The 140,368-nt window shown below is 44.5% G+C and overlaps 3 protein-coding genes, 2 long non-coding RNA genes and 1 other non-coding gene across 6 annotated transcripts in view; all 6 read right to left on the reverse strand.

Annotated features, from left to right (window-relative positions):
• Nucleotides 1-4,509, reverse strand: part of LOC129380720 (tenascin-like) — a 14,075-nt gene extending 9,566 nt beyond the window's left edge. Inside the window, exons 1-3 of the mRNA XM_055062529.2 lie at nt 4,438-4,509; nt 3,916-4,166; nt 1,563-1,596 (exon numbers count right to left, since the gene is read on the reverse strand). Of these exons, the coding sequence (XP_054918504.1) occupies nt 1,563-1,596; nt 3,916-4,128 (247 nt within the window). The 5' untranslated portion in view covers nt 4,129-4,166; nt 4,438-4,509. The remainder of the gene's footprint in view (nt 1-1,562; nt 1,597-3,915; nt 4,167-4,437) is intronic.
• Nucleotides 4,510-18,640: 14,131 nt separating this feature from the next.
• On the reverse strand, nt 18,641-34,923 carry LOC129380721 (tenascin-like). The gene is made up of 8 exons (XM_055062530.1): nt 33,763-34,923; nt 33,239-33,489; nt 30,849-30,882; nt 27,873-28,196; nt 26,291-26,599; nt 24,916-25,233; nt 21,615-21,935; nt 18,641-21,136 (listed from the first exon to the last, which is right to left on the reverse strand). The coding sequence occupies exons 2-8, from the start codon at nt 33,449-33,451 to the stop codon at nt 20,814-20,816; spliced, it is 1,842 nt and encodes a 613-aa protein (XP_054918505.1). The 5' UTR covers nt 33,452-33,489; nt 33,763-34,923; the 3' UTR covers nt 18,641-20,813.
• Nucleotides 31,065-31,137, reverse strand: TRNAS-CGA (transfer RNA serine (anticodon CGA)). The gene has a single exon. It is a non-coding gene; the product is annotated as a tRNA-Ser (tRNA).
• Nucleotides 34,924-43,367: 8,444 nt separating the features above from the next.
• On the reverse strand, nt 43,368-49,906 carry LOC140213553 (uncharacterized). Its single transcript, XR_011890418.1, has 3 exons — nt 49,060-49,906; nt 48,168-48,485; nt 43,368-43,801 (listed from the first exon to the last, which is right to left on the reverse strand). It is a non-coding gene; the product is annotated as an uncharacterized lncRNA (long non-coding RNA).
• A 12,140-nt stretch (nt 49,907-62,046) lies between these two features.
• On the reverse strand, nt 62,047-99,632 carry LOC126543537 (phosphatidylinositol phosphatase PTPRQ-like). Its single transcript, XM_055078051.2, has 12 exons — nt 99,340-99,632; nt 97,679-97,987; nt 88,149-88,460; nt 84,522-84,845; nt 83,137-83,448; nt 81,830-82,153; nt 79,911-80,222; nt 78,198-78,533; nt 77,272-77,583; nt 72,484-72,804; nt 69,175-69,480; nt 62,047-62,525 (listed from the first exon to the last, which is right to left on the reverse strand). Exons 3-12 carry the CDS (start codon nt 88,432-88,434, stop codon nt 62,194-62,196), a joined length of 3,165 nt encoding a protein of 1,054 aa, XP_054934026.2. The 5' UTR covers nt 88,435-88,460; nt 97,679-97,987; nt 99,340-99,632; the 3' UTR covers nt 62,047-62,193.
• A 1,677-nt stretch (nt 99,633-101,309) lies between these two features.
• Nucleotides 101,310-107,276, reverse strand: LOC140213554 (uncharacterized). The gene is made up of 3 exons (XR_011890419.1): nt 106,966-107,276; nt 102,537-102,848; nt 101,310-101,627 (listed from the first exon to the last, which is right to left on the reverse strand). It is a non-coding gene; the product is annotated as an uncharacterized lncRNA (long non-coding RNA).
• Nucleotides 107,277-140,368: the final 33,092 nt, after the last annotated feature.

A 140,368-nucleotide genomic window follows, 5' to 3' on the forward strand; every position in this document is an offset into this window, starting at 1 on the left:
CATTCAATTCATAGCTAGTGCGCACAGTGACATTCTACTTACGCTTTATTATATGTTCTTAAAGCCATGCTTTCTCAAAATCAAGTGTTTCAAGAGAAGTGCATATCAAGCACTTTTGTCTTTTCCTCCGGTGAAATTATTATGCTAAGAATATTCAAGTGGACGTTCCTTCAAATAAAGCGAGTTTGTGCGCTCGCAGTTTATTCACACTATAGGGATGGCCCATTTATGGACTAGATGACGATAATTGCACTAATATCGTTATTTAGGTATGTAACATAAAGCGAAAATGTGTTCTATAAAAATTCACTTCTTCACAGACATCGTGTTTCGCGTCACACGTGATCTTACTTCGCTCAATTGTGCACAAATACCTTCATCATAATGATGATTTCATTAGCTTCACGAAAGAAGCTAACTTAATTAAGCAAAGGGTCACTCAGATCAAACCCGGAATTCTCCTAGGAAACGCTTACAAATTCACGCTAGTGCCATTATTGTTTTTGTTTTTTGGCAGAATTTAACGAGACGCCAGCCTGCTGTCATCCCGCGTTATGGTAATGATGCTTCGCTCCTGAAATGACTTGCAAAATAAGGTAGTGGGGGAGCCTGTTACGCACTTGTGGTAGAAAGTATTGTAGTGAAATCTGCCATGTATGAAGTGCTAAAACCGGCGACAGATGACGGTAGCTTTCAAGATCACCCCAGTAACGAGATGGCAAGCCGCAGCACAATACTTGAGAGGTACGAACCGTTTCGAGATTTGCCTGACATCAACAGGAAACGATGTATGTCGGGCGATGTGGTTTTTCGGCCATGAAACTCGTGGCAACATTTTTTTTGACGATGAATACAAAAAACGTTCAGATTAGTTTCTCCAGGTGTAGAAATCTTAAGCAGCTATGACTGCTGCGAGGTCCTCCTACGCGTACACAGTGAACTCCGGAAGAAACCGCTTGGCGCGATTGACAAAGGCCTTCTAATGAACTGGAATACTGCACACTGTGCTTTTTTTCGAGACCCAAGTTATGAAGTACGGTAGCGTCCGTCACGCAGTCCTAGCCCCTTGCTAGTCACTATCGTTCCTTTCAATCACTCGAACAGTTCTATGAATACCAACACCTGAGAAGTGGTGATGCGGTCAAGCAGCAAGCCATCAAGGCTGTAACACTGCAGGAAACCAGCCCATGCTGCTGGTATCCATGCGCGACCGTAAGGACGGCATGAGTGCGTCAGTTTTAAGCATAAGCTCCAGCAAAACGACCACTTTCTTACGTTCATACATGTTTCATAAATCGAAAAATAAATAGTCTTCGTTTTAAACAAAACACGCCTCGTATTCATGCAAATATTTTCTCTTGAAGCCCAAACACCTTGATGAATTCGCGTCCGCGCTCAATTTAAAGAAAATGCAGATCTGAGGTACCGAGACGACGCTGAGCACCACACAACGCGATGTAGCTAAATGACTTGCACTTTGTAAAAGAGGCGACTGCCAACGCGAGCTAAACAAATATCTTATTCTCCGTACATTTAAATATTGACAAAAGCTTCGCACTTACCCAATGCTTTAACATTCTCTGCATTTGAAGATGACTGAAAGAAAAATCAAGCATAGGGTGCTGACACCTGCACTGATGCATGACCTGTTCAATAACAGTCGCACAAGAAATTTGCATACGCTGATTTCGATGCAGTGACTGTACATCAGAGTAGGCTGCATTGCCTCAGTTTCAATATTTCGCCTGAGCTTCGAGCGTATACAGGCTCTTTTCATTGTCGTTTAACAAGCACGCAGGATACACAATGAACACCTTGCATGAACATGCCTTTTTTTTTCATTTCACAAGCCTGTACGTTGTTTTTGCCTGAGATGCCACAAGATTCGTTCCCTCTTTTCGACAGAATTTTCTTTTCCTTCTCTTTTCTCTGCCCCTAACATGTTAAGGACGAATATTGACTTGGGGAAACATAATAGTGAAAAATATTTGCTCATTTTTGGTACTAAATACGTTGTTTCCTGCTAAATATCTTCGGATAAGACAGGATTACACAACTAAAACAAATTTCGCATGCGATTCGCGTTCTTTTGAGGGCATGGTCACGATACAGGGACCAATGCACGATATACGTCTGCAATGGTATAATGCAGCTTATGTTAAATGATTAAAATGTACACTTATCGTACAGGTACGATGAGTGTGATGAATGATGATGTGTCGATGAATTCTAAACAAAGACTTGGGTGACATTTGGCGAAAGCCCTCTTTCAGGTTTCTACCTCGTATTTCCACCTCTTGCTGAAAACGTTCACCGGAAATATCCCTCAATATTCTAACAGATTCACAAGAGGCGTGCCGGAGCTATATAAGAGGCAGAATTAGTAGCACGGCGCTCAAGATCCTCAGCAGAGTTCCAATCGCTGAGGGACAACCCACACATAACATTATCTGGATACCAAGCCACGCAGGGATCAGTGGCAACGAAGGGGCGGACAGCCTAGCTCGAGGGATGACCAGCCGAGCAGGAACGTCAACCGCCCCAGAGGGGCCACGGATCAACTGCGGGAACAGCTATTCAGAGCTATTAAACCTCTATAAGGGGCTAAGATATCAGTATCCCCCACCACATAAAGCATTAACAAAGGAGGAGGCCGCAGGATATCGGAGACTGCAAACGGGCACCTTCCCAAACACACACATACTAAGTAGGATGTTCCCCACGCAGTATAGCGCAACCTGTCCGTGGTGTGGAGCTAAACCAACATTATACCACATTACATGGGGGTGTACAAGTAACCAGGCATTCCACAAACACAAAACACCAAGTGCGGAGCAATGGGAGAGCTGGCTCACCAGCCGCGAGCTAGAGGCTCAAAGAGCTCTAATAGCGCACGCGTGCGAGGCGGCCCGGCTCAGTGGAGCCCTGGACTAGAGGCCCATCCATGGCTGAAGAGGACCCAAGCTTCAAGAATGAAGACTTCGGCCTCGACCCGCTAAAACCTTAAAAGACTCAATAAAGTTTTCCATTCCATTCCATTCACCGGAAATATCTATTGTTCATTTTGCTGATTGTCAATGTATTTTTGAGATTTAAATAGAAAAATAGAATTTTTTGCCATATTTACGCCATGTCCCTAAAGAGCTAATTATCTTGAGGCGCATCTCAAAGTTGCTTATTTGCAGGATTAGAATTTCGCCGCTTCGTTTCACAATTATACCTATAATTAACCTATCGAATCTACTTTTTTATCTTCATTGGCAATTCAACAGTATTGAGATGTGCACATGCTGCTCAGAAAAATGGACATTACGCATGCGCATGTGCTTTCATTGGCCTGTGAGATGGTTACGCCAACACCAGCGTTTTCACGTTATTCTTGGCGCATAAAACTAAGCGCGAAATGTCAAGCCCTAATTAATATTCAGCAGTTCCTTGGTAGCCAGTGCTACGGCCTGCAACTCGCCCTTGATTTCGGTCTACAGTGGCGGTCCTCTTGGGGTACGAAGGCTGGTGCATACTTTTGCAGTGCGCAGGGTTACTCGTTCCAGCCACGCTCGCCACGCCCGCCTTTCCACGGGTGTGAAATGCAAAAGCACTCGCCTACACACATTTACTCGCACACAGATTTACTCGATGAAATAAAGAACAGAGTAGGGCTAAAAGATAATTTGGAGCCCCTTCCTTAACTGTTCTCAAAGCACGTGCGTAGTGTTAAGTTGTTAAACCAGATTGATTTGGAGTGGCGCGCTCCGTTTTGTTTTCATGTCATATTAGCAAATGTGAAACTGATAAGGAACTGGCCTGACGAGGGTGGACGAAGACATAGCGGAAATCACCAGCAGAGCAAATGTGGTTACGGAATAGCTCTCTAGTGTAGGAGTAAAATTATTTTAAAAAAACAAGTTGACTCACCTTCTTCCCAAGGAATAAGAACAGTGTCAAAGCAGTCATTGAGGCGGCCAGGCAGGCGGGAACACAAAATAAGAATATTCTCTTGTGTGTGCGCCAAGATGACCGTGCTCTGTTTTCAGATCTCGCCGACTGCACTGGTTCGGCTGCGACCAAGGTGACTGTAGCATCTGCCGGGAGATACTGAACATATGGTGGCGGCTTCTCGTTTTCCATCGTTGGATGCAAACTTCTAGACGAGTCTGGCTTTTGTCCTGGGAAAACAAGAACCCAAACACAATGAAGTCTGCTAAAGTAACGACAATACGGAATTGTGCCACCGCATCAGCTTTCCAACTGATTAACAATACCGAATAACACAATGCTTATGAAGTGCGGAACATCTTAAAAAAAGGAAAAAGATTTCTATGACAAATTGAGCACCTCACAACTGCTTCAGGTTTTGATGATGCTGGTGTGCTTTAGGCCAGTGAAAGAGTATCGCCAAAGAATCGTCCTAATAACAACTACAATTTCAAGAATTACCTCTCGGTGAGATGGCATCAGATGCAGCAACAAGCCGGCACTATAGAGTGCGCGTCCGCCAAAGCGGCGCCGGCAGTCAAGCGAAATGAGTAGAGAGTCCATATCGTCTTGCGGGCGGAAGCTGCCGCGGAAATACGCGAACGCCGTTTGAGTCATTAGGGTCCAATCGAAAAGAGATATGGTGGAAAAGGAAGAGACGCAAGTGGTATGCACGGCAGAAAACAGCCAGAAACTGCTATCTTGTAGCGGTTACAAAATCGCACGCTCCAGCTGTTCTGTTTATTCATTTATTTAGTTACTTTTGTATATATTTATTAGTTTTTTTTTATGTAGTGGCCTCCAATGCCCTATGACGCTTATACCAAGTGGGATGGGTTAACAAAACGCACCAAGCCTAAAGTACACCATGCCTTTCAATTTCTGGGGAGCTTGCACTGCGTTGGTAGGTAGTCTGTTCCAGTTCCTTAGAAAAAGGTTATAATAAACTAAATACATTGCTGCGTTCTACGTGCCAAAATGACAATCTCATTGTGAGGGACGGCATACGGGGTACCCGGCTATAATTTTGATCTGAAATTCATCATTCACCACCCAGAGCACGAACCCGAACATGTCTGCCTTCCACCCCCCGTCCCCTCCCACCCGGTATGCGGTTACCATGACTGGAATTGAACCCGAAACGTCAATTTCAGCAGCACAACGTCATAGCCACATCGTTACGGCGGCGGATTCTGCTAAAGAAAGAGGAAATTCAAGTTGGTGGGGGTGTGTGCTTGCGGTGAATCGACGGCTTAGTAGTGTATGGCGCATTGAGAAAGAGGATTAAGTATCGTATGGTATGACGAACTTTATTTAGGTCTTGAGGGATCAATCTGGGATTGATGCGTGCCGCTCCCACGTCGGTACAGAGAGGCCGAGCCCCTTTGCTGTCACAAGGGCCCTCTGGACAGCCCTGACGTGGTATGCCAGCACTTCTCTATGCAGCATCCGCTGCCACCACTGCTCACCTCGAAAACCATCACCGGCCAATGTCAAGCAGCGCCAAAGCATGTGTTCTAAATTGAGCACACCCCCACACTTACTGCAATAGACTTAAACCCCGCAGTCTGGATTATTTTATTGATGATGACCAGGTTAGGGCACGTCTGTAAAAGCCTTAATGTAACCACCTGTGGCCTATTTAATTTAGAATGTGTCCGGGGGAATACCCTGTTCGCTAACTAGTAGTGCTTGGTGATTTCATTGTAGGTTAACAATTGGTCCCTGTACTCAGGAGCGGGAGATCCAACCCTTTCAGGGAGTACATGGCACACTAATCATGGTGCCTTCCTGTGCGCCACCTCGTTGAGGTTAGGCGGGGCTCCCTCCACTGTCCCCATGTGCGCCGGGAACAAGGTAACTGTGTGCGAAGTGATATCCCTATCCTGCAGCAGTCTGTTAGCCGGTTCCGCAGCAAGTCCGCAACACAGCCACCGATTCTTCAATTGACTCTAAAATATACCTACCCGCTACTGCACCTAGCAACTGCTCCCTCTGTGCAGTACGCTGAGCCTCGGCAATTTCATCAAAAGTATTATGCAAACCCATTCGTGAAAACATATCGTTTGACGTAGTCATAGGCAAACCATGCGCAGCCTTCACGGTTTTTCTGATTAATGCTTCCAATTTATTTTTCTCCCCCCCCCCCTTCCAGTTTAGCATAGCTGCCACGTACTAGAAATGACACATAATAAAGGCGTGAATTAAGCGCATCACACCTTCTTCTCCTAAGCCCCTATGCCTATTAGAGATTCTTCTTATAAGTCTTATAACCTCCTCCGTCTTCTTGATAATACGCTGAATGGTTCTAATGTTCGATCCGTTCGCTTCAAGTACAAAACCCAGGACCCTGATTGCTTGAACTTTGGGTATCAACGACCCTTCCTAGTATGGATTCTAATGCAAGGCTCAACTTCCGGTACCCAACCCTTCGGCCTACGACCTAGCTTCTTACATTTGAAGATCAACAACTCTGACTTTTTAGTGGAGCACTTGAGCCCCGTGAGACCCAGATACTCCTGCATAAGCGTTACCACGCTCTGCAGCCTAGCCTCAAGCTCTCCATCACTACCACCGACACTCCATATAGTAATGTCATCCGCGTAGACAGAATAGCCAATATCCTGGACAGTGTCCAGCGCATTAACCAACTTCGACATCGCAGCATTGAATAACATAGGCGAGAGCACGGATCCCTGCGGAGTACCGCAGCAACCCAATTTAAAGACTTCCGACATTATCTCCACAAACATGAGACATGTCCTTCTATCCATAAGGAAATCCTTAACAAAATGGAAAAGCCGCTGCCCCATATTCAAGTCCGATAGCACCCGTAGAATGAAAGAATGTTGGATTTTACCGAAAGCTTTTTCCACATCAAGTCCAATTTGTGCCTTAGTATCCCTTGTCCGCCGGTCGAGGAGCTGTTGCTTAATCCTGACCAGAGCATTCTGAGACGAAAGGCCGCGCCGAAATCCTATCATCGAATGCGGAAAGACCCCATTGCCATCAACACAACGCGTAGCCTACTTAAAATGACGTGTTGAGCTACTTTCCCCAAACATGATGTCAGGGAAATGGGTCTGAGATTTTCAAGCCCTATGACCTTCCCCGGTTTGGGTATTAGAACAGTAGTCGCAAGTTTCCACTCTTCCAAGAAAGAGCGTTCCTTCCATCGGCAATTGATCTCCCGCGTAAGGAACTCAATTGACCCGTCGTCTAAATTCCGTAACGTTTTATTCGTAATGTCATCCGGTCCTGATGCCGATCGACCATTAAGATTCTGCAGCGCCATCCTCATTTCACTTTCAGTAATTTCCTCATCCATAGCGGCCTTTTCGTCCACACTATATTCCAAAATCGCGTCAGGTGTATCGTGCCAGGTCTTTAACGGAAGTTTTCTCTGAGCCAAATCCTTCAGCAACTCCTGCTCCGTGGAGTCCCGACACGCCTAGCATGGTATTAAAAATGGCGCGAGACTGGTGATGAAAGTTTACTGTGGATGAAAGAGGGAAGGCCTGTGCTGTAGTTCGAAGGTCTTTAGATATAGAAGAAATGCAAAAATACGTATATATATATATATACAACTGTGACAAATCCATGTCACCTATAGGCTGCAGACAAGTACATTTTACTGCCATAGCAATTATAGGAACATTTCTGGAGAAATTTTGTCGTCGGCATCAAAGTGGTATTTCGTATGAAGTCCAAGTGCGATAAGTGCATATCGAACGACGCATGTTGCATGCTGTGGGTGCTATAGAAAGCATGCGTTGGTGAGCTTAGAATGGTGGCCCTAATGCGAGCATAGTGTTGGAGCTCATGTCCCAAAGCGCGTGCAAAAATGTGCGGTGAGGATAAGGGCAGGGTTGAATGCGCGTCTCTTAGCCTAGAACAGCCGTGGCTGCACGTAGCTATCCACAAGGTTGACTGTGTACACCAGCCCAGCCGGATCTTTCAAGCTACCTGTGTACAAACACTGGATGAGCTGAGATTGCTGGTGGCTGCAAATGCTCTGATTTCCCGCATGCATGCTCACAGGTCCCATATTCTGCAGATGCAACAGAAGCTTTCGCGAACTTCCTTTTGCGCAGTTTTTCACGGCAGCATCGCGACAATAAGTGGTCGTGGACATCGAGTGCGAACAGTTGATTATTGATAATGCGCGCACGACACTAGGCTTGTTAATTATTCAGAAAGCGAATGGTGACTGCAATAAAGGCGGCTCTCAAAACTCAGAACATTACTTCATATATTTCGCTAATACTTTGCTACCGCTATGAATTGTTCGCCTTTTTCGTGGAACTTTGACTTTGCATTCGCGTATCCGTAATCTTCGGCCTGGATAATGGCTTTCTGGTATTAGGAATAAATTTCGCGACGCTTCGTTTTCAAGAAAAGCCGCGACTGCTATGATGTTACACAAGTTTTTCGCGCAGAATACTTTCAAGCACTTGATTAAGTAATTTTGAGCAAATGCGCTATTTATTCCAACACATTTAACTTCACCTGCACATTTGCTTTCATGTTATTCCCATTTTTACAAAGTCTCCTCTCCTGCAGTTAGAGTTCTTCCATCATGGCAGGCTCAATTCAGTGTCATTCACAAAACGCCTATAGACGTTGCGGAGGGCCTCCGTCCGTAATTGTCTGCAAAATTGCTGCGTAATTTGCTGAAGTTGTCCAAATACATCAAACTCCGGCGGATTACCTCTAACTTGCCCCTTATTTTAGCCAAATATGAACAAGCTGCCAAGTTTAATTCGACGGCCGCACCCGCGAAAACTGAAATAAGCATCGTATTGTAGAAGACTAGTAGCTTCATGCTGTTTACGATGTTTAGCAGAGTAGCCAGTTGAATTTGTTTGTACACAAAGGATTCAGACGGTCGCGCTGTAGCCATCTATTATGTTCAAAGGACAAGCCCAACTTCTAAACTCTGCGACTCTGCTAAACTGCGACTCTGCTAAACATCCTATAACGCATGAAGCTAGACAGAACGCGAGGGTTCAGCATATATTTCAAAAGCTTTTAATTAGGTTAATGAACGTGATATGCCCACGCTCACTATAGTTGACATGCACCCTATTTTCACAAGATCTAAGTTTGCTGTGGCGGTCTTCAATCGCAACGTAAAAAAACTACTGACAAAGGCTTCATAACAAATTTAGACGCTTGCGTAAGGTATTATTTGTGAAGTGTGCGTTTACCAGAAGCAATTTTAAATATTGCACACACATAACTCGTATGATATAACCTTCTCGTCGCAGTATATTACATTGTGAGACGTAGAACTTCTTTTCAGCGCATACTTCCTGCAAGGTCCTCAATGAACACTTCCGAGGCTCTGAAATATTTGCATAAATAATTTATTTTAAATGCTGTATTAAGCGTCCACGCTTCAGAGTTTTGGTACCCGTCATCCACAACAAGCCCCGATTCCCTGGCCCTATAAAATAGAGAGAAAATTGCCACACGCTTCATTCAATGCATCGCATCGGGCAGAAAGAAAGAGCTCTTCGGAAATTTTTGTTTCCTCACAAATAATCCTCACAAATTAGGGTGAAGTGTTGGACTTGAACGATAGAATAGTACAATTGAAGTCGTTTTTATCATGATATTCTCACGTAGTAGAAACGGTGAAGAAAGCAGGAAAACTGTGTGGAACATAACTAACGTTTTATTGGGCGAACATGTGCCCTCAAAAACAGGATACACTCAAAGAACAATGGCAGCGCTGAACACAGTCGGCAATCGTCGAAATCTGATCGTGGGCAAGCGTAAAGAAAAATACAACAAGTGCGGACACTCCCATAGAGCCCTGTGGTCGAATTGACTGCAGTGCACCGAGCGGATTGGGTTAACTCCTTCCGGTTGTGGTTTCGAGGGCGCGCGTCTTGAACGCTAGCAGGCACGCCCTGCTCCGGCTGCCCTAGTCGGCGCCCGACCCTCTTTTTTTTTACTTCCGCTGCTCAATGGCGCGGCCTTAGTGCGGAATCGTGTATTTAATTAAAATGATTGCGAAGGATCTTTATGCCTCCATTGAACCTGCGCCACCTGCAATTTCACAAAGTAGACGTAGAACAGCTTGCAAATGAGGAAATGTTAATTTCTCTCTACATAAATGCTCGTTCCGGGCTTCTTGTGCGTTCATCCAACGTTGTGGCACCAGGTAAGCAGTAGTAATTCCCGTACGGCATCAGCTGAAAAAATCAAGTGCAGTATGTGTCACTTTGGTATTTAGCACTTATAGGAATACTGCTTGTAGAGGTAAAACAGGCGAAAGTGGTGAAAGAGCTACATTACAAACGAGCGTGATATCGTTAAGCAACTTAGGTCGCCGGAAGTTCGGCAATTTTCGAGATTTTCGAACTGCCCATACTCAGGCCATCCATGTGACGCATGAGAGTGACTGGACTAATTGAATTTCTCAAGCTGAAACACGTTCAAATATCGTAAACAACGACATACACACAATCTACAGACATGATAGCTCTCGATTGTAATTTAACTACACGAGAACACATAATTCTGTTACACGAAAGCTCTAAGAAAGCCCTTTTCCAGCGCTTCTACAATTCACAGACTGGTCGCGGCGTCCGCCATTTGCGGTGCGTGGGTGTCTCGGGGTCAATGGAGCGGCGCACCTGGTTCCTTGCATTACCTGATGCTGGCGCTCGCCTATGCAAGAGACCGTGTTTCTTCCACAAAGCCCACCTTCCTGCATAGCGTTCGCAGCCAGCGTTTACCGGTAAACATTACGGCTAGATACGGCTCCAGTTGTCGTAGAGCATGAGAAGCAGTCATGGATCTTTGAATGCTCTCGCGTTCTACTCTGAAGTGAAAGCTTTAGCTCAGGCCGAAGTGCGACGGTGCCCATTCAAATACATGTAAAACGCGAAAAACACTTTTCTGAGACAACCCCTGGACCAATTTTAATGAACTTTACTGCGTTTGAGAGGAAGAGGTAAATTCTAGTGACTGCTGGAAGCGGAACTTCGATTGACGGCTTGAATTTTGTTAAAAGATATGTAAAGTTTCCGCAAGTTCGGAAAAAGTAGACGTACGAAGTTTATAAATGAATATCTGCACATGAACAGATTTAGCAGCTCTGTAAATGGCGCCCATAACACCATTCAAAGTCAACAAATTCGATAAGTCAATGTATATCTTACGCGAATTTGTTACGTTGTGTACAAAGGTTCTGTAAAAGCTGTATTTCCATATTAGGCTGTCTCTTTTTTCAGAATAATGTGTAACATATAAATTTTGTCCACCAAAGGTGAACTATCAGATGCGATTCCCAGAATAGTACTGGCATATTTTGTTGCTGAGTTAGAGTTGTAAACTTTATAGTTTCGGTTTCGATAAATTTTTTATTGTTCTAATTCTTTATGAATATATTGAAGACAAAAATCAAGAATTCAATACTAACAGTCACTAGAGTTTAAGTTCTTGTTTTAAATACAACAGACCTCGTCAAATTTGGTGAAGGGGTTGTCGAGAAAAAGAAATTGTCCTTTTACGCGTATTTATTTAGGAACACCCTAGCTAAAGCTTTCTCTTAAAGGCTTAAGTGTCTTCCAAATTTCTGTTGCAGCGTCAATAGTACAAGCTGTTAAGCATGCCACTGCATCGCTTACAATAAAACCAGAAATGTCTCCGCCCTAATACATTCTTGAAACGATTCCCAGTTCGCTGATTCCATGTTTCATCGAAGAAAAAATGTGACGAGCCTGCATTTGATTTTGTCAGGTTTAACGTAATTGGAAAGTGGCAACTCCCATAGGAGTTCTTTAGAATAGACCACTCCAGGTACGAAAAAAGTGAGCTCGAAACTATGTTCAAGTGTTTGGACGAGTATGAGTTATGTGTAACGCTGTTGTACACTGGTTATTTCTTGTTCAATAAACATGAACTTGAAGAAAACAGAACATTTTCTGTCAGACGCCCACGTGTAATGCAACGCGAGTCGCCCCACAGGGGGCTACGACCGTTTAGATCACCAATGTTTATGCATGGCGATGAAACTTTGAAACTCTGTTTTGGAAAGTTGACAGAAAGGGGGGATGTACATCGAACTAATTGCGATTACCTTGCCAAACACAACAGCTCGCACACCAACTGCCTCCAGGGAAGTTCGGAGGTTTATTTCCTGACATGCAACGACATTATCGAATATTACGGCTACACATCCCTAAGAGGCGAGCGCATCATCGCGGTCTTTGTGTGAAGTGGCATATGTACTTAGAAAGTTGGTCTGTGTTCATTTTAGGTGCGTTTTTCGGACACACAGCACCTTTGGAGTGAATTGGTGGAGGAGTTCTTTAACATGTTGAAGTTGCAAAGAAGTCTTCTCGCCTTCTATTGTAATATTTGGGTGTTCATATTGAGAACGAGGTTGGTAATGTGTGTCTAGCAAGAAAAGTTAGGTTACAGGGCCCTTTGACAGTCCCGTAATACGATGTTTCTTTTTTCGAGTGGTCGAAAGATTCTCGCCGTTCCTTAGGCGCTGGTGGCACCGGTTGACCAGGAGTCGCCTCCATCGCCTCCTGCGAGGCGCTGTACACCCGCTTTTGCGAGTGGTTTGTTTACCGAGAAGGCCTCTTCTCGAGAGATGAGACCCCTGAGGCTTCCGGCCTGGATGTCGATGGTCCCTTCTTTTCGAATGACGGAGAAGTGCCAGTTGCAGCCGCCGAAGAGGCGGGTGACGTCACTGCCGGCTCACTGTGTGTGGGCTGTGAAGGCGCCGGAGGCTGTTGTGGCGCTGCCCGCTGACGCGCCACTTCGGCAACGCTATTCTTTGGTAGGAAGCATACGCGCCTGCCTGCCTCCCTAAACGAAATATTCTCTGTATTTTGATTGCCCCTATTTCTTTTTTTTTTCCACGACGAGTGGGACCGCGACTACGTGGCGTGCTCCCCTTCACAATTCAGTATGGAGCGTGCTCGCATGACTCGGACGGATGTTCATGGTCACTCACTTGGCACAGGTTAGTCAGCCTCGCCAGTTCTGAGAAGTTTGGCGGAACCTTGGGCATTTAAAGCATCGGATGGGATTTGGAATATACGGCCTATCCTAATCTTCACATAGTTTGCCTCGATTGTTTCGTGCAGACCACTTGAACCGAATGTAGTAATGGGATTCTTAGTCTGAATTTCTTTACTATCGCACCTAATTTTGATGCGTTTTAAACTGACTACATTCTGGTCGCTCCAGCCTTCAAGTAGCTCGGCCTCTGCCAGAACAATCAGGTCACAATCGGATACGACGCCACAGCCGGTGTTCATGGTACGATGCGGGGTCACATTCACTAGAGCGTCCATAAAAAACACAAGATTCAGCAGCCTTTATATCGGAGTTCCAGAGGGAGATCTCTACTTACAAGTTTGACAAAATTAGATCCGTGGCCGGGAACTTCGGTTATTGATTTGGAAACCAGATAAGAATAGATCCTTCTTGCTGATTTTGCAGTTTTCTTGGAGTGTACGACGAGATTTGGGAATATTTTCCCTATGACGACCAAGCAACCTAAATACTTCTTCGGTGCGTCCTCGTGTCTGAGGGTGATCACAAAGTCGGAGATAAGAACTTGCCATAGGCACATGTGGAATTTTCGGCAGTACCGCCAGCCACCCGCCATGGAGCCCTACAATGGGACGCTTCAGGACCGTGAAAAGACACGTCCTATATGCGTCAGCTGTATGATAATACGATAAGCTAGGTCTGATATCCAACACAAGGTTATCGCTTCCTGTCTGAAAAAAAATAGAATCAAAACGAAGCCAGGAGAGAATAGGGAAGATAGAAAGTAAAAGAAAGACGAGGATTACGTAGGAGGGTAGGAAAGGCAACTGCCTCTTTGTCCCGGGTGGGCCAGTCCGGAAGGGCCTTCTACGTGAAGCCGTAGCCGGAGGGGTGTGTTGCCTCCGCCGAGGGAGCTTAAAGCTCCAAACTTTCAGCATTGGCTCAACCCCCAGGATCTCCTTTTCCCCGGACACGGCTAAGCCGCGAACGGTTAGACGCGGGAGGGTCCACCCCTCGCTTGCTCGAGCACGTGGTGTCGCAACACACGAAACGCCTGCTGACGCAGGCGCCTCTGCGAAGCCTGAAGACAATACATTAGCCATTTCCTACAACTGTCACTTCTGAAGCTACGCCGCTACTGCTAGAAGGAAGCATGACAATGTTCTGAACCTAATATGAGTTCATGTCAGAGCAGGAACGCGGTTACACTTTGTTCACTGCTGCCTTGCTCTTTCTGTCATGCTCTTTTCCAGCATATCCTTCTTGGGCCCACAGGCTGTGCACAAGAGCCGTTCTCACAGGAATGTTTAGTTTTCTTCAAATTGCCTATGCTAACCACTTGGAACGCCTGATACCTGCGCAAGTTTGTGAGAATACGTGGCTGCCACAGGCTCTTCTATACCTTGCATACGATCTCTATCTTGCTCATGCCGTACGACAACTGCTATGGAGTAAAAGTAATGAGTTCGGCTAGTTTCTTTTTGTTTAAATACATGTTTACTGACACAAAATACAGACACAAGGGTAAAGACGTAAGCAATTTAGAAGAAGTAAATCGAAAGTTAGAATGTGAGTATCAAGCCGGTAGCTTTAGAGACGTAGGTGCATTCGTAGTTAAATAAATAGTCTTTTCTGTACAGAATGGCCAATGTTCCACAAGACCAAGCCAAACAGTAGGTGGGAGCAATCTAGCAGAAACAATCACTGCTCTCGGTGCCTGAGGCCCTTGCCAAAAACGTAAGGCCAGGTGCGGCAAGAAAAGCCGCGGATAGGTGCCGCGACACAGCTTAGCCTGTTGCATTATCATATGAACTCAATCTGTCCCATTGTTTGCAGAAGGTAGCAGAGAAGTGGGGCACGCGTCTTGCATATTGTGCTGTGGGAGAGCTTGCCAAAATGAGCCCAAAAGTGACGAACGAGGCAAGAAGGCTGAAATTAGCGCAATTTGTTTCACGTTCATAGTGTAAAGCAATGCAGCTTAAACATGGAGCACTGCGGCTCTTGCACTGTCCGGTGCGCTCCTGTCGGCCTACGGATGTGCAATGACTTGCAACTAACGTTATTAAAAATCCCGTGAACTTATATACACATAACTACAAAAATCGCCATACAAAATAAAATAAGAACCACCTCTCAGATTAACCGCTATCACCACAGGTGCAGAGTAAATACATAACAGCGGCTCAAAGATGACCATGTTGCCAGAAAAATAAACATATGGGTGTAATAGAACCGTCGAGCAAATTATCATGGTTTGTGTAAAAATCTACTTCCCTCTCATAAGGGCGATTGGCTGACGCATTGTTCCTCATTCCTCATTACGATAAAAGGTTCCACGATTTGGCGTTCAAGTTGACCACGGTGTGTACAAAAAATCTGTTTCGATTAACCATGGTTGGAACAAGTATAGTTTACTATGGACGGCCAAGTACGAAGAGGCGTTGATTCTGCACGCCTTATTGTGTACAAACAGGCTCATGTTTACGCACTGGCCTGTCTGGCACGTAGACTTTTTAGAATAGCAAAATCAGCTTATACACAACATTTATTCTGAAATTGACAAACTGGATCAAATGCTTCACCGCAAAATCCTTAAACTTACACTTGCATTCGGCTTCTCTTTACAATTTAGGACAGATATTTGGGATATTTTCAGGTGAAGTACGAACGATACCTAGGACATATATTTTGCCCACGCTTTTCAAACCATGAGACGCAGCATTAACGTAAGGAAGCACTGCCGTTCTTTTTGTTTGAGCTGTACCGTGCAGCTTTGCTTTTCCCAGACATCAACCATCTCATCCCTTTTTCACTTGCCATGGTATTGAGATGACGGGGGTATGCGGCACTTCGCAGCCTTTTTACCCAGGTCTTGCAGGCTATGCCTTATGGCCTCACTGCACGTTCTAGGCATTGCTGTTTTGAGGCACACAGCAGCAGTGCACCACTTGATGATCTTGGAGTGCTCTTAAACCGAGCGACGCTGCTTGACAGTGGCGTTCTTTTCGTGATTCTCCTGACTGGTGCGGACACAGTGGTAGTCGAAGTGAGCCTTGGGCCGCTCACAGATAACTGTGACAGAACTAGGGTGTTTGCTTGGGCTAGTTGGTAATTCATGATAAAAAATAACGTATAGCGCGAAGGACAAGGACTGCGTCAGACGCTGTGTATGTCAGCGCTGTGTACGTCATCTCTCGCACTCCTTGTCCTTCGCGATGTAGGTTATTTTTTATTGTGATAGGGTCGTCGGCAATTTATAGCAGAGCCAGATTGCCTACGGCAGGCAGGTCTGAGATTTCGGGAGAGAGAAAAGGAATTTCAAAAAGGACTATATACGCAATGATCTTACAAAACATAAGAAAAAAGAACAAAAATGGTTGCGGTAAATTGCCCGAGTAGCTTGAAATGTAAAGACACAGGCTGCCTCAAGAAACCATAGCCAAACAGATATATAAAATACAAGCATATTTACAAAGCTATTGAAAAATCTATAAGACGTGCGTGTATGTTACACACAGAAAGCACATAAGTCAGAGAGCGTGTTGGGCATTCGCATGCATATAAACAAACCCCACTACGTAAGCAAGTAACAGAAGCCTTTCCTTACTTAGGACCTTTCGGCGAGAACACTATATACGTCGAATCTTCTAGTCTTACGCCCTTAATACACTTAGAAGTTCTGCTCATATCACTCGAATTATTATTGCTCGGATGTTCTCTTCAAGTTAAAGACACACTCTCACACTCGTGCTGTGATTGGGCTCCTTTGCCGTTGTCGAAGAGGCAACATCAACGTCCTATCCCACGTTACTGAACATCTGGCACCCAAGAATTTGACGGCTGACCGTTCATCAACTTGTTGCATCCCGCCAAAATATAGAACACAGCTCTCATGATTACACTTGCACATGAACCAGCTTGTGTTCAAATGAAACCACGTGAGCTCCACAAAAAAATGTTTTACAAATAAACTGGCACTTTAAAACGAAGCTGTTAGTTCCACAAAAAGCTCGAAAATAATGTCAAAGACCCATTCCGCGCTTCTCTGAAAGACAAATCTATGTCACTCACAAAGTTTGTATTTCGAGGAAATGAGGGACACGTTAATCGTGACCTTCCATCAAACTTTCATGTATGTGCCGTAATTATATTTAAATGGAAATTACGAATATCTCTTTATGTGTTTTCATCTCCCTAGAGCAATTATGTGAAACTTCTAATAGCTTCCCGGTTGCTCTGGGTAAATAGAAACGGTCCCATTTTTCTTTCAAGAACATGGAGGTCATCTTATCGCTGACATGTAGCGTTATTTTGAAGTGCGTATGTTAATTATGTGTGCTGACTGTAGCTACTGAATAGAAGTTTTCTCACAATTTCTGTGCAATAAGCGGCACTTGTAAATGGTTTATGTCGCTCTTTTCGCTGAACCATGTAACCCACGCTGCTTATGTTTTGTTCAAGCAGGAAGCGTGTTTCAAACATATGTGAAAGCACTTTTATTTTGTATAGGGAACATAGCAGGATAATAAGGGGGCTTGTGGATGCCTATAAATTTGCAAAATTAGATTAAAGGTATGTGAGCAAGTCATCTGTGTGGCTATTCGAAAAGCAGATACGATTCGTCGTTTGATTGTTGTAACCATTGCAGTGCATGTTTTGACCACGCCTTGGGCACGTGCACGGTTCATCGACAGGCACCACTGAATGCTCTTTTTTGTTGGCTCATTTGTTTCCACTCGTACGGCATATATTTATCATTGCGTCCGAACATAAAGTTAATAGTTGAACGTAGCACTGTATCTTTGTATCTGTTTCTTTCTACGTCCTCGTTCTATCGTGCTTCCACACTCTATCATCGAAGAACGAACTATGACAATGAAAGAAATAATAAAATCTCTTATGGCCAAATGTATGCATACTTGCTGACAAAAAACAAACGAAAATATGTACCAATACTTTTGCATTGCTTTGCACTTGACGGAAACTCGGAAAAGACAAGTCTTGCTGATTTATTTCCACATCCTTGGTGGGTATGATGCCATTCACAGGAGGTTGTGTACTTGAAGAGAACATGTTACTGAACTTCGGTGCCTTAAGCATCAGACTTGGGACCCAGACTCAAACGCGGTGTTGCCAAACGCACGAAACTGGGTGTTGCCGAAATATCAAACTTGCCAAGCTACCAGTCTCCAAGAACCCGCAGGAACCGAGATAGTGTCTGTTTTGGAGACGTCCAACTTACGTCCAGACTTGGGGAGAACGCGGTCAAACTTGGTCAAACTGGTGCGTCAACTCGTCAATGGTACTGTCGATATTTGCGCCACACTGTCAACCTGAGGCCATTATTAGGCCAGGAATCAGAATGTAACTGACCATATTTGCACCATGCTGTAAACTGCCGGCTATCATTGGCTCAGAAACTTCTAATACGTACGTTTAGAACGTAGGCCCACATTCATGTGTCGCGTAAGGACACTTCTTCACATCTCTCTCTTTTCCGCCAGGATTTCTTATAGTACCTTTTTTACCAAAATTGTAGGAAGAAACGAGCAGAGGGTGATCCAAGGATAGTTTCTTGAGACACTAAAAAAAAAGGTTCTGCCGAGGAAGCGTGAAATTTTTTAGACGGGCGCCACACTTGTAGGGCTTATGTATTTATTTATTTTATTAATACATACTGCAGCCCCTTTATGGGGCTATTGCAGGAGCGTGTTAGACAAAAAGAAGTCATACAAAAAACAAGTAAACAATTATAAAACTTCACTAGAAATAAGACAGACGACACAAATGAAACTCCAAATAGCAGCAACACTGAGTGTCAGTACATAAACAAGAATGAGTCAATACACTGCAACAACAAGAAAATACATAAAATCAAGTGTAGTTAACTTGTAGCACGAAATCGTTTAATGGCAGTGACATAATTGTTCCGCGAATTAAGTTCCAGAATTCAATAGTACGTTGGAAAAACTTGTATATAAATTTATTACATCGAGCAATGTAAGGCCTAATATTAAGGCCATGGTGACTCCCACTTGACCGAGGAATATCTGAAGGAATATATAAGGGATGTGAGACACGATAAGAAAATGTGACGATGCCATGCAGATACTTCAATGCCTCAGTGTGACGGCGTGTGCATAAAGGGGTTAGGTTCAAAGCAGATAAGACACGAGAGGGTGAAAAATAGTGATCATAGCGACGACATATGAACCTACTAGATTTTCGTTGTATGCTCTCAATCGAGTTAATGTCGCACTGCTTATTATTATGCTTTTCATTGGGCGAATTAAAGTTTTATACATGAGTAACTTAGTTTCAACATGAGATCCAGTAGGCATTTGGTAAGCTAAACCTACTGTTGCCATAGCGGGCCATCTGAAACGCACCCATTCCTGCTCTCCTGACAGACAAACATACTCCCGAGCTGCGCGTCTAAAGTTATCTCAGACTGCGTAGTGCGCGGCATTATAAGGGCGTCACCTGGTCACGAGATCGTTTCATAAACGAATACTGGCTCCTTTCCGCTACACAAAGATAACGAAGTTAGGCGCTTGACATTTATCCGCGCATGAGAAAGTGGCCACGCCTAACTCACATATCATACAGCTAGTCGAGAACCTAGGGAGTAGCCTTGAAACCGCCCTCATTCGCTCTTCGTAACGAACGCCCGCTAATAAAAAGTGGCGGGGGTGAACTCTCATCAGTCAGTCTTGCTCCCCAGGCTCATCACACACTCTTTGGACTTTGTGGCTCGAACACGAGGCTGCCATATCAGACAAGGGTGTGAAATCACTGGGAAAAAAATTACGTCCCTTTAGGCCTCATAACTTCAGCGAAGCACTGCTTTGTAATCGATGGAACATACTTACTGTGTTTGAGGAATCCTTCCCGAACACGACCACTCTCGTTCGGACTGAGGCGTGCATTGCGCAGCTATGTCTCTCTGAACGGTGAGTGTCTCTCTGCTATGTCTCTCTGAACGGGCCCCCTCTGACCGGTGTTAAAGGCCTTTCACGTCAAAATTATAGCCAGTAATACAGATTCAGTGCAATGTTACGTTGGGGCACCGAACAATTCACACCTCAACAATTATTACAACAATAATGTATGAGCACTCCAGATGATGGTCACACCGTGCGGACAAATAAAGAAAATGGCAACCGCATAGCAAGAGCAAATGACCTACGTTACTATAGCGGCAACGGCTATATTTGTTGCGTTATCCACATGTTTACCTGTGTAGGCAACACAGGAATTGAAGAGTGGTGAGATGTAGCGTTCCTCAATAGCAGGTTAACAGGAATGCCGATATTACTATTGAATTTGTAAGCACGTCGATTGTAGGATACCCAGAGGCTGCCTATGCTAGCACTGAAAGTAGGACTAAAGCGGAAATTGAGTGCAAGACACGCGGATTCAGCTGGCTAGTACATATCACACGACCACAGCAGACTGTTAAAGAAGGAATAACATAACAAATTTGAAAAGTCTTGCGCCATTTAACAGTTTTTTATTTGTATTTTTTAAATCTCTTAATGGGGTTAACGTTCTCATATTTGCCTTTTCTAATGCTCGAGAAATGTTGCAGTGTTCGATTCTTCACTGACCGGTAATTTATAAACAGCTTTCTCAGTATATACTGACAGAATTAGATCTACCGTAAATTTTACCGCTGTCACTACTGCACCAACAACAAGATTAATAATGCTCCATTTTGTTTTGCTGTCTCCGGATTGTATTACGCCTAATGACTCAGACGACTTATTCTATGAGTTCAAAAATCAACTGGAAAATTTTGACAGGAAATACTATCCGTTACATTTACCACGGATGAAGATACCGCGCAGCGCGACCCCAGGTGAATCAGGTATATGTGGTTCGGCTTTACGTGACCCCACTGCAAAATCCACCTTGCCACACGCCTCAACTCCAATGCATGTGACCTGAAAAGTGTTTGACTTTGTCATGCTCTCGTGAAAGCATTTTCCGTGGTTCACTTTACGACTAGAATAAGTGTGATCAGTGATGTTATAATGGAATTGGTCCACGCAGTCCTTTGGTGCATGAAATGTGACGACGAAAGAATCATTTTTGATGGCTACCAACTTGAGGTCAGTCACTTCAGGAAGCCCTGCACGAAGAACATAAAAGTGACGAGCTTGAAAAAGTAACACGCTGGCAGGTCTTCCGCTTCTTGTCAATTGTGTATCAAACAAAATCTAAAAAAAGCACTGTCAAACTTCAATGTGTAGGCATCTGAAGCACTAATTGTGAACTTCCTCGAGGCAGAAGAATATTGAAAAGACCCAACCCTACATTCTCAAGTAACTGCTTCGTACCAGATTTCAAACGTAAGATATCAGCAGAAATCGAAGCTCTTACTGCATTACACAATCTGATACATGATTCCTGTTCAGCAAAGTCTACAGGCCCTAGGAAAATGCAACGTTGAATAGGGTGAAATAAATTACGAAAGGCTAAGTCTGATCAGTACACTGCATCCGACAGTAAAGTGAAGGTGAATACTTAGGTATAGCAGTCGACTACCAGGTGATGTTCATATTTTTCGCCATTTCTGTTATTGCTACACGTGTCAGAAAGCCAAATACCTGTTCCAGGAATCAGGACATTCTCCAGTGTTATTCCAGGTGAAGCATGTTCCGGAGGGCCTCTCGTGTGTGTTTTCACTCGGACACTGATGGTGGTGCACGTGTCAGATTTGGTGCAGGTGAGACTTGTCTGCCTCGGATTAATAGGAACCCCATTATGGCACGACACCACGCCGTAGAGTCTGTCGCCAATGCTGCCACTGCTGTGGTCAGTGACCTCTACAGTATAGTATTCGATGCACTCTTTCGGTCGTTCCCAGGTCACAGCAAAAGACGTTCCAGTGATGTTTCCAATCTTCAGATTGGACACCTCGGATTCAGCTGCAAAACGCATGCACAACCATGAAAAGTTAAGGCCCTTATAAGTCTCAAAACCTGCTCTGAAATTTATATTGGTCGCCAACTCTGTATTACGAAGGCGGTAGGCTAAGCTATGGAGTATTCAGCTCTAAAAAAATAAAGCACTTCCATTAACAAAACCAATTTGAAGACCAAGTGGGTAGGATTTGTGTTCCTTCTTTTCTTTCGAAATTCACGAGCGATTCGTTGCGGGAAATGCTTCATAAAGAGGCAACAATGATTAGGCCAAATAAGTTGCGCTTATAATCGCAGCTATGAAATGACGACACTATAGCATATGACAGATATAATCAAGCAGGTAGAATTCACTGATTGGTAACGACAAACAGAGAGTATCATAAAATGTTGGGCATCACTTTCATGCATCATGATCTGGAATGTATGTTGCGTACGCTCGCGCGAATCTCAAATAGAGGCACCGCTGAGAGCAGTGAAGGATTTTCCGAACTTCTAGGGGACATATTGAAGATGAGAAACATTAGAACGAAATGTTTCAGTGTTTCTTCTCCTAGCAATCAAAACATTGTTATTATTTTGGAAATAAAGAATTAGTCCTTGTTTGTCACAGCTCACAATCTACAACCACATGGTATAATTAGCAGAAACAAAAATAAAATCAGCTTAACCATTTCGAATGCAGAAGTCGATGAAAAAATGTAATACAAACGTCACAGAAACGAACTGTCGAATTCCCAAAGAAATGCCGTATGTTTTCTCATTCCTCAAGTAAAACTGTGGATGTCTACGGTAAAAAAATGGAAGACGCATTTGCATAAGTCGATCTATTTACTGCTGTTAAGAACGGTATTCAGCTTAAAGCAGATGAACAACTGAAAGGAAAATTCATTTGGCCTCCATCATCATAATTACATTTAGGATACAATGGAACGACACGTAAACAGAGACACCCAGAGAGCCATGTTTATGCAATAAACAAAGGGCCAATACTACAGCACCTCGTATCACTGACATCTGCATCATCAACGTCATCAATGGCCATCAAATACCTCCATTGCTGCAAGTAGGCCTCTTCAAGCAACACTATGTGAGCGCACTATATCATACGCAAATTTTCGTATTTATTCTCGCTACAAAATTCACTGCCTTCCTCAACGACACTTTGCTTCTCTTGGAACCCATTGACTAACTCTGTTGGAAAACAGTGGTATCTTCCATGCAATATGTGTCCTGGCTGGCTGTATTTATTTCTTTTTTTCTAATTTTGTATCGTTTGAGTTGATGCAAGGTTGTGGACCTTCTAAAAAATAAATTACCCTGCTCGAATCGAGAAAAAATACGAAGGTGTGTAAAGGCCAGGCAGCCTGACATATTGACAGGTAATCATTGATCATATGCTTTTATCTGACAGGGCTGCTCAGCAACTGATGCTTCTAATCTGCAAACGCGTTAACTCTGCACCTCAAAAGATATCCTAGACATTTTCCTTTCTCTAAGAATTTCGATAAGCTTCGTCACCGCATTTATTGGAAAAAAAAGACAAATATTGGTTTACTTCAGATACTGAATTGTCAATTTGTATTCCAATGAGACAGTAACAATATTTCACTTGATATTCCGCTAATAGGGAAACCATAAATCAAATACTTAGAGCAACGGTAGCCTAAAATCTCAGTATTATACCAGGACACAAATCATGGCTTGTTCACTGCAAACTGGGAAATGTAACTGCAACCATTCCCAAAAATGTGTGGCATTTCAGGGTGAATCATGTTGCTAATTTTCATCCAATTCGCCTCGTGCGCTACCGATGCATAAAATTATGATAAATATTCGGGAATGTGCATTGCGTTGCATTCTAAGTTCCTACAATAACCAGGGAAACGGTGTGGAAGGACATAGTAATAACGTATATGGCTCATTGTAATCAGGTAATGTTTCTCGCCGTTCAATGTTCACAAACAGCCTCACTCCGTCGTCTTCAATCCGATCCTTTGGCGTACTTTATCTGCAATGACATTTCGCCATTTGTTTCCGCTGTTGAAGGCGTCTTCATTAGAAATGCGATATATAGCTGCCAATAAGTCGATCACCAACAAAACTGGTGGTTGTCTAGGTGTGTTTGCTTCCTGTCCGACGCTCAGCCAGTTTGTTCAGTCTGCTAAGATAGATGTAGAAGTTTTTAAACGTGCAAATCACTGTTTACCCCTTTAGAAATCTTAAAACAAGAAAATTTAGGAAACGTAAATCCTTACAAAGCAGTATGAACCACCATTTTCTTCGTTAACAGATACGTCGAGTGGACCATCACATTTGCTAGCTACTGCTGCCAAAGCCTGTTTTGTAAAGACGCTAGACATGCAAACGTAGTCTATCTTTACGCGGGCGCCGTTTTCACCACGTCACCATGGATCCATTGTGTTTATCAGATCGGGTGAAACAGCCTCTGCAACAAGCAAGCATAGTTCAGCATGGTCCAGCAGCTGAACACCATCGGCAAGGTGCTTAGACATGTTATATTATTGGCATACGCGTACTTGTACACTTTTTAAAACTATAACTTATTGGTTTTGGGCCTTCGTCGGAACATTCAAACATTTTCAAGTTATTTTAACTCATTTCGCATCAATTTAGATAAGTATATAGACAATGCTTATACGATACAATTATTTCACATTACGGCAATTATTGCTTCAAATAAAAGGTGTAAGCAAATAAATCTAGGCAGCACTTATTTCTGAACTAATCACTCACTTAACATGACTCATATTTTTCTTCTGCAATGTGAAGGCTGAGTTCGACAGGGAGGTTAGATTAATATGCATCCCAAAGCATTTACGTCGACCTAATAACTCAATATCTGATTGAAGCTTTCCATGTTAGCTGGAGACTAAACGACATCAACATAGGAGGCCTAGGTGTGCGTCACATACCGACTACAGTAACTTTGTCTCTTGGTATATATGGCCAGAACTTGTCCTACCTTTTTTGTTCGTTACAATGACCTTCCCAACGCCAACAGAGCTTCGCGAAGGTGGTCCATTGATGTGCGTTCGCAACTCAAACATATATGTGTTCCAAGGCTCCAGCTGGTTACAGGTTATTTCCGTCTGGTCCGGGTGAAGAATTGTGCCCTTTGCGCATGAACCCACATTCACGGGTACAGCAGGTGCGAATGTGCGCTCGATATCGTTCAGCTCCACGCGGTAGTAGTCAAAGCTCGCCATGGGCCTCTTCCACGCCACCGTGAAGTTGTTCTCTCCTACGTTAACCAGGCTGAGGTCAGTAATTTCAGGTGGCGCTGCAATGAAGCAGGTGAGAAATAGTCATTATCCGGTTGAACAGCATTTCTGAAAGTGGTGGACACAAAGCAAAGGTTAACTGTAAGATGGAAGCTTTAAGCGATGAACAGTGGCTTAAGAGGTGTCGCGTGAGCCAACATTGCGACACCCTAACGAGGACAAGCCGCCTCGTCGAAACATGGCTTCAGCGACTTTATTTGTCCAAACGCTGTTAATAATTTATACAAGTGCTGTATTTCCGTAAATAAATCCCTTTAGCGGTGTTGTTTTATTGGGGTGAAAGTGCGACATATGTTCTGTAGTTTATGTTGGCAAAAACAGGAGCTCCCTCAGTAACATTCATGTTCTTTAAATTTTCAGCCAAGAAATATTTCAAACGAAATGAGCGAAAAATACATTTTAACAAGAGGCAAACGAGTGACTGGTATGCCTCTTAAATCCGCCAAATAACGCTGTATAATCTTCGTTATTCTTTACTAATACCTGTATTCAAAGAAGGCACTCCAAAATTGCAGGTTAACCAAAAGAATGCTCTCGCTGCAAAGCGAGAAATGATATGTCGCAATATTTTAAGTTTTTAACATTAGCTTAAAGCATGTAAGATGCAAAAGGTACTTGTTTTGTTTTTCTTATACCTGGAACATAAAATGATACAGCAAGTAAAAAAACATTCCAAGAGAACGTCCGAAATTTATTAACGAAATATGCGACTGTTTCTTTTTTCGGACGCTATTATCTAATTTGCTATCATGTAGTAATCAGTACTGCTTTTTATTAGTACTAACCTGTCTTTCTTGTGTTCATTTTATTTGATTTGATGAGAACACAATCGATGTAAATGGTGCAACGGAAGAAAACGTACCCAAAGGTAAACTGAGGTCACTTTTTTTTTCAAAAGCATCCACATATTTTTCAGCCGGGGCCATTACAATATGTATGACACATCATTAACTTTGTATTTTGTCACTGTGTATAAAATGGATACTTTGCCATTTCATACTTTAATAGCTTTCAAAAAAGCTCTTGATATTCTACAATCAGAGTTTCGAAACTTACCAAACGACGGCGTCCGTATTTCAGCTACGGATGAGCGACTTCTCATCACGTGGGGCCCGCATTCGGCACTTGCGACAACAACGACGCAATATGTCGTGTTCACGTTGCTTTCAAAATTCAGCCAGGTCTGTGACGTCTCCTGGTCTATGCAACCAGACAAGCGTTCGTCTGCGTTACACGGAGTAAAATTGTCGCACAATTTAACTGTGTATCTAAGCATTCGGGACAATGTAGCCGGTGGCGCCCACTGTAGTCGGGTGAGCGAAGGCGATATCCCTACCACTGTGATGTTCTTCGGGGGATCTGGATCTGAAACCAAACGAGGAAAGTATCTCTCATTAATGTTACCTACTGAAATAGTTCGTACACATTTATTGGGTAGTTATAATACAAATTTACTTTAGCAACATTTTTAAGAAGGAAGACAAATTGCACATCAAAAAATGTTACGAAATGTTAGGTTTGACTGTTTAATATTCAAGTGTACAGACCATCGACAGTTCTATTTTTTTTCTACTTCGCACATTTCCATTATCACGAGGAGCGTTTGCCAACGTTCCCATCAACAGTGTATTTGTGCGGCTCAATCGAAAATTTCTTCATACACGTCGAAGTATTTTTCTCGAGTTTCTGTGTGCAACATTTGAAATGGTCAAATCAAAAGTAGGAAGCCCCATTGAATAGCGTGATAAATGATTTACCGAATAAGTAGTCATAGTGGGTACCTGAAGGGGCTATAAAAATAAAAATATGTAGAATTGGTTGTTCTTCGTCATAAAAGTGACTAAGATCGACCGCACTTGTTCAAGGTCATGCGACCTGATACTTTAGGGAAACAGCTCAATAATTTTTTGTTAGGTCTAATGTTATGCATACTATTCGATTTCGATTCCGTTATTTTAACGTCGATGAAGCAATGCCAGAAAGAACCATGCGATATATTATCTTTCTCCAGAAAATAATTGTGATGACTTCGTATGAATAAAGAAATACGAGGCGTCTGCAAATAACCAGAAGGATGTTATAGCCCTTAAATACTACAGCATATGCGCATTCTAAGAAACTGGGCCAGGACAAGAACGCACCTAATAGCCAACAATGGGTCTAATAGAACATACTCGTTGTTTAGATGTAGCTATAACACGGCATAATGCGTACATTTATTATACAGTAATTTATTGCGTGATTATAAAGAAGAGAGCTTCACTCACTGGCATTCTTTCTAAACTAATATTCAGTGCTACGCAAACCCAGTTATTAGGGAAGACGACACCCATTATCAGAAATCTTAGGGTATCAGAAAAGGAAACCTTCTTTGGAATTTCATTTCTAGATTAGGAATTGTGAAAGCACACAAGCACACGCGTGTGTGTACACCCAGGTCAACTTACAAGATAAGAACATCGTAACAGAACTGCACTAACAAGCACCGCGGTAGCTCTTACTTCTACTGTCACACTTCATGTGCATCCCCACTTTGGCGGCTACACATATGGTCTGTTGGAAGTACCTGCTAGTGTTACTGGTATTTGAGCTTTTAAATGCAAAGCATTCCGCTTTCGAGAAGTTTGAAGAGAATCACCTTCTCCGGCAATAAAAATGCCTCCTATTTCAGCTCCTCGAGATGTGCGTTCTGGTGGTCCGTTTTCGTGCGTACGCACACTCAAGCTGACGTTCGTGCAAGCATCGATGTTGCTGCAGGTGACTCGGTTCTGGGTTGGATGGATGATGGTGCCGTTGGCACAGGAGCCCAAATTGTGCTGTTTCACGGCGACGTTGCCTTTCCCACTGTGCTCACTAATGCTGACCCAGTAGTAGTCAAAACGAGCTTCAGGACGCTTCCAGGTAACGACGATGGAGTTGCCCACAAGTGATACTAGAGCCAGGTTCTCAACGTCAGGTAAATCTGAGACCACGTGACAGAGGCAACCATTAAAAGAAAAGCATCAGTAAATTGCTTATATTGTACACATAAATGTTTGCAAGAATATGAGAAAGCACGGCTTTAAGAAAAATGTTAGCATGAGCACGAGCCACTGAATCCAGGTTAAACGCTACAACAGGAACGAGAACTTCTAAGCATAAAAATAGGGACACAGCAAGATCAAAAGTCAAAGCTTTTTAGAAACCGCGTACAGTGTAATGCAATCTATTGAATGGCAATAAGCAAACACGAAAGTGCAACTATGATGTAAAAAAAGCATTCTGTTGTACAACATCGGGCAAACCATACGCCCATAGATATATATATATATATATATATATATATATATATATATATATATATATATATATATATATATATATATATATATATATATATATATATATATATATATATCGAAAATGGGATTCGTAGATTGCTTAAGCACCGTACTTTGATTTATGAATGCGCATGATTGCCTTGTTAGCCCAGGAAGACTACGACTGTCGCGCTATGAACCATACAAGCGCTTGTATTTGTTTCAAACTCAAGTTTATTCACAACAAAGCGCACTTTTCTCAACTGCTGTCACTAAAACATAAACAAAAAGGCTATTTATGGCACGTGCTCCCTAAAGAAGGTCAAAACATCAAATCATTCCCTATCAAACCATCGTGCCCTCAAAAAATACATCATGAGCCATTCCACTCTCTAAAAGTGGATGACCAGCGAAGCTGTGTAGCACACGACAAAGACCTGACTCGGAATTTGAAACAAGGGTTCGAACACATTTATTGTCTGCATAGTTGGTTATCATGAAGAAAAGGACGCACACAGATTTATTTTTATATATCACCACACCGACTGGCAGTGGGCCTGTGCCGTCAGCACCCTCGAAGAGGGAGGGGCACAACGGGAACGCTGGCACGATGAGCGGCAACGGAAACAGCTATGGAAGAAGACGAGGAAGACGAATGTGCGTGCAGGGGGCATGAGCGCGTTCACGTGGTTACGCCGAGGGGCGCCAATGTGCTAGCTGTGGGTTAAGGCGATGGCGAATGCGCGAGCAGTGGCACGAGCCGTTGCTGATTATGATATTTCTCGCTCACAAATTTCTTGACGGACATGGAAAATGCAGGAAACCCTCAACATAAACCGCTCCATTGTTGATAAAATTGCCCTAAACGTGAACACAAACACGATCTATGAGTCATGTGTTTACGCAATGTCATATATAATCATGTAACCGCACAAAAACAAGGGACAAAGAAGGAACACACAAGACAGACATATATAATATCAAGTAGGTGCTAGACACGACCTTTCAAAGAATTTTCCAGGTTGGAGATTAGCGCATTATGTTACATGATTTCGGAATTCTACTTGGTGAAAATGTTTTTGGAAAATTCCTTCCACAGGGTGGTAACGCTTGCCTCTGTTTCAATACTTCAATAAAATATGGGGCAGTAACGACAGCGACAAAGCCTATATCAAGCATTCAATCCTACATGCCAGTACTACACACTATGAACATAACAATGTAAAATATTGGCCTAAATATCTCAAACGTACTAATACTCAGTTCACTTAATGCAGCAGCATGGACATCTGGTCACTATCTTGCCAAACAGAAAAATATTGTTTATCCGTCCACTACTGGTGCCTCATCGTTCTCAAACTTAATTTTCGAAAAAAGTCAAGAAACGTCAAGTTATTCAATTTCATTTAGTTCGTAGTTAGTTCGCACGGTGCTATTATATCTATGCTTTATTACTCATTCTTAAGGCCATGTTTTCTTAAAATCAAGTCGCAGCACAATACATGAGAGGTGGAAAGCGTTTTGAAATTTCTCTGGCATCAAGAAAAGACGATGTATGCCGGGCCATGTGGTTTTTCAGCCGTGAAACTCGTGGCAACATTTTTTGCGTATAATATAAAAAACTTTCAGGTCAGTTTCTTCACGTATATAAATCTTAAGCAGTTAATAGTACTGTGAGGTCCTCCTACGCATACAAAGTGAACTTTGGAAGAAACACCTTGGCGCGATTGACAAAGGCGTCCCCACTACCTGGAAGAATGAGCGCCAGAATACTGCACAGTGCACACTATTTTTGCAGGACCCCAGTAGCGGTAGCGTCCGCCATGCAGTCCTAATGCCCCGCAAGCGACTATTGTTCTTTGAATCACTAAAACAGCGCTGGCGATACCAACATCTGAGCTCTAGGTGATGAGCTCAATATGCAAGCGATCAAGGCTGCAAATTTGCAGGAAACCTTCCCATTCTGCTAGTATCGATGCGCAACCGCAAGGACGTGATGAGTGCATCACTTCTAAGAAGAATTACCTCCGGCGATGTGACCGCTTTCGTGCGTTCAAAGATGTAGATAGTCTTGGTTTTAAACAGAACACGCCTCGCATTCAAGCAAATATTTCATCTTGAAACCCAAACAATTTGATGGATCCGCGTTCTGTTTATAGGAAAAGCAGATCTCAGCCACGTAGACGACGCTGAGCACAACAAATTGCGATGTAGCTGAATATCTTGTACTTCCTAAAAAAGGAACTCCATATACGAACGAAACAAATACTTGTGTCTGCGTACATTTGGAAACTGCCAAAAGACGTTGAACTTACCCGCTCCTTTAAAATTTTCTGCCGTTGAAGATGACTGAAAGAGCAAACAAGCATGTGTACTGACAGCTGCACTAACGAATGACATATCTATTACCATATCATGAGAAGCCAACAAACACTGACACCAAGGACAACATAGGGGAAATTACTTGTGTTTAATAAATGAAATAAAGAAACCATAAATTAATGGAAATTAAAGTGGATGAAAAAACAACTTGCCGCAGGTGGGAACCGAACCCACAACCTTCGCATTTCGCGTGCGATGCTCTACCAATTGAGCTACCGCGGCGCTGTTTCGCCATCCACTTTCTTGGGTATTTATGTGTCCTAGTAGAACCCTGGGAGTGTTAGCCTGCGCCATCACTCACATACCTTGGCGGCTGACGTGGAACGTCTTTCTTGCCGCAGGCGTCACGAGAACGTGATCCTTTTGGGTGAAGGCAACTGGTCAATAAACCCACACATGCTACCTGAAGGCATCAATGTTGCCGGATTCGAGACCCTCGTTATGTAATAAACGAGAAGAGATGGGGTTAACCGAGGGTCCCGATTTTTATTAGTCATATCATGAGAAGCCAACAAACACTGACACCAAGGACAACATAGGGGAAATTACTTGTGTTTAATAAATGAAATAAAGAAACCATAAATTAATGGAAATTAAAGTGGATGAAAAAACAACTTGCGGCAAGTTGTTTTTTCATCCACTTTAATTTCCATTAATTTATGGTTTCTTTATTTCATTTATTAAACACAAGTAATTTCCCCTATGTTGTCCTTGGTGTCAGTGTTTGTTGGCTTCTCATGATATGACTAATAAAAATCGGGACCCTCGGTTAACCCCATCTCTTCTCGTTTATATCTATTACCAGTCGCTCAAAAAATTCACAAACGTTGATTTCGGATCAATGACTGTGCATCTGAATAGGATGGATTGCCTCAACTTCAACGTTTCATTTAAGCGTCCGGCATACATGCCCTTCACCTTGTCGTTTAAGAAGTACGCAGGTTGCAAAATGAATAGATAGCATAAACACGTCTTTTTTTTTATTTCACCATCCAATACGTTGAATGTACATTAGATGCCACACAAGTCCTTCCCTCTTCTGGACATAATTTTGATTCCTTCTCTTTTCTGCACCCAACGCGTTATGTACGAACATTGCCTTGAGTAAACATAATAGGGAAAAAAATTGGCTCTCTCTTTGGTACTAAGTACGTTGTTTCCTGCTAAATATAATCGGATAACGCATAATGACGAGCACAAGAATCATATGTTGTTTTAGAGCAGTAATACTGGACGATGGAAAAAATATCACGTGCGCCTCGCGCTTTTTTGAAGGCTTGGTCACAGCGCACCAACCAATGCAAAATATTTTCCTGCAGTGGTATAACGCACCTTACTTAAACGAGTAAAATGCACACCTATTGTACAGACAAGCTAAGGGCTGTTTGTGCGAATTCCAAACAAAGCCTTGGGTGACTTTTGGTGCTGCTCACTTTCAGGTTTCCACCTAGTATTTCCAACTCTTGCTTAAAAAGTTCAACCGAAATATTTATCGTTGGTTTTGCTGACTGTCAATGTATCTATCAAGTTTAAATAGAAAAATTTTTCTTTTCTTCAAATATTTTTATGCCCTATCCCTAGTGAACTAACTTTTCGGAGGCGCATCTCCAAGTTTCTCATTTGGAAGATTACAATTTCGCCGCTTCGTTTCACAATTATACGTATAATTACCCTATCTAATCTACTTTTTTACCGTTTACCAGTTCAACCGTTTAGAGGTGAGCACATGCTGGTGGGAAAAGTGTACATTACGCACGCGCATATGCTTCCATTGGCGTCTGAGAGAGTTGCACCAACACCAGCGCTTTCACGGTATTTGTAGCGCACAAAACTAGGCGCCAAATAAAGTTCTAATTAATATTCAGCAGTTCCTTTGTAGCTAGTGCAACGGCCTGCCAACTCGCATCTAGGTTTCGGTCGACAGTGGTGGTCGTTCGTGTAAGGTGGCTGCTGGGTACTTTCGCAGTGCGCAGGGTTACTCGTTCCAGCCACGCTGGCCACGCCCGCCTTTCCGCGGGTGTGAAATCCAACAGCACTGGCCAACACAGATTTACGCGCTGAAATAAAGAAGAGCGTAGGCCTCAAAGATAATTTGGAGAACTGTTCTCAAAGCACGTGCGTAGTGTTAATTTGTTAAACCCCACAGTTTCATTCGGAGTGGCGCGCTCTGTTACGTTTTCATTTCATATTGGCAAATGTGAAATTGACAAGGAAATGGCCTGATGTGGGAGAACCAAGTAGTATCACCAGCAGAGCAAATGTGGTTTCGGAATAGCTATCTAGTGTAAGAGTAAAATTCTTTAAAAAAAACAAGTTGACTCACCTTGTTCCCAAGGAATAAGAACAGTGTTAAAGCAGTCACTGTGGCAGCCAGGCAGATGGGAACACAACATACGAATATTCTCTTGTGTGTGCGCCAAGACGACCGTGCTCTGTTTTCTGATCTCGCGGACTCCACTGGCTCGGCTTGGACCAAGGTGACTGTAGCATCTGCCGGGAGAAACTGAACATATGGTGGCGGCTTCTCGTTTTCCATCGTTGGATGCAAGCTTCTAGGCGTGTCTGGCTTTTGTCCTGTGAGAAAAAGACCCAAACACAATGAAGTCAGCTAAAGCAACGACAATACCGAATTGTGCCACCGCATCAGCTTTCCGACATATTAACAATGCCGAATAACACAATGCTTATAAAGTGAGGAACATCTCCAAAAAAGAAAAAAAAGAACTTCAAAAATAAATTGAGGACATCACAACTGCTTCAGATCTCGATAATACTAGCGTGCTTTAGGCTAGTGAAAGAGTATCGCCAAAGAGCCATCCTAATAACAACTGCAACTTCAAGGCTTACCTCTCGGTGAGATGGCATCAGATGCAGCAACAAACCGACCTTATGGAGTGCTTGTTCGCCAAAGCCGCGTCGGCAGTCAAACGAAATAAGTTGAGAGTCCATATCGGCTTGCGGGCGGAAGTTGACGAGGAAATACGCGAACGCTGTTTGAGTCACTAAAGTCCCATCGAAAAGAGATATGGTGGAAGAGGAAGAGACGCAAGTGGAATGCACGGCACAAAACAGCCAGAAACTACTGCTATATTGCAGTGGTTACAAATAGCACGTTGTAGCTGTTGTCTTTCTTTCTTTATTTCTTGTTTCTTTAGTTTGTTGTTTTAGTTAGTTTGTTTGTCTGTTTATGTAGTGGCCTCCAATGCCCAATGAGACTTATTACAAGTGGGATGGTTTAAGAAAACAGACCATGCCTAAAGTACGCCACAATTTTCGTGCTTTTTTTTTTTTTTGCTTACAATTGCTGGGAAGCTTGCACTGCGTTTGTAGGGGCTCTGGTCCAGTTCCTTGCTCTCTAGAAAACGGTTAATTTAAATACATTGGCGTGTTCTACCTGCCAAAACGACAATCTGATTGTGAAGAACGTCATAGGGGATGCCTTGGTATAATTTTGATCTCCAGAGATTCATCCTTCACCACCCAGGGCACGAACCCGAACATTTCTGTCTTCCACCCCCGTACCCTCCCACCCGGTATGCGGCCACTAATACTGGAATTTAACCCGCAACGTCAATCTCAGCAGCACAACGTCATAGCCACATCGTTACGGCGGCGGATTCCACTAATGAAAAGAGGAAATTCAAGTTGGCGGCGGTGTGTGCCTGCGGTGAATGAACGGCTTAGTACTGTATGGCGCATTGAGAAAGAGGATTAACAAGCGTGGTGTTAGAAATGACGCGAGACTTGTGATGAACGTTGGTTGTGGATGAAAGAGGGAAGCCCTGTGCTGTAGTTCGGACTTTAGATTAGTATTAGATTCAATAGAAGACACACAAATCAAACAAGAGCCATATATATGTTACTGTGTTAGCTGCATGTTACCTATAGGCTGAAGACAAATACATTTTCTTGCAATAACAACTATAAGAACATTCCTGGAGAAGTTTCGCCATCGGCACCAGGGCAAGATTTCATATGAAGTCCAAGTGCGATAAGTGCATTTCGAACTACGCCCGTTGTATGCTGTGGGTGCGATAGAAAGCATGCGTTGGTGAGCCAAGAATGGTGGCCTAATGCGAGCTGGTGCTACAAAGCGCGTTCAAAAGCGGGCGCTGAGGATAGGGGCAGGGCTGAATGCGCGTCTCGTCGTCTAGCACTGCCGTGGCTGCACGTGGTTTTCCACGAGGTTGAGTGTGTGCACCAGCCGAGCCACATCTTGCTGACAACCTGTGTGCACACTGGGTGAACTGAGATTGCTGGCGGCTGCAAATGCTCCGTCTTCCCGCATGCATGCTGACAGGTGTCATATTCTGGAGAGGCAAGAGAAGCTTTCGCGAACCGCCGTTTGCGCACGTTTTCGCGTCCGCATCGCGACATTCAGTGGTCCTGGTCATCGAATGCGAACTGCTCATGACTGACAGTGCGCGTATGAGACCACGCTTGTTAATTTATTCAGAAAGCTAATGCTGACTGCAACATATGCGGATATCAAAACTCAGAACTTTACTTCATATATTTCCCTAATATTTTGCTACCGCTAGGAATTCTTCGGCTTTTTGGTGGAACTTTGACTTTGCTTTTGTGTACCCGTGCCCTCAATAATGACTATCTGGAATTCGGAATAAATTTCACGACGCTTCTTTTTCAAGTAAAGCTGCGACTGCTATATTAATACAAGTTGGCCGCACAGAATGCTTTCAAGAACTTGATTAAGTAATCTTGAGCAAATGCGTTATCTATTCGCACACATTTGACTCCGCATGCACATTTGCTTTGATGTTATTCCAATTTTTACCAAGTTTCGTCTCCGGCATTAAATTTGTTCCATCGTGGCGGGATTCATTCAGTACCATTCACAAAACGCCTATAAATACTCCGGTGTTCCTCCATCCGTAATTTGCTGGAAAATTGCTGCGTAATTTGTTGCAGTTGACCAAATACATGATAGTCCTGCGCATTACCTCTAACTGGCCCCTCATTTGAGCCAAATATGAACGAACTGCCAAGTTTCATACCGCAGCCGCCCCACCGAAAGCTGAAACAAGCATCATGTTGCAGAAGACTACTAGCTTCGTACGGTTTACGATGTTTAGCAGGGTAACCAATAGGATTTGTTGGTACGCAAAGTACACAGCCTGTCGTGCTTTAGCCTTCCATTACGTTCAAACGACAAGCCCAACTGTTTACTTTGCTAAACATACTGTAACACATGAAGCTAGACAGAACGCGATGGCTCGGTATATATATGGCAAAAGCTTTAATGAACGTCATATTTCGCCACTCACTATAGTCAACATGCACCCCATTTTCACAAAATGTAAGCTTGGTGTTGCGGTCTTCAATCGGGACCTAAAAACACGACTGAGAAAGGCTTCATAACGCTTTCAGGCGCTTGCATAAGGAATTATTTGTGAAGTGTGCATTTACCGGAAGCAATTTTAAATGAGGTACATACATCACGCGTATGATATAACCTTCTCGCCGCAGTATATTACATTGTGCGACCTAGAATTTCTTTTCTGCGCATACTTCTTGCAAGGCCCTTAATGAGCACCTGCGAGGCTCTGAAATAATTGCCTAAAATATTTATTGTAAAGGCTGTAAAAGCGTCCACGCTGCAGGGTTTTGGTACGCGTCATACACAACAAGCTCCAATTTCCTCGCCCTGTAAAAGACAGCCAAAATTTCCGCACATTTCATTCAATGCATCCATTCCGGCAGAAAGAAACAGGTCTTTTGAAATTTTCGTTTCCTCACAAATAATCCTGATAAATTAAACTGTAGTGTTTGGCTTGAATGATAGAATAGTACAATTGAAGTCGTTTTTATCATGGTATTCTCGCGTAGTAGTGACGATGAAGAAAGCAGCAAAACTGTGAGGAGCAAAACTAACGTTTTATTGGGCGAACATGCGCCCTCAAATACAGGATACACTCAAAGCACATCGGCAGCACCGAACACAGTCGGCGATCGTCGAAACCTGATCTACGGGCAAGCGTAAAGAAAGAAATTCAACAAGAGCGGACACTCCCATAGAGCCCAGCGGCCGAATTGACTACAGCGCACCGAGCCGATGGGATTAACTCCTTCCGGTTTTGGTTTCGAGGGCGCGCGTTTTGAACGCTAGCTGGCATGCCCTACGCCGGCAGTGCTACATGGCGCCCCTCCCCCCCTTTTTTTTACTTCTGCTGCTCAATCGCGTGCGGTCTTAGTGCGGAATCATGTATTTAATTAAAATGACTGCGACGGATCTTTACAAGCATACATCGAATCTGCGCCACGTGCAGTTTCATAAAGTAGACGCCAAACGCCTTGCAAACGAGTAAATTTTTATTTCGCTCTACATAAATGCTCGTTCCAGGCTCGTTGTGCGTTCATACAACGTTGTGGCACCAGGTAAGCAGCAGCAGTGCCCGTACGAAACTCCACCGGACGGCATCCGCTGAAAAAAATAAATTGCAAGTATGTCTCATTTTGGTATTTAGCCCTTATAGGAATACTGCTTGTATAGGGAAAACGGGGAAAAGTGGTGATTGGGCTAGATTGCAAACAAAAGCAATTCATTTATACATACACTGCGTCGAAGATACCCGATTCATTCCAAACTGTAATATAAGTTATGAAGGAAACATCTGATTTCCAAGCATTCCCCCATTCGCGGGCATTATTTCCTGAATTTTAAGAGCACAAGTGGAGGGCCGACTGCGCGTTTCCAAAACAACTTGGCATCAGCCGACGCTTTAGTGCGCTACATACATAGAGGTGCCCACAACACAGGCTATCAACTAGACCATGCTAGACGCTCGCAGGGTGCCTTCTACTCGCACTCAAAAGAAATGCGTGAGTGGAAAACCTGTTTTAAGTCCTCGACATTATCTTTTGCGCGTTCTGCTGGCGCAAGAAACAGCTCCTTTGTTATCACACTTGGCTATCGCTCATCGCGCCTTCGACAAGTGTGAAGACCGAAAGAAGCTATGTGTTGCGGGGCCACAAAAAAGTTGCAAACTTGTCTCACTATGATTCAGTACACGCCAAACTAACTGTCACCACGGCCGGCTTGTTTTTTGCTAACTGTGTTACAAGCGTACTTCAATAGTATCCCAAAAACACCTATGTTAATTACAATAATGCTCGGGGTCAGCGAAAGCGTCACAAACTTGTCTCACTAGGATTTAGTACACGCCAAACTAACTGTCACCACGGCCGGCTTGCTTTTTGCTGTGTCGCAACACCAGGCAAGGCCAGAGGGCCTCATAAGTACACAGCAAACAACGAAATAAGTTACAATAATCTTCGGGGTGACAAAAAGCACCAACACTTGTCCCAGTAAGATTCAGTGCACACGAAATTAACTGCATCACGTGACTGAGCTGCTTTTCGCTAACTTCGTCAAACGCCGAGCACGGCCACATTGCACGAGAAGTACTCGAAAAGTAGTGAAATTAGTTACAACAATGTTGTGGGTCCGAGAAAGCGGCAAAACCTGTCCCGGTAATATTCAGTACACGCGAAACTACGTCACACGACCGAGGCGCCTTTCGCTAACATATTCACAAAGCCGGTTGTGGTGAGCCTGCCCAAAAACTAGCGAAATAAGTTGTGATAATGATGGGGCTCAAACAAAGTGTTGAAACCATCTCCCACTACGAGTCATCAACTGGCATTAACAACGCCAGGACGGCCGGGCTGTTTTTCGCTAACTGCCTCACAAGTCTCGGTTCCGTGCCGTAAAAGGCAAAACTGCTCGAAATGCGTCGCAGACTGTCAAACAATATGTCTCACCTTGTCGTAGTCCAATAGTGCAGTGGAGCCGTGTCGAAGTGCAGAAGGAACGCAAGAATACACCGGGGGCCCACCAAACACGCTGCATCCAAAGGAGACGGCTCGCCGAACAGGCGAACTTTACTTGCGCAAACGGCCTCGCTGGCTTCGGTGGCCTGTCTGGCGCGTGACGCATGCATCTGTCCCGCCTGGCGTGTCGTTAGCTTGTTGCCAGGTAACGCCAGAAAAATCACTCGCAAAGTATACGCTCATTTATAGGCAAAGTTTTTCTTTTAATTTTAGTGGGAAGGAATACAAAAAATAAAACATTGCAAGTTGATTTCGCATTCTTTTTTTCCAATGCTCACGTCCAGTAACGGATTGGATGAACACTAGGTGTGACCTGTTTCCTGCTGTGAGTTTTCACCGAGTGTGCAATCCTGTTGAATTTCTATCTCTATGGGGCAAGCAGGTCAGCTTTCAGTCACGAGTCATCGAAAGTTCCTGAATAATTGCTGGTGCCCGCGTGTCTTCCAATAGGTTCTACACTTCGCGCATACAAGCAATCTGATTGTGCAAGGTTCAGTGACAACAGACAGCGCATAGAACCATCGATTACATTCGAGAAACTTCCAATACATGTAGGCGTACCCTGCGCTGAGCAATACCATTTCTGAGACGGTGAAATACGGTCGCCCCATGAAGATAAACAGGTGTCAGTATTCCCTTTTTTTCCATTGCCGTCTCTCATATAGTCACCCTAAATGAAACTTTTGTCCAACACACAAACAGTTGCACCAAAACGACATGCTACAAGATCTGTTCTTGTTCTTAGAGCGCAAGCGTTCACCTTACAGCAAGCACCAGGCTACTCGCATATTGAACTTGCGGCGAGGCCCTCATTTTCAATGTGCTTAGTGCAACAAGACAGGATAAAGACTTCGCAGTCAGGAGTGCGAGAGAAAGGATGCACCCGGCACAGCCAACAGGCGAATCAATCATTACAAACATCACAGGGCCTTTCGAACGCCATTCAATTCACCTGCTTGCGTTTGATTTCCGGAAATACTAAGTACGTATAGACGTATCGCGAAACATGCAATAAAGTTCGTGTTCGACTAATGTTCGACTTCCTGTGCAATTCCATTCCCGCATTGTCGTATAAATAAACGATACTTCGGAAAGAGAATCAGGTGAACAGGATTCTTATACCGCCACAAGCACCACAGGGCGCTTCTGTGAGGAAAGTAATCATGTAAAGTAAGTGATGCCTGTTCTCAGTTCAAAAGATATCCGTTTATGCAGCATATGTGGTTGTCGTTCCTGCGTATGGCAAGCTTTGTTTTTATAGCTTCCTTTTTCTTTTCCTTATTATTCCTGCATCTCAATTAAACACAGCAATTATGTTCCCTTATGGTCTCTGGCTTCCCTGTATTTTTATGGTTCTAATTTTTTTATGATAACCACAAGCCTGTGTATGATTGGCCGATTGCTGAGAAAAAGTGACATTAAACCCAAATTACTCCTAAATCATGAGCTCTTTCCTGTAATGTCACTATGTGAATGATTCGAAGAGCACTGAATGTTTGCTTTGTGTTTTCTTCTTCCAGGACAGAACTGTTTATCCAGATGCGTTAAGGGAACTTCAACTGCAGTCTGGGTCTGAGCGGTAACATCGAAATAACATTCCTGAATGCCGCGTTGTATCTGGGACACTTCTGCTGCGTTTTATGAGATATCGATTCATGTGGTTTGTAGAACGAGCGGCAACGGGCCCTCTTCAACGAGGCTACTGCAGTGCTTCTTCGCGACTCCGAAAACTATCGCCTAATACGAGCTGGAGGACAACATCCTCTGATAGCTTATTTCCGCCCGGAAGCTGAAATGATAAATCGCACGCGCCATTTTGGTTCCAGCGGAACTGGTATCAGCTGCAGCAGTGTGGGCATCACACTGACTTGAAGTATGATTCACTGCACGCCAGGCGATTTTTTTTTTATTTCAAACAGCTTCCCCATGTGCACGATATCCGTGGTGTTCCCTACAAGTCATAGCTAGGGCTTCAACAGTGGTCAGCTGCAGGCTTGCCTCTAGGGCAGGCCTACGGGAATGCATCTCTTACTATTGAGTTTATCAACAGGCCGCATGTATGATACAGACGTGCCGCTTCTGCCAGCCACAAAAGTACTTCTAAAGCGGAAATTGTGAGAAGGATAAGTGGAGTCAGCTGGCCAGAACATGTCACATGACCATGGCAGACAGGTAATAAGGAAAAACAATACAAAACTGCAAATAAAGTGTTGCGTTATTTTCTATTTAACAGTCGTGTCTGTTTTTCCTCCTTGGACTTACGTACAGTAATTCCTAAAGATGTTTCGGAAACACAAAAATGTTCTAGTGTTCGTGTCTTGATGGTATTTATTGATTTATTTATATTGTGATTTATTTATTGACTTTCTTTATTATTAGATAATTTTAACAAAGCGAGACGTTACGTAGAGGAGTGTGAGCGCGAAGAGTAACAAATACATGTACATATATTAAATACAAAATTGTTCAGATGCCAAAAGGTGCAGGTACTGCGAAGGAGACGACGGATTTAGGCAGGTGATTCGAGTAGACGCAGGCCTTTCGTTACGAATATTCCTTATGACACTTATTAAGGCAATTTGTCACGCTATAATTGAGGTAATCGTTGACACGCAGTCATAATTATTAAGAGATAAAGAAAAGAGACTGTTTTAGGTTTTTATTAAAGTAACGAAATTGTGAAATACAACAGTTCGTAGCCGGAGTTGTGCGAAAAGATTGAAAGTTTCTAAAGTGTTTCTTTGTGGCGATATACTAGACAAAAGGCGATCATTAGCAAGAATGAACCGTGCAGAGACATTCTCAAGCATTCAATGACGATGATTAGTAATTAGATATATTGGTGCCAGCACAGCGTGTTTGTAGGGGTGAGTGTTCTCAGAATTACCAAATGTAGGGCTAGAATATGGGCAGGCTGCACACAATGCAAAGACGTGATCAACTCAATCTTCCAATCAAGTCGTTCGTAAGTCTCTTTTAAACAAGGCTTTCTTTGTCTACTTACCTGGCTTGGCGCGGCCGCTTGGCTGATGGGTTGGTCGCTATACCGCCAAACATATTTGTGGTCTATCTAGACAAATAGTACATGAAGGTACTCGCGAAGTGGTCTATATAAACCTCTCATGCTGACCAACCATGCCCACTTCTGTTTCACGCAAAATAAACACACTTCCTGCACAAAAACCTGATCGTATAATGTCGGCTCATAGGAATATCAGAACACACTGATGTGTTATTTGAATTGCCAATTCTGCTTAACGGAGTCTTTGATTTACTTTATTGATCTTTCACGTAACCGCTAAGTATTTGCCACTGATTTCTTGGTCCGCTCTTCATAACGGACTCGTCGCTGTACGAACGATTCCTACATAAAACACTGCGATAGAATACTTTAACCTCGCATGCTGACAACGTGTGCCCAGCTAGGTACCACGTAACAAAATAAAGCACATTATGACATGAAACCTGCACATTCAAGTAGTGACGGCTCACAGGCATCTCTAAAGCGCACCGATCTGGGAATACAATAGTAAAGTTCACAGTTAGTCGATTCATTTTCCTTCCTATGATTTAAACACAGTATTTCCCACTGCGTTTTTGGCCACTCCTTCACAATTGGCATGTCCAACTGAGTACGCTTTCTACGCAAACCGTGGACATACAATGTCGGCTAACAGGTATCTCTAAAACGCACCTATCTGATAATTCATTCGTTAGGAGTATTTCACAAACTTGTTCATATACGTTTATTTAAATGTTTGGCATGTGTCAGTGTGGGTGTCTCCTTTCTTGGGCAATTATTGAGAATGGACATGTTCCACTATTACACAGTACATACAGCGTTCATGAATGTTGCTTAATACATCTAGTACATTCCCCTGCATATACTTCTCATCCTCATTATTTTCACAAAAAGCGTAACACATCCTCTTCGTCCTTGAGTCATCCCTGCATATATGCGCCTTGCACATGGCGTCAACGTGATTTGGGGCTCGCATTTAGGCTTAGTTTGTTGGCGATTGTGCATAAGAATAAAAATTGCATTAGAATAAGCTTTCGACCTTTATGACGAACAAACGTAAGCATTCCACAACATTACACATTTCATAGCGCGAAAGTAAACATATTAGGCACCACCGTTCCTACGTTAAGCATTTGTTCTCCCGATTCAGTAAGCTTTCCTCGGCGTAGCTTCCAAAACTCGCACTGGAGCTGCATATTTTTTTTATAGTAGCCCAGAACACATGAACACCATTTTAGGCGCATAACAAAGGGCCCGCACGCCATGTCCCTCTCTCTGTGCTTCTTGACGCTAGCATCGTAGCTCGTATTTGTGCTCTCCCTATTAGGGGACAGCTGTCAGCGAGACTCTCCCTTATATGATGGCTCCGCGGCATACCTACATGAAACCCAGCGAACGTACCAAATAATCTAGTTCATATGCTGCACTTGGGCGACTGTATCGCAAAAGACAACATCACGATTCTTTAACTTATGTCTTTGACGGTACTATCCCCATTATGAGCTCCAGGTCCAATCCACAGATAAAATATTTGAGACAACTCCAATCGCGCAATGGCAGCGGGATTAGTCCACCAAGGGATCACATTTTATTGCGTAGTTTTCAGCACCTGACCAACTGACACGGCGAGACCCAGTACGAAACACAAACACGAGGTAGGTCGTCAACCACATCTTCACTTTTATAGCTCCTCGATGACAGGCGTTCTAATTTCTTGCGTGGCTGCTGGGCTGGTCAGGACGTGCGCACCGCATCGCGCACTCGCCGTGATGAGGACGCAGTACGGAGTGTCTTCGGTGCTCTCAAAGTCCACCCATGCATCGGAGGTGCTACGCTCCAGGCAGCTACCTAAGCCTTGCATTTGGTCACATATTGTAAAAAACTCGCACACTTTCACCTTGTACACGTCGAGAATGCCATGTACTCTCTTTGGCGCCTCCCACTGAATTTTTGTGCCGTATATTGACGGTCCGCCATCGGCATGTATGGTGATGTTCTTGGGTTCACTTGGACCTGATGGACCATGGTGTACAAAAACGATAGTTAGATTATCATACTGTCTCTCGACTGTCCATCACTTGCGACAACCCTGCGATAAACCACAGTGCATGTTTGCGGCCTATCCCCACAACGGCAAACTTGTTGGGAGCTCGTTTAGCGTAGGCAAGGGATACATGTTTTGACAGCTGGAGAACGGAAAGTCAACTGACTTTTATTCAAAACAAAAAGCGTGTTTGCAGAGTAGCTGTGGTAGCGTCAGAGTCATGGAGCTGCCTCGATTCCCAGAAACAGTAGGAGCTATTGAACCCCCAAGGCGAGGGAAACCGGCTTTTCGAGAAGCCGGCACAAATCAGGGACGGCCACTCGCTATAACCTAATTCCGGTTTATGGAAAAACACTTCGTCCGCGAAAATTACGCACGAAATAGCTTCAGAAAACCTCCTTCTTACCATGTTTATATATTCCGATCGTATATTCACAAAAAGCAGAAGATGCATTGAAACTAGAAGTATATTTTAGACAAACCTAATTGGCTTGTAGGCGCTTGTGAAACTGTGGTGCTATGAATACGTAGAACAAATATGACAGACGCACATGCAAACTCCATGTATCAAGTTTATTACAAAGTTCAGATATTGTCCATAAGCAGGACAGCTATAAGCCGCTCATGGCGGGAGCGAGGCGTTATTTAACCTCTCTGTATGTTTCTGAGTCTGTTTTCTCATGTGCACCTCATTCTCTTTTCCATCTTTACCGTAAACGATATAGCCCTTTCGCTGTTGATTCGACTGTGAGCAGGTGACCCGTGTTGTGCTTGTGGGCCGTACTGTGTATGCAAAGCACAAGCGCACTTGTTTTTTTAACTGATTTCATTAACGTTAAGTTGAAAGTCTGGCGCTGCATTCTGTTATGATTGCATCAAAATAGATTATTCATCTGCGTACGGACGGAAAGGTTGACCCCTCTTTGAGGTTTCGTAGCAATGAAGCTCACCTACGCCAGGCCTCACGAGTTCGGATGTAGTTGAGAGATGGAAATAGCGCCAACATTATACAAATACGTAAGAAAGGATTACATTGCCGGAGTACTGCATTGAGCATTGCATAATATATTCAGCAGGGTAATTTTCAACAGAATCAGGACAACATTTGACTTCCATCTACTAAGACAGCCGGCTCGCTACAGGAACAGGCATCCTACTATGGATCGTGTACGTGTCAACCCTCAGGTAATTGTGAACTATATGGCTTTCATAAACTTCGAAAAGGCATTTAATACACTAGATATCCCAGCAGTCATGGAGGCATTGCGTAATCAAGGAGGACAGGAAGCGCACGTCAATATCTTGGCAATAACCCCGGTCTCCAGAGGTATTGTAATTCTGTTCAAGAAAAGGGGAGAATGCCTATAAACAAAGTGACCAGGAAACCGGACACTTCTCCAGGGATACTCACTGCTTGCTTAAAAGAAGCATTCAAGATTATACATTGAGACGAGATTAGAAGAGACGATCAACAGCGAATATCTGATAACCCTCGGTTTGCAGACGACATTGCCCTGTTGAGAAGCGCTGGGTACGAATGGCAACACGTGATAGATGACCTTAATCGACATTATGTTATAGTAGGGGTTATATTTCTATTAGGAAGACAAAGGAGATGTTAGATGGCCTAGGAATGGAACAAGAAATAATTATGGGCACTCGGCCGCTGTAATCTGCACAGGAGTACGTTTATCTAGTTTAAATATTTCGATAAAATTTACAAAAGAATAAAAATGACATGGAGCACATTCGACCGGCAATATCAAATTATGAGCGCGATCTTAACCTTATTGATGGCTATAGAAGTGTACAATAATTGTACTCTACCGTTACTAGCATGTTACACAGAAACGTGAAGGTTAATCACAGAACAAGTTACAGCCGCGCAAATGGCGCTCCATGAAAATATTGTGAGCTTTATGGTAAAGAGGAGTTCGGATAATAAATAAGAAAGGCCGCCTCCATTCTACCCTTCGCAAATAATGTATAGCGAAGCCGTTAGCAACATCCGACAAGCACAACTGACGTTAGACCAGTATCACCACACGAACTAACATTAGACGACGTCAGACAAGTACCACCACCGCAAGCGACAGCAGACAACCACAGCTTGTTGATGCAATACCTTTATTTCGTTATAGCTCTAACGATGGCCGCTCTGATACACGGCGATGGGTTCGAGAAGCACCTTGAACCCAGCCCTATGGCAAGCGCAAGTGGCCTACTGAACCAATTGAATTTGTCAATGCTAATTGTGTATGAAAATTCCCAAATTATGGCTTCCACAGAAAGTACAGGCATAATAGCTTCGGATTGTTTTTCGAATACATGGGAAAACATGATTCTGTCATGCGCAAACTCAAAGACAAAGCCTTTGTCGAGCTACCGTTTCATGTGGTGGTATATTCATGTGGTGGTTCAAGTGCTGGTACTGTTCATTTATGAGCACGAACCGACGATAAATCCTGGCCAACTACAGGCTAACAGCTTCGTTCTAAAAGGGGTAGCCGATATGGACACGTCTACTTGCTCAGCTTTATCGGTGACCCTTTGCACCAGCTAACAAATGTTCAAGATTATCCCTCAACGCAAGAGGCACCTTTCGGCAACGGAAGCTTCTCGACTGTTAACGCTGCTAATATCTGTTAACTATGTTGCCGAGCTTTGTGTGACCAGATTGCGTGCGCGTGGCGACGCGAGTAGAGGCGTACATTCTAGAACTTACGCAATCGCCAGCTATTGCGCGGGAACGTTCACTGAGCCATTTATATTCAAGAGTCCACGCGTCTGCATGATTGGGTGATCAAATTTTCTCAATCGGTGAGTGGGCTTCCCGTTATCATTGCGCTGAGGGTTTTATTTACTGCTTGGCTCAGGTTCGCTTATCCGGAAAAGTAAAACAGCAAGCGATGGAGGGGTAAATTTTATTCTGTAGTTTTAATTACCTGCAAAAACAGAGTTTTGATTAAGAGGCACACCGTGGTGGAGCCCTCCTGAATCCTGACTATACTTAAGGTGGCCCCAATGCACGAGACCGCAACGTTTTCGCATTTGCATTTTTTCCGTTTTCACCGGGATTTTATGCCGCCCCTGGTGCTAAGAAAGGGCAACACCGTAGCCGCTAAGCCACCGCGATCGGTGCATGGCAGTGTTGTTGCTCTTTGTCAAAACAGTGAAGTTCCTCCCGCGACAACGGCTGCTGCAGGAACCATCTCGACGACGTAGCGACAATATGCCCGCATTCACAAGATTTAAAGCGAAGAAAACGCCACCGAGAGAGGAACCGACGACATGACGTAACAACAGCTGGACTTGGTGGCGCAACCCTGACCCGAAACGGCGACCTAATTTCAATGCAAGGCAAAGAACCACCGACCTGGACTTCCTTGTCAACAGCAACGGAGTCACTACCGTTGTAAACGCCGAACCAACTATTCCATTATCACGGAATGTTTCACCGCAAAGTTGAAGAAATTCAAGGCTGCATACGATGGCCCCCAACATTCAGAGAGCTAAAGGACAGCTAACGGTGACTGAAATCCGCACGGCAACAGTTACGGTTCATGGCCAGATTTACCCTCCGATGTTTGTGATCCTGCAGCAATACTCACGGGGCGTACCGCTCCGCAGTGACTTCCTCAACCAGCGGATGGCCATTAAAGCTACAAAATTGGTGAAAAGAAAAAGGAAGCACATTCCAGGACTGTAGAAAATTAGGTAAGCTGGTGAAACTACGAGATTTTGCTGCTGCATGTTGGTATCAGCTAGCGAAAGACAAGCGTAATTGGAGACTGTTGAGAGAAGTCTTCGTCCTGCAGTGGATATGTAATGTAGGCTAATGATGATCACCACTTGCGATTCTACGATTCAAAGGGACACGCTCAGGCAGCAAAGCACCATTGGTTGCGGATTGGTCGAAAACTACGCTACAATCGAAGGGCCCCCGATACTACAACAAGCTCAAAACAAGCTCACCTTCAACATTGCACTGCTGATCGAGATGCTAGCGACACACACATTGTTTTAATCATAAAAATGAAATCTTATCGCCTGTCAAATAAATGTAAACCGATATTACCATCACACGAAACTAACATATCGGTGGCAGCTTCACGTACACATTAATATTCTCTGTGGGTTACAAATACAGGATCATCTTCGGAGTTAAAAACATAGTGCTTTGTTACGTGTTTCTCACATGAAGAAAATGAAAAAGCGCAGACCCGTATTATTAGCGGCATTGTACACAGCGAGCAGTCCCCAGTCTCACTACGGAGAAGAAGACACACAGATTACGAAACACATTACCCACAAGGACAATTCAATTTTACAAACCTTGACCGGGTGTGAAAAGGTCATTTCGGGTGGTTCCCACCGAGGTACGTTCCGGTGGTCCCCTGCTGAACGTGCGAACGGTGACGCTTATTCTTGAGCAGGCTTCAAAAGGGCCACAGGTGACTTGAGTCTGATCGACCGGAATGATGGTACCATTGCCACACGAGCCCGTGTGACATTCTTTAAGACTGTCATTTCCACTTCCGCAGGTGACATTGAGCAAATAGAAGTCAAAGTTGGCCGTAGGTTTATCCCAGCCGACAGTGATGTAGCGATCAGCAGCAGCCAATAAGCGAAGGTTGATGATGCCACTTGCGGCTGTAACACGACGTGATTTTTTGGGGGATTATAACTAGGATTACAACTTGAAGTAATCAAAAACTTAGTGTGCATGCCTTAACTGTCATGGGAGAAATGGCTCATAGATAGAGTTTAAGCTTGAAAGGAATCGGGCAATGTCGCCGACGAAGAGAGCCTTTTGCTGAAATGTCTAGACTGTGAACGCTGCAAAATATTACTAAATTATCTTTTCCCAGCTTTTTAGGGGCGTTATATAAAAGGCGTAACTTTATTGCTCGGTTTCTTTCGAGAACTAAACAGGGTAACAATATTATATTTGCTTGAGAAGGGGTGAAAAAAATTTGAGCTCAGTAGTTTCCTGAAAGGCCTTATAGAAATTTCTTTATACAAGGGTTGCAATGTACTAAAAGCACACTTTTGGAAACGTCTACAAGCTGAAGGAAACCTATATACTAAAACATCAAGTTTCCCGAGTATCTAAAAGTACTGAAACAAATAACGCGTAAATCCCAAATATACATTTCGGGAACATCGCTCATCCGGAATGCGTTTAATAGCGTAGTTAAAATTACACATGAACAAAAGAACTCACCAGCATTCTTTTGCTGTTCTGCATTTGTAGAAAACTGAAAAAAGAAGCCTTTGTTCTGACACCATACCTAGGATATTATCAGTAAAAGATAAAGGGAAGCCCAGTGTTCAACCTAACTACAATTAAAGAGAGTAAAGTGATACACTCATTTGGCTCTACCGTTTCTACCTGTGCGCAAAGTCGAACAGTTAGCCCCCATGCACCCTATTAAAGCAAACGTTAATTGGTAAACAATCCCAGAGTTTCTTGTCTGTGGCTGCTCAATTGCCTAATAGCTGTATGCATCAAGTGGCGAAGGTGAATCTCACTCCATGAGCTGCACACACGCCGGCTTTCATTAGGTCGTGCAGGCAGGAAAAGACGGGCGACAATTATTCGTGAAAAACACCTGTTGTGTTTCGCTTAGTATACCTTGCAGTATTCGTGTGTCCTCAACTATCATTCCTCGGCAAGCATCAACTTCATCTTTGTGGCATAACTGCGTCATCGTCTTCCCACGGCTATTCGCATGAGCGGCTCTTGGCCATTTGGGATAGAGTGTTAAGTGCGCAGAGCGCAGGCACGAAATGACAATGTTGTAACCGGTACGTTCCGTACTGCGTTTTTTACTCAACATGAGACAGGTTCTTTAAAAATATCATGAATATACGTGGACGCATCTAATGGTATTCGGTAAGTAGAAGTCCTGCACTGTCCCCGAAATGAACCGGAATTGGAATAAATCGCTGTCATTTACCGCACTCCCACATCGGTATCTTATTCGCTCTCTGTATGAAGGCGTAAAAACTTACTCTCTTCATGATGGATGTTTTCAAGAAGCGCAAAAAAAAAAATAATTTTAATACACAATAATTTTCATTGCAATATAACGGGAAGGTTCCAACCGTGGACATTTAGCATATCCTGTGATTTTTTTGTTCTTTTTTTGTACGCTACAGTGCAAACGTCACCTGTTTGCGAAACATCACAGCTAACACTATACATTATTTGCATACTAGCCTTGTTGTTGGGCACGATTGTCCAACTCGCACTTTCCGTATTGTAGCGAGGAATTACGCTGAACGTCCGTCATTTTCAAAAAATAAAAATATGCGGTATGATATGCGGTAAGACAAATATGGGGTCACCTATCCCAGGTCAAATTTTCAATTGCATACTCAAAACTTCATGCACCGTAGACCACGAAACGAGTCAGTGAGGGAAGACAAATCAGACAACTTACATGAACATTTTAAACCACTGCACTCTTAACTTTGAAATACATCCAACACCCAACACCGGCAAGCAGAAACATTTTAGCGCATATATATTGCCAACATTTTCTCTGCATCGAAACAACCATAGCAGACGCTGTGCTCTTCTCAGAATTAAAACCCATCATATGCTCGCCCATACGAGCTCTGCGGCGCTCACATTGACGTAAAACGTACATGAACAGAAAGTTGTGAATTCCGAATAATAAAAAATCACTCAATTTTTAGAAATTGATGTGCGAATCTAAGCACGCTGTAACGACTCACGCAGAGCCAGCATTCTTGGCCCAAATGTAGTGAATCAGTTACAGTCAGCAAGAAAAATGTAAAGCGCCTCCATATCGCAAACTTAACTACACACACGAAGTAGTCACCGCATCTAGAGAAATTATTACATGCGAGCATGGCACGTATAGTAACGCACTTGCCATACGAAAGTGCGCAGTGATGCTATATTTGTCCACACTACTTGCTCCGCGTCCGAGCACTGTCTCTCGTTTGGTGAACTGCGCGATATCTCTGAAATGTCGGACGAATCTTCACAGTCGGAACCAGCAGGTGTGCTCCTAAATCAGCACCAGGGCCTAGATCAGAACGTCAAAACGACATTATGACCAACGACGTCAAAGTGTGCGATAACCGACCGGCTCGCAGCGCTAAGTCAAAAGTTTATTTTGCACCACACGTCATACTGTTTCTTTTTGGCTAAGAAATCACTGAGAACAGATACATCAAAAAATTCTTGCAGGAACTACTCTGCGATTTGTCTAAGTATGCGTAAGTATTGTGCCACTTGACCATCTCCAAGCAGCCCGGTGTCATTATCAATGTTACGAATATTGATCGGTCCAGTGCAATAGACCAGCGCTGCGGCGACACGAACTGGTGCGGACGGTGGCACAAGGAGCATTGATAACGCGACCAAAGTACTGCAAGGTGGCGGCGCCAGGGGACGCTGATGACGTTCCGATATTGATAAGCCGTTATCGCTCTTTAGCGCCTTATCCACCTGCGCCGAACAATTATGAACCGTGACCTACCACACCCTGGCGGCGGCTTCGTATGGCACCGCCCTACGGACCGTACGGTGAAAGCGATCTGCGATGCTGACAAACAGTGCTGAGTGCTCATAGCTCTGCGCGCTGTGTTCTCCCCGATCACTTAGCGTTGAAGAGAGGCAGGCGGGCCCGTATCTTGAAAGCGTTCTGCGAAAGAGGCAGTGTCCGGCAGGGGCTCAGAGCTCCGCGAGTGCTGTGTTCTTGTCGCTTCGCTGGCGTTGAAGCGAGCGGCAGCAGGAAGGTGAATTAGCTCGCTGCTGCGGGCGCCGTCTTGAGAGCGGTCGTCTTAGGGGACGGGTTTCTCTTTGGGTAACCTCCGACATGATTCCCCATTTAATGTGTTTGCTTGCAATCCGGTCTTTCTTGGTCGCACAACAGCGTGCTGCAGCAAAGTCATAATACGGGATTCATGAGCGACTAGACAGGATGCAATAGCTCGAACAGCTGCGGCTGTCGCCTTGCTACGCAGCGCTTTCAGAAAGCACGTAAACGGATCTGTGACGTGCAGTTCACGTGCTCAAATAATCAAGTGCATCACACAACACGAGAACAGCGCCACAAACCTCTGCCGACGTCATAAGTCTGCCGGCAGCTTTCTCGTTTTCTCGCTCTTGAAAAGGCCGCTAGTGATTTCATCGCTGTAACCATGCCGAGTACATCTAATGCGTGTGAAGATGAGATACAGTGAGCATGAGGAACATATTGAAAGCTTCATCGAAGGCAATAGGCGAAAAAATAAACGTTTCCGACGAAACACCGGCACCGAAAACGCTCCACCCATGTGCACAAACATGTCAAACATGAACCTAGACGACCCCGCCGGATACCGCCGATTGCCGGCGCCGTGAGCCGCTTCAAGGGAAGTGCCCACGTAACCGCCCTCTTTCTTCGGGGGACGTTTTCTTAAATTTTACCTGGTGAGGATTTCACAAAAATGGCACGATTCTGGCGGGGGAGTAAAATTACGTCCCGTCGCTTTTCTGCTACCGCAGTTGACAACCGAAGCAAAATGATGGAATGTAGCAATGTTGCTCCCGTATAGCGGTGTAAACAATCATGGGTGGGCCATTTCCAGGGCATATCACGCATAATTACTCTTATTAGGCTAATCTGTTTGCCGTGTACCCCAGTCAAGAGTCTTTTTTTGCCTGTTTGAAATATCGAGAATTAGCAACAGATTGATTAACTAGCTTTAACGCGACTAAGAGTAGGGAAGATGGAAGTGAATTCTAGCACATACGAAAAAGTTCATTCAAAGGCACTATATCGGCCACAATCGCTTTTCTCTGTATTTTAAGGAAAGCGCGCGCTAATTGTAATAATAGCCACATAATGACGCACTTGCGCGCCGCGACGACAGCGATCCCAGGCTTGACTCACACGAACTAAGTGCGCGTAGTGCTGGGCTCACACGGCGACCGTGTGACAGTGGACAGGCATCGCTGTTGGCGTTGGTCAGCGCGAAATGCGCCCTCTCCTTGGCGCCTGTTGCTCCAAGACGACGAAGTGCGCACAGGCGTTGGATAACGTAAAGAGCAGGACGCCATGGAAGAAAATCCTCTTCACTTTTAGAGAGCAGCTCTTAGGCGCCCATTCCTGCGTTGAGGTTCGGCGTTCCTCGGCATCCTCGAGGTAAACGAACGAACGAGCACAACGAAGGATCAGATAGCAACCGGGGAACACAGCGGAGCATGACAGACAGCGATAGCGAGGAAAGTGCCAAGAGGAAAGCGGAGGAGGAGGGTATGGCAAAAGCGTGAGAAGAAAAGCGTAGTGCCGAGCAGGACGTGTTCTGCAGCGACCATCGCTACGGAATGGCGCCAGAGTAACGCTCGTCTTCTGTTCACCGATGATGCCATCAATAAGGCATGCGGCGATAGCGTCCACTGATGCCATATATGGAAAGAAAGCGCTGCGGGAACGGAGGTCTGTCTGACGCGGCAGTGGTGAATCGTGCCCACGCGTCGCCCACGCGCTGCGTCTCGCTATCTCCCGATTAGAAAGAAAGCCTCGCCACACTTCACTCTAGTGGCAACGTGCCACACAAGACATATTGTCCGCACCAGCCAAAATACCTCGAAAAAAAACGCATACATAGCTGCGCTCAAGTTACGCATTAGTGAGTATTCTAATCGCAAGTACATTTTCTATCGGTAAACTAAACACACTAGTCTGTAATTAACGGCGCAGGCCCCAGGGGGTTGATTGCCTTCGTTGGTTAAAGTCTGGAGCCGCAAAATATTACGATTCTTAGCTGCAGCCGCAATTACAGACTGTTGACTCACCTTCAATGGCACTGATTTTGTTCATTGGAGAGTAAATTTTTGGTGCAGAAAGTCTAGTCAGTGGGCAAGAAATATCTGCGGACAGCGTTATTATTATTGTTTTTTGGCCATTAACATCCAAAAAGTCCCCATAAGCCACCACACAGCTTGAGGCGTAGTTTTTACCCTTTCTTTGGCATTTGTGAGAATTAATTCTGGAAAGATGATGTACGTCTGCTTTACCTTTGCCTTAAAATTTTCGTATATGTAGTCAATGGCGTCTCGTAAACAGGTTATTTGATATAATCATGCAAGAAAACGTTTCAGGGCATCAGTTATGCCGATGTTGCTGGCCTGTCGTCTCTCACCTGTTCCTTCTTACTGAATGTGCGCTGTCTCATGATACTTTTGTGGTGATGCGCCGATATTCATGGTTATGACATGTATAAATTTAGCTGAACCATTGCGCTTCTCCTTATCTCTGGTCTATTGCCCTGCTCAGCTCTTATAAATAAGGACCAACTGGCCAAGAAGAAAGTTTTATTGACATATCTTTCCGTTTCAGTAACGTGTTTCAACACAAAATAACGCCAGAATTCCTCACACGATGACTGATGACGGTAATGTCATTTGCATTTAAACCTTGTAACGGCGCAATGTATTCCTGCACACTTATTAAAGCGAAAGCTTTACTGGCCAGGAACTTGCGATTTCGACGTGGCCGTGCTTCGAGGAGGCACATGACGTCACACCGCGTTCCTCGTCATTGCGTTCGCCTCCGCTCGCGTCGCCAGCTGCGTCGCATGTTTGTGTCTCCCTCTCTCTCTCTCTCTCGCTCCCTAGTCACTAATGCGCATGCGCCACTAGTAACACCGAGCCACAGGTGCTCCGTCGCTACGTAGCGCCGCGCGTTTCCGCCGCCGGCGTTTGGTATGACGTCTCACAAGTTCCTCGTCGTTGCGCTCGCCCCCGCTTGCTTTACCAGCTGCGTCGCATGCCTGATAACGTGTCGGACGATTGAAAAGGAGAGCTCGCGTGCGCCGCAACCACAGTTGTGGTGGCAGTATGGACGGCGACAATTCTGATAAGCACGAGGAGGCCTGAAATCGACATCGGAACGAGATGAAGAGGAAAGGAATCGCCCAGGAGACCGACGAACAGCCTGCCGAATGACTGGCTAAATGCCGCAACATAGCTAGACAACCAGACTAACCTGGACTTGCAATCAAGATTAACCAAGGCTAACTATGCTGTGCCTTAGCTTTCGCTACGTATATCCTGGCATAGCGGAGCTAAGCCACTGCCATTTTTTTATTCAGCACGTGTAGTAGCCATTCCGAGCCTACGTTGCTTCGGCTGTATGCGACATACAGTCTCTCTATCGGTCCACTCTTCTATAGCACTAGCTTGCAAAGTTTGCCCAGGACATGTAGGCGTGGCGACGACAGTAGGATGCCGACGCAGCCACGACGACGGACTGACGAAAAAGGAATGACGCCGATGTGACAACAAAGTTGGCATAACGATGACGGCATGACAAATATGAGATGTCGATTTTTAAATAATGACATTCGTTTAACGACGGGAACATGACAACAACGACGTGACAACAATGAGATGACGGCGATGGCGGGTTGACGATGACAGGGCAAGCGGATCACAAAGCTCCAATGACAACAGTGGCACGACCACGATGGCACGAAGGCCAAGATAGGACAACATATACATGATAGTGTTACGTGTGGAAAGACACAGACGAGAGATGCTATTTACACGCTATTTACACTGGAGCCAGGCAGCCAGGCTGACACTCGCTCGTGCCGAGGGCACCGACCAACTTCTTCGTCGTTCTCGCGGCGGCTCGTCTCTCGCGGAATCATATCGTAATATTACCCCCCGGCGGCAAACGCACCGTCACGGTGCTGTTAAATATCCAAGGGGTATGGAGAGTTCTAGGGCTTGAGTCGGGCAACGTGGACAATGTTACTGGTTGTCACAGCGGAGGACGTCGTGGGCGTGGATAGAACGATTTCATAGGTGACATCAGTCACTTTGCGTATCACGCGATATGGGCCTGTGTAACACAAAGCAGTTTTTCACAAAGGCCGACTTTACGCAATGGTGACCAAAGCAACATGAGGGCTCCGGGCACAATATGGACATCACGGTGACGGAGGTCGTAGCGTTGTTTCTGCTTGTCTTGAGACACTTGTAGACGAGCGCGCGCAAGTTGGCGAGCATGGTCAGCATGGGCGATTGCATCACGGGCATAATCGCTAGTTGAAGCTGTGGCGGACGGAAGCACAGTGTCCAGTGGTAGCGTCGGTTCGCGGCCATACAAGAGGTAAAACGGGGAAAAGCCAGCAGTTTCGAGACGGGAAGAGTTATATGCACAGGTAATGTAAGGTAGAGCCAGGTCCCAATCACGCTGGTCGTCTGAAACGTATTTGGATAGCATGTCTGTAAGGGTGCGGTTCAAACGCTCAGTGAGGCCGTTCGTTTGGGGGTGGTAGGAGGTGGTAAATTTATGCTGTATTGAGCAGGCACGCATGATGTCGTCAAAGACTTTGGCCAAAAAGGTGCGGCCGCGGTCTGTAAGCAATTGACGCGGAGCACCATGCATCAATATGATATCATGTAGCATGAAGTCCGCAACATCAGTTGTACAACTGGTCGGAAGAGCACGGGTTACGGCGTAGCGGGTCGCGTAGTCCACCGCGACAGCAACCCACTTGTTTCCTGATGTAGATTCCGGAAATGGGCCTAGAAGGTCCAAGCCGACACGATGGAAGGGCTCGGCAGGGATGTCGAGCGGCTGCAGGTAACCAGCGGGGAGCTGGGAAGGCTTCTTGCGTCGTTGGCAAAGTTCACAAGCGGCGACGTAACGTCGTACGGAACGGGCAAGGCCCGGCCAGAAAAAACGGCGACGTACACGGTCATAGGTTCGAGATACGCCAAGGTGTCTTGCCGTTGGTGCGTCGTGAAGCTCTTCTAGAACGGTGAAGCGGAGGTGTTTAGGTACTACAAGCAGGAACTCAGAGCCGTCTGGATGAAGGTTACGACGGTACAGAGTACCGTCGCGGAGGACGAAGAGGCGTAGAGTAGCATCGGCCGGAGAGTGTTCAAAACGGTCGATGAGTGCTCTGATGTAGGCGTCACGGCGTTGCTAGTCGGCGAAATGAGGCAGCTGTGATAAAGAGAATACGCAAGAAGCACTGGCAATATTAGAGGAGTCAGAGTCGTAAACAGGGTAACGCGACTAGCTGTCAGCGTCTTGGTGCAGGCGGCCAGACTTGTACACCACGGAATATGAAAATTCCTGTAGCCTCAAAGCCCATCGACCAAGCCGGCCTGTAGGATCATTTAGCGATGAGAGCCAGCAAAGAGCATGATGGTCAGTGACTACGGAAAAAGGGCGACCGTAAAGGTTAGGACGGAACTTTGCAACAGCCCAGACAACAGCAAGGCATTCGCGTTCCGTAATGGAATAGTTGCGCTCCGATGGTGCTAGGAGGCGGCTCGCATAAGCAATAACGCGATCCTTGCCACGCTTGACGCTGGGCTAAGACGGCACCTACGCCATGACCGCTGGCATCTGTACGTAATTCTGCCGGGGCATCAGGGTCGAAGTGGGCGAGAATGGGTGGTGAGGTTAGAAGAGTGACGAGACGAGAGAAGGCGGCGGCTTCTGCAGTACCCCACAAGAATTGTACGCTTTTCTTCAAAAGATTAGTTAGGGGCCTAGCAATTGTCGCAAAATCTGGACCAAAACGACGAAAGTACGAGCACAGCCCTACAAAACTTCGAACGTCTGCGGCTGTCTTCGGAACCGGAAACTCTCGGACAGCGCGAGTTTTGTCGGGGTCAGGCTGTACTCCGGAAGCGTCAACTAGATGGCCCAGAAGAGTAATTTGTCGGTGGCCAAAACGACCGTTGGATGAATTAAGTTGTAGCTTCGCATTTCGAAATACATCAAGTATAGTTGTGAGACGCTCAAGGTGAGTGTCGAACGTTGGCGAGAAGACGATGACGTCGTCGAGGTAGCAGAGGCATGTGGACCATTTGAAACCTTGGAGCAAGGAGTCCATCATACGCTCAAAGGTGGCAGGGGCGTTGCATAATCCAAACGGCATTACCTTAAATTTGTATAGGCCATCAGGTGTGATGAACGCGGTTTTTTCTTTGTCCATATCGTCAACAGCAATCTGCCAATATCCCGAACGAAGATCAATAGACGAGAAATATCTGGAACCGTGCAGGCAATCAAGGGCGTCGTCTATACGTGGGAGAGGGTAGACGTCCTTTTTTGTAATGCTGTTCAGGTGACGGTAGTCAACACAGAAGCGCCACGTGCCGTCCTTCTTCTTAACCAACACCACAGGTGACGCCCAGGGACTCGATGAAGGCTCAATGATGTTTTTATCGAGCATTTTGTTCACTTCATCTTGAATTACTCGGCGTGCCGACACAGAAACTCAATACGGTCGTCGGTGAATAGGCACAGCATCGCCAGTAAGAATGCGATGCTTGACCGCGAGCGTCTGGCCTAAAGGGCGATCGTCGAAGTCGAAAATATCGCGGTAGGACGATAATACTTCGCAAAGGTCTTCAGCCTGCGTAGAGGGCAGGTCCGTCGCAACCATTTTCTGTATGTTGGGATCGACGCCCGAGGCTGGAGCGATGGGCATGCTAAGGTCGCGAGAACCATCGGTCGATAAGGCTGCCACGTATTGGTCGCCGAGACAATCAATGGTGGCAAGGCAAATACCTTGCGGTAGAATTTGCTTTGCCAATCCAAAGTTACTGGCAGGCGTGCGAGTGTGGTTCGCAGTAATAGTACCTATACTGTGAGGCACGGTGACGTCATACTGTATTGGGATGTCGGGCAGAGGAGTGACGAGGTACTCGCCATCATGAACTGGTGGGAAAGACAACAGTTAAATGTAGGCTATGGACTTTGACGGCAGGCGAAGAAAGCCGGTGGAGCGTAAGCGGCAGTGGGGTGCGTCAGAAGGTTCTGCGAGCATCGGCAACTCGAGGCGAAGGGTACTGGAAGAGCAGTCAATTAGGACAGAATGGGCGGAGAGAAAATCGAGGCCGAGAATGAGGTCGTGGGGGCAATGATCAATTACGGTGAAAAGTACAGGAGTGTGGCGGCCGGTGATGCTGACACGTGCCGTACACATGCCGATGATAGGCACAGTACCGCCATTCGCAATGCGGACGACGCGTGCCGACGCTGGGGTGAGGAGCTTGTTCAGTCGTCGTCGGAAGGCAGCACTCATAATAGAAAGATGTGCTCCTGTATCGATGAGTGCCGTGACAGGATAGCTGTCAACGTCAACGTCAAGAAGGTTTCGGTTAGTAGGTAGCGTGAGCAGAGGATTTGAGGGCAGGGTCGACAACGCAGCTTCACCTCCAGAAGCTGCAGTGCCTAGTTTTCCGGCTGGGTGCGGGAGGCGATAGGCGGCGAAGAATAGCGGCGGGGTTGGGGCGAACGAGACTGGTGGCGTCGAGGTGAGGGCGAGCGGCTGTAGCGAAGGTTCGGAGCAGGGACATCAGCGGTAGTAGGTTCATGGCGGGTGGCATAGGGTACAGAAGGTCCAAAGGTGCGGGAATAAGTGGGGGCGTAAGTCCGAGGAGGTGGTGGCCATCGGTTGCGGCAGTGACGGGCGACGTGGTCGATGCGACAGCAGTGGAAGCAGATCGGCCTGTCATCAGGTGTACCCCATTCGGACGGGTTGCGGCGAGATGTGGCAGAAAAGGACTGCCGGGGACGAGGAGGGCCGCTAGATAACTGGGGAACGCTGGGTCAAGACGTGAAACACATGGTGTTCAGACCCATGTTTTCAAATTCCTGTCTGACGACAGCCTGAATCATCGCAATGGTGGTTGCTGGCGGATCGGGATGCGGCGTGGAGAAGGCTGGTAAAGAAGCGGCCTCGAGTTTGCGGCGAACATGAGTAGGAAACATGAGTACTGTTTTTCTAGAACGTTTTTGTTTGTCCTGTTAGTCAACTTGTTTGGAAATACAAAGGCACTGCTTTTACAAACGTGCTGGGCTGTTTTTGGTGTAGACAAGACAGCAGTGGCTAAAACTGTAGCAGTTACAGAAACTGCGCTGGAAATGCTCACTCACTTAGAAACTCCCGTACTTGTAAGGTAAATGCAACGTAGACAGCTCAAATATAGGCCGAACGCCGATTCTTAGCCAACCAATGAGCAACGCATGCAGGTCAATGCACACAGACGACCTGATGCATATACACTTAAGCAGTGCGCAAATGTGATGCGGGAACGTCGACTGGAAGGGTGATCAACGTTTAAGTGTGCAGTTGCACTACTAGAAAGCCGCCGCGAGCAGATTCGTGGCGGACCACCGCGGTACGTCGTCGTAGGAAACGATGCACCCAGAGTAGCGCACGACTTCTGCGCCGCAAGTTCTCGCGACCGCCGTTCGGACCACCCTCCTCCGCTGACCGAGATACGGAGCTTTGAAACTGAGTTTGTTCTAGTAACGTTGGCTACTACATACTACGCATTCACTCATAACCATCTAAACTATTGTATAAATTCCAGAGGTCAATCCTATTAGTCACATTTTTCTTTCTTTCATGTCCAAAATCAAGCCATCCGTGCAGAAAAAATCAGTGATTGCATCTTACTGAACTGTAACGCGATCTTAACATACTCTGCATTACTAATGTGGTGAAATGGAATGTTTATATATTTGCGTGCCGAGGAATTTAAGACCACAACTGTCTAAAATTTACCTTCATGCACGGACTACCGAATACAAATATTAAGGTGTTTTCTCTAAACAACAATTTTTTTCTTGCAAAAACCCATACTAAGTATGGTACCCAAAAAGCGGGTCTTGTAATTAAATTGTGGAATTCCTTGCCTTGTAAGAAAACTGCTATATCTGTGTCATCATTTCATGTCTGCTTCATGATTTTATTTGTAGCCAATAGTACAATTTGACTAGTGAAATAGCCTGACGTTCATCGTTTTATTCTGAATTATGAGTATTTATTTATTCACCATTAAGGTTTATTTACTTACATGAGCGTACTTGTTTATTTATTAATTTATTAATTGCGTCACTACTGGCTTTTACCTCAAGTTCTTTCTCATTATGCTTTTGATGCTTTAGAGAACCAGTTTTTTTTACAGCAGTTTTATATATCATGTAACATATTACTGGAGGTCCTCCAACAGTGTTCTCACTATGGGACCTCCTTCTGCACGATATAATACCCACCTTTGTGCATGCACTTTACCAGAATTACTCCAAACTTCAAAGTTAAACATTAGAAATACTTCCGAAGGGCACTCCTGAAGTCGATAACGCTGTTTGAAGACGGAGGAAGAACTTGTCATTGGCACGTTTTGGTAAACGGCAAGCGAACAAATAATGACAGCATGAGCATGATAGCGCAACAAGGCCGGCAAAACTGCGCTTTCTTCTTTACTCGTTTACTCGAAGGTGACCACAAACCAGTGTGATTATTCGCTGTAAAATCACTCGAATCACACGCACTGTGGGAGCCGGTCAAAGAGAGGCCATGACATGCTAGCCACACAAAATGTAGCCTCCCAATAAGAGGTGGCCAGTGATCTTTGCTGAAAAGGCACACTCCAACCTTAAGTCCAAGCGAGGAAATAAACTTCGCCCAGCGCTGCTTTAGTGGCAAAGGCACCTAAACCTTCAGATGGCGCAAAGCTCTAGCGCGGAGGAACACGCGTTTCAAGTAGCTTGTTGACGTTCGGAGGTATTTGTTAACCCCGCGACATGGTTGTGGGAGAGAACGAGCGCTTTCCATGGGCGGAAATAGTTCGGCCGCCGAGCGCTAAAACGTGCGAGCGAGCCAAATAAAGCAATTTGATTAAATTAAAATAGCGCGCCGGCTACGCATCAATAAACCACGCGAACAGGTTGTAAGCGTAACACTGCAGTTTACGTGCGTCACTTCGCACGTAAACAGCGAAAATTTTCTGATAAACGAGATAACTGTGCTACATTCATGTGCATTTTAGCGCCATGGGTCTCAGCTAACTTTGTAAAGGAACGAGTTGCAACATTTATTCGCCTGAGCAAAATAAATGCGCAATTATAGTGGCCGTCTCGCTGCTGTGTCACGCATTCGCTAACGGCTAACACATTTAATCGCCTTAGACGCTGCAATAGCGCAGGAAAATCCCAGAATATCCTTCATAGCCAGACATCATCCATACCTACGTAATGCTTCGTATAAAGCTTTTTTTTTCTACAGTGCGTGGGATGTGCGTAACAAATACTTTATTATTTACACACCTGGACGAATTACCTGTGTAGACCTGTGTAGACCAATTACCTGTGTTACTTCATTGAGCAAGTAGTTTTGAGAGAGCATAAATGCTCTTGCGATCTTAACGCGCTGATGGCCACAAAACAAATATATCAATACGTCATGTTTCTTTTTCTTTTATGTCGTCGAATTTTATTACCGTGAGGAAGGACCACGTGTTTATTATTTCAATTTCTTGCAAACTTTCATTTGCATAGCAGGAGCACTATTACCGACATCCACTTACGAATACGATTCCGGGCACGGAGACTCCACGTGAATTTCGTTCAGGCGGTCCCCTTAAGCGTGTCCACAAACGAAAGTCAATTCGGCCACATGCCACAACTCCAGGGCATGTAAGCACAACGGTGTTCGGAGTAAGCGGCAATTTATGCGAGCGCTGTCGATGGCAGCGCTTCTGCTTGACTGGACGTGTGGGAAATTCGCTATTACTTATTCTGTAGGTCAATACGTCGTAGCAGTTCTTCGGCTCTTCGAAGGTGACGCTAAAGAAGTCGCTTCCTTGTTCAGTCAGCCTCAGGTTCGTCACGTCGGGAGGCACTGCAAAATGATGAAGCGTTCACAGTATTGAACGTTAGCACAATACCGGCTTGCTCCTAATTGTATTCTATTATATGATGCATCAGTCACAAGGGTAAATAAAGGTAGCGTCACTGTGAGCGAGTGTATTTCGTCATTGTGAAAATCTCAGGGTGTAAGTGAATGCTGAACACCATTTACTACAACGCTTTTATATTTTATTAAGATTCTCGAAACTAATAAATAACTTGTGACAAGCCTGTTCATTTACTTACTCACATCGCCCCCCCCCCCCTACCTCTCATAGGCACATATCGTGAGTTGACAAATTCTTTCCTGCCAAAGCAGCACGCTCTGCATGAACAAGCGATTTCCTTGACTACAGCGTAAACTGACACACACACACACACACACACACACACACACACACACACACACACACACACACACACACACACACACACACACACACACACACACACACACACACACACACACACACACACACACACACACACACACACACACACACACACACACACACACACACGCGCGCGCGCGCACGCACGCACACACGCATGTACGCACGCACGCACGCACACACACGCACACACACACACACAGAAACGTTATCTATCCTTTTTCCTGTGTGCGCAATTTTCTAGTTACTCACAAATGTTCAAGTTATTGTTGCTGCACTTGCAAGCGTCGGAGTTTTCCGGAATGTTGTCGTCGATTCTATGTGCTGCGTATGCTTTCATCAAACTTGCTGAAATGAGATGGCATGCGTGGTTTGCATAGCCTTGTACGTTCTGGAAAACGCACTAGCATCAGCGAGTGGACTGATATCTATGGAAGGTCATGCATAAATGCCCGACGGGTTTCACCTGGACCTCAGATTTTGAAAACCGACAACTGTGCTCGCCGCTTCGCTTTTGTTGTGCTTTGTTTTTTGCTAATAGGGACGAGTTCGCCCAATGAAGGAGGTAAATTCTTAAGTAGCGCTTTTGGAAGTTCCATTCTTCACCGTCACAATAACGTGAGCTCTGGTGACGCCATATGCTGCCTAAAAAAACGTAACTCGCTCAGACTCGCTCTAAGAATGTATATCTTGCTTAGGGCTCACCCGGACTCACCACAATTACACTCAGCCCGGCGTCAAGCGGACTCAAATTCATCGCTATACTACTCAGGTTGGCTCACTCGAGCTGACCGCTTTTCATCCCAATCATAATGCAAACTTCTGTCAAAGGTGAGGGCATTAGAATTGGAGCCATGTAGCGAGACACTGCATTCCTGATGACCACTTTAATTCGACATCTTGAGATTTCTGTTACTTCTGCTATGTGTAACATATAGCGTCTCCTGGATTAGCCCACTTTGCTATCACAATCGCTTGCCAGGGTCAACCATGACCATGAAGGAACGACAATGACTCCAGTGACTACTGTCATCAAACCACCATAACGATCGAACCACCATAACGAGACCATGGTGACGAGTACAATGAATGGACAAAGCTCTAACGATGACTGCATGACAATGAAACAATGGCGACGATAACATGACAACAGCGGGATTATCGCCATGAAATCACGAAAGCGGTATTGTTCTGGAATGAAGAAGACATTGCGTTGACGGCATGATGGAGGCGGTATGACGACGACGTCATGGCAATGAGATGGCGTTTCAGAAACGATGAATGTGGAAGAACGATAGTGTGACGACGAGGGCATGACGACAATGGGTCCAAGAAAACTTATTTATTGCCCTGAAGGAAGGCGGGTCTGCTGGACGTTGCCAACCCCATTTCTTTCTTTTCTTGTTTTCTTGTGAAGATACAAAATTCCAAACTAGAGGTAATAAATCTCATACGATTACTCGTGAGTGCAATTATTGTGCCGCTTTTTGCTTTGCACTTCACCTGCGCACTGCAGAAATTTTAGGGTTTATTCGGTAGAAATTTTACTGATAGAAGACAAATAGGGGTTTTAGGTAGGCCGTTGAGTAATATTTCCTCTCTTACTTTAGGTTTTATGGGAAGCCCGTAGAAAATTAGGCCACTGTGAACAATGTACGCGCGCGACCTTGTTTACGAATTTCTTAACGGTACACTGAATGATGCAGCAGGCACGTCGGCATTATCTATTGTATTTCACTTTTAACGGCACGTGTACAGGACTACTCCAAAAAGACAAGAGTAATACCAAATAACAAATCAGGTGACACAAACATTTCTTCTAACTACAGACAAATTTCACTGAAAAGAAATTTGCACAAGATCCTTTAAGGCATAAGTTTAAAACACCTAACAAGGTATCAGCAAGAAAACATACTAGTAGAAAACTAACATGTGTTTCAAAGCGGGCTGTCAACAGTCGCGCAGCCAGCTCAATATGTACACAACCTAGCACGAATACTTGACAATAGCAGTGAACCTAATATATAATTATGTTTTAGGACGAGTTGCCCGTAAGAAAAAACAAACACAGGAGAAAAACCAAGTGTGCAATAAGAGCGCTAACGATCAACTCGGTTTGTTTGTGTCGAATCTGCATATATAGGCAGTGCTCACACATGACAGAAAAAAGACGGGAGAAAGACGAGGGCAGGCCACATAACGCCTGCCTCATGTCATCAAAAGCTGCGCAGGAAACTGTGTTTCGAGTGATATAAGGCAACAGAAGTGTCACTTAGGCAGTCATCGCCTTTTTCCTCGATGTGAAAAGCTTCTAAAAGCCCACGGGCTATATTATTCTTGCTTATGCCTAGAATATTAACTTTGTAGTACAGTGGCCTACATCATTTACATGCAATAAGCGAGCAAGTGTGCTCCTTCTCTTTTCATAACTGATAATGCATGCTTCCCTGCGCATTCATTCACACAGCGCGCTGTTTCGCCCACATATACTGGTCCACATTTCAGCGGGATTTGAAATAAACGCCCCTGGCACATTTCACGAAAGTTCCGGCATGCTTTTTTTCGCAGCCGCTTCGTCGGGCACCTCCTCTGCGTATCCTCAGGCATAAACCAGCGAGCGTACTAGAGGCAGGAAAACGCACGGGAACGCAATGCCTTTTTGCCAGTTTTTAATGTTGCGGGCGACTTTCTGCACATATGGCACACCTGTGGGTTTCTTTCTGAGCAAGCACTCAGTGCTGCGGCCACGTTTTCTTCTTTTTTTACCTTCTTAAGAAACTTCTCGACCACTGCTGTCACGAACTCCCTGGAGAAGCCGGCTCAAAGCAACCTGTTTATTTGACTATGGAAACCGTGCTGCATTGCGTGCGGGCACGATTTTGTATGAGCAGATTCCAGGCACGAACTTACAACCGCCCTCTTAAATATATTTGAATGCGCTGAATCATAAAGTAAAGTTCTTTCCGGGCTCGCTGTACCTAATGCCAGCAGATATGTTGCGCGCCGAAGTGCACTTGTAACATCTAAAAAAACGCAACGAACCGTTAGTAGGAAGTTCACGCGCCAAAGCAAAACCCTTTGCATATTGTCTAAACCGGGTTAAAATACTGCTCACTGAATCAATGCAGGTCAAGATTCTTTGTTTAGGTACAGATGTGCGAGAGATTATTGAGGCTCAGGCTATCTGTCGGAATAGTGATACGTGCGTTAATGCCCCTTCCGTCGACTTGCCAGTTAAGGAGACGGTTTTTTCGGATAGCTACAATTTGGATGATGTGGCGCCACTGAATTTGTTAAATAGGTGGTTGTTTCCTGAAACTAAAGTCGTTGAAGCTAGCTCATGGTAATGTCTTCATTCTGTCCTTGTTCGCTGGCGCTAGATGTAATTTCTAAGTCAGTTTACAACACGTGAAGCAAATGGAATCGCTGTAATTACTACCTTTTAGCTCATTCCACTAGAAGAAAGCGGACAGAGCAATGGCAGCTCTTCAATTTAAATTGGTGTTCCGAAAGTCATGGGAACATCGAGCCCAAATTAGTTTTACCAGTAAGTTGCGAAAGTTGTGGAGGGCTGGGTACCCACTAATTTCCTTGGTGGCTGTAGCCGAAGCCATTCTTCACAAATATAAAGGAAAGCAGCATGGAAAAGGAAACCAGGAACCATGAACCAGGCACAGATCTGAAGCTGTGCATTATCTTACATAATCTCAAGAAGGTGGCCAACCGGAAGATGGGATGGTCATCTCCTCCGCACCACGTGAAGTCGCCCAACTCGGCGCATGTAATGCATGCCAGAAAAACACGCAAGGCTGTGGAAAGTAGCTCGTAAAGCCGTTTCTGGAGTGCACAGTAAGAGTTCTGTACGACATACCACTGTCTCGTGGGAGGGTTCACGCGAAGCAAGCCGGTATGTGCGTGGACCAGCGGTCCCAGGTGCACGCGGTGTCATCAAAAAACCAAGAAAATGAGCATGTCCTGCACACTACGAACGCTGCACACTCACGTCATTGCTTGGGGAGACAAAGATATTATGTCAAACTAGGGACTATGTGGCATGTGAGCTCTTGGAGGTTTCGTTATAAAGCAGAGGGGCGACGACTGCGTTTGTGGCGCATATATTAAATTAAGGAAGGCAGAAGCGAGACAGCTGGAAACGTTAAGTTGACGCAGCCTTTACTTGTGATAGAGGACTAGGCTATATTTTTGCTTTGAGTCCCCTTGTGATGATTTTGTCGCGCATATGCAGACATTGAATTTTCATATTTTATCATTTCACGTTTTTGAGAGGCGTCAGCTATGACAAGTGAGCACTCGTGGTGTTCAGTTGCATCCGGGTCCTTTCTTGCGCTCTTTAAATTTTACATGAACCAACTAGATCAGGCGGAAGCCTTGTCAAAGTCATTACTGTTGACTTGTTTGGAAAAGGTATAGTAGGGGAACGTACCACGGCTTTTGTAGTACCTTGCACATTGCAAATTTCGAAAGCGTATATGTCGCGCTGATTACGCAAGATTTTACGGTGTGTGGAGAATAAAAATGGGACGAGTTTGAGTTTTCAAGGGATGGGGACAATGTTATTGTTCGTATGGGGCAAAACTGTTAGATACATCTTCTTTTGTGGGTATCGGAACATTATTATTGCAAATTGTCAAGAAAAGAATCTTCGCAGAAAATTGAGCTTTGAGTCTACCAGGCTGCATGCATATGGCTGTGGCGTGTTATTTTTGAAGTGCAATACTCAACCGTAAAAGGATATTGGCAGGAAACGAGAAATGTTGTTCTTTGGGTATCAAGTATTCTCTTCCCGGTCAGTGGGAACTGTAACCTGATAAGGCCCTTTAGTTAAATAATTCATTTGATTGTAAAGGAACTTATCATACACAAAAGAAGGCATTTCATTTATCCCACCTGACTCTGACGTCTACCATTTAAATAGTTCCTTGTCTTGTTCAGGCTGGAGGTGGCCTTGCATAGCATTGGGCGCCTCTGCCATTCCACTTTAACGACACGCCTTTGTGTAGCTATGTGGGACCACTTTGTGCAGTACGTTTTCAGTTGGGTTAAACCTTCTCAGCCTACAAAGTTTAAGCGCTTCTTTCAGTTATTGTTAGATGCAAAAGCTCAATAATCAAGTGCGATTGACACCAGCTGCAGCCTGTTTATTGGCTCCGGACTTTTCGTCAGCCTTCAGCGTGACTTATCCTCTCAGCCCTTGCCGGGCTGCTCTCGCAAATATATCGCACCTCTTGCGCAGTTGTCATGCATTATGCTTATGAACTGACCAATTCCTATCAAAAGTTCGCCTACGCCCAAGCCACCCTCCTGCCTGTAACCTATGGATCTATGCTTCGCACCACAGATCCCTTATGGACCTAATTGAACATAAACTATACGTGTACCAAATTTACTCTGTTTAGATCACAGAGAACCCAAATAAATAGTGCGAGAGCCTCACAACCTTTCTCATGGAAAGGTTCTTTTGTGCTAAATCTTCGTATAAGTCTTGTGTTCAGATAGAACAACGAGGAAACGGAAGCCGCAATGACTTAGCAGCTGTGCATGAAGCCAGGGGTTCGATTCCCGTCTGCAGCAGCCACATTGATTTTTTATGCTAACTTTAAATTCGGTAAATAAGTTTATTGCTTTCCGTTGGGAGTGAAATACTGACTTCCCGGCCTACCGAGGTGTGAGAGCATGATGGAGAAATATGGTGGTCCAACTAAACCTGCAGTTCTTTCTTAAGGCGCTGTGTTGGACCCTGCTTTAGTCTATTACGCTTTTGTCAATTAGCAAATACATGCAATTGCACCTTATACGGTAACATTTTTGTGTGTTTGTGATGCAAACTGGCACGCACGAATCAGTGGAATAAGAAATCCGAGCTTCATTCAGGTAACGGAAGCTAGCCCAGTAGTGATAGCTATGCGCTGCTTAGCTCGATGTCACTTGTTGAATTCCAGCCGTTGCAGCAGCATTTGAATTAGGGTGAAATGCAAGGGCGTTCACGCACTTAGATTGAGGTGCAAGCACAGGAAACACAGGAGGTCAAAATTAATACCGAGTGCCTCCTTACCCCATGCCTCAGAATTAGATAATGTTTTCGCCATGTAAGACCCCACAATTTATCTTATTTTAAAATGAAATAACGGGTGACCCACAGTTTATAGCAAACGGGCAACACAAATAAAAACACAATTTCTGCAAAATGATTCTGCTTGTGCTTGTCAACGTAGAGTGCAAAATAAATACCTTTTCCTCGCAACAGGACGTTTGTGAGCTTGGCGCCTACTGAAGAGCGTTTCAGATGGCCACTGGTGTGCGTTCTCACTCGAATCGTCACATAAGCGCAAGTCTCAGGTAGGTCACAAATGACAGACGTCTCGTTTTCATTGATGACGGAACCATTGTTGCAGGACATACTGCTGTTAACGCTACTGCTTTCGTCGATGATTTCCACCGTGTAATAGTCGAAGCATTCTTTGGGCCTTTGCCAAGTCAGCATGAAATTGTCCCGTGTAAACCCACCCAGCGTCAGGCTGGCCACTTCAGGAAGGACTGAAAAAATTATAAGAATAATAGTTTTGAACGCCAGCATAAACTCTATGCATTGGGGATATATATGTCGATTGTTATCACCTCTAATCTACAAGGCAACGAAGGCTGCGTCATGCTCAACTATCCCTTCGAGTAAAAGCTTGTTTACTGCACGCTCAAACGTGGCTTACTAGCATGTTACCCTCGCACATAAAGGTCTTCAAAGAATTTAACACACGCCGAAATTGTGAGCTTGAATATTTTGGAAGAAGAGTCTCTGAAATACGCAACATACCTCGTGTTCTCGCCCTTTAGCATTAATCTTTCTGAATAGCACATCATTGCTTCACACAGGCGCCCTTTGTATCCTTTTAGTATGGGGATGTTATGTGCTACCCTTAGCGTCATCATTCATCAAACAGTTAACAAGAAAACAGAAAGCGCGCACCACCTTTTTTTCATTCTATACGCTGTTTCTTCTAGCCTTGAACTATACGATATGAAGCATGTGCCAAAAAATGGTTTCTCTGTATTTATGACTACATCATATACAAGACTGGCGCAATAAAGAGTGGCCACCGGAGGGTGCGAATTAGCCTTCGGGCTACCTGCCTCTTCATCACGAAGTGGGCGCCGAAGAACACAGCGCGCATGAACCCATATGCCCTCGGCAAGCGAAGCCTTTGTACCCACAGCAGGTTAAATCCGATATAAGGCGCGAGCGATCGTGCTTCCATGCGCTTTTAGCAGCTGGCCCCCGCAACCCCCCCATTCTATAGCGGGCGCTCACCTTCCCTCACACCCTCCCTTTTGCATGCCTTCGCGCGCCTGCGCAAGCAAGGCGCCGTCGCCCCAAGCCGCAATCCTTCTCGGCTCTCTCTCGCACCTACAACACATGGTGCGCGTCCACAATCCTATCGCACTTGGACTTTGTACGGCACATCACAGTGACGGCGGAAAGTGTTTGTATATTGCTATCGCTGCAATATTTTAGCTGAGTGAAGTTCCACAAAGCCTTGCTCACATTGAGTGAAATCAGTGCTAAAACATTGGCAGTGGCTTAGCTCAGCCATGCCAGGATATACGTAGCGAAAGCTAAGGCATAGCATGGTTTGCCTTGGTTAATCTTGATTGCAAGTCCAAGTTAGTCTGGTTGTCTAGCTATGTGTCGGCGTATAGCCAGTCGTTCGGCGCGCTGTTCGTTTGATTCCTGGGCAATTTGTTTCTTCTACGTCTCGTTCCGATGTCGATTCCAAGCGTCCTGCTGATTATCATAATTGTCGCCGTCCATACCGCCGCCTCAACTGTGGTTGCGGTGCACGCGAGCTCTCCTTTTCAGTCCTCCGACATGTTATCAGGCATGCGACGCAGCTGGCGAAGTGAGCGGAGGCGAGCGCAACGACGAGAAACACGGTGTGATGTCATAGCAAACGGCGGCGGCGGAAAGGCGCGGCGCTGCGCCGCGGTGGAACACCTGTGGCTCGGTGCTACAAGTGGCGCATGCACAGTAGTGACTGGGGAGCGAGAGAGAGAGAGAGAGAGAAATATCCGCGGTTAGGCGTGCGTTGTGACGTCAAGTGCCTCCTCGGAGCACCGCCGCGGCGAAATCGCAAGTTCGGGGCCAGTAGAGGTTTCGCTTTCAAAATTGCCACTTTCATTATGCACTTCCAACATACCACTTTCGACAAATGGATGCCGAAAGGTGCCTGTTTTGCACCGCAGCTGGAGAGGATAGCATGCTGAGAGCAACATAATTGTCAAAACTTTAATTACGGATGTACGAAACCCGGTGTTAGAGTCTACATTTGTATTAAATGAGAGAATCACAAGTACTTTCTCCATATTTTCTGCACGAGCGTTCATATAAATTTAAATGCAATGACCCCAAACGCAAAGTTACTAATATGGAGTGCACGTCATTTGCCTTTCAAGACATCTAACCTTATTTCCAAGCATTTGCTTAAGTTCAAATTCTGCACTTTGAGCAGATTCCCTCTCTGGTGGCACTGCTAACCCATCCTCTGGTTTCTAAAGTCTCGCCAAATTTACGGTTTATCTTACAGATACTACAAAAGAAAGTAGCTCCATTTAAGTGTTGCTCTATTATCTAAACAACTCATGATATCAATGGCTGAACTTAATTTTATATGGCTCTTTTGGCTAAGGACCTGCGCCCGTTGACAGGTAACGTACTAGAGCTGTTCATAAAGTTCCTATTTTAGGTAACACGAATTAGAAATAGGCGTACATGATAGCATATATATCAACGTACATCTCTTTATTTTCTGCAGTATTGAAAACGTTTGTTTCACATGTGCACCGTTTTTGCATCAAATTAAAAACAGCAAAATTGGTTAAAGCATGAGGAATTATCTGCTTGCTGCATTTGAAGCGACACGGAGCTAATGGAGCTAAGGAGCTAATGGCAATAGGCGTGGACAACTCCACAGCTCGAGACACTGTCATGAAATAAGCAGCCAAATAATATACAACCAAACAAGCCTGGATGGTAAAGAACGTAGTGGCTTACAGCCACTCCCAAGTGACCCCCGAAATGACGTGCAAATGCCGGGTCTAATATTTTTGGTGACACGCAGATACTTGTCTGGCAACTATGCAGCAAGTTAACGTCAATGCAGGCTAGTATTAAACTTCCACTCGAGTCTCACTGCTTAATTCCTCCTAGATTACAAAAATACAAACATTGCTGTGCCCCTCGTACTCTTTGGTAGACGTGCTTATACTGGCCGAATGCTACAGTGCTATGAATTGCTTGATAAATCAAGTTTTTTTTTTTTGTATGCGGCATTCACAGTGCGCTCATACAGAGCTGTCCCACATCACTTTTAATTGAATTCTACACAACATATTATGTTATTTTTGATAAATAGGTCACCTAAACCGTTATTGAGATCTCTTCGATGTCGAAGCCGAGTCACTCAGTGGAAGACAGGACGCGTGTGGCCCTAAAAACAAATACCATGTCGATATATGCTTTTATTATCAAAAAGTAAATTTTCTTACCTTTATCTCGAATCAATATTTTATTTAATGTGACGCCAGGAGAAGTTAGGGAAAATGGTCTATTGAGGTGGGTGCGCACATTGAAGCCAACTTTGCTACAAGGCTTCAGCTGGCTGCATGTGACTTGTGTCTGGTCTTGATGGATGATAGTGCCGTTAGCGCAAGATCCCACCAGGCCCGGTTCTGCACCGCTGGTATGGTGGTCGCCATCGGTGACCTCCACCGAGTAGTAGTCAAAGCTACCTTTGGGCTTCTCCCAAGCAGCAGTGAAGAAATCCGCACCGACAGTCACCAAGCGTACATTCGTTACATCAGGGGCAACTGCGAGCAAGCAAGAATCATGTTTATTCATAGTGATCTGTTGAATTTATTGGTGACATTTCCTTTTTCTTAAATTGTGACAAGTAAATTAGAAAGTTCCTACAGCTCGACATAGCCGCCATGATTCTGCGGATGTAGTTGGCGGCCGCTGAGACGTGAGGTTATTGAATTTTATCGCGCGTGTCCTGTTGATGTTGCTTATTTCTGACATGTTGACCAGTTTGAAGCCATGTCGTATATACATCTTGACCTCTGGCGTGCCAAGCTTCCTGTGCACTCCTTAACGTGTATCTTAAAATATTCCTTTTAAGCTTTTTAGAGTATTTGAAAGTTTACCACACTACTCTGAACCTTTGTCGTTTTTAGCTATTACTTCTTCCATGACGAAAATATACCACAAATCTTCACTATTGAATACAAGAATAACCGCTTTATTGAATCATAAATCTGAGCGCTGTATATGGGTGGAGCCCCTATTGCAGGGCCCCATTTGCTTCTGCGGCTAGCCGGGCTTGGTCGATGGGTCGCCCGCTGGCTTCCCAAGTCCATTTCGGTGAGTCGCAACTTCCATGACCGGTTAGTGAGTGAGTCCTTGAGTAGCGGCGAGATGACATCTGCCGGTCGCTTCAGGCATTCGTGCGTGATGTGTCGGAGTGTCAATGCTCTTCAAAACTGGGACATTTGTATTTGTATTAGTCAGGGTACATCTTGTGCAGCCCTCGCAAGTGAAGAAAAGTGTTCGCCTGTCATCGGCTCAGCGGCGCCAGTCCCTTGTGAACCCCCTGTAGAGCTTGGGATGTGGAGAGGCCTTTGTTTGAGAAGTCTTGGCATAAAACACGTATGCCTTCATGACACGATAATAGCACCAATGTGTGTTTATTGTGTTTACTGTTGTAGTAACTAGCATACATCTCTTCCGCAGCTACATAATCTTTGTTGTTCATAGAATACAAGCTGCCCGTATTTTTACAAGCACTATAAAAAGCTAATTTACGGTCATGTGGCCTGCAGTCGGCCATAAATATTTACAGACTTGGGTTTTGCCTAAAAGCTGAATTCCCAGAGAACATAACCACTGAAGGGTAAAGTCGAAGTCTGAAGTGAGCTACGCGACCTACATAGTGAACCAATAAATTAGCAGGGTGTCTAGAGACGTTGAAAGCCTGTACAACTTGAGAAAGCCAGTGAAATTGTCACCACCGCGAAAAGTCATGGAATTGTCACGATTTCTTTTTTTTTTTCATTTCAGTCAGTAGAGTGACGCAAAATGGCTGAAATATCTTCTGAACTTGCAAAACGATGTATAGAACTTGCAACTTGCAACTTTGAACTTGCAAAACCTGATACGAGCGCTGCATGTCTGGTTTTTGACATATAAAATGGGTTTTCAATCCCCATAATTAAGAACATCATTCGTAAATTGCGTGCAGTACTAGCTTCTGATTCAACGTGAGCTTACGCTTAATCATGGTGTGTGCTTCCAAGACAGCACGACCTCCTAACACAGTGTATTCGTATGCGCACACTCTTGCCCAACAGAAAGCATCTTGTATGTTGCAGTCAGAATGGTTGAGGTGAAGGACACTGACAGCGAGAGGGGCGAATCTGGCATGCAGGTACAGGCCAATGACCAAGAGAAGGCTTTAGTTCCTCGCGGAGCGCTACTTCCATTTTGAATGAGTTGAAGCTGCATAGTGATTCCATCATAGCTCATTAAAACATGTGGTTAATACAGACAGTTTTTATTTCCAGTGGGTTGCCTTGTCGCACACTTGAGTCAGCGCATGCGTAGACAGTTGATAGTGATAGGGGCTGGACATAGCACAAACCTAAAGCGCTTAGCTGCCATAACTGCTGCACTAATTCATTGCGTTACACTATTAAAAGGAGGTCATTATGACGCGTATTCATTGGCTACTGTTGCGTAGCTGTGGGGAAAACCCAAATGGTCTCTGATTCAATAAGCTTCTGCTGCTCCGCTGAAAAAGGTCCAATGTCTTAAAGAAACGCCCGCATAAGCCATGAATTCCTACTCCACGTGTACATCCGTTAGTTGGATAAAGAAGAAGGAAGAAATAGGTGGCAGTGCAGTGAAAGTCACATGTGCAGCACTCCTGCAGCCCTTTCGGGTAGGAAAAAATGAGGACCACAATTTTTCTCTGGACAACTACATTGCAGTGACAATGTACTGTGGACCTGTGACTGCTAGTGGCGCCGTGACCAAACTTTTAAACTTTTTTACTTGTTCAAATAAATGTACTAGGACGACGCAGAGATCATTATGAAGCGACGAAGAACGACGTCGATGGAACGGCGAATCTTGTATGATGACGACGGCGTGAGGACAGAAGGATAATAATTCTCAAACGATGGCGATATTCTAATGACGATAGCGTGACGACGATTGCATAACTGGAGACAATAGCATGGCTACGAGTATATTTGCCTGTGTGTGCGCGAACCGATGCTTCTTCATTTAGCTAGTAAACGAATGTTTACAGTAGTCCATACGGCCAATAAAACAATGAACCTTACTTCGCATAGCTATCTAATAATTTCCTACCGCAATCAATGATTCACCTTTCACTCGGAATCGCGACTTTTTTTTCTACAGTCGTCATTATAAGATTTCCCTTGCTTTGCCCATAAGCATCACACAGTATCTTCTTTGTCGTACCACTTAGCTATGACACCCGGTCAACAGGGTCGGCCATGACCCTAACGACATGCAGTGACTGTAATACAACGACAAAGTTAGGACGATGGAATGACGAAGAAGAATGACGTCGATGGAAAGACGAAGACTATATGACGAACGATGTCATGTCGACTGTGGGATGGCCATTATGAAATGATGACGGGAGTGCAACGATGAACACGTGATGGCGACGGCATAAATGAGGACACACTCGCATGACAACGAATATAAAACGACAATGGTGTGACAACCGCGTGACGATGACGGTACGATAACAATCGGATGACTAAGCACTAATGACGACGACAGAATGACCGCGACGGTATCACGACGAAAGTATAACGAAAGAATTATGACCACACTATAACAACTAACGATAGTACACCTATAGCCCGACGACACCGGCATAATCATATTTGTATAACGACAGCTCGATAACGGTGGAATGACGAGAAATTAACGACGCCGATTGAACAAATACAACTGTTTCACAACGTCGTCCGGATGACAATGGGACGACGTTTCTGACACGATGACGACGGCGCGATGACAGCGTGACAAATGCTGCAGAACGACAATGGGATGAACGTGACGGCATGACGGCGAGGTCAAGACGATGATGGCCTGATGATGACAGCAAGATGAAGATCACAGGATTATGCTGGAATGAGGACTATAGAACGATCATGACGCACTACCCCGATGGCACTACAACAAATGCATGCCGACGACTTCATGACCCTAACGCGATCACGACGACAGCATGACCGCACCGGCATAATCACGATTGAATTACGACAGCATGATTATGGCGAAATGACAAAAAAGGAATGACATCAATTGAGTGACGAATCAGGCATAATGATGAATGCATGACGACAATTGGATCGCAACGACCGTATCACGGCGATGACGAGACGGAAACACCATCACGAGTGCCAGATGACGACAAAGCTGGATAACGATGACTGAATATCGCGACGGCCACGGGCACATACACGTGAGTGTATGTGCACACATAAGAACACCTACATAACGTAAGTCAGTACCTTAAGATAGATAGATAGATAGATAGATAGATAGATAGATAGATAGATAGATAGATAGATAGATAGATAGATAGATAGATAGATAGATAGATAGATAGATAGATAGATAGATAGATAGATAGATAGATAGATAGATAGATAGATAGATAGATAGATAGACCGACAAAAGTGCCTGAAGTACGCAAAGATCGCTAGTCGAAATAAAGCACAGTCGTATTTCGGAAATTATTAGTATACAAACATCACTGGCTTAGCATTGTTGTTTGATGTCACAGTAAAACTAAGGCGCTACAAGAGATGCCATAGCTCTGTTCCCTGAAGTAGATTTAACCACCTTGTAATTCTAAACTTTCATCCTTCGTTAAGGAACTGTGTTGCATTATGGATCGATAATACTGCGACCACTTAAACTTCAAAATAAAGTACTAGCTTCCAACCCAGAACCACAAAGTCACATACACACAGCCAGAGAGGTCCGCATTTATTGAAGAGCGCTCTCGTATTTTTCTGTCAAAGGTTGTTTACACTGCACGTAGAACCTTTAACGAATGCAGCATAAATACTGGAGCCTCTCGAAAGAATAGTTTCCTTTACTCCGCAAAGCGACCTCCTCTAAACACAATCGTAAGCGGTTCAAGAAAGTTACTATGCGCGCTTTAACTCGATTTATTTCTACTATAAACTATTTATACTGTGTTCACATAAGCAGTGGGCACTTACCAAGCAAAGGTGTCCGGATTTCAGCCACCACTGGGCGACCATTTAAAACTTGCTTGCCGCATTGTGACCTGGCTGCTATCAGGACGCAGTATTTGGTGTCGGCGCGGCTGGTAAAATTCAGCCAGGTTTCATACGTCTGGAGTTTGCTGCAGTTGCTGATACTTGTTTCTCTGCCGCAAGATTTGAATGAGTCGCATATTTCAACCATGTATCCAAGAAATCTTCCTGAAACTTTTGCTGATGGCTCCCACTGTAGACGTGTAAGGCTTGGCGATATCCCAACCATGGTTATACCCTTTGGTGGATCTGGGTCTGAAGAGAAGCGCACACACAGTGAGGTTCTTGCTGAAACAATACACGGCTTATATAGAAGCTTTTAGAATACTCGAAGATGCAAAATTTTTTACCAGTGGAACCGTTTTGCGAAAAGCTTATGAACAGTTCGAATTTCGGGAAGTGGTTGTTGTTTCATTCAATTACTGTACGTTCCACAATGAAAGAAAGACGTCAACAGGGGCCATAATCTATCCTAACGGCGCAAAACAGTAGTAAACGCTCAATAAATTATTCCTGAACATTAATCGTAATTCCTTAAAATCCTGCATAAGGCTGAAAAACCTCATAAGGTTCTGTAGCCTACCCTTTAAGCGACATTGAATAGAGCTCATGACGAAGCAGAGGACCTCTAACTATTACCTTAGTGGTATTTACAAACAGACGAATACCGCAGTTTTGCTTCGTTGCGAAAAATGCACCGGCCACCAATGAAGCGACAACATTTTCGAATTCGCATGCGTGTAATTGGGCTTATCATAAGTACACGTCGTAATGCGATTAACTTGAAGTTCATGCACTTTGGCGCTGCCTTTTGGGTTGTATACGTTTAAAATGAAGAATTCGAAAGAAAAGATCTTCGGAATAATCACCTTCACCCGGAATGAAGACGCCATTGAGGCCAACCCCACGGGATGTGTGCTCCGACGGTCCGCTTCTGTGTGTACGTATGCTGACGCTAACTTTGGTGCAAGCCTCAAGGTTTGTGCACGTAACTTGGGTTTTTGCCGAGTGAATGATGGTTCCGTTGACGCATGATCCCACGCGGCTTCTATGAACGCTGCCACTCTTGCTTTCATCGGAAGTAACGTACACCCAATAGTAGTCGAAACGAGTCTTCGGCCTCTCCCAGGCAATTGTAATGGAATTGTTAGCAGCGGATAGTAGGCTCAGTTTTCTTACATCCTGGAGGTCTGAAAATATGAGTGCTGTTGATATAAGCAGCCACTGTTACTGAATCCTAAATTTCTTGAAAGCTAGAGATTCTAGCATAAAAACATTACGACGGCGAATTAATTTCACAGATAATGATGGGCAAGTACGCCTATAATTGCATAGGTATCGGTACTTTACTTCAAGCATAACACAAAGATTATTATGCCCAAGATACTATAATGTGCCTATAAACATTGTATAGTGCCTTACGACACGTATAGCAGAGTACAAATGTGGAAGCCTGAAACAATGCGATTGATTCTTCTGAATACCTTAAATAAAGTAGCTCCCGTTGTTTTATGCTTTGCCAAGCTAGCCACTTAAGTAATATCCATTACGACATGCCTAATGAGGCCCGTTGCTCTGTGAGGTTCTCCTATAAATTAAGCTAGAATGACATATTTTCATAGTTAAAGATCAGTTAAAGTAGGAAAACAACAAACAACGGAGGCGTAGAAAAGCAAAGTTCACAATAGTGGTTCAGAAAGTTTGGGCATGGATATTCATCGTGTTATTTTTCCTTTTCTTTTTTGCTTTTTTAAGATAGGTAGGACATTAGCCAATAAGAATGGAAGAGCTTGGAGGCGCGACCCACCGCCCCGTTGCAAAGGGGACGCTAATAATATGCGTCCATCCATCCTGCCTCGATTCCAGGAAAAAGCCAGAGGTATTCGCCCCCAAGACGAGGGGCAACGGCTTTCCTAGAAGCATGGAGAAAGCAGCGACGGACGATCGCTACAAAGGCTCCCCACTAGAATGACGGAGGCTTAAGGATTAATGGAGGAAGGAATGTAGAAATAATGTTCAAGGTAGGCTTCTTTCACGCTGTGGCACAGCACTGTCTCTCCTTTGCCGCGAACGTTAATCTTCAAGCCTTTCTCTGAACGCGAAACCAAACGAAAGGGGGCGTTCATAGGAACGAGTCAATTTTGGCTTCATATAGTAACATCGCAGAAAAACGAAAACAGTTCACGATAAATTGACAGCGGTTATTCTTGCTTTCTTCCAATCCACCTGAGCTGTGTGACGGTCCCCATCTCGCTGCATCTACTGCGCGCCCCACACTGACGCCTCAATCAGCGGAATACGCAGAATACCTAAGGCGAGAGGTAACACTTGAGCGACGACCTTGCAATGCCATCATCAAGACCGGTGAACGTTCGCCTTTGATTGAAGCATCTTGAAAATCGGCCGGCACTGCGCGTAGCACTAGAACATTGTGAGCACACGTGTGATGTACTGGTGTAAAGACCGCCCTCTCCGTCACCACCTTCAATTACACGGTCTCTAACCTCTGCTCAAATTGCTGTTCTTTACACACGACGGCATGCCAGTGGAAAAACAACGAGAACATCGCTTTGAAAGCTCACCGAACAAAGGCGTTGTAACTTCCAGCGTCGCTGGTGGGCTCGTCAAGACGTCCGTGCCACATCGTGCACTGGCCGTGACGAGGGTGCAGTACGATGTGTCCGCGGTGCTCTGAAACTCCAGCCAAGCATCAGAAGCACTGTGCTGAATGCATCCACCAGTGTTTTCCTGTTGGTCGCATGTTGTGAACTCCTTGCACACTTTGACTTTGTACATGTCTAGAGTGCCATGTATAGTCGTTGGTGACTCCCACTGGATTCTTGTCATGGACGGTGATTTCGCGACGATATTAATGCTCCTGGGTTCACTTGGATCTGATGAGCCGGGAGCGCGAAGAGGGTTAATTCATCACATACTTTTTAGTAGCCGTTTCTCGGACCAACCATGCGTATGGCCACAGAGCACATTTGCCAATCTCGGCAAGAATAACACTTAAATCTACATAAGCATCCAGCCACGTAGCGCTAAAACTAGGCGCGATAGCTGCGTCAGGTGGATAACCTGGCAACAAAGGAAGACGAACTGAAACTCGAGCGATATTTAGGTACACAAGAACTGGCTACTTGATAAATAGGGCAAATGTGAAACGGTAACACTTAAAATGGGGAGCAAGAACAAAATAAACAGACATACAAATGGCGACACATACAAATTCTAGATTTCATTTTTGCTGAAAATCAAATAGGACGTGTCTGCAAGTAATTACTGCTGTGCAGATGACCTATTTTGCTGCCCTTTCATTGCCAAATTAGTTTGGCTTGATGGATGCGCATTGGTTACCAATGCTGTTTCCACTCATGTCCTTCCTTACAAGCCTAATCTGAGTGCAAGCCAAGCCGTAAAATTCAATATTGACAAAATGCACTAGTTGAATCCTTTTTGGCTTTTGGACTACTCACGTATACATCACTTATGTTTTCCTTATTCTAAATAGGTCTACCCTCCATGAATGCAACTTGCCCCTATACCTCCTCGTGAGAATTTGGACGCATAAAAAGAAACGCTATTGAGAATGACTTAGCACCGCTACAGCATTGTACAGTTTATTAGAGCACTTTGTAAATTGATTCTATTTACGCGCGGAGAAAATATTTCATCATGTGTGAAAATATTCCTTCTAGTCTGCAGAACTTGCTACATAATTTTACGGATTTTGGGAAGCTATTTCCTTTCCATTAATACGAAGCGTGTGTACGTACCCTGAAACTATTGCTTTGTTATTTTCCATATCATGGTCAGTTTCTCTTATCTATTTTTGCCTGACTGATCAAATAAGCACTGCTACGAGGCTTATATGAACCTTCGACAAAATTATTCAAGCGAAATCTATGCCTTACAACCAATCCCCTTGACATTTAAACGCATATTAAACGGCGCTTTATCAGCGCTGCCACAGAGTTGTTATAAAAGGACTCCGCGACGCAGAAATTTATTCATGCAGGTAAACATTCTAAAGCATTTGCTTGAAGATCATGGTAATATTGGCTGCCCTTTCTGTAAATCTTTGTTACAAAGAAAATATGCTATGTTAACATACATTCTTGAATTACTTCTATGTTCAACAAGACAAACTGAAGCATATTAGTGGTGACATATGAACTGTTTCATTATTAAAACAAAGTTTACCGCGCTTTGATTATTTTAATGGTAATATTAGCGTCTCGCAAGAAGTTACGCGTAAGAGACTCAGTCACATTAAAAGCTTGATTGTGGTGCAAACAATACATTTTCGAAGAAGAGAACGCAAGGTACTAGGACGAAATTTCATATTATGAGAAATACAGACGAGCAAGCCCATACATTTTTCGACATCGAGTACAATGCGCTGTCTAAAGTTACACAGCCTTGTGCCCAGCAAAAAAAAAAAAAAAAAAAACTATAATTTCGATGAGCCTTAAAAAATAATTAGAACTATACTAACCTTGGCCACTGAGAAAAACACCTTTCACGGTGCTTCCCATCGAGATGCGTTCCGGTGGTCCTTTCACGAACGTGCGAACAGTGACACTAATATTGGAGCAGGGATCGAAAGGGCCACAGGTGATTCGTGTCTGCTCAGCATGGATGATGGTGCCGTTGCCGCAGGAACCCGCTTGATGTTTCGGAACACTATTACTTTCATTATCATTTTCAATGGCGACATCGAGCCAATAGAAGTCAAAACTACCCCGAGGTTTGTCCCAGGCCAAGGTTATATAGTGACTATCAACCGCCATCAAGTGGAGATCGGTGACGTCCGGTAGAACTGTAATTGGAGAATTATGAGTTGTGTCATTGCCATCTTTATCTGCTTGGAATGCGCGAAGAGGGCTAGTGGGCCCTTGATTAGAGCAGTTCGAGAGAAGGCAGAGAAAGCGCGCACTGACATATGGTGCAAGGTATCTCACCTACAAATCAAATGGGGCGGAGAACATAAATATTCCGCATGAGGGTTTGTTAAAGACATGCTGGAGTCCTTAAAACTGCATCCTCTGCGTATGAATATATTTCCGTTCTGCCTGAATCGGGATGCCACCGCCAATACCAAAAATAAAGCTTCGACTTCCTTCGTAGTATGCCCAGGTTATGATTAATAGCAAACCCATATCTAGCATACCCAAAGCCAATGATGCTGGTAATTCGTAAAAACCGACGTCATATTGTAGTTTTCAAGAATTAATGACACTGTTGCTGACGTTAGAAAATTAAACTTACACACACGGACAGAGCAATTTCGAAACGAACCGAAAAAAAGAAAAACGCTGACTTTCAAACGCACCTCGCTCGAACTTCCTTGACCGACCGAAGCATGTCAGATTTTCTAGGTCTTGTGGCCGCTGACCAAACAAAATCATTCCCGATTCAAATTGTTTCGTAAGTTTAGTCCGGTGCTTTCAGCTCTACAGAGTTGATAGTCGCAGTTCGCATTGTTTGTTCCCCTCTTCTTCTGTCCGTGTCTGCAGGCGAATATTTTTATAACCTTCATATCAACCAACTACCTCAACTGTGTGTTGTCCTTAGACTATTCCTCTCTATACATCAATTATTCTGTTGCTTGGTAAAATAAATACACCTCTGATGCCGTAGAACAAGATTAAACATGCAGCGATGGAAAGTCGCTACATAAGCCCCGCTAAGCACTGAAAGGTGTTGATTTTCTACAGTTCTCCAAAATCACTCTTAGAGGTTTTCTTGAGGTATCTTATAAAGAAAATATTTATACTTTTAGGCGAAACGTGCACATCTTACCAAACAAAGGTGTCCGGATGTCAGCGACCGCTGCATGACCACTCAGAACTTCCTCGCCGCATTGTGAGCTTGTTGTGACCAAGACGCAGTAATTTGTGTCAGCGCTGCTGTGGAAGTCCAGCCAAGTCTCATGTGCTTGAAGTTCGATACAGCCGTGCATACTGGCTTCTTCACCACAATAATTGAACAGCTCGCATATTTTTACCGTGTATGCAAGAAATCTTCCATAAACTTTGGCCGATCCTTCCCACTGTAGGCGTGTAAGTGATGGTGATATTGCAAGCATGGTTATATTCTTTGGCGGATCTGGGCCTGAAGAGAACGAGTGCACACAACGTTCATATTTAGCATGAAAGCATTCCATTGCTGGCTTGCAAATTTTTAGAGTACATGAAACCGCCAATTTTCAAAACAAATGCTTCTAGTTCTTCAACGCTCGAGTAGTTCAATAATGACTCTTCAATAAAAATCTTGTTATTTTTGTTGTTTTGTCAACATAGAGTATGTTATCCCAAGTAAAGAAGAAACTTGAGAATATCTACCACAGTCAAAGTGGTGTGGAACACCAGTAACCAGGTCGAGAAAAGGTTTCTCAAGATTCCTTAGACTCCAGCACGAGGCTCTGTAGCCTACGCATTGGAATATATTGAAAGCAGAACATTCCTACATACCGAACGCTCAACTATTACCGCCACCGTATGCAGCTTTCGCAGACGGCATGAAACACTAAATAACATTCTGAGAAATTGTCCTACCTCAAGCTGTCAACGAGACCTTCTCCACATCAGTGTTCACCATTCAGACAACAGACAGCTCCCTAAAGATAACATCCGGAGTTACTGGCCGAACACCGCCATGTGGTGTGCACAAGGCCATCAAAGCGCTCATGTGCTTTATAAGGCGACGCAGACTAGATGAGCATTCTAAGTGTATTCTCATCATCATCAATATGAGTGAACATGCATCTACTAGAATGCACAAAATAACGTTCTTTCTGCTTCTCTTATTCTTATATTTGTTTCACCCTTTTCTCTTCCGCACATGTGAGGCAGCACATCTGTCTAAACCTTGATTAACCTTTCGGCCTTTCCTCATTCTCCCTCCCACTATCTTCCACTATGAAAGTAGCAACACTGACATGTAGGCGAGTGCCGATATCACTTCATAAAAAATCATTGTTAAAGCGACAGCCAAAATTGCCAAAGAAAAAAATTTGATGACCAGTGCCACACATTGTTTCAGCACGAGCGAGAAATATCTAAACGATAAAATAAGGAGACTTTTAAGAGAAAATTTCGTTTTGCACAATCAAGTACTTTCACTTCTGAATTGTAACATTTATGAGGAAGACTTATGCAGTTATAGGCAGTGAAAGCAATATTCACCTTCTCCAGGGATAAAGATCCCACGGAGGCTAACTCCGGGGGATGTACTCTCCGGTGGTCCGTTTCTGTGCACGCGTAAGGTAATGCTTACTTTGATGCAAGCCTCGAGGTTTGAGCATGTGACCCGTGTCTGATTTGGGTGAATGATCGTGCCGTTGCCGCACGATCCAATGCGTTCCTTTTCAGCACCGCCGCGTCCCTCACCTTCGTCGCCCGCAATGGAGAGCCAATAATAATCGAAGCGAGCCTGTGGCCTTTCCCAGGCCACAGTCACAGAGTTTTCAAAGGCGGATAGCAACTTCAGGTCGGTTGCATCAGGCAGGCCTGAAAAAACGCATACTGCTTTATATGACATTCACGGATAATGGGCCTTAAATGCATGTCAAGGCCTGCTATATGCCAGGATTTCAAATGAAAGTGCATGTGACATGCAGCGATGCAATAATGCAACTCCAAACTAATGACGTACTTCAACTGTATTACTTGCTGCTATATTATAGCTACCATTTAGTTCAATTGCGAGCGCCTTGTTACCTAGAATCTTTCCTCATCATACATAGATTGCTTCAATTGTGAAAAGGAAGCGCGCTGTGAGGCAGTTATGTTCACGCATCATTTATCTGCTGTTGCAGAAGTACGTACGATGAGGTATCTCTAAAATTTCGTACCTACCTTTATGCATGCAGACACAGATATGCAGAATAAGTAGCAATGCAATTATTACATTGTGAAACTTTTAAGCGCTAAACAAAATAATAACGGCATCAAAAACCATTCGAAGCTGGAAATGGGATGTTTCAGCCCTTAGCAAATCATCTAGTCAAAATAACTTCTGCTACTTCTGCATAGGCACACTCTTGCAACAGCCCTTCACTGACCGTAAGGACAGAATACTGGCGGTATTGAAATAGTACGTGGTTCTATGTTCATATGAGAAGCTCTAACATCCAAAAATAAAGATTCGTGCAAGTACTCATATGCAGGTTAATACCACATCTCGACGTATCAGGAAGAATGCGATTACATGAGTCTCTGTCCGTGTTACAGATTTCATTACATATTTATTTTCGCTTTACTTTGACTATGTCTTCATAAACAAAGATTTACATCAATTTCTTGTCCTCTTTGTCGTTGGTGTATTTGTTTCTCTACCATATGAAGTCGACCATATTAAAGTTTGCACCTGTCTACATGCACCAGAGAAAAAAAATAATTCACGCAGAAACACCTCTGGGAGTAGTCTAATTATGCGTAAGTATTGCACCACTTCCTCATCTCCACGCAGCCCGGTACCATTATCTATGTAATGAAACATGATACGACCGGTATAAACGACCGCGCAGCGGCAACACGACCTGCTGCGGATGCCGGCGCAAGGTGACTTGGTGAGGCAAGCAAAGTACTGCAGGTGGCCGCGCCATGTGCGCTGACGGCGTTCCAGTCATTCAACGCTGGTATCGCTCCTTGACACCTTATCAATCCGCGTTGAACCATTATGAGCAGGGCGCATTCTTTTTGAACGCGATCTGCGATGCAGACAGTGGCGACTGTTGATAGCTTCGCGCGCTGTGTTTTCGCCGCTTGGCGTTGATGAGAGACATAAGGGCGCACATTTTTCAAGCCATCTGCTAAATGAGAAGGAAGCGGTGTGTGCTAAAAGATTTTTGAGCGCTGTGTCCTTTGCGCTTCGCTCACGTCGAAGCTACAACCAGCACTAAGGTAAAGCCGCTCGCTACAGCGGGCTGTATCAAAACTGTATGCATGATTCCAATTTATGTGTGCACTTTCATGTCACTGATCATAGCAGTTGAAGCATGCTTCACTTCCACGGCGGAACGGTCTGGTGTTGCTTTACGTCATGGATCGGTCCACATTTCGTCTTAGGTGACGCACGGTTTTTGCGTTGGGTAAGCATAGAAATATGAATTATGAATTACTTCGTACGTGAAACAAATGACGTATCTTTATTACGAGCTACCGTACTTCGAATCAACCTTCATCCTATACCAATGCCGCAACGCACTTCCTTAGAGCAGGAATCCCTGTTCTTACGCGTGAAATGCCACTACAGGCAGGTATTACTTAAATATCAAGTAAACTCGTTAATAATTTCGAAAAGAAGTACGAGCTACCATACTCCGAATCAACCTTCAACCTATACCAATGCCGCAACGCACTTCCTTAGAGCAGGAATCCCTGTTCTTACACCTGAAATGCAACTACAGGCACGTATTACTTAAATGTCAAGAAAACTGGTTAATAATTTCGAAAAGATTGCGGAGATAAAAAAGCCCACAACAGCAGTTCGCATGTAGAGAACATGCAATTGTTACAACTAATATAAAGAAAAAATGAATGCAACTATCGAATATACCGCCCTCATAACTGTTCTGCCTAGTAAAACTTTCACGTTTCGCCGTTGCAAATGCTCGTGGCTTGATTAAGCTATACTAAAGAAATCGCACCTCATATTTCTGCATAAAAAGAATGCGGCCATGACCAACCACAGTTACATTTGTATTATACGGATCTCATGAGTCATAGTTTGAGTCATTATCGCGGGCGTCCTACAGTACCCTTCGAATGTTTAGCCCTTGGATCTCTAACGCTTCCGGTTCGATGAAGTGCATGTCTCTTACATTTACCTCTTAATCTTATATGCCTTGAGTTGAAACTTCTTCATTTTATTAGAACATACAAAGTTCCTCAAAGAGCATTCAAAATTTAAGTACTGGCACAAGGAAACAAAAACCTCGTGTCTATTCCCCATCCACACCCCTACGCTCGTCATTCAAGCGCACTTAACGTGAATTTGCGTACGATCGCAGCATGTTATATCGGCCTGAGTTGTGGATTCTGAATAAATAAATTTATTCCGGCTTCATACTGCTTGGTAAAAGTACTTTAATTATTATGAGATCCAATTCAAATTTTGGCGGTGTGTACCACTTATCCTCCAAAAAGGCCGGCGTTTGATGAAAATAATGTCGGAAATGTTACCAGTATTTTTTTTAAACAGACGGGTAGCTGTTCAATTGGTATTAGTCTTGTTAAGATAATTACTCTTGTTACGATGTTGTTCAAAGATAGAGAAATAGATGTTCGTGCTTTTGCTCTCACGTTTACTTTTCTAGTGAGTACTGGGAAATAACTAAGCTACTTCGTATAAAAAGAAAATTAAAACAAGCTTGATGACTCATAACAGTAAATGTCTGCCATCATATCACGAATATTTACCTCAGCATTCCTGTGAACCGAACCTCCAAAGGAGTGGTAGTCATGTGCTGTATTGTTCCTGGTTAACGAACTATGAGTAAGTGTGGTGGTCAGTAATACAAACTTTTCTACGCATGTCGATAAGAACGCCAATATGTGACCTAGGTTATTGTTATTGTTGCATTTGTGCCCAGAAGGAGAACTGTAGGTTTGAATGTTTCATAGTTACAGAACAGAGCAGTTGAAGAATGCATTACGCGTATGCAAACACATGTACGAGTTTCATTGCGGACCCAGCTGCAATTTTCTGTTCATCATTTCTCGCTGTCAAGTGGCGAGAACCGTATCGACATGAAAGGTACAGTGCCTTCATAACAATATCCTGTTCATGACATATAATTAGAAACTCACCGAAGAGCGGCGTCCGTATTTCCGCTATAAGTGGCCGGCTGCTTAGTTCGTCAACGCCGCACCGTGTTTTTACAGTAACCAATACGCAGTACGCAGTGTCCTCTCTGCTGTCAAACACTGTCCATGTCTCAGAGGTCGTGTATTCCGTACAATCACTGAAGCCTTCTGCTCGATCACATGATCCAAATGTGCTGCATATCTTCACATTGTACGATGTCATAATGCCCGACACTTTGTCCGGGTAGTCCCAGTGTATTCGAGTACGCGACGGTGATTCTGGGAACATCGTAATGTTCGTTGGTGGATTCGGCTCTGAAAGAAAGCAGCAAGTGAACGAAGTGATGAATTCGTGGTGCCAGCAAAGCGAAAGTAAGGCATAGCCAAAATGCAGCTGCTCGACAGGGTACGTCTTGGGCGCCTGTCTGTGCATGCATGCGTGCGTGTTTATGTGCGTGTGCTTCGCGTGTGCGTGCGTGCGTGTCTGTCGTCGTGTACGATAACACCATCAGTATAAACAAACTCATTCGCTGTTCAAGCTTCCTACTGTCAATCGTGAGCTTCTACATTCCCAAGGTGTCAAGCTAATGAAACTCGGTGCGACCATATAAAAAGAACGAGTGATGAACACACATGTCCTACGCTTTCGAAAAGTATTTGTCCCCTGGGCTTTATCAAGACATTTCTATGTGGCACATTATTCCCCTTATTTCGTGCAGGCATGTATTTGAATGACTTTGCTTTTCCATATAAAAATACTGCCCTTGCAATATGAAGTGGTTCAGCATTGCCGACGAATTGCTAAAAGCTTTGTTTTTTTTTTTTTCAAACGTCGCTGGCTTTTCGTAGCAGTGGGTGCTACTTGGCTGTTCTATAGCCGAAAAGGCCACCCACCCTCAGTGGAGGAGGTGTGTCACGGGCTTTCTTTGGCAGCTTGCACCGACACCTAATGGCGTTGGTTTGCGCGCACAACAACTTACCGTAGACGAAGATGGAAACAAATTGGAAGAGAAACCGGCAATAAATTACATTCGAAAAACAACAGCCGAATCTTTCCAAGGCAATGGCGAGGTTGTATTTGAAGAAAAAAAGAGCATGAAAGAGAACCAGATCGAAAAGGAGCTGGTGCTGACAATTTCAACTGGAAGAAACGCGAAGAGGAAATTCCTAAGCGCACAGCCACAGGGCTAGACGAGCTTCCCGTTAGGCTTCATAATGAACTCGGACCAGTAAGTAAGGAAGCCCTGGTGAAAGCAATGGAAAAAAACCTTAAAAGTTAGAAGAATACCAGCCAGTTGGCGACAAAATAGAATGAATTTAATTTATAAAGGTAAGTGAGAGAAAGATATAATTCGCTCGTATAAACCGTTGACCATTATTACATAGGTTATATAGAGGCTAGCACTGCAGGCAGTCAAATTAAAACTTCAAGCATGGGCAGATAATAATGCCATTTGGGAGAACTTCAGAATGGCTTCAGAATAGATAGGCGTTTGGATGATAACTTATTTGTTCTTACTCAATGTATTGAAATATCAAGAGTAAAAAGCAGACCTTTATATGCGGCCTTTTTAGACATTACAGGGGCGTATGACAACGTAGACGGCGAAATTTTGTGGGATATTCCGGGAGGGGAAGGCTTAGGTGATGATTGTCTACAGCTTCTGAGAAAGATTTACCTAGAAAATAGCGTTTACATTGAATGGGAAGCGATGAAAAGCGAGGAGAAAGTAAAGCAAGCTTGTCTATGTATATCACTTGATTTATAACGAGTTTAGGGCTGAGCCATCTAAATAACTCTGCTCTCCACGGTCTCGTAGTCATGTAAAAAACGCACCATGGCAGAGTTCGCTAACCGTTATGACATTTTTGAAATATTCATCTTTTTATTTCCTCGCGAAGTTCACAAGTGGGGCCACATTGATCTGATGTTTACTAATTTTGGGTTACCTGGCAATTTCAGCACTGGGCTGGAAGATATATTTGCAAGAAAATGCAGTAATATTCGTTTTGATTATAATAAATAGAACATATTTGTGCATAATGTGTAGATTAATTGTGTCCGGCAGCTTTCACAACATCCTGTATATTTACTAAATTATAATAAAGTAAGGCATTTACTAGCTGCCTTAGTATCGCTTATTCATTGTTTTCAAGAGAATTCTGTGAATATTTACTATTGTGCATCTCGTCTACTATTGTCGACCACGAGTTATCGCACCTATTTGCAAAAACTCAACCTTTAGTCCTCTTCTAATGGCTTGCCATTTACATTAGCGCTTTCCGATACTATGACCGCTATCTTGTGCGCATTTGAAAAGTCGATGTTCGGTTTTACCTCACGCGATTGGCCAAGATTGGCCTAGGCCGCGATATCGGCGCTCCCTACGACAATCACGTGAGACGAAGCAAGGCGTGAGCTTTTAGAACACGTACAAGATAAGGGTCATGGGCCGATATCTCACATCTCTTCTCGACCTGGACTTCACGATATATTTGCGTTGTGGGGTGCTTTCTTTTCGGCCCGCCCACCTTTCAATATTTCTAGATCCTTTCGCCAGACCGCAGACTCTAGTCTTGGAGACACAAGCGCTAGATGAGCGCTTGACGTCACTTAAACAGCCATTTCAGGGGAAAGTATGAAATTATATAGGAGATTCCTTAAGGAGATATTAGGAGTGATTTAATAGCCTTGAATGCGCTACCCTGCGTATGGTGATGAGCCAGTTTGCAGAATGGCTGTTCTTTATTCTTGACATTTTACATTCAGAGCTATGATCACGCAACACTGCTTACGTTTAGGAAGTACGATGATTTGAATTTTCTTAAGGTAGCCTCCCGCTGCGGGGTAGGCAGACTAACGCAGCGATTTAGATTAGCACCCATGAGGGACATAATGGCTGTCTTGGTGCAGTAAACCAAGTAGCAGGGTCAACTTCCGACCGCGGTGATCCCTTTTGGATTGGTGCATAATGCAAAAAAACGCTTTATGCGTTTACTTACATTTACGTGTACGCTGGAGAACTTTGGATCATGAAAGTAATTAGGTCGTCTACCACAACGGCTTTCCTTGTAGCGCTATTACTGCATGCTTATGCTAAACCAGCATGAATAAAATCAGGCGCTGCCTTATAAGTGTATTGGTGCTTACGCCCCTTGTTACAGAGAGCAAAGCCCGGCGTAACCAAGATACACGAACGGGAATTTGTACCTCACAAGAGAAGACGCGATGCCGCGGCCACATGTCCAGGATAATTCCGAGGATGCTTCCGCAACAATGGTCGAAGCAGGGCTAACACCTTCGCAGACGCCGGCGTACAGTGCACGGAAATGTCCATGCACAGCGATGGCATTGCTAAAACTTGCGTTTATGGTATGGCTGATTGTAACAGTGGATGCCTTAACGTGCTTCTTGCTCTGGCGAAGGGAGGTAAGTGAGTCTTGCGCTTTAAGTTTTCCATCATATCCTTGTTCATCATTTGACCTGGTTAGGAATTTTCATTAGATATGTTCACCGAAAAGAAGGAAAAAAAATATGTTTAGCTGTACAATATAACGATGGCGTTCATAAGAAAAATGACTTTTCTGACTTTTTCTTGCCAGCTGAAAATGAGTTTGTTTTCGCATGAAATTGGCGTAAATTAAGCTAACAGCTTTTCCTAGCTTTATATGAGGCAAGTGACAATGTCTAGCTTGATACGGAGCCAGTGACAATGTCTAAAGAGCTGCATCGTAAAAATAAAGCTAAGAACAAGTTATTAGGCGAGCACAGTATGTAACGCTTCCCATGTAAGGTGATATGTGCATGACAAATACTTAGATAAAATTCATGCACATCCCAGGGACACCAGGGCCCATTTTGTGAGAAACTTCTGTGCAATGACAGCGTGCATGTTACCTTTGCGAACGCAACCAGCATTCTTTGTCTACTTCAACCCTTTTGAATCTATCTACTTATCTATCTATCTATCTATCTATCTATCTATCTATCTATCTATCTATCTATCTATCTATCTATCTATCTATCTATCTATCTATCTATCTATCTATCTATCTATCTATGTAATTTATCTTTGAGCTTGCGCCTACCAAAAGACCCAAGTTTTCTACCTGTTTGGGCTTCCAGGTATGTGCTCTTGGTCATGATGCCGTGGTTGTCGTTCTATCGTCACTGTTGCTGCTTCGTAATGTGGCAGTCGTCATGCCACCATCGTCAAACGTTTAACCATACATTGAATTGCTACCAAATCGCCCAGCTTTCAGTATTTGAACCCCGACCCAAACACCCAAGTTGGCTAACAGCTTGGGTCGCTAGTTTTGTCCTAGTGGTAGTAATGGGGTCGCGGTCATGGCATCGTAGGCAATTCAGTTTTGTCAGCCAATAATCGTTACTCTGTTGTCGTCACGCGGTCTTCGTCACAGTCTTTCTGCATTCGTCTTCAGACCGGCGTCATAGTGCCATGATGGCCGTCCTATTGTTGACATTGTAACATTATCATGCCACTCTCGTCAAGCATTGGTTGTCATGTCATCCTCGTCACAAAGTGGTCTTAATGTTGTCATCGCGCCGTCGTCATCCTACCGCCTACATTGTTTCATCGATGTCAGTCTGTATTTGTCTTTCTATTGTATTCAAACTGTAGTCATTCTATCATAATTATGCCTCCGTTGTAATGCACAGTCGGCAGAAAGTCGCTGCCGTTATGCCGTTGTGAGACCATCGTCGTCATGCCTTCAATGTCATGCCGTAATGATCGCACCAGCATCATTGCTGCAGCTTTGTCGACCGACTCTGGTCATCCTATTGTGGTCACGTCATCGTAGTCATACTGGCTTCATGATACAGTCGTCGTCCCTGCAATGACTCCATAGACCTGCAATGCCATCATCGCCCTTGTATCACCCTGATGAAGTCATCATCATGCAATGGTTGTCATATCGTCAATCCAACTTAGACAACCAACTCTCGTAATGCCCTCGTCGTCAAAAAGTCGTCGTCTTGCTCTATATTTACAATCGCCATCAGTCCTGTAGCATAACCCCATTTTACGTCATCGTCGTGGTACCGTTTTCATTGATACATTCAATGATGAATATACCGGCGTCGTCACTGCGTCGTTGCCAGGCGGTCACTATCATGTATATGTTGTCCTATCTTGGCCTTCGTGCCATCTTCGTCGTGCCACTATTGTCATTGGAGCTTTGTGATCCTTTTGTCCTGCCGTCATGAACTCGCCATCGCCGTCATCTCATTGTCGTCAGGTCGTCGTTGTCACGTTCCCGTCGTTATAAGACGGTCATTATTTAAAAATCAACATCTCACATTTGCCATGCCGTCATCGTTATGCCAACTCTGTTGTCCCATTGGCATCGTTTATTTTTCGTCATTCCACAGGCGTGGCTGCGTCAGCGTCTTATATCCTCGTCACGCCTACATACTCATCAGCAAACTTTGCAAGCCAGTGCCATAGAAGAGTGGACCGATAGAATAGAGAGTGTATGTCGTATACAGCCGAAGCAATGGTAGTCTCGGAATGGCAACTACATGTGCTAAATAAAAAAAATTGGCAGTGGCTTAGCTCAGCAATGTCAGGATATACGTAGCGAAAGCTAAGGCATAGCATGGTTAGCCTTGGTTATTCTTGATTGCAAGTCCAGATTAGTCTGGTTGTCTAGCTATGTTGCGGCGTTTAGCCAGTCGTTCGGCGCGCTGTTCGTCTGTTTCCTGGGCGATTCGTTTCCTCTTCATCTCGATCCGATGTCGGTTCCAGGCTTGCTCATGCTTATCAGAATTGTCGCCGTCCATACTGCCGCCTCAACTGTGGTTGCGGCGCACGCAAGCTCTCCTTTTCAATCCTCCGACATGTTATCAGGCATGTGACGCAGCTGGTGAAGCGATCGGAGGCGAGCGCAACGACGAGGAACGCGGTGTGACGTCATACCAAACGGCGGCAGAAGAAAGGCGCGGCGCTGCGCAGCGGCGGAGCACCTGTGGCTCGGTGCTACTAGTGGCTCATGCGCAATAGTGACTAGGGAGCGAGAGATAGAGAAACATGCGACGCAGCTGGCGACGCGAGCGGAGGTGAAGGCAACGACGAGGAACGCGGTGTGACGTCATGGGCCTCCTCGGAGCACGGCCACGGCGAAATCGCAACTTCGCGGCCAATAAAGCTTTCGCTTTAAAAAGAGTTCAGGAATACAATGTGCCGCTACATGGCTCGAATGTTGATGACATTAACGTCATCTGTCATCGTGTGAGGAATCATGGCGTTATTTTGGGGTGAGACACGTTACTGAAACGGAAAGATGGGTCAATAAAGCTTTCTTCTTGACCAGTTGGTACTTATTAATAAGAGCACAGCAGGCCAATAGGCCAGAGATAAGGGGAAGCGCAATGGTTCAGCTAATTTTATATACGCAATAAACGTGAATATCGGCGCATCACCACAAAAGTATCATGAGGCAGCACACATTCAGTAAGAAGGAACAGGTGAGAGAGGACAGGCCATCAACGTCGGCATACCTGATGCCCTTAAACTGTTTCTTGCGTGGTTATATCAAAGAACTTGTTTACGAGGTGCCATTGACTATATATACTAAAATTTTAAGGCAAAGGTAAAACAGATATACAGCATCTTTCCAGAATTAATGCTCACGAATGCCAAAGAGAGCGTAAAAACTACATCTCAAGCTGTGTGGTGTCTGAAGGGGACTTTTTGGATGTTAGTGGCAAAAAAAACAATAATAATAAAGCTGCCCGCAGATATTTCTTGCGCGCTGACTAGTCTTTCTGCACCAAAAGTTTACTTTCCAATGAACAAAGTCAATACCACTGAAGGTGAGTCAACAGTGTAATTGCGGCTACAGCTATGAATCGTAGGGTTTTGCGGCTCAAGACTTTAAAGAACGAAAGGCACCAACCCCCTGGGGCCTGCGCCGTTAATCACACACTAGTGTGCTCACCGATAGAAAATTCACGGACGATTACAATACTCATCAATGCGTAATTTGAGCGCAGCTATGTACGCGTTTGTTTTCGCGGTATTTTGGCTGGTGCGGACAGTGTCTCGTGTGGCACGTTGCGAATGGAGCTAGGTGTGACGAGACTTTCTTTCTAATCGGGAGATAGCGAGACGCAGCGCGTGGGTGACGCGTCGGCGCGATTCACGACCACCGCGTCAGACAGACCTCCGTTCACGCAGCGCTTTCTTTCCATATATGGCATCAGTGGACGCTATCGCCGCATGCCTTATTAATGGCGTCATCACTGAGCGGAAGACGAGCGTTACTCTGGCGCCATTCCGCAGCGATGGTCGCTGCAGAACACGCCTTGCTCGGAGCTACGCTTTTCTTCTCACACTTTCGCCATACCCTCCTCCTCCACTTTCTCTTCGTGCTCTCACCGCTATCGACGTCTTTCATCCTCCGCGGCGCTTCCCGGTCGCTATTTGATGCTTCGTTGTGCTCGTTCGCTCATTTACCTCGAGGATGGCGAGGAACGGCGAAACTCAAGGCAGGAACCGGCGCCTAAAAAGTGAAGAGGATTTTCTTCCATGGTGTCCTGCTCTCTACGTTATTCAATGCTTCTGCGCACTTCCTCGTCTTGTAGCAACACGCGCTAGCGACAAGTGGCATTACGCGGTGACCCACGCCAACAGCGATGCCTGTCCGCTTTCACACAATCGCCGAGCCCAGCACTCAGCGCACTTAGTTCGTGCGAGTCACGCCTGGGATCACTGTCCTCGCGGCGCGCAAGTGCGTCATTATATGGCTATTATTACAATTAGCGCGCTTTCCTTAAAACAAAGAGAAAAGCGATTGTGGCCGATATAGTGCCTTTGAAGGAACTTCTTTATATGTGCTAGAATTTATTTCCATCTTCCCTACTCTGAGTCGCATTAGAGCTAGTCAACCAATCTATTGCTAATTCTCAATATGTCAAACAGGCAAAAAAAGTTCTTGACTGGGGTACACAGCAAACAGATTAGCCTTATAAGAATAATTATACGTGATATTCCCTGGAAATGGCCCAGCCATGATTCTTTACACAGCTATACAGGAGCAACATTGCTATATTCCATAATTTTGCTCCGGTTGCCACCTGCGGTAGCAGAAAAGCGACGGGATATAAGTTTACTCCCCCGCCAGAATCTTGCCTTTTTTGTGAGATCCCCACTCAGAAAAATTTAAGAAATCGCCCCCCGTAGAAAGAAGGTGGTCACGTGGGCATTTCCCTTGAAGCGGCTCGCACGCCAGGAATCGGCGGTATCCGGCGGGGTCGGATAGGTTCAAGTTTCACAGGTTTCTGCACATGGGTGGAGCGTTTTAGGCGCCGGTGTTTCGTCGGAAAGTAATTTCTCGCCTATTGCCTTCGATGAAGCTTTCAATATGTTCCTCATGCTCAATGCATCTCATCTTCACACGCATTAGATGTTCTCGGCATGGTTACAACGATGAAATGGCTAGCGGCCTTTTCAAGAGCGACAGAACTAGAAAGCTGCTGGCAGACTTACGACGTCGGCAGAGGTTTGTGACGCTGTTTTCGTGTTGCGTGATGCTCTTGATTATTTGAGCACGTGAACTACACGTTACAGATCCGTTTACGTGGTTTCTGAAAGTCCTACGTAGCAAGGCGACAGCCGCAGCTGTTAGAGCTATTGCACCCTATCTAGTCGCTCATGAATCCCGTATTATGACTTTGCTTCGGCATGCTGTTGTGCGACCAGGAAAGACCGGATTGTAAGCAATCATTTTGAAAGCGTAATCATGTCGGAGCTTAGCCAAAGAGACCCGTCCCCTAAGACGACCGCTCTCAACATGGCGCCTGCAGCAGCGAGCTAATTCACCTTCCTGCTGCCTCTCGCTTCAACGCCAACCAAGAATCTGGTTCTTAGCAGCAGGGAAGTATACATCATTACGTCAACCAATGAAACAATTAGGCGGTTGTAATAAAATTCGAGAATACTTCAAAACATATTGTGTAATATGGGCAAGTGAGTCGCGCAGACAAATCTAATATTCTGCACTCCATCGATTCCTAGCATTCGCATCATTTCAATAAATTAGTGGGTGTTTCATTCAGTGAGTGTCCGCTAGTGCCATAAAACAAGCGTAGAGAGTCATTTTTGTTTAGGATTATCGGGAAATTGAGCACGGAAATATGCTCGACATACCTTAATTCCGCAGAAAAGTTTGTCAAAGGAAAAGCTTTAAAAATATCGTCGATACCAAACCAGAATGAACAGAATGTTCCGATCTTAGTGCATTCCCACTGGCTCGCACGATAGGCACATTCATCTGCCATTATCATTAAAATGCATACAGATCGATCATTAGTTAGGCGCCAAGATTTGTTATATCCTCACGAACTATTGCGAACTTTATGCATTTTTAAGACGAAAAGCTCAAAGCGGCAATGGTGTGTACGTTTGAGATTTATTATATCTTGTTTTATGCTGTTCGACGTTGAGCAACGTGTCGTGGGCCTTTACAACGAGCCATTTCCCCAAAAGAATTGCGAAAACAATACTCACCTTCACCCGGGACAAATATGTCCTGGAGAGCAACTCCGACGGACGTACTCTCCGGCGGTCCGTTTCGGTGCGTACGTACGCTTACGGTCACGTTGGTGCAGGCCTCGAGGCTTGTGCATTTGACCTGGTTCTGGTCTGGGTGAATGATTGTGCCGTTGGCGCACGATCCAGCATTGTTGTGTTTCTCGCCTTTATGGTCGGTAATGGACACCCAGTAGTAATCGAAGCGAGCCTTTGGTCGTTCCCAGGCAATGGTAATGGAGTTATTCGCAGCGGACAGTAACGTCAGCTTGGTTACGTCAGGGAGGTCTGAAAGCGTGATAACTGCTCAATACAGGCATTCGTGGTTCATAGGCTTAACGTGTGTCAACGTAAACTAGCCAACACACTAAATTTTTATTTACCCTGCGGGAGCCTCCTGAACGACGAAGTCTGCTTTTTAAGTTTACGTTCATTTTTATTCAGCATGCAGAAGCAAAATACTCTAGAGTCATATGAGCCTCAACAACCTGCCACATAGATTTTATTCACTCGCCAAACATTTTCTACTGCGATAATAAAAGAAATGTTGCGGATTTATTTTAATATAAAACCAACCCATCAAGGAATTCTCCCCCTGCTTTTGTAATCAAGGATTTCGCGTCCGCCGAAAACCATCTTCAAGTCTGGAGCTATGCAATTATATTTCAGAGATTACTTCATTCTGTTGTTGCCGTTACCCTTTATTGCGTGCTTAAAAAAGCTGACGCTTTGCAGAAATAAATGCACCATTATTGTGCAGGGCAATACACATGCATCACTTAATAGTCAGATGTTTCAGCACGACATCTGTATTTAAAAAATATGTTTAAGTACAACACCCGCACACGGCAGGCTATAATGCCTTGTTTCGCATGCATCTTCTTTTGGCCATTTGATTGTTTAATTAATAAAAGAACAGCCATATTGCATGATGTCCTATATAACACAGATTCTTTGCTTCGCTCATAACTGGGCGGCGGCCCCACATCCGTGCACCTTTAAACAAATGCAAAGCCAGAAGCAATTCATATAGCTACGTTGTACATCCACCAGTTCACTTCTACCTTCCAGTAAGGAGGCTGTCGTGTGTTATTTTGAATATTTCGTATTGCACTTCTAAAACGATACATTGAGAAAGGTGTCTTAGAGTGACACGGAATTATGCGAGCACCATTTGTGACGGGTGAACCAGCATTCGTACCTATAAGCTTTATGAACCTGATACCAATAAAGTCATAGCGGTAGTGCGTGCTTTCTCTCAACCCGCCTAAACTGTGCGAGAGACCCTCTTCCTTTTCTCTCTACGTCTACTGGGCGTAAGATACGAGCACCTAACGCATAATATTTGCGCTGCTTTAGGACACCTAAAGTCACAAGCTACATTTGAAGGACGACAATGCAATGCCATCATCAAGAACGACCTAGACCTTTTACTGAAATCCCATGAGGATCGGCGAGCCCTACTAATCGCATTGTAGCGTTTGTGAGCACACATGTGTTGCACTGCTGTAAGGATCGCCATCTACCTCACATCCTTTGTTTACACGGTCTCTAGCGTCTGCTGAGATTGCTCGGCACTACACATGACGAAATGCCATAGCTAGTCAAGCAATAACCAAGATTTCACTTTGAGAGCTCACCAAATAAAGGCGTTCTAACTTCCAGTGCCGCTGCCGGACTCGTCAAGACGTCCACGCCGCATCGGGCAATGGCGGTGATGAGTGTACAGTACGATGTGTCTGCGGTGCTCTCGAAGTCCAGCCATGCATCAGAAGCACTGTGCTCAATGCACCCACTAGTGTTTGCCTTTCTGTCGCATGTGGTGAACACTTTGCACACTTTCACGTTGTAGGTATCTAGACTGCCATGTACAATCGCTGGTGACTCCCACTGGAGTTGTGTGATGGACGGCGATTTAACGACGATATTAATGTTCTTGGGTTCACTTGGATCTGATGACGAGAGAATGCCAATAATAGGTTTATTAGCCACACATAATTTTCAGCAGCCGTTTCGTGGACCAACCATGCGTAGGGCCACAAAGCACATTCGTCAATCACGCCAAGATTCATGCTGTTTTACAGCTATAGAGCTATAGAGCTATAGAGCTATACTTCAGTAGAAGAGAATTGGCTACTTCATAAATACAGAAAATATCACACCTTAACAATAAAAATTCGTAGCAAATAAACAAAAACAAACACATACAAATGGCTACTAATGGATATTTTAAATTTCTTCATAACCGAAAATAAAATAGGACGTGCCTGCGCGTGATTACCGCTGTGTACAGACAGACAGAACTGCTGTGTTCTGGGGGTCTATTTTGCTCCAGATCTATTACCGCATTGTTTGCGTTCCGTGGGTCGGCATTTGTTACCAATTGTATTTCTCCTCATGTCATTTCTGATAAGCTTGACATTGCTGTAAGCGTTATCGCACAATTCAATATTCTCACAAACAAATATTTCCAGCCTTTTTAGCTACTACACTGCTTACACTTATATTGCTCATGCGTTGATTATTTCAAATGATCCTACTCACAAAAAATCTATTTCACTGTATAGTTTTTTCTGAAGATTTCAAAGCGTATAAAAAAACTCTATTTCAGAAGGATATCGGCAAACTTGGACCGTATTTGATAAAGACTAGGACCGCTGCAGCATTGCATACTTACTTAGAGCACTTTACAAATTGTTTTCATTTATGCGCTAGGAAAACATATGTTGCCAATTCATTCATTTGTAAATATTTTTGTCTAGTCGGTAACACTGGCCCAGTTACTTGATTTTATGGATCTTAGGGAGCCATTTCGCTTGCAATATTATTAGGTGGATTTACCCACCATAAATATATTGCTTTGTTATTTTATGTATCATGATCAGTTTCTCCTATTCATGTTTCAAATCAGTTATCAAATCCGCACTGCTACGATAATTTTAATACCTAGTCAAAATTATTAAAGAAAAATCCATGCCTTACTACCAATCCCCTTCACTTCATGTCATCGCTGATCAAAAATGATTTATCAGCACTAAATCAAAGCTGCCACTGAAGGAAGCAAGCTAGACGGAGAATTCTTGTCTTGTTCCTTCGTAAAAATTCCACTCCTCGATGCATAAATTTACTTCTAATTATGTGGGTAAATTATCTAAGGCAATCGCTTGAAAAATATGGTAGTATTCGCTACCATATTTGTAAATCGTCGCTACATTTATGCTATGCTTAGACACATTATTTACTTCTATATGCAAGAACGCGAACTGAAACAAACTGGGGCTGGCATCTGCAATGTTTCATTATTATAAGAAAGTTTAGCACGTTTTGATTATTTTTATAGTAAGATTCGCCTGTCGCAAAAGTTACACATTGGACACTCAGTCACATTACTAGATTGTTTGTGCTGCAAACAACCCATTTTCAAAGACGAGAGCACATCGTACTAGGACGAAATTTCATACTATGAGAAATACAGACAAGCAAGCCCATATATTTAGTGATATCGAGTACAATGCGCTGTCTGAAGTTACACAGTCCTGCGTCCAGCAAAAAAAAACTGTAATGTCTATGAGCATTAGGCAAAGATAATTCGAGCTTTACTAACCTTGACCACTGAGGAAAACACCTGTTAATGTGCTCCCCTTGGAGGTGCGTTCAGGTGGTCCTTTCACGAACGTGCGAACAGTGACACTAATATTGGAGCAGGGATCGAAAGGGCCACAGGTGACTTGAGTCTGCTCAGCACGGATGATGGTGCCGTTGCCACAGGAACCGGCTTGACGTTTGGGAACACTATTATTTTCATTATCATTTTCAATGGCGACATCGAGCCAATAGAAATCAAAACTGCCCCGAGGTTTGCCCCAGGCGACGGTGATATAGTGACTATCAACAGCCATCAAGCGGAGATCGGTGACGTCAGGTAGAACTGCAACAGGATAATTATGAGTTTTGTCATTGTCAGCTTTATCTGCTTGGCATGCGCGAAAGGAGCTCGTGGGTCCTTGATTACGGTAGTTCAAGAGAATGAAGAGAAAGCGCGCACCGACATATAATGCAAGATAGCTGACCTACAAATCAAATGGGGCGCGAACATGAAACTTCCGCATAAGGGCTTGTTAAAGACATGCTGAAGTCCTTAAACATGTATCTTCTGCCCACGAACATTTTTGCATTCTGCCTGTTTCGGCATGCCGCCCTCAATACTAAATATAAAGCTTCGCCTCCCTCCTTCACCTCCCGCCCAGGTTATGATTAGTAGCATACCCATAGCTAGCATAACCAAAGACAATGACGTTGGTAAATTGTAAAAACCGACGTCATATTAATGACAGAATTAATGACAGTGTTGCTAGCACTTTCAAACGGCCTCGCTCGAACTTCCTTGACCGACCGAAGCATGTCAGATTTTCCAGGTCTTGTGGCCGCTGACCCAAGAAACTCATTCTCGATTCGCATTGTTTCGTAAATTGAGTTGGGTGCTTTCAGCTCTACAGAGTTGACAGTCGGAGTTCGCGTTCTTCGTTTCCCTCTTCTTCAGTCCGTGTCTGCAGGCCTTTTCCTAACGTCAATATCAACCAACTACCTCAACTGTGTGTCGTCCATAGACTATCCCTCTCTATACATCAATTATTCTGGTGCCTGGTGAAATGAATACATCTCTGATGCCACAGAACAAGGTGAAATATGCAGCTACGTAAAGTCGCCACATAAGCTCCGCTAAGCAGTGAAAGGTGTTCATTTTCAAAGTTTCTCCAAAATCATACTTAGATGTTTTCGTGAGGTAACTTACGATAAAAAAATATTTATACTCTTATGCGAAACGTGTACATCTTACCAAACGAAGGTGTCCGGATTTCAGCGACCGCTGGACGACCACTAAGAACTTCCTCGCCGCATTGTGAGCTTGTTGTGACCAAGACGCAGTACTTAGTGTCAGCGCTGCTGTGGAAGTCAAGCCAATTCTCATGTGCTTGAAGTTCGATACAGCCGTGCATGCTGGCTTCTTCGCCACAATACTTGAACAACTCGCATATTTTGACCGTGTATGCAAGAAATCTTCCATACGCTTTGGCCGATCCTTCCCACTGTAGGCGTGTAAGGGATGGTGATTTTCCAAGCATGGTTATGTTCATTGGCGGATCAGGGCCTGAAGAGAACGAGTGCACAGAACGTTCATATTTAGCATGAAAGCATTCCATTGCTGACGTGCAAATATTGAGAGCACATGAAAACGCTAACTTTTCAATACAGATGCTTGTATTTTTCCGACGCTCGAGTAGTTCTAAAACGCCCCTTCAATTCCAATTTTGCGAATTTTGGTTGTTTTGTCAAAATAGAATATGTTATGCCAATGGAAGATGAAGCTTGAGATGTCTATCACAGTCAAAGTGGTGTGGAACACCAGTAACTGCTCGAGAAAAGGTTTCTCAGGATACCTGATAGAATAACTGTGTAAAGTTGACTGGAGTTGTGTTCGTGATTCTCAATGCGCTGCAAAAAAGAAGTGAGGCGTGCAGACAGGACACAGGAGTAGAGAAGTGGACAACACGCGTTTGTGTTGTCCACTTCTGTCTACTTCTGTCCACAGTGAGTGCTTACCAACTAGCTCAGCTGTCTGTCGTTCAATGCGCTGATACCGCGTAAGAGCTGTTCATTGACACCTTTAGCAAGTGTTATCACAAACATTTTCCGTTCCGCTCACGAAAGCCTCGCGCTTCCCGAATTCTTAAACCATGTGTCACGAATGACCTATGAAAAAAAGAAAACAATTGGCTTTTTAACCGATTTATTAATTAATAACATCCTGGTGATTTGCAAACATTTAGGTCCTTTCGTAACCGGCTGACAAAACAGCTACGTACGGCTCGTACCTCATATTTTTGAAAAGAACTTTTTAACGTGCCAAAATGATAGCCGTAAAGTCTGGCACAAGTTAAACACATTAACACATAGAGAAACGTGTCATACACCTGAGAAGCAGATTCTTATAAACGGTGAGGAAATCAGTTTTGACGCAGCCCAACACCTAAGCAAGGTAGCACACCGTATGACATTAGAGAAGTGGCACACACCTCAATTCACCCATGAACGATTGCATTCCCTCGACCCCTCTATGCAACTGCGGATGTTACCAGGGCTTCTGCGAAATGAGGAAACAATGCTGTGCCGCTTACGCTTGGGCGTTGCATTCACCAATGTATATATGTTTTTGATTGGAATGACTGATAGCGCAGACTGTAGTGTCTGCGATGTCGAGGAAACTATAGAACATCTACTGTGCTACTGCCCATCTTGACCTCTGCACAGCTCTCTCTCAGCAGACATGACCTCTGCACAGCTCTCAATCAGCTAGATAGCACACCGTTCAGCTTGAAGATCTTGGGACCATGGCCTCGTATATCGCAGCTACAAAAGGCCACAAAAGCTCTGCTGCGATATTTGAAAGCCACTGGATTGAGTCAGCGTCTGTGATCCGGACTGAGTGACCGCACGATATACCCAGTAGACTTTCTCTTCTTCTTTTAATCTTTCCGTCCCCTTTTCTTTTTACGCAGTGTAGGGTAGCCAACCGGGCTCAGTCCTGGTTAAACCTCCCTACCTTTCCTTTATCATTTTCTCTCTCTCTCTCTCACCAGTACATGTCACCAAACTGCCAGCCTGAGTGCCTGTCAACTTATAGATGCTCACTGCGCGGAATCAATATTTTTGAACCCTACAAATGAACATGAAATAACACTGCTTTTCCGTGACCTGAGTAACAGTAGTGCCTGTGATGCTGATAACCTGTAAATCAGGCCTGTCAGCTATGTGCTTGATATTATTTCACCTGTTCTTTCTCATATCTACAATATCTGTCTCTCCCAAGGCCAATTCCCAAAAAGAATGCAGGTGGCAAAGGTCCTACCCATTTTCAAAAAATGTGACAAAACACATATCTCGAATTACAGACCCATTTCCATCCTCCCGATTTTTTCGAAAGGACTAGAGAAGATAATATTTTGTAGGCTGTCCTGTTTTCTTGAAAAACATAACTTCTTAACCCCACATCAACACGCTTTCCGCAGATTCATATCAACTGAACTAACACTACTTAAGCAGAAAGAACTAATTCTTGAAAATCTTGAGGCAATCTTTATTACTCTTAGGTGTTTTGTCGACTTATCTAAAGCCTTCGATTCTATTGAACATAAACATCTGCTTCGTAAGCTAACTTATTATGGCATCCGAGACATTGCCCTCAGCTTACTTCAATCTTACTTGAGTCACAGAAAGCAATTTGTGAATTTAAATGGATTATCATCCAGTGCCTTTCCTGTTCATGTAGGTGTCCCACAAGGAAGCATCTTGGGCCCCCTTTTGTTCAATATTTTCCTCAACGACTTTATTACCATTGATTCTGGCACAATGTACATTATGTATGCCGGTGACACCAAACTTCTTTTTCCATCCAAATCCCCGGATGACCTGGTCTTACGTGCTAAAAGTCTGCTCTCTAAAGTACACAGTGGTCCCTCAAAAACGGTCTAACAATCAATTCCGCAAAAACCAAAGCCTTGCTCTTTCATCCAAGAAATATGAATGTCGTGCTACCCGGAGATATATTGCTTAACTCCTGTACTATTGAAGTTGTGCAATCAATCAAATGTCTGGGTGTGCACTTTGACCATGATATGACATGGCGCTCTCATGTAGATTTCTTCACCGGCAAACTGTCACAGGTATTGGGTGCTGTCCATTCCTCTATGTACCAGCCGCAATCCGTGAAATTGCTGATTTATAACTCACTTTTTTTCAGCCACTCAAATTACTGCTGCCCCGTATGGGGGAAAACTTCAGCCACAAATATTCACAAGCTGTTTGTTATCCAGAAGAAATTTCTTCTTGTCATTTGTAATAAGCCTCGTGATTTTCATTCCGCTCCTCTTTTCAGCGCGCTTAGAACCCTTAAATAGCCTTCCCTAATAAACCTCTTCTTGCTGTGAACCTACAGAAGATATGAGAAAAATATTGGCGCGCTCAGCTCTCTCGCTAATCTCACAAAACGAGAAACCCCTGACACTAACTCGAGCTCCTGAGACTCGGTGTGTTCCTCAACTTCGTACTAATTATGGCCAGCAAATATTATGCCACTGGCTGCCTAGTTTACTCAATGATCTCACCAGATGCAATATCGATGTGCTCACTTATTCCGCCCAAAAATCTGCGTGAAGTATTTCTGCGATCTTGACTGCGTACGGTTGTACTTTGTGAATGTTGCCCTTGGTGTTTTTGCTTTTTTTTCTCCTCTTTTTTCCTTAACACGTTTCCCACGTGCCCTGCTGCTGCCATTGTAAACGGAACCTGGGGCCAGTCAAGCTGCTTTCTCTGTAGCTTTTTCCCCTTGTTTTTCCGCCACAACCATGTACCTCCTTACTTGTGGAAACTCATACAATAAATATACATAAAACCTTAGACTCCAGCACGAGGCTTCCTAGCCTACACCTTTAAATATATTGAAGCTTCACATTCCTACATACTGAACGCTCGACTATTACCGGCATCGTATGCAACTCTCGCTGTCGGCACGAAACACTAAATGACATTCTGTGAAATTTTCCTACCTCCAGCTGTCAACGAAACCTTCTGCATATCAGCGTTCACCATTCAGACAACAGACAGCTCCCTAAAGATAACATCCTGAGTTCCTGGCCGAACACCGCCATATGGTATGCACAAGGCCATCAAAGCGCTCATGTGCTTTATAGGGAGAAGCAGACTAGAAGAGCATTGTGAGTGTATGCTCATCATGAGTGAATTTATGAGTGAACATGCATCTACTAGAAGGCGTTAAATAAAGATGTGCTTCTCTTAACCTTATATTTCAATCACCGTTTTCCCTTTCGCACTTGTCAGGTAACAAATCGGTCTAAACCTTGATTAACCTTTCGGCCGTTCCACATTCTGCCTCCCCCTATTTTCAGCTATTAAATTAGCAATACTGACTCTTAGGCGAGTGCAGATATGCTATCACTTAAAGAAACAAACATTGACAAAGCCAAAGCCGAAATTTTCATAGATTAAAAAAGTTACCTGGCCAGATTCACCAAGAACACAAAGCTACCGTATCACACATCGTTTTATCAAGAGCGAGAACATTCCTAACGTTAAAAAAATGAGGCCTCTTACAGTAAATTCTATTTTGCGTAATTAAATTCTTTCACTTTTGAATTGTAACCTTTATAAGGAAGACTTATGTGGTTATATGCAGTGAAAATAATGCTTACCTTCTCCCGGTATAAAGATCCCACGAAGGCTAACTCCAGGGGATGTATTCGCCGGTGGTCCGTTTCTGTGGGCGCGTAAGGTAATGCTTACTTTGGTGCAAGCCTCGAGATTTGAGCATGTGACCCGTGTCTGATTCGGGTGAATGATCGTGCCGTTGCCGCACGATCCAATGCGTTCCTTTTCAGCACTGCCGCGTCCCTCACCTTCCTCGCCCGCAATGGAGAGCCAATAATAATCGAAGCGAGCCTGCGGCCTTTCCCAGGCCACAGTCACAGAGTTTTTCAAGGCGGAGAGCAACTTCAGGTCGGTTGCATCAGGCAGGCCTGAAAAACCGCATACTGCTTTATATGACATTCACGGGTAATGGGCCTTAAATGCATGTCAAGGCCTGCTATATGCCAGGATTTGAAATGAAAGCACATGTGACATGCTGCGATGCAATAATTCAATCCCAAACTAATCACGTACTTCCACTGTATCACTTGCTGCTATGTTATAGCTACCATTTAGTTCAATTGCGAGCGCCTTGTTACCTACGATCTTTCTTCATCAGGCATAAATTGCGTCAATTGCAAAAAGGAAGCGTGCTGCGTGCACTTTTGTTGACGCAGTACTTATCTTCTATTGCAGAAATATGTACGATGACGTTATTAAAAATTTCGTCCATACCTTTATCCATGCAGACACAGATATGCAGAATAGGTAACAAGGCAGTTAACATACTGTGAAACTTTTACACGCTAAACAATTTGAAAACGGCAACAAATGAAACCATTTGAAGCTAGAAATGGGACGTTTCAGCCCTTAGCAATTTATGTAGTCAAAACTGTTTCAGAACTTCTGCGTAGGCACACTCTTGCCACAGCCCCTAAATAACCGTAAGGCTAAAACCTTGGCGGTAATGAATGAGTACGTGATTGTATGTCCATAGGAGAAGCTCTAAGTCCAAAAATAAAGATTCGTGAAATTACACATAAGCAGGTTGAAATCACATCTCGATGCATCGGGGAGTATTTATTTTCCCTTATATTGGGCTGTCTTCACAATCAAAGATTTTACATCAATTTTTTCATCCTCTGTGTCGTTTGTGTATTTGTTTCTCTACAATATAAATACCACTATTTTAATACTGATACCTGTCTACATGCACCACAGAAAAAAAGAACTCACGCAGAAGCACCTCTGGGAGTTGTCTAATTATGCGTAAGTATTGCATCACATGCTCATCTCCACGCCACCAGTTATCATTATCTAAGTTATGAAACGTTATTACACCGGTATAAAAGACAGCGCTGCGGCAACACGAGCTGCTGCGGATGGCGGGGCAAGGTGAATTGATGAGGCAAACAAACTACTGCAGGTGGCCTCGCCAGGTGCTCTGATGGCGTTCCCATCATTAAACGCTGGTATCGTTCCTTGGCGCCTTATCTATCCGCGTCGAACCATGAGGCGCCACGCGCATTGTTTTTTGAACGCGATCTGCGAGGCAGACAGTGGCGCCTGTTGATAGCTTCACGCGCTGTGTTTTCGCCTTTTGGCGTCGAAGAAAGACATGCGGCCCACGCCATCTGCTAAATGAGAATGCAGTTGCATGTGCTAAAAGATTTTTCAGCGCTGTGTTCTCTGCGCTTCGTTCACGCGGCAGCTACAACCAGCACTAAGGTAACGCCGCTCGCTACTGCGGGCTGTATCAAAACTGTATGCATGATTCCAATTTATGTGTGCACTTTCACGTCACTTATCATAGCAGTTGAAGCCTGCTTCACCTCCACCACGGACCGGCCTGGTACTGTATTATCTCAGGGATGGATCCACATTTTGTCTTGGGTGATGCACGGTTTTCGAATTGGTTAAGCATGCAAATACGCATTTTAAGTTACTTCCTACAGGAAACAAATGACGTATCTTTAAGACGAGCTACCGTACTTCGCATCAACCTTCATCCGGTACCAATGCCACAACACACTTCCTTAGAGCACGAAACCCTCTTCTTAAGCGTGAAATACCCCTACAGGCAAGCATTAGTTAAATATGAAGTAACCTCATTTATGATTTGGCAATGACTGTAGGTATAAAATGCCTAAATAGCGGTTCGCATGTGGAGAAGGTGCAATTATTAAGAGTAACATAAACCAATAACGAATGTAACTATGGCATATACAGCCCTCATAACAATTCCGTCTGGTGAAATTTTCACGTTGCACCGTTGCAAATGTTGGTTGGTTGAGTGTGTTATACTAAAGCGATTACACCTGATATTTCAGAAAAGGAAGAATGCGGAAAAAACACCAGCCAGACTTAGATTTGTACAGTATGTGGGTATTATGATTCGTAGGTTTGAAAGCAGGTCCCGATACAGTCGTTGACTATGGGACATCCTTCTGTAAACTAAATACTTGTAATGTGACCCAACTCCTAATAATAAGTTCTGATTCCAAAAAAAAAAGAATAGGAAAGGTCGATTACCGCGGCCTGCCATACAGCCTTTGAATGTCTAGCCGATGGATCTCTAACGCTTCCGGTAGGATGAAATGCATGTCTCTTATATTTAACCCTTAATCTTATATACCATGACTTGAAACTTCATTTCATTAAAACCTACAAAGTCGGGGGGGGGGGGGGGGGGGGGACAAAGAGCATTCGCAATAACCGTACGCTGACACAAGGAAACAATAACCTCATGTCAATTCCCCATCAACACGCCTACGCTCGTTATTCAAGCGCACTTCACGTGAATTTCCGTATCATGGCAGCATAATAAATTGGCCTGAGTTCTGGGTTCACAATAAAGAAAATTATTCCTGCTGCACACTGCTCGGTAAAAGAACTTTCATTATTGCCAGATTCAACACAAATTTTGGCAATGTGTGCCACTTATTCTTCAAAAATACCCGAGTTAGATGAAAATATTGTCGAAAATGTTACCAGATTTCATTAAAACAGACGGGTGGCTGTTGCATTTGTTAAGATAATTGTTCTAGTTAAGATTTTGTTAAAGTATAAAGAAAAAGATTCTGTTCCGGCTTTTGCTCTCCTGTTTACTTTTCAAGTGAGTACTGGGAAATAAGTAAGCTACTTCGTATGAAAATATCATAAAAACAAGCTCAATGAATCATAACAGTAAATGTCGGCCATCTTATCACAAAGATTTGCCTTAGCATTCCTCTGTGCACCTAACCTCCAAAGGAGTGGTAACGGTGGGCTGTTGTGCTCCTAGTTAACGAGCCCGTAGTAACTGTGGCGATCATGGAGTAGAAACTTTCATGCGCATGTCCTTCGAGAACGCCATTAGGCAAGCTACGTTATTCTTATTGTTTTATTCGTGTCCATAAGATCACTGCAGGTTTGAATTTTTAAAAGTTACACAAGAAAGCAGTTCCAGAACCCGTTACGGCTTCATTGAGCACATGTACGATCTTGATTGATTGATGACGGAGCCGTAATTTTGTGTTTGTTATTTTTCTCTGTGAGGTGGCCAGAATGGCATTGACCCGACAGGCAGAGGCGCCTTCAGAACCATGTCCTGTTCATGACATATAATTAGAAACTCACCAAAGAGCGGAGTCCGCATTTCAGCTATAAGAGGGCGGCTGCTTACTTCGTCAACGCCGCACTGTGTTTTTACAGTAACCAGTACGCAGTACAGAGTGTCCTCTGTGCTGTCAAACAGTGTCCACGTCTCGGAGGTCACGTATTCCGTACAATCACTCAAACTTCCTGCTCGATCACATGATCTGAATGTGCTGCATATCTTCACATTATACGATGCCATAATGCCGGACCATTTCTCCGGGTGGTCCCAGTGTATTCGAGTCCGTGAAGGTGATTCTGGTGACATCGTAATGTTCGTTGGTGGATTCGGCTCTGGAAGAAAGCAGCAAGTTAACGAAGTGATGAATTCGTGGTGCCAGCAAAGCGAAAATGACGCATAGCCAGAATGCAGCTGCTCGACAGGTCTTCTCTGTGCCTTAATTATCTTCGCATTAATAACACCAATGGTCCTGCGATCGACGACTCAAACCAGTGGTAGGGGTTATGATTTCCACCAAAGGTGAGGGCTCGATATCTTATTAGACTCGACAATTACGCCGTGCGTGTTTGTTTGGTTAACATAGGTAGGACAGTAGGATAAATAATAACCAGAACTTCACGGCAGAATTTACCGCCCAAATTGGCGCAAAGAAAAAGAGAACCAGAAAGCTCGCCTTCACGCATCCGCGACCGCGGTGGCGGCATTGCATTAGCGTTCCTACAATGCCTGAATAAAGCCTTCCGTGCCCCTTTTAGTGAACATTCAATACGCACAAACGCGTGTTTCGACCCTTTATGCATTGGCAAAAATCTTAGGCGTATATAGGACTAAACTCGGTGCATCTGCTTCAATTTTTCTTGAGATAACCCTGCAACATCTTATTTCTTTGCGGGCGTTAGATTCTTAGCTACGTTATTTAATTAGCATTGTTTTTACTCGTAGTGGAAGTTATGGCTTACAAGGAAGGGTAAATAGCACACGACACGAAATCTCGGGCCCGGAGCGTTGCTAAAGGAGAATTTGCGAAGCTCTTTATTTGTAAGCACTCTTTGCCATTATGTGGACGCCAAAGCTAACCATAAATACAGCACCAGCATTGACCCGTTTTCTTACAAGCAATTCTGGCACAGATGTGTTTCGTAAATATGGGCTCTGCACTGCACGACAACATACTCAGTGGGCATTTTTCTCTAAGAAAGCCATTTCTTCGCTTTAGTTCCCTCCCAAGCACATAGGAGTCCGCGCCCCTATTTCCTCAATAAAATATTACTCTTTTACAAGATCTCAATATATAAACATTTCATTGCGTTTCAGAGTGAGCTAAACTATCCAGCTGACCCTACTTAGTGACGGCTGAACTACTTACCTTCGGCAGGGATGAATATGCCCATTAGTGTTACTCCAGGAGAACTGCGTTCAGGTGGTCCGGTCAAGTGGGTGCGCATGGTGCAGGACAAGTTACTGCAAGGCTCAAATGGACCACATGCTATTTGCGTCTGGTCATGACGGATGATGGTGCCGTTGGCGCACAAACTAAGCTTGTGTTTGGCACTCCCTGTGCTGCCAACCTTACCTTCAGTGACTTCAACCGAATAGTAGTCGAAGCGACCTTTCGGTCGCTCCCAAGATAAGGTAATATGACCACGATTAACGCCGATTGCTTTCAGGTTGGACACGTCAGGGAGGGCTGAAAAAAATACGGACATTTTAACCGCATTTGTTTGCGGCAGCAGTATTCTTCTCTGGATCAAAAAGTTTATACGTTGCTTTCTATGATCCATACAGTGCAACAATATACAGTGCAACACTATGGTCTCTATATATAGCAGGAAGTTCTATTGCGCATAACCTTTAGCGCCCTTTTAATAATCTGGAATGAATTCTCAGCTGTAGGTAGCTAAGCAGATCACTTACTTAATAATTACTATGCTAATACTATCATTTCTCCCACAATAGTTAGCAAATATTGTAGAACCCTGCAAATAGATTACATATACTGACCACAAATGGCCACAAATAGCGTTGAACAAGTATATTTTTTTCTTGGGCTGGAAGAGATGTTCCTCCTTAAATAGTTAGCCACATCTCTGAAGTGCACGCTGTCGCTTAAATTTACGATCTTAAAATATTTTCTCTACTTGCCACTTCTGCAATGCCGAGTGAGTAATAAACATTCAGCAAGGTTCACATTTTAACTACTCACAATACCTCCTGCTTACAAATCTCTACACATTAAGCAAAATAGACTCACCAAAAAGAGGCGTTCTAACTTCTTGCGTCGCTGGAAGGCTCGTGAGGACTTTACCGCCACACCGTGCACTAGCCGTAATCAGGACGCAGTAGGAGGTGTCTTCGCTGCTGTTGAAGTCCAGCCAAGTGTCAGAAGTCTCGTTCTCAACGCAGTCACTCGAGTCCTGCTTTTGACCACATTCTGTATACATCTCGCACACTTTAACTTTGTAACCGTGCACAAGCCCATGTATCTGAGTTGGTGACTCCCATAGCAGCCTCGACATGTGCGGTGACTTGGCGACCATGGTGATTCTCTTGGGTTCACTTGGATCTGATGAACCAAAATGCCGGAAATTAGGCGTGTTCGATCAGTCACGTTGTTGAGTCATGGTTCTCCGTGAGAACTCGTGCATTAGAGCGAGGCATTTTCGCGGCATTCTCTGGTATGATACAAAGTAGCAAAGGTGTATAAAAAATACCACGGCGGCCTGATAAAAGAAGCCTTCACTTAAGGAGAGTGAAAAAAGCCTTCTTTTTGAGCCCTTTACCCTTGTGGGATTTTTCTCTTATGTGCATACTTAGGTAACCGCAGAATAAGTATAGTATATTGAACAATAATCAGGTACAACAAACGTTTCACTAGTTCCAAGCGACTGAACGGATCAAAGCGTACAAAAAGCAGAGTCCTACCCCCAGCACGTCCCTTTTAGAGATAGAACCGATAAGTACACAGATGCTATGCATAACACTTTTTACACAGTCTCATCATTTTTGTTTTAGCATCGCAGCTGCGATTAGTTTCGAGTTATACCACAGTGTAATCTATCAGTTTTTGTCATAGCATTCTGCTCATTTTACCAGCGGAGCATTCGTTCATTTACACCATATGAGAGATTACCTATTTCATCATCTTTTGTGGGCTTGCTACTCGCTGTTCCTGTGCTTGCAGCGCCCTATTGTCTGTTTTGGTTACATGATTGTTCTTTGTTGATTTTACCTTCACTCATGTGATTCATAATAAAATCGCGGTATAATAGTAGCGGTATAGTGCATTACGAGAGAGCAATATTACCACCCGTAACAGACAGCTGCGGGAGAACTGGCACTACTGAAACAGAAAAATATCTCCTGGTGGTCAACCTTTGTCTCCGTTGTTAAAGGCGGCTTTTCAGTACGGAGAACACTTAAAGATTCCAAAAGCTTGCGCTTAGACAACAGAGCATGATTGGACACAGTACGGTGGAAAACATGACAACGGGCACAGACGCTATCACATCTGGTTTGGGAAGCAGCCCATTTTCAAAATCGCACTGTGCGTCGAGTTGCGGTCTAACTCAAACTTCTGTATCAAAACCAAATCTTTATATTCGGATATGTTCCCAGCTAGATGATTGTCTGTTCAAATTATATTTGCAAAACTCCTCATCTGAAATACTTCCTTTGAGGTGACATCCATCTTTTGTCTTCCAAATGATGTCCCATCTTCGAAGTGAAAAATGCAGGGTACTGTGATGGAGACGCATCATAACGAATCAAACAGGCCAAAACATTTAGTGATATCATGCATGATAAGCAATAATCAGTAGCACAGTAGTTTCAAAAGGATAAAAACTATAATTTTGAAAGGGCTTAGCAAATTAGTAAAACTCAAAGTCCTACTAACCCTTAGCACTGACGAAGACTTCCTTTAAGATGGTTCCCATTGAGGTGCGCTCTGGTGGTCCTATAGTGTACGTGCGAATAGTCACACTAAGGTTTGAGCAGGCTTCAAAAGGGCCGCATGTCACTTGAGTCTGTCCAGCGCGGATGAAGGTGCCATTGCTACAGGTTCCCGTGCGTTGTATCCGAAGACTGTCATTTTCGTAACCACTCTCAACGGTGACGTCGAGCAAGTAGAAGTCAACCCTCCGTGGAGGTTCAATCCATGCCACGGTGATGTAGTGGTCATCAGCAGCCAATAAGGTCATATTGGTGACTTCAGGTAGTGCTGTAACGTGATTCATTAAAGAACCTTAAAGAATCTAATGGAATGCCAAGATATTCACGCAGCAAAAACGGTAGAGAACGTCGAGTTTTCAGAAACACTGGTGTTCAAACAGATGGGGGCGTTAACTGTCTAGCGATAGTAATCAGCAAGAGAAGTTTATAGCAAGTATGGGAAAAAGTTGGGAAGATTTAGACCCGGGGTAATTACAAGCGTAGGTTGCTCTATAGAAGTTAAAGCTGAATTTTGACACCTTGATTTCCTACGCAAGTTCTAGAGAAGCTGTTTGTTTCCAGCAGTTGCAGCAAGAGATTTAGTTGCCTTTAACTAAATTACATGCTTGAAAATCTTTCTTCGCATGTTGCTGCTCCTTTCGAAACGTTGTCCGCATATAACGCTTTCCAGCATTTAAGGAATTTTTACCGAGGCACTTCATGCGCGCACAATGAGCCAGAGCTTCGGCCGTAACATACCGTCTCCTCGTGTAAGCTGAGGTTACGTCGCGACATTTTGAAGCATAAGTGATAGTGGCCATGCACCGTTTCCTAACGCTTGAATAACATTTTATTTTTATTTGCATTGTATTGTATTGTATTTGTATCGTATTTGTATTTGTATGATTTGCATTTGTATTGTATTTCCATTGTATTTTGTACGTAGATTTCCCTTCCACCGATTTTCACTCCATTTAGTACTGGTGCTATCTCTCTGCATAATACTGGTGCTAACATGTCTCGAATTTTGAAAAATTTAATTTATTTTATTTCAGAGCTCTTTTGGGACATGAGGAAAGGGGGCTCCAGATGATATCCTCACTTTCGTGACCTCGCTAGAGGATTTCTTTACAGAGGCAGTAATTGATACACATGCGATTAACTCGCAGAAAATATTGCAGATATTGCTCTCGCAAAGTCCGCGGAACTTTGTCTTGTTGGCATTTGTACTAACATGAGGCGGCTGCAAAAATATTGCGCTACTCCTAAAACATAGGTTTTAGGCTCTGGAGCACTTGCATACGAAGTTTATTGCTTAAGTCGTAAACAAGCGACACATATTATGTTTGGCGTACACATTTTCCAACCCAAGCGTCTCAATGTTGTCCAATATTAAGAGGTTAGTTTGCATAGCTGATTGACGACACTCGTCAGATGAAATACATTCCTGATATAACGGAAAGAAAACCCGAAAAAACAAGATTTTAACAATTATTCCTGCGGTTTCTGTTCAAGTTCGGACAAGCTGAAATTTGTGCCACCTAATATTGACCGAATTTGCGTCGAATTTAAGTTGTCTTTTGCCGTTCTTCTATCACCCAAGGAAACACTGCGCAAACACTTTCTTATTTCACCGGCATATGCGCCCAATTCTCCGCATAAAGCTTCGGTGATAACAGGAAATGAGTAATTATTTTTGAACCGCGTAATTTACCAAGAAACTTCGAATTTTCCATGCGGGTCATGCAGAGACTGGGCGTGATTTCCAGAAAATATGGATCCTCTGCTTTTTTAGTCTTCATAGGGAACAGAGATACTTCTCAAGCTTTCCGTATAATGCCTTTGAAATTGCCGAAAACGGTGGTTGAACAATTTTATTACGCCAATGCGCAAAATTCAAAATTTATCTACACATTGCGCGTCTTATTCACCACACTTTCTCAAAATAGAAACTTCGTGAGGTATATAGCTTTTTTTAGCAAACTTTGGAAACTGGCATTAAACGTTTTCGAGCGCTCCTACAGTAATAAAAATTTGAAACTTTCACGAAGACAAACACATATATAGCACATATAGGGAAAATGTTAGCCAGTAATGCCCCAGTTTAAATGTATCAACGCTAGAAGATTCCGAAACCACGTCTGCTGCGTAGATCGGTCGCTCGTCTGCCCTCTTTCGATGTCGACAGAGTAATCTTGCAAAACGAAATCTCGACTGCATTGTTGCATGCTCTTATGAAGATCCAGAACACGTAAGAGCAATGCGGAATAATGTCATCGTTCTCCAAATGCCAGCGAGGAGAAGTGTAGGCGGGGGGGTCAGGATTCCTTTAGTGTCCACCTAGTGGACATGCCCATCTCATCTGCTGCTGAAGTTGTGAGTGGCTGGGCGGGGAAATGCTCCAGAAGGAGAGAAGTGACCCCAGCCAATCAGTACTTCAGCAGCAGAATAAAATGCAAGCTGCGGATAGACCAGCCTGAAATTTTGCCGTTGGTTGTATGCTCGCAGAAATTTAATCCAGATGGCTAATTTCTTCCAAGTAAAAGAAAGCGCGCGACTTCGCATTTATTTCTGAAATTTGAACCCGTTCAACTAGTATTATATGCAGCAATAGCTCCTCATTGCTTAGTTTAAGAGTCACCTCCATTACTATGGTTATAAAGATACAACCACTTTGATTTTCAATTCGACTCGCAAGCAGACACTGTTGTTTCTAGGCATTATAGTTTAGCTTTAGGATGACGAACGGATAATGGCGCGAGTGAGAGAGAGAGAAATAACATCAGAAAGGTGGGGAGGTGAACTGGAAGATGAACATCCGGTCTGCCACCTTGCACAAGAGGTACCTATCTCTTGTACGGGGTAGCTAACCGGATGTGTTTCTTCCAGTTAACCTACCCACCTATCTGATATTATTTTTACTTAGGGAAAGACATAAAAGTGAATAATGTACACAGGCAGTGAGAGAAAAAGAAATAATTATAAAACCCAACAAATATGTCAGGATTCAAATTCAAGCAATTATTGAAATGCTTTAAATTTCCCTATTTCATTTCTGAGTCTTCGGCCTAAAGGAAGCTGAAAGCGTGTTCGCTGTAGTGTACCCGTCATTGTGGCACGTCTTAGACAGGCTTTTGTTTCCCAATTTCTTGTATTGTTCCGATAGAAAGTATATGGACTCCAAATGAGCTTCCGCTGTTGGCATTGGCATCGCCGTGACATTTCATCTAAAATGCAAGTGCGAAAACATTGCGGCTGCGCGCCGTATGCTGGTGCGGCGAGCGAAAGCTTGCGAGGGTGAGCCGAAAATAATGGTGGTTCGATGCGGCGGTATCTTCTTGCGCTGGGAAGGGGGCGGGCGCAGAACTGCGCACCCGCTATGAGGGTGGAAGGTGGCTGATTAGCGCACACCTCGCCTTCCACGCCCGCTGCGCCGGTTGAGGGCCGCCGCGCGCGTCCAATTTTGGGGGTCACCTGCCCTCGGTTCTGAGGCTAGCTGACCTCAGACAGCTGCTGGCCTCCACTGCGCTGTGCTCTTCTAGTTCGCGTTTAAGCGATCGGTCGCAAGAAGAAGAAATCTGTCGGCGCTTCCGCCGCAATTCCGCGCGCCGGTGTTCGGACAGAGCTCGTACATCGTGATGCGTGAGATGTGTTCGTGCGGCCCTGCGTACACGTGACAACATGCTTTCTAGGTTAGTTCGTACGCGAATCTTCACAGTAGGTTATCATCATCATCATCATCATCATCATCATCATCATCATCATCATCAGCCTGGTTACGCCCACTGCAGGGCAAAGGCCTCTCTCATACTTCTCCAACTGCCCCGGTCATGTACTAATTGTGGCCATGTTGACCCTCCAAACTTGTTGAAACTCCAAACTAACAGTAGGTTATGCAGCACGTTAAACGAATAACGTTACTCCCTATTGCTGTTTAGTAATTTACCATTGCCATCCATGCTTCCCGTATCGGGCGAAACTGATTTTTCGGGGAAGCAATCTGCACAAGAGTTTGAAGGCTAGCCGACCTCAGAAAGACCGCTTCCTGTGCGCTATGCCCACGTGCGCCTAGTTCCCGTCCAAGCGAGAGGCGCAAAGAAGAGGAAATCACTCGCCGCTGCTGCCGCTGTCCATAACGCCGTCGTTTTGACAACGAGTGTCCACGGTGATCGTGTGAGGTGTATATTTTGCCTGTGAGCGCGTGACAGCGAGCTTTTATTTTAGTTAGTAAGTAAATCTTCACGGTAGGTTATGCAGCTGATAAAATGACTCGTCTTACTTCCTATAGCTGTCTAAGAATATGCTATCGCAATCAATGCTGGCGAAAGTGTGACATTTAATTTTAAATGTGCCTGTTGGTTCTTTGGCAGTCCCCTGTTATGAGTGTGTGTCATAGTATGGAAGTGTGATGATCATCAGCACGTGGCAATCATCTTAAAGACCTAGTTTCTCTTGGCACGACACGTACAACCTGGTTGTTGGCAAATTCCTCGTTGTGGGTATATGCCATCGTGCCGCACCCTTCTCGACACATAGCACGTTGTCGGTATGCACCATTCTATGGAGATCATCATCATCATAATCAAGAGCCGGACAAGCTCCTCGGCCCATCCCCCTCTCGGTATGATCCCTACTACGGAAATCATAATCATCATTAACACGCGGTTATGTTCAAGCTAGTTGACGTATGCCCAATATGAAGCACGCGCTTTTGACTGGCCGCCCTTGTGCGTACGTGCTGTCCTATCAAAATCATCATTATAGCACGCGGGTACATTTGTTGAGCGATCCCCTTTTGTGCGTATGCGCCTATAGTGTGTATATGTGCTCCGATGTGTGTACGTGCCTTTGTATGGGGTCTATAATGATCAAGACGCGGCGATTATCGCCAAGAGCTAGTCGGTGTTGGCACCAAAAGACGTCTACCTGGGCTGTGGCCCGATTGCATATATTGCGATATATGCCTAATTGTTAGGGAATCGAGATGCGACCCTCACGAACTGAATTTATAATGTGCCGCCAGACCTGGTTCCTTCTTCAACGCGTTACCATTCTCAGAGGACTTTACGCACTTTCTCGGGTTATCTGTGTTTATCTTGATCTGTCTTATCTGTGTTTATCTGGTTATCTGGACCGCAAACCTCGGTCCCAAGGTAGTCCATGGTCGAATGAGTAGCTCATCCTGCAGCTGTGCTGAGGGAACAGGGTTCTAAATCAACCATCGGACAAGCAAGCTTCTAATATTGAATATGTGGCAATGTAGAAATACTTGCCGCTCCTAATCGAATCTTTTTCACGCCAACATGGATAGGTATGCATTGCTATCCAATGAAACTCTTTGACGTCGACTTCGACCACAGGGTATGTGCCCCTCGGTCTTTACTGGTCTTCAACGAATCTCTTCGATGAATCTTCGACGAAAGTACCCGAGCCCGACCAAGTGATTAGATAAATCACGAGAATGTTATTTACACAGATTGCAAACCATGTCATTTAATATCCCAGTCAAGGTACATCCTATCGAGCCACAAACCTATTCAGCTGAGTGTAAATTCTGCAGGCAGAAAGCATATTTATACCATATGGTAATGTCCCGCCAGGGTAATAGTGTCTTAGACACTATACTAGTTCCAATATGGGAAGGATGGAAGGCAGCCCTGTGCAGCTCAACCCTCGAGGAACAGCAAACCCTCGTAGAAGCCAGGGCGGCGGCCTTAGCCAACGGAATTCTGGAATAAGAATCCGACCACGCTTCTCCTAACTCTTTTCCCCTTTTCCTTTCCGTAAAACATTTTCATCATCATCAACTTCGATGCCAACTTGGGTCACCGAGAACTTGCCAGTAGGTGTGCTACTCTAATATGATAAAAAATATTGTAAAATTCTCCAATGTTCAGAGGGATCGAATCGCCCTTACAAGAGTTCCTCAAACACAGCAACCCGACGCTTAGGCAGACTGCGCCACAAATGCACTGGGTTTGTGTCAATTTTTAATGAACATCTCCTCGACTTCAAACATAAGTTTGGCCAACTGAGTGCGTCGGAAATTGCGCACCATGCTTTTCTTCATGCAGACCACGCGCGGACACCTCGGCAGCTAAATTAGATGGCGGAGTTTTTGCAAAATGAAAAGCGAGAAAGGAGCCCAGCTGCACCATGACGGGCTTCTCAGCCTTCACATGCACCGGTGCGACATGTGTTTCAGAGATCCGCGCATATGCTTGGCAGTTGCACCAGAAGATGACACCGAGTGTTTCTAAGGAAGCACGAAAGAGGAATCCTGCTGAGGTACAAGCCTCTTGCATAACTCCCTTCGAGGATGGCAACATGTTCTCTCGCTGTATTCATTCTGTCGACAATCATCGTCAGATGGGTTCCACCAGATTTCCAAGGTGATTCACTTCCCAAATAAAAGTTGTAGATGATAAGTCCTACCCCGGTGACTGATGAGGCTCAAGACAATAATCGCTGCGAGGCGCCACCAGTGTGCAGCGTTTCAACCATGACGCTTAGCAACAGTTCTCGCCTACCAACGAACCCCTCACATGGGAACAACTGTAACGGCCTGAGCCCGACCTGTCACATATGTGCAAAAACAATCATTCCATAAGAAAGGTCAGCTATGACGTCATCCTCCCCCGTAATTCTCTTGTGTCTGCTAATGGGTGACGATGGTCTACTTCACGGCAGCGAACTACAAAAGCAAGATGCTGAACACGTCATCCACCGTAAGGTTTTAATGTCAAGGGGCCAAAGCTTTACCGGCCTTCTAGTAGCAGCATTTCAACTGTGAAATATTAAAAGAAGCGTCGAGAAACTTTCACTGAGCTTCAGGAACGCTTCTGTATGCTGATGAGTCGACAGAAAAAAAAAATAATCATTTGTAAGTATCATGTAAGCGTTGCCACTTTGTTACAGAACGAGCCCCCTCATGCAATCGCCTAAGCGAGCACACTAACCCGTACTGTTATCGGCTACTGTGGACAAGCGCTGTACGCAAAAACATCGTCTCGCCGCAAAGGCCTACATCTTTCTCTTTTGCGCCACGACGTGCCGTTCATCAAGAGCTAAAGTTGGATGTTACTACAGTCATCACCTTGCTCGCTTTCTCTACTTTCGGTAGACGGTGCCAAATCCTCACGACAGTATGCTGAGAGAACACCGAGGACGTGCTCAGCGGCGCTAGGGCATTTGCGTCTACGTCACCAGCCCTATGCAAGTACGTAGCCAAGCTACAGGTCTAGTGGAAGGTCACCAAGGAAAGAGCTCAATGGTTAAGCAGAGAGTAGGAACGCCTTTTTATGAAAGGGCGCCATCTCACTACCGCAAGATGTTTGCATCTCAGAATCTTCAACCTTGATCGATTCGCCGCGCCAAGCGGCTCATTGCCACCGTCTGTGAACCGAACTCTAGAAGAGGTGTAAGCGGGCCCATTGACGCCTGCTGTGGCCAATGCAACACCACCCAAGCTTTCCTTCAGCGAAAGAACGCATCGGTGATGTAGCCCTGCTACAAGATAAAACAGCTTTCGAAAGCTCCTGGAAATTTGACAGAGTGCTGAGGTTACGGCCAAGATGAGATGGCATCATCAGCGCTTCGTCCCTACACCTTGCCACTGCTTTGACTGTGAATCACCCCGAGCACAATCTGTATGTCCTCGAAGCATTTAATTCACATTGGCCCTCCCTAGAGCATGTACAAAAAAATCGCACTTTGGTCCGAAAGGCGAGGCACCGCTTGCGATAGCAAACTGGTGGACAGCTATATCAAAAAGCCATAGTAGATTCTCCAGCCGTATAATGTGGTAAACATGCGCATGCAAACTAAGTTAACAAGCACGGTGACAAGCGCGCTCAAGACATATGAACACGTCTCAGTCAATCACCGTGAAACTCGTTGTCAAAACGCTGGAGTGAGTGCGCTTGGACGCAGCAGCGGGTGGAAGGACCTTCGAGCTGCCTCTCGTACCAACGCGAACTAAGCCACGAAAATACTGTGCATGGCTGAGCGGCAGATGACCTTCAAGATAAAGTAACCCGGGCGGGCGCAAGCGGGCGCCCGGGCTGCTCCGAATGGGACGCGCTCCCCCTCTTTACCCTCCCACTGGAGCCTAGTGCACCACAGAATACGGGGCGCTTCCTCCCTACTTTCCTCCATTCAATGCGTGAGAGTGAACCGTGATCGCCGGCTCAGCTTCGCATGCTTATATTCGCACATGCAGCGTAATGCGCGGGTTGACTATTTTATCACTATTAGACTTTATAGCGAGCCTCACGGTGACGGTGTCTGTGGAACTACGCTAGGAGTGTTCATATATTTGATATCACATAAAAAACAACGATAATGTACCACAAGAAACGTGCCGGCATTTTTTGAGAAAGAAAAACCTCAAGCTGAATCCGAGCGCGCGGGCACACAAGTTCACCGAGTTGCCCGTTTCTTGGCTTAACTCCCTTAGTGGGAGCGAACCATACTTAAGAATCATCCTCCTTCTCAACATAGCCATCATCATCATCATCATCATCATCATCATCATCATCATCATCATCGCAGATGTCACCTTGGTCTTGGGCATATTAAACGGAGTTTCCCCCTTTGTCTCTGGGCCATCACTCCCTTAGCAACAGTCGTTGCTAAAAACTACCATCCAGCCCATGCCAATTTTCGTATCCTTATGAGATGTCGCTTGACACGGAGAATATCTACCCATGAGACACCATTTTGATGCTATCTATGTGACCATATCATCGCCATAGACGCGGAAACAAAATTTTAGCAAAGTGAGCAAACGTTAACAAAAATTGTCTGCATTTTAAACACGAAAAATTGTTTAGAACTCTTGCACGCATGAAAAATACAACTCTGACTAAAGCATGGGAGATACTTTGGCCTTGAGAACAACTTTCCCTGCAGTTTCTTTTAGGCACCCGTTACAACCAAGTGCTGTGGCGATCGTCGTTGTGCTACTGAGAACAAGGGCGCAGGATCGAATCTCGGCCGCTGCGACCGTACCTCGATGGGGGTAAAATGCAAAAATGCCCCTGGTGCCGCGCATTGGCTGCACGGTAAAGAAATCCAGGTGATCATAATTAGCCCGGAGTCCCTAGTGCGATGTGCCTCATAATCATATCTTAGTTCTAGCACGGGAAACCTCAAAACTTATATTTTGACAAGTTACAACCTATTGAAGATTCAACCATGGATATAAAAGAACATTTTTTCCATGGACACATTTGGCCCCATTTCACCTGGCTACCGCAGCATGCGTGTTTTCGAGGGAAGGGAGGCGGGTGACAAATAAAACGAAATATAATAACCAAGAATCTAACGACCGTTTTCACTTTTTGAATACACCTGTGCAGTTGATTTTATACAACGTGTAAACTTGCTTATATATGTGTGGGTACCATCGCTTATCCTCACTTATACAAAAGCTTGAATAAAACGAAAGATGAAAACGCTTACCAGCTGTCTTGAGGTACTCTGCATTCGGGATGAACTGCAAAAGAAAAATCACTAGAAGAGTGTCTGTTCTGGCAGCTGCCAACATGTTTAGGTCTTTAATGCATTCATAACAAAACGAAATACACAGTGTGGGAGGTGATAGTAAACAAAGGTGAAAAGACACCATAAGAAATAAGTAAATGTCGCTGTGAGCAAAACGATTGGCAATGCGCATCAAGATCAGGCCAGTCGAGCGTGCGATTCGTGGCATCGGTCTGCTATATGTTTACCAGACATGTTTTCCTCACCGTATCAGAACCTACTACCGTTGTCACCGACTTCAAAATTAGCTTTCTTCATTTCAAAGGTGCCTGCACATAAATTATCCTTATCCAAAATAAGGAAACGATCGAAGCTTCCATTAACTTGACTTATTTATTGGTGTTTGTGTTTTTCTAGATCAAGCAAGGTTCGTAAAAGAAAAATTGCGATCGAGTGGAGAGTAAACATGAAGCTACAAATAAGAGCCATATGGGTTTAGGGGATCACTACGAAATTCACTTGTCCTGAACTGATCGTCAAAGCATGACTTTTTTCCTTGGACCTCGTAGCTCTTTATTGAAGAAAGATGTATAGATTTCCTTTGTGGCTTTTCTTTGCTTTCGGGTTAATGATCTTTTTCCGTGTAGAAAATTCGCGACGCCCTCATATCACTTGACTGATTATTTTGTGCTTCAGTAGTTTTGTACATCGGTATTCGGGATGTACATCGTCTATCTCACACGAGTGTAGATGATACGCATACGGTACAATGTTTTTTTTCTGCTAACGAGAACCGTTTCGAATTTTATTTTTGTATTTATGAAAAGAAGTATTACGTTGGTACGGTGAGCATAAATGAAAAGGTTGGCCTACGACTATATCTCACAATCTGATTACAGCCCTGCCGAAGTTACGAGCCTTACCCAGGCAATATCCTTGCGCAGCGGTATATAGTTCCGGGCGTACCTGGCTGCTTACTGGCTACACTCTAGAGATTTATTTTTGCTCGTTACATGATACGGTACAGCGATACGTGACACATTAGTACCTGTGCGCATGCAAGTAGTATACCGAGGATTACTGCGGTAGTTACCCCCGGTAACCGTCATAGCCACCCTGACCGTGCAATATGGCAGCGCCCATACAGCGCCGACCCACCACTTCGATACGGATTCACACTTGTTACTGGCTCTCCGCTCTATCAGCAAGAAACAAACGGCAAAATCCGTCTTCACTAAGTCTCACCTCAACCTGAGGCCAAATCATTACGTACGTTTCGTCGTAAGTATTGAAATCGGCTCCTTGTTTTCACGCCGCTAGGACTACAGACACACCACCGAGCACTAAAACTGGTTTGATTTCTAGTTAGTAGATGGCGCCACAGCATTTGGCGATGCGTTGACGATGTGGAAGGCTTTAAAACCTAATTGTTACAATTAGCGAGCATACACCAAGTAGACGCCGAGAAGACGCAGGGGCACAGGCGAATATTTTTGAGGCGATTTGCCTGTACATTTTGCTAAGGAGAATGTAAGTTAACTGCAGTCAAAGCGTATAGGTTAAGCAAATCCCTGCTGTCGTATGCATGGTGATGGTGTCAGAACATCTTTTGCGTCAATCCACAAACCACGGAGCATGTAACATGGTGGCAAGCAGACGCTGAGCAATGACGTGGCCCGGATAAGCAAAGCTCGAGAGGCATTCGATGTTCCTATTGGCTGAGAAGTCGCATAGCTTCTCTTACAGTCCTGCAACCAGCTTACGTGATGGAGTATGGCTCCTAGTCCTAATGCCGTAATTCCCGAGTCCGATGGGATATAATGGCGGACTATTTGAGAGCACCGTCTCTTACCCGCGATAGGAGGTAATCGCCGTCTTGAAGGGAGGTAGATGGCAAAATACATATGCAGCTGCTTGCAGCAGAAGGTGGGAGGGCAATAAAAAGCATGACCATCTCGGGGCACTCGGAACGATGTGAGGATAACGAGGTAGCCGAAGCTGGAGAATAACCGCCGCACAGCCAATGGAAAGAAGAATGATAGGTGCAACGTTAAGGGATAAGAAAAGAGCAGATTGGGTGAGGGAACAAACGCGCGTTAATGACATCTTAGTTGAAATCAAGAAAAAGAAATGGGCATGGGCAGGACATGTAATGAGGAGGGAAGATAACCGATGGTCATTAAGGGTTACGGACTGGATTCCGAGGGAAGGGAAGCGTAGCAGGGGGCGACAGAAAGTTAGGTGGGCAGATGAGATTAGGAAGTTTGGAGGGTCAACATGGCCACAATTAGTACATGACCGGGGTAGTTGGAGAAGTATGGGAGAGGCCTTTGCCCTGCAGTGGGCGTAATCAGGCTGATGATGATGATGATGATGATGATGATGATGATGATGATGATGATGAGCCAATGAGGGTGGCGTGCGTCGACTGAAAATCGAGTCTGTTAATCACGTGGTCTGCGAAATGTTTCGACATGGCAACCCAAACACAGATCTGGTGACTGGCAACGTTATCTGCAGGATCTGTACTGCCTAGTTTTCTGGAGGGTAGCAGCAACGGTAGAATGAGGACGTATTGCGGAGGGCTAGAGGTGAAGGTCATTGCCGTCTTCATGGCGAACGTGAAGGAGTGGTTGGGGAGGCATTGTCATCAGAGTGCTTCGCTTCAGATCGGGGAATAAAGCGACCACGGCTGCCTATCATGCCCTGCTGACCAGGGCACGACAAATCTTTTAATTAATCCCATTGCGTAGGGAACAAGCACTGCTGCGGTAGTGGAACGACATGTGAGGCGCTCGATAGCAGCCGAAACCTATTGGTTGCTAACCCCATCTTTGTCATTCAGCGGAGTCTCGGTAAAATACAGGAACGGGAAGGTTCGTCGCTCGGGAAGTCCAGTTACTATCCTTTGCGTGCATGAAACAAACAGGCGACAGTTCCAAGTTTTCAAATTGCTGTCGGACTACAGTTTCAATTAGGGACAGACTTAGTAAATAGGTCACCTGATCAACTGCAAATACAGCTGCTGAGACACATCGATAGCAACTCGTGGCGAATGATGCGTGTCAAGCTGTCCAGTGGAACTGGCTCACTAGGTGGAGTCACGTTCTTCCCTAATGTTGAAAAAGTATTGGGCAGCCCACTGAACTGATTTTGAATGCCATGCCTTTTCGCTTACTTGAAGCGCCAACAAGTTTCCATGATAGCTTCTCCCGTAATCTTCTTCCGGAAAATGAAGAGGTAGAATACATCATCCGCATTACCTTTTAAATAGGTCCATCTTTTTCAGCTTTGTTATTGACCTTCTTGAACAATACTGCACATTCTGAACGTACGCTACGAACGACTCCATCGATGACTCACCACGCGAGGCGAGTTCTTCTTTCACAACTAGTTGACGGCCCACGAGTTTTCCAATTATCTGGGTGAACGGTGTGCAGCAAACCTAGCTAGTAAGACTGTGGCCATGTGTCTCACATCAGACGCAAGGCATGCCTCGATGTTCGCCAACATCACTGTGAGGTCCCACGTGTGCCTGCTGGGGCTTTCGTCCATGCCTGTTCATCCGTCAACCTGCACGGCATCAGTGCCGCTAATACTTCTGGCATCTCAGTTCGGTGGTCCAGAGGATGTGCTAGACTTACGGCTGAGAAGGGCTGCTTCCCCACGCATGCTTCATCGGCCACCTCCAAGAAGCAGGGCAGCGGCGCTTGAGATTTCTTTGCCCGGTTTGCAAGGAATACTATGTACCCCACAGCTCGACGAAATATGCTACGAGTAAATATCTAATTACAATTATTCAAAAATATGCAAGGGCGCATAGGAACAAATATGAACGAAGCTGGTATCGTCGTCTGCACGATATCTGTCCCTGTCGTCCATATCTGAGGAAGGCACCAGAACACAATTGTCTTAATCCCTGTTAGAATATAAAATATCCTTCGTGCTTTAATAGCTGAGGCATAATCACCGCGCTTAGGCAACGCATCTCTTTTAGCCACAGGGATAACTATTTTTTAATGTCAAGCTTTCTTTCGAAACTAATACTCCTCATCACTGTCATCGCTGTCTCTAGAGCAGAAGCTGCTTTGACTGGCGGAAGAGCACGCAAGCTTCCACTAATGAGACAGAGTTAAGTCACGTGACGTGAGGTTCTCTCCTACACCCCCAGATGATGCGGTCGTCCGCATCACAGGCGGTGCCACCCACCGGGGAGTGACGTTTTCCTGATCTCCTCTATACTCCTTTTTGACTTCGCGTGAGGGGTTCGACAACTAGCAACACATTTCACCACCTTGCCAGTCGTCGAGAGACACCTCATGCGTGAAGGGTCCACTTACCAGAAACGCATGCTCACCTCCATGCACTGCGGTCGGGGCGTGGTTGGTTTACGCCATATCTCACACCACTGCAGCCACGTTTCGTGCTGGATTACGACAAACTCATCATGCAATTCAACCTGAGAGCGTTCCGGGCTCTGTGCCACAAATACTTTTGTCCGTCTAAACCGATGCATTCAAGGTAGCAACGTAGATAACTCGAAGGGGATGTAAAGCCGGAAGTGATTGCTTGAGAACACCACCCCGCATACAAATTACATTTCCTTTTTATAGGCTATCACGGCTGAAAAACGCTAAGAACAAGTTGTGGGGCGCGTTCGTCAACGGAAACCAGCTGTGAGTACGCCTTTTTGTCATGACCTTTCATGAAAGCCTCACTTAACTCTGAGTGAGATTTGTCATCAGCCTCTAAAATGCTCTGTAAGCCATTCTTCTGCAACGGAGTTCAATGCTCCGTCAGAATGGCAGGGCCCTCTGTGAGAGATTTCAGCGAATGATAACGTCAGATACCGTTTAATTCGCGAAGTCATTTTTGCCGTTCAATCAATGAATCAGTTTTATCATTTGAGCATAAAAAATGTGAACTTCATATTAGAACTGATTAAAAACCTTGAAGCAAGATTCCTGTCTCAAGTAAAGTGCGTCTACACATAAGTTACAGGAACGAACTCTAAAAAGAACGAGAAAAAGGAAGAAAAAGAGAACCGTGAGATACACAAAAAGTATGTTCGATAACATTTCAATAACACCGTCAAAAAACTTTTGAAGTTTCTTGCACTATTTATTCTGTGCCGCCGGCCAAACGTAGTCGGCTACATTCAGTCGGTAGAGGACAGACTTTAAAGCTTTAGGAAAAATGCTTGGACTTTCTTTTGCGCAGACATCGTTCTATTTCATAGCTCGGATACCAATACCTAGCTGTGATAAATATAGATGAGAGCCTGGAATGATAGAACAAATTATACGCAAAACTTACCTCACTTCGTTGGAGAAAGAATAACGCCAAGGCAGCCACAGTTGTGAACAGGAAAACCGTAACAGCAACTTTCAATAGACCTATCGCTGTGCACCTACACTTCTGTGGTTTGTTCGGTGCAGTCTGTAACGGCTCTGACCCCCTTTGGACCAACGAGACGGAAGCATCGCTGGGATGGTACTGAACATACGGGGGCGGCTTCTCGTCTTCCATTGGAATGTCCAAGTTTGCGTACCTGTGTCTTCGTCAAGCCGACCTTTGTCCCCTGTAACCAAGAGAGCAAGAACAATTTTTCTTATAAGTCAATCCCTAATAATAGTGTGCGGTTGGGCATCCCAATGCAGCACTGGCGCTATGCGAAACACCGCCCCTGTTTGATCATCTGATCTCGTCCTTGATCTAATCTGATTTTCATAAGCTACCTCAGCTGCAGCGTACATAAAAACAGCACGAACATTCTTGCATTATGCACTCAACGAAACGCTACCACCGCAGTCGACAAAACAACCCGGAACTTCGGTCTGTGCAGCAAGAAATGCAACGCCTCGTCGGTGGATGCTCTTTGAAGTGTATGCGTTAGTTTGCCAAACGCAGCAGCTTCTGCCTACCTAAAAGAAAGCCGGTTAATGCAAACTCACAATATAACCAAGACTACATGACCATGATGTTTAGGATAAAATGAGCTCAAGGTAACCAACATTCGTTCCAACAACTCGTTTACAAACATAAGCTAGCCCCACTTTAGGCTATAACAATATACTCGTGAAATTAATTAATCTCAGAGAGAGTAGTGAATTTTGTACGTACCTCTGAAGTGGCTACACAAGGAGCATCGCGCGTCCAATCGGCAGTCGTATGTCTGCAAGACTAGCTTCCGCGGCGCAGTGAAAAGAGCTAAGGAATTATATAAGTCACCATGCGGAAGCGAACAAGGAAACACACAGCCACGAAATTGATTCACGAAGTCCCGGTCGAGAAAAGATATGGGGTGAGAATTGTGCAATGCAAGCGAAATAACGAGTGTGCAGCAACGATAAAATATGCGTTTGAGCAGGCAGTTACAAGGCTGGCATTACCATCGCCGTTTCTTTACAGCAATGATAACAGTACTGAAGTACCATATACTTGCTAGGAAAAAAAAATCTTTAGACCAAAATATTGTTGTTGGCACTAGTCTAACCCTCCCAATTTCCGTTATTCTGTGTCACATGAACAGAGATACTGTCTTCTTTACACTTTACAGAATAACCTGCATGACGATCGTAACAACAAGACAATGATATCAGTAATGTGCTTACTGCACATCGCAGAGCAGGAAAATGGATTATTTGGCAGCCGAGAAAGAAGAGAGTGCTAACAGAGAAATTAGCCGTCCCAAGGCACTCTGCAGGCTATGGGGACGCCTAAGATGAGAGAATGCTATCCGCAATAATTTCTAACCCACTGTTGTTGTTATTTTCATACACCCACAGCTCGTTCTTGCATTGTGCCTTGATCGGAACATGCACACAGCTATCGATAATCGAACTTTCAACCTTGTGTTTAGGAACAGCACAGCACACCCACCGCGACTGTTGGAATTGTATCGACACAATGAATTAGCGACTCGTCTCTCATCTAACCTTCATTCCATGAATACTCGTATTCTGCGACAGAACACAATCGTCAGCAATATCAAAAGAAATGTGAATTTCTTTACGTAATAATTACTTGCGGTCTGTGGCTTTGAACATTATTTCACAGGTTCATATTTCATAAGTATTTATTTCAGCATTATCTCTCAATAAATATACTTGATTTAATTGCAAAGCTTTGAGGGACAGCATTATATATACAAACAATTACGAGTGAAAAATGGCAGATTCCTCTTGCAAACGATATATGAGAGATAATAAGGCAGCTAATGCAATATGCAATTATAATCTTGTTTAGTAACAGTACCATTTTCGCTGAGACTTGTAGTACATATGCAATCTGAATTATATATACAAATACACTGTAGTTATTACTAGTAGCAATAAAGGCTGTTGCTACTTTTTAGCAATTACGTTCTCACACATACTGGTAACACTGACTAGTAACTTGAAATTAGTAATCAGTTGGTTAAGGCGATTTCCCTTCGAACTGCATGTGGAAAAAATTGACCCTTGGAGGTGTCGTAATGAGCAGCGAACCCAGTCAAGGTGTGAATGTTTTTCACGTGACATGTGAGACTGCAAAAATTGCGTATTTTGATGAGTCAATTCTGCACTGATAAAGGTCTGGTGGTTGCGGCGAGGCACTTCAGCATCTGATACTGGAGTGTCCCGTTTTCAGTGCGCAGCGCATGTCGCTAGTGAGGGACTATCATCTCCTTGGCCTACAGTGTGCGACCCTCGACGCATATTTGTGCCCCAGTGGTTATGCGTCTCGACGCCAATCAGGCACGTCGCGCTCTACTTAGTTTTCTAAAATTTGCTTACTTAGTTTCACGTCTATGGCTCAGGCAGTTTTTATTCTATTTAACATTCTGTAGGAGCGAGACGAGCAGTAACCAGCTGTACTGTATGCGGCCTGTACAGTGTGTTCAATGTTATTCTTCGGCATTTGCCAACTTGCTTTTTCTACCATCTTTCCATTCCTGCCTTCTTCCTACTTTACATTCCTGTGTTTCTGTTCCCTATTTTTGAGAGCAGGCAGGTGCTGTGCCCCTTCCGGTGCTACTTTCAAATGCACCTAGCTTGCATTTCCTGTCAAATGCATGTATGTTTCATACAAATAATATTAATAATATAGTTTTACTCGGCACTTCAATTACTTTGTGCATTATAGGTAACATTTTATAGATGCTTGAACAATAAAGACAGGTCGTACCTGGATTAACATAATACGCAGACTATTACATCCAACATGACATCTCAGGTACTTCCTGCAGTGAACTGGAGCTCGGCCTATTCACTCTACGATGACGCGACCATGTTCAGAGTTTTAAGATGCGTTTCAATATAGTTGCAAGACGTAGAACAAAATATCCTCTCAACAGCCTCTCTTGCAATAGCTGTATTCTGCGCCGCAAATGTTGCCTGTTCACAAGCCCTATAACAATTGTGGAACTACCAAGCACAGTTAAGAGCACAGGGGTTTACTTATAGATGTAGATTCAGATCCTTGTGATCTACTGGCTTGTATGCACTCTGGGGGATCGACCAAGAATCGGGTACGTTATAGTGTGTGTCCCTTTAGTTCATCTACTCCATCGTTTTCTCTCTTAAGCCGCACTTCACTACTGGCTTGTGTCAAAACCACCGAAGCACCAGAAGGAGAAAAGAACGGGAGATGGGCCTCCATCTCCCGTTCGAAAGCACTGTGTAGGCGTTCAGTGTCGCGTAACTAGGGGGAAAAGAAGATGGAGGCCCATGCACCATAAATTCATTGAAGAGTGGCTCCCTAAGAAGCGTCCACCATAAGACTAGTGGTAGCGGTCTGTGAAGGGTGATGCAAGGGTGACTTACGCAAGTGCAGTTTTAACTGCAGCGAACGCTTGATCAATGGCCATGTCCTAAGGAAGTTTGGTAGGCTCTGCTTTCGAAACGGAAAGAGGGGTTCAAGAGGCTGCACCAATTTAAAGCGTGTAGGGATGAAACGGCGACAAAAATTGATGAGTCTGAGAAAATATTGCAAGCTACGTGTGGACTTCGGTGGCAGGTAGGCGATGATAGCCTGAACCTTGTCAGGCAGCAGAGTGATGTCAAGATTCTGAGGTCTGAGAACACTGATCTCTGGAACCCCACACTGACGTTTGCTAACATCGATGACGAGATTGTAATCACGAAGTCGACTGAAATGTCGACGTAAATGAGCTTTGTGGGTTTTAGCATCACTGCTGGCGTAGAAAAGATAATCTATGTAGGCAAAAAAACGGTAAGCCACTGGTGACTTCGTTTTAAAAAAAAGCGTGCGCCGCATTCACTGGTAGTGTAAGGCTGCAGTCAACAGCGGAGCTTGTCATCACGTAGCTTTTAAGTGGCCTGCCTAAGTTATTTGTTGGTTTCACGAGGTTATACTAGATTTTGCGAAGTTCTTGGTAGGCTTGGCTAAATTGTTGCTAGGTTTTGCGGGGTTATAGTAGTCTTGGCTAAGTTGTTCCTGGGTTTTGCGAAGGAGAGCTAGGTTTTTCTAAATTGTTGTCTCGGTGACCTTGACGTTGGAAGTTTCTGAGCAGTCGCAGGCCGGAATCGCTCTCTCGGCGACGTCGAACGTTCAGGCGCCGACTTTCACATTTTTTGGACTGAAACTCGGGATCCTCGACTCGCCGTCGCCTCTTAGCCACGGCTTCGGCACGGTGTCCTGGTTCAGCCCGGCGGCGATGCATCACATCTCGCTTAGCAGTACGGCGCCCTTCCTGTTAAGCCATTTCTTCTTCGGGCGTCCGGACTTTCTTCGGTTTTTCCATGGGAGCAGCTCGTACGAACTGAATAGAGGAAGTGAGAAGCGTGCCGCCGCGCAGGCTGTTCCGAGGTTTTACTTGCTTGTGACGTCACGACTCCGCCCTACGCACATGGGGTGAGGCGGCTACCTGGTTCCTGGTTTCTCGGCAACGCGAGGCGGTGCACAGCAGGGCGAAGTTCTATGGCAACCCTCCACGGCAGGACTAAAGCTTAAACAGCTCCGCTGTTAAGAGCTGAAAGGTTTGAACTGCGTTTCGCAAACTGAAAAGCATGCATAAATACTCAAAAAGGTCACATGGGGTAGTTCTAAGTCTGTGGAATGTCAGCTGGCTCAACTGTGATCTGGTGACAAGCTTTTACAAGACTGATTTTTAATATACTTTTCTGCCGGTTAAAAGGCAGTGCAATCCTGAATATAGGGTAGTGGGTATCGGTCGGGAATAGTGAGTGCATTCAATGCGCAATAATTGTCACAGGTCCGCTAGTTCTTGTTCTCAGGCACCATGTGTTGTGCTGAAGACCCAGAGCTGTATAACGGACGAATTATTTTAGTCGCAGCATACGCTTGATTCATTGCGGGCCAATCGACGTTTACCCGGACCAAGTCAGTGGGCGTGGCAGTGAACGGGTGGGCCTGTGGTAACAATCCTATGGGCCACAGTGTATTTAGGAGTTGTATCCATCGGAGACTGTGAAGTAATATCCGCAAACTCGTCGAGTAGAACTGCATAAGGTGAGCTAGGCAGTTTAATGATAGTAGAGTTGACAGCGGTAGCGTGCGACAGACAACCGTTGACTGACAGGCCCGTGATGCTATCTACGAAGCGACAGTGGCTCACGTCCCCGAGCCGATGAAAATGGCCCAAAATATCATTCACTAAGACGGCATAGCGAACGTCTACTATCAAAAGCAGCCACGGCAACCTTCTCTTTAGACGGAGATCGAGGGTAAGAGACTTCTGTCTGCAAGTTTCGATGACGGAATGACAACTTTTGGACAGTAGAATGCTTGCACCCAGCAAAGTCTAAGAAGGAAGCATTCTGGATGTGCAAAGTGGGACTTTTGAAGCTGGCAGCATTGCTGAAGGGGCTTCGCTTGTCTGCCCTTTTTATGGATATACAAAGATGATTTCCTCTTTGAGAGGGATTGTTTCAGAGGTCGTTAAATGGCAACAGTGCTGGGTGTTTAGTAGCAGAGAAGCTTGTCTTTGCCCACTGTCAATAATCTGTTCCTTCTCCAGTGCCCCTGTGAAGTGCCTACTTTTTGGACGCAATGTGCTCTCCATGCATGCAAGCAATTTTAGCTTGTAAAGACGTCTATTACCCCTTGCCTCAAGCTGGTCCTCGCTGATGTCACCCAAGAAGGCATTGGGGAGCATGGCGATGCACACTTAAAAAAGACTGTTAAAGCAGTGAAACCAGATTAATGGAGCTGCTGTTTTTTGTACATTACATCCTCGCTAGTTACAATGACCAGTTCTTCGTCTGAACAGAAGGCATGTGTAGTTGGTCGTGCATAGCCTGCGCACTAAGACTTGTTGGCATGTTATGACAGATACCTGCCTGAGAACCGTAGCACAGTGTCCATATGTAAAAACCTTCTGATGTTTTCATGACTTCCTTCTATTTATCACACTTTGCCTGATGAAGCCAGCAATTGGGTGAACCAGATGTTCAACAGGTTTCCCACTAGTTATCCCAGCGTCTCCTTTACGAGGGTGCTGGCCAAAGATATGTTTTCTTGACCTGCACTTCAACCCTGGCCACATCTGCTGAACCTATAGCATGCAATCAAAAAAGTGCTATACATCGTGTTGCTCCAAACTCATGACATGTGCTATAAGGCCTTGAGGAACACCCTCATTTATCTGCGCCTTCATCATGCCATATGAAGCTTTGCAAAGTGCACAATTACCATCTGCTGGTTTTTCGGTGTTATTCCTGTCCAGCTTCCTGAAAGCTATCCTGAGCATTTGAAAAGCAAAAGACTGCTACCGGGCAAGAAGTGCATAAAGCAACGGTCGCTATAACCACATGTCCCACAAAATGTAGAAGGCCACTGAGTTAACTCAACTTGCCCCGAAGACATGGCCTGTGACAAACTATGTGCCAGATGCTGTGACCCCGGCAAAGCTGAAGATATGTGCGAGATTCTGGCACCCCGCAGCGGCTTCTATGCAGGGCAAACGGGCTACTATAAAAACTACTGCCTTTACTAATACGCTAATAATATGAAAACTAGCAGAAATTTAGCTATTCGTTGGGCCCAACTGCAGTTGCAAGCCACTCTTCCACCAGATGTGTGTTGTTCACAGGTACTGGAGCTACACAAATGCAGATAAAAACAATGTTTGAAAGTAGTAGAGGAAGTATATTCTGCACAAGCAGTGCTACCTGCAGCGCTGGTACCTTATAGCCACAATTTATGGTGGCCGTATATTGCAATTACATATCCACATTGTGTGCAATATGGTTAAATTATGTCAAGTATGATAGCCATTCCTAAAATGAAATGCAAAAAAAGAGCAAATATACGCAACAAATTGTAATTCAAAAAGACAGCCAGTGCACAGGATAAGTGACAGACTTCCTTTCATTGAAAAAAAAAATGTCATATGTGTCATGTCACCAGCCGTGGGTAGCAATCTTTCAAGCTTGGGTGACAGACGCAAAACTTTGAAAAATGCTACAATTCCACTCAAATGTAAAACGACCTTGGACACAAAAAACCGACATCATATTGTACAGAATGAAAGAATTAAAGACGCCATCCAAGAGCACTACGGCACCCCATACTTGACATGATGTAAAAAATGTTGACATGACCTACCCATTTATAAAAAGCAAAAAACACTGAAAACACACCCTAAAATGCAATGTGCAGAGTCTGAACCTAAGAAGAAACCCAAAAAAGGGTTTCGCTAAGTCTTTCAACGAATAGAATTGTCAAACTGTCTTGTCGCTTTTTACTGAAACCGCACAGCTGAAAAGAAAGGAAAGAAAGCCCATCGCAGGGCTGCAGAAAATGTTCCCAAGAAAATTTACTGTGCTTACCAAGGATACCTTTGTTTTATATGTGGTCTGACTTTGCACAATAATTGTCTATAAGCTTTTCTTTTTTAGAATGGTTTAGTAGATAGGGGAAAATGACCATAAGAGCACCAGGTGTATGCAAATTTATGCACGAAAAGCCACTGCTGTCTTACTTTTATTCTTTTTCTCTACTACTATGCATGAGTATTTACGTTTCTTAATAGCACTGCGAACAACCTACTGCAAAACACAATATTGGGCAAGTTGTGACAAAGAAAATTGCAGTTTCACTCGTAATGTGAAACAATGATGCAGTAGCTGGTGAAATATGCACAGGAAGCTTGCTTCATGCTGTGTTTGTTGAAGTGAACACTTGCCACTGCAAGTCAGAAATCTGCTTTAAAGAAGTAAATTAAGTACGACTCGTATTTATTTGTGGGAGTTGTGCCTTCCAGTGTTGAAGTGGAAAGACTAGACTTTTCTCCCTCCTGTTTCATATCTGGACTTGGCCACTGGTCTCCACCAAAACAACCCTTTAGCTTCTTACTGCTGAATTGGCTTTTGGTTTTCTTAAATCTATATTTGGGCTACTCATTGCTAGGTCTCGCGCTGTGCTTGAGGAAAACAAGACACCAACAGCCCCATCCAGTAAATCTGAGAAGCCAAGCACTAGAAGAAGATTAATGAAGCCGATGCACCCAATCACTCTCCCTACATGTAAGAAGAAACATTAACATAGGACCGTCTTCATAAGTGGGAAGGTAATGTGTCAGAACTTGAAGCGTGGACGCCAGCTCTATACACAGTACGCAGACATTCAGCAGGTGTTAGCCAATCATGGCACCTGTTGGCTTAATTGCGCTCTCCAGGATCAGTATTCACCACTACTGTACCTTCAGCAGAGTGGCTGAAATACAGAATTATGGACTGCCAGTCTTTTGATCTGATGTTGGTGTCATTTGTTAATTTGAGGTCTGTGGTGTCTGCTACGTCAAGGGGGCATCCTCTGGGCCTGTATCCCCAATGTGGGTGATGTGCATTGAGCTCAACTCGACTGAGTATTCTGTGCTCGGGAAAGCAAATTTGAAGATGTGAAAGCCAAGGCAAGTCGCCTCGGCTGAGGTGCCTGGTTTTGGGGCAGAGGTAGACCAATGCCGAATCGGCTTCCTTAAACTGCCTTAGCCTGCCGCACATCACCACAACTTTCTGATGAGATGTATGTTTATTCAAGTTGTTCTTTCCTTGCCCCAATTCAATGACAGCCAATTTTAGCAGCTGCAAATTAAGCTGACTTCAGAAGACTGGCGATATTTTAGCTACTTCTAGTAGCGCATTGCTTGGTTAATTTTTTAGCTGAGCATGACATGCTTCTTGCTTAAAAAATGAACTGTTTAAAGAATTCTCGCGAGTAATATCAGGACAAGCAACTCTGAGTGATCACTGCTCTTGTCGCAAAATGTGGCATAGAGTTAGGCAGATCCTGTCATGACAGCATAGTGTTTAGGTTGTACGAGTATAGAAAAAACAAAATTGGAGTTGTGAAGTTCAAAACCTTATTTTTATAGCCTCTCTTTATACTGCTGACATTAGAGAGCTTTAGATTAGTGGACGCAAGCAGCATGTGTAAACAAGAACCCTGTTTGTGTATTTCTGGGACCCATGCCGTCGACATAACCAAGCAGCACACGAGTCGCTTGCATCATCTTATCCAATGTGATTATCCAAAATGCATCATCATCAAAATGCACCATCTTATCCAAAATGTGATTCCGCGTAGATACGGGGGCAAACTATGGACCACCCAATTGAAGGCTAAGGTTTGTATTCCTTTTCGACTTCGTGGGCAAACTCATCATCATCATCATCAGCCTGGTTACGCCCACTGCAGGGCAAAGGCCACTCCCATACTTCTCCAACAACCCCAGTCATGTATTAATTCTGGCCTTGTCGTCCCTGCAAACTTCTTAATCTCATCCGCCCACCTAACATTCTACAGCCCCCTGCTACGCTTCCCTTTTCTTAGAATCCAGTCCGTAACCCTTAATGACCATCGGTTATGTTCCTTCCCATTACATGTCCTGCCCATGCCCATTTCTCTTTCTTGATTTCAACTGAGATGTCATTAACTCGCGTTTGTTCCCTCACCCAATCTGCTCTTTTCTTATCCCTTAATGTTACACCCATCATTCTTCTTTCCATAGCTCGTTGCGTCGTCCTCAATTTGAGTAGAACCCTTTTCGTAAGCCTCCAGGCTTCTTCCCCGTAGGTGAGTACTGGCAAGACACAGCTATCATACACTTTTCTCTTGAGGGATAATGGCAACCTGCTGTTCATGATCTGAGAATGCCTGCCAAACGCACCCCAGCCCATTCTTAATCTTCTGATTATTTCCGTCTCATGATCCGGATCCGCCGTCACTATCTGCCCTAAGTAAATGTATTCACTTACCACTTCCAGTGCCTCGCTACCTATAGTAAATTGCTGTTGTCTTCCGAGACTGTTAAACATTAGTTTTCTGCAGACTAACTTTAAGACCCACTCTTCTGCTTTGCCTCTCCAGGTCAGTGACCACGCAGTGCAATTGGTCCCCTGAGTTACTAAGCAAGGCAATATCATCAGCGAATCGCAAGTTACTAAGGTATTCTCCATTAACTTTTTATCCCCAATTCTTACCAATCCAGGTCTCTGAATACCTCCTGTAAACACGCTGTGAATAGCATTGGAGAGATCGTATCTCCCTGCCTGGCGCCTTTCTTTATTGGGATTTTGTTGCTTTCCTTAAGGAGGACTACGGTGGCTGTGGAACCGCAATAGATGTATGTCAGTATTTTTACATACGGCTCGGCTACACCCTAATTCCGTAATGCCTCCATGACTGCTGAGGTTTCGACAGAATCAAAGGCTTTCTCGTAATCAATGAAAGCTATATATAAGGGTTGGTTATATTCCGCACATTTCTCTATCACCTGATTGATACTGTGAATATGGTCTATTGTAGAGTAGCCTTTACGGAATCCTGCCTGGTCCTTTGCTTGACAGAAGTGTAAGGTGTTCCTGATTCTATTTGCGATTACCTTAGTAAATAGTTTGTGGGCAACTGACAGTAAGCTGATCGGTCTATAATTTTTCAAGTCTTTGGCGTTCCCTTTCTTATGGATGAGGATTATGTTAGCGTTCTTCCAAGATCCCGGTACGCTCGAGGTCATGAGGCACTGCGTACACAGCGTGGCCAGTTTCTCTAGAACAATCTGCCCACCATCCTTCAACAAATCTGCTGTTACCTGATCCTCCCCAGCTTTCTTCCCCCTTTGCATTTCTCCCAAGGCTTTCTTTACTTCTTCCGGCGTTACCTGTGGGTGCGAACTAGGACCACCCAATTAAAGACTAAGGTTTGTATTCCTTTTCGAATTCGTCATACCTCCACGTTCGTTAACAATCTGGACTCCAAAAACAGGTAAGTAACGGCTGATAATCAGTTTCTACTAAAACTATGATTCCGCGTAGATACGGGGGAAAACTATGGACCACCCAATTGAAGGCTAAGGTTTGTATTCCTTTTCGACTTCGTCATGCCTCCGCGTTCGTTAACGATCTGGATTCCAACAACACGGCTCTCAGTTCTCCGGATGGTTGCTGCTGCAAAAGTACCGCAGCAATCCCTAATGAGCTGTCTTCACA

The sequence above is a fragment of the Dermacentor andersoni genome, chromosome 10, assembly GCF_023375885.2.
Source record: "Dermacentor andersoni chromosome 10, qqDerAnde1_hic_scaffold, whole genome shotgun sequence".
Classification (NCBI taxonomy): Eukaryota; Metazoa; Arthropoda; class Arachnida; order Ixodida; family Ixodidae; genus Dermacentor; species Dermacentor andersoni.

Excerpts from the sequence above, each read along its gene's own strand:
- LOC126543537 (XM_055078051.2), bottom strand. The coding sequence starts at position 88,434 with ATGTTCCCAGAATCACCGTCGCGTACTCGAATACACTGGGACTACCCG. Across the intron at positions 80,223-81,829 it reads TGTTTTTCTCAGTGGCCAAG|ATCCAAGTGAACCCAGGAGC; the intron begins GTTAGTATAGTT and ends CCGGCTCATCAG. Across the intron at positions 69,481-72,483 it reads AATATTGATTCGAGATAAAG|TCCTTCCTGAAGTGGCCAGC; the intron begins GTAAGAAAATTT and ends TAATTTTTTCAG.
- LOC129380721 (XM_055062530.1), bottom strand. The coding sequence starts at position 33,451 with ATGGAAAACGAGAAGCCGCCACCATATGTTCAGTTTCTCCCGGCAGAT. Across the intron at positions 26,600-27,872 it reads CATTTTTATTGCCGGAGAAG|ATCCAGATCCCCCGAAGAAC; the intron begins GTGATTCTCTTC and ends GTTTGGTTTCAG. Across the intron at positions 25,234-26,290 it reads AATACGGACGCCGTCGTTTG|CGCCACCTGAAATTACTGAC; the intron begins GTAAGTTTCGAA and ends GCTTCATTGCAG.